Source organism: Amblyomma maculatum, chromosome 5 (genome assembly GCF_055883805.1).
Source record: "Amblyomma maculatum isolate TAMU_Amacu chromosome 5, ASM5588380v1, whole genome shotgun sequence".
Classification (NCBI taxonomy): domain Eukaryota; kingdom Metazoa; phylum Arthropoda; class Arachnida; order Ixodida; family Ixodidae; genus Amblyomma; species Amblyomma maculatum.
The window spans coordinates 35,399,662-35,543,840 of record NC_139348.1 but is presented as its reverse complement, the minus strand read 5'-3'; the positions used below and the strand labels follow the sequence as shown (position 1 = coordinate 35,543,840).

Below are 144,179 nucleotides of genomic sequence, written 5' to 3'. Positions count from 1 at the left end.
TCTTAGCACAGCTTTGCTACGGGCACCAAGAGAAACAGTCGGGCACAAGAAAATAGCCAAAGGTAAAAGTGACTAGTCTTTATTATACAGCCATGAAAGAGCAAAGATTCTTGGAAATGGGAAACTGTTCTCATACTGTAAATACACCTCATATTACTTTCTCCAGCAGAACTTTTGCAGCACATTTTTCGCAGCATATGCTTAATGCATGACCTCCAAGCAAGGCTGGGAGTGAGGAATAGTAAATTGTGACAAAATGCCTAGTACAGGCTGTAGAAATGAGCTTCAATAGAGCTTCAATAGAAAGCTGTACGAAAATGCATAGTACAGAGCACAGAAATCTTGCCTCGGCAAGATTCATACTTCTTACCCTTACAGACATAAAAGCTGCTAGCTAGGCCCCAGCCTCTGCCTCCCTTGCAAAATTTTGCACTTCTTGAGATAGCCAAAGGCCACCAGCGCCTTGTTTTCCATCTGAAGGCCACGCAGAGAATGAAAATAACACAAACTTTATGTATGCAGCACCTTGCATTGCATCACAAGTAGAATTATGTAGATGCATTCATTTAATTTTCGCATGCATGCGTTTAGCAGCACCTAGGGCATTATAAACTGCTTTCCTGAACAACAAAATTTGGTTTTATACCCATTCCATCTTCTCAGTATTTGCAGAAATTAAAACATGAACTAGCACAGGCACTGTCTACATCAAAATCTCGTTACTTTAAGGTTACCCTTCCTTCATTCATAAAATCATCTCAGCAAATTTTGGCGATACCTTGGTCAACAAAAGGAAGCCTTCAAAGAAATTAGAACTGAGGATGGGAGCCTTGTCACTGATGTGAAGGAAATAGCTCAGCTTTTTAACAGGTATTTTCAAAGTGTTTTTGGGAGCCTTTCACATACGTTTGTTGATGTACCCAAGCGATCCATCGATCCTAAAGAAATTCCTGTTATTTCCACAGAAGGGGTTCTTTCTTTCAAAATAAATATTCTGAAGGGTCATGGTCTGGACGGCATTCCAAATGCCTTTTTAAAGCGTTACGTGCTGCAGATCTCGGAACATCTGGCTAAACTTTTCATATTACCTCTACAAACCAGCGAGTTGTCAGAAGATTGGAAGAAGGCTCGTGTCGTGCCGATTCATAAAAAAGGGGACAAGTTATTTGTGACTAATTACCGACCGGTCTCAATTATATCTACATCCTGTAAGCTTCTAGAGCACATCGTGGCCCGCTTAATAATTGATTTTTTAAATGAAAGAAATATTCTGTCACCTTTTCAGCACGGATTCAGGAAGGGTATGTACCATCACTCAACTGGTTACGACTATTGATGATTTTCATAGAGTGCTGGATAACTCAGGACAGATTGATGTACTTTTTTTTGGATATGGCGAAAGCTTTTGATAAGGTGCCACATTCAAAGCTTCTTTATAAATTGCAGTTACTTAGTATTCCGTTGTATCTTACTGAATGGGTCAGAGCATATTTAAGCGGTAGAACTCGGTGTGTTGATGTGAATGGCACTCTTTCTAAATCGCTTCCTGTTACTTCCGGTGTTCCTCAGGGTAGTGCGTTAGGACCTTTGCTGTTTTTGATATATATAAATGATTTAGCAGATAGCATTCCTCCGTATGTGTCAATAAGATTGTTCGCAGATGACTGCGTTGTATATAAAGAAATAGCATCAATTGGAGATCACCATTTGCTTCAAGAACCTTTGCTCAAACTATGTCACTGGTGTGAAGAATAGAACATGGATCTAAATATTGACAAGAGTGTGCTTCGAGTTACGAGAAAAAAAAAATGTTAGTAATTACCAGTATCGTCTTCACCACAGTCACATAAGAGAGGTCTCACAATATAAATATCTAGGAATTACTCTTAACCGATTAACCTGGGTCACTCATATTTCTGAGATCTGTTCAGCCGCTTTCTCAAAAATTTGTTTTTTGAAGCGTAAATTAAAACATACCCCTAACAATATTAAGCTTTTGGTTTACAAAACTTTCGTCAGGTCCAAACTTGAATATGTCTCTGAAATTTGGGACCTGCACACCAAGAAAGATATCTATATCAACTATAGAGCTCATCCGAGGAAAACGGTACGTTTCATCTTTCATAAATATATGAGGTCTGACTCCCCAACACAGCTCATGAAAGACAATAACATTATGTTGCTTCGTACGCGCAGAAAACTAAATCTTATTTCTTTCCTTCATAAAATTATTGCAGGTAAGCATTTCTCCCGCTTCATATTTCCTCAGGCACTCCACTGCTCGAACGACTGGCCATAGTAAGGAGCACACTTTACAGCCTCTTTTTGCTAAAACAAACGCATTTAAGCACAGTTTCTTTCCTCAAACAATAACAGATTGGAACGCACTCCCTGAATCGATTTTTAACTCTCCTAACGTGGAAATCTCGTTGCCTAACTAGACCAGCGTACGTCACCGTTAGCAGTTGTAAGGTTTATGCATTGTTGTGCATACATTGTTGTGTATACATTGTTGTGTACACATTGTTGTGTGTACATTGTTGTGTAAGCAATTATTTGCTGATTTAAAACATGCATGCCATCGACAGTTGAGTGGTAATGCACTCGCCATGGTTCTAGAAACTTTCATTTAGCAGAAATGACAGGGGAGAAAATTGTTCAGTACTTATATCATACCACGCTGTACTGACGGAGGCCAGACAACACAATTTGCGAACCTTTTGAAGGCGTGGAACGACCGCTCGCATGCTACCGTCATCATGCGAAAACAGCTGCAGCGCATAGCCAAAGTCACCTGAGCGAGAACTCGGTGCTCTTGAAAAACAGCAAACAACCTACTTCACAAAATTTCCTAGCTTTCACAGCGCTATCCAACACTTGCCATTGATAAAATACTCGAAATAAAGCCTCGTATTCCATGTGCAGCTCGCCGTCGACGGTCAGCCAGCGGATCGCAACGGCCAACTAGTTTTCGCCGCTCACAACTCGACGGCACCCGGAACATCTTGTATCGCGTTCTAGTTGAGTTGCCGTAGTTAGAAGCCTAGCACAACACCACATTCCCAGCAAACTGAGCGCAAATAACAAGAGAATAAAGGCCGAAACCGCACGCCTGCAAGTAATGCCAGCAGAAACCAAACCGCAAAAACAACCCGGAAGTCTAAATTCACGTGACAAATCCTCGCCGTGACGCAAGGTCCGCCAAAAATGGCTCATAGGTGTTTTTTTTATTTCTTTATACTTATTCTAATATATATATATATATATATATATATATATATATATATATATATATATATATATATATATATATATATATATATATACATATATATATACACACGCATTGTTTTCAATGTGACGTAATGTCTGCCAAAAATGGCTCATATGTCTTTTTTTATTTTTTAAACTTATTCTAATATATATATATATATATATATATATATATATATATATATATATATATATATATATATATACATATATATATATATATATACATATATATATATATATATATGTGAATAAAGAAAAGTCGAAAGCTCCAAAGTGTAGTTTGGCATCGTAGACATGTCGTAGATGCGATGGGAGCCACGCATGGCCACGCTATTACCCTATTACTACAGTGGTTAGGCACCTTCGGGAGAGAGAACAAGAGAGAGCAGGCATCCACTCGAACCAGGCGCTCTGTCTCTATCAGGCATTTACCTTGGCGCTCAATCCCTCAATCATATACCTTGCTCAATCCGTGGTCAATCATGCGCTACTGCTGTGTGCCGTTTTGCGGTTCAAATCGGCGCAAGAATCAGAATGGCATTAGCTTTCATGAAATACCGGCGGACTTAGAATTGCGGCAGCGATGGCTTGAAGGTATTGCGAGGAAGATCTGGCAGCCAAACTGCACCTTATTCGACGGTCTGCAGCCTTCACTTCAAAGATAGTGACTTACGACAGGACACAAAGAGGCGGATACTCAAGAAAGGTGCTGTACCGAGTGTTTTCCCCGGTGATGCAAATAACTTAAAGCCAGACCACCCGAACACCAGCAGTGAAAAAATACAGAAAAAAGGAAAGCTTGAGTCGTTGCCGTACGTTTCACCATCTTCCACTGACGCAGCTGATCCTGTCGATGAGGGGTCAAGTTCGAAGCTTCCTGAACATCAACTTCAAGTGCCAGTCACAGTGCTGAAAAAATACGTCGAACGACCAGAACTCTCATGCTATGAATTTCAAGTGGCTACCACAGCGCCTTGCCCACAACTTTCTACAAGCAGTGAATTTCAAGCAACAGACACAGTGACCGAAACAATCCTCGGAATTTGTTCAGCACTGTCTCCAGCCGGTGTTTCTGCAGTCGGCGGAGACAGTACCGTCGACACCCAGCAAATTCGCGGGAGATATGCAAGCGCAGATCCTACGGATTCTAAGTCGTCGTCGACATCGTCCCCCAGAGTCTTGCGATCAATTGGCACACAAGTTGATGCCAGATGCGGCCCAAAATCATCCTTCGAAAAGAAAAAGTGGCGCGACAAACAGCGATCATGGAAAAAGTGCAACAAAAGGTTGCAGGAGACTGTCAAAGCTTGCAAAGAAGAGTTGCAGCGGCTGAAAGACCAATGCAATGTCGCAAAGTTTCTTAAAGTCGCAAGAGACTCAAAACAGGGAAGCGCGAGAGCAAAACTGATTATGGACCAAGTTGTAAATTATGAGGCAAAAAAACCGACTTGGTGTGAAACCACATTGCATCATTCTGTGGAATCTTTCGACCAAGACATACGAATATATTCGAGCGGAAAACCTCCTCTCTCTTCCGAGCGGAACAACGCTTCAAAAGTGCCTGGGAACTCCTGGAGGTGAAGTTAAGTCAGTAGCTTTGTGAAAAAAACATTGACTACAGAGCTTGATGGCCTTGATACGGCCCATTCGAGAATATTCAATTCAACTGATTTATTTCCAGAAACCTTGGATGGTCTCCTGGACTAAAAGCTCCTGTTTAAAGTACAATACATCTATGGTTGACACCAATAAAATAACAAATTGAAAGGAATTTGATAGACATCCAATTAAATTGCATTTCAAAACAATAACAATGCAAAATAAGGTGTCTCGTAAAGGTGCAGAAAAAAAAACCTAATCTATATAGAAATAAGTACTTGTTCTATCTACTATTCAAACCAATTGTAGGTGTGTATTTGTTTAGTAATGATGGAAGATTATGGAACAAAGCTTGGTGTTTATAGAATGTACAGTAATGGGGTATTATTAATGGTTCGGCTTTCCAGACACGCCAATGTGATTGGTTTGTAACAGCAGGAGGGGAGAAATACAAGGTATTTAGTAAAAGGAATTTTATGCACAACAGAAGCATTTTTTGTAGTAGCCATCTGTTCCAGTAGCATCATGTTTTCAATATGGCGAATCATACGTTTCTGTATGGTAAGATATCTGTTCAAATTTGTTTTTGTGGTAGTACACTACACCAAGGTACAGAGTTACATAATGATTTGGTATATTTGAAGTGTCGTTTTCCAGGGTAGTATGTGTTCACATCTTGATAATGCCCCTGTAATCGAAGAAAGTTTTGTGCATAGGTGTGTAAAGTATGAATTTGGTAGTGAATGACCTCGATTTGCAGCCCAGTGGTGGACGAAATGAGGATCAAGCAAAGGCTCGAATACCACAGGCAAGGACATGCATACCTAGAAGACATCCACATGGGGACAGATTTAAACCAATCTTGCTGCTGTCGGAGAAAGGCAAATTGGCTAATTCCCTTCTATGCCTTTTCACTTCGTGGCCTGCACACCCATTCTAGGATTTCTTTTGGTTATTTCACAAGGGGCTGCACAGACGAGCAGCTTAAAGAAATGATAAAAGGCATAGTGAAAAAGACTGAGGAATTAGAATACAAAATGGCTAGACTAGTGTCTGCAACCACGAAGTACACACATGGCAGCTATGGAAATACCGTTGCATTGCAGAGTTGCAAATCAGTTCCACATCCTGCTTACCGATCAAGGCAGCTCCTTCTGGCTTTCGATCACAGCCATGTTATAAAGAAAATTTGACCTCAATTCTTGGCTAGGGAAATTGGATAAAACCATGAAATTTCTTCAATTTACATAAGGGACCAATGCAGGATGCAGAGTCAAACTCATCCATTTTTTGACAAGAAAGCGTCTTTACCATCAGTATTGAAGAAATGAGAGTAAAGACAGCTGTTCCGCTAGCTGGTTTTGCCTGCAGACTGGCATTCGAATTTGCGGCAAATGTCATTAGATGGTTTGTGATGATGGATGTAAGCAATTGCCAGTAGCACATATGCCAAAATCACAGATATGCAAAGGAATTTCCAGGCCCAGAAGACGCTAGGTTGAACTGGTTAGCCATGGTTTTCATTCAGTATTTTGAAATACTGAGATAGAGAAGCTTAGAAGGACATTTTCCTACGAAAGAGATGTACTGCACTCTAAACTTAACCACTTTGTCTAATGTCGAGTCCCATTTTGGAATGATCGAGTTTCATTTTGGAATACCGAGGTGCAGTGCTGGCTGCAATGACGTGCTAGATGTGAGGAGTATCTTGTCTGGCATTGAGAAAATGTTACAGGAATTGCAGTATCATTGCATGAAAGTAATGTAAACAGTTCAACATCGTTCTCCTCATGGGACATTGGCAGTGGCAAGAGCAGCAAAAACATCTTGGCTGCTGGAAAATCTGTGAACTAAATATTGCCTGATTTGAAAACTTCATGTCTATAATTAAAGGCGTGTCAAAGTACTGTCGTTAGCAGGTGGTCGAGGAGTCGGAAGGTCGATACAGGAGGAGCTAGCAGCAGTGTTCGGCAGCCGGTCGAAACAGTGCTATATGCGCCTCTGCTTCACTTGCTCGAAACATCGGCACACCTGCAGGACACAGTCCACGGTGGAACAATCCCTGCACAAGAGGAGGTTGAAGGCATCGTCGGCAATGCCTTTTAGTATATGGTCGACTTTATCCTCCTCAGGCATGCCTTGGTCGACTTTGCGGCATAGAGATAGGACGTCTTGGATGTAAGTGAGATAAGATTCTGTAGACGTTTGGGCGCGAGAGGCAAGTGCTTTCTTGGCGGCGATGTGGCGGCCAATAGGCTTTCCGAATAGGTCGTGGAGCTTCTTTTTGCAGATATCCGATGATGTTAGGTCATCTTCATGGGTTTCAAACCACACCAGCACGGTCCCAGTCAAGTAAAAGATTATATTCATGAGCATGAGTGTGATATCCCACCTGTTGTGCTTACTCACACGCTCGTATAGGGCTAGCCAGTCGTCGACATCAACATTGTCGGTCCCGCAGAAGGTTCCGGGGTCACGGGGGTGGGCCATGATGACAGCAGGTGTGGGAGCCGTAGAGTTAGCAGCGTTTGTAGTCATTGTGGTGGTACCGACGTGGTGGCTGCTGCGGAGATCCAGCTTATCACCGGGGATCGAATGCATTCATCTCCACCAAGAGATGCTACGCGGAAGATCCACAGTCAGAAAGCTGTCCGCACAACTGTTGATGACAGCACCAATTTCATCACCCTCAGCGTCATATTCCTGTGCGAGTTTGTTGCACTTCATCATGCTCAGCACAATCAGCGTATACCGCTAAGTAACAATATTAACAAAACTGGTCTGTCCATGAGGTTGGTTTCGTTTTTGTATCTGGTGATGGTGTGTTCTGGTTATCTTCATCGGCCTCATTTTTTGTACTTGTGTGCCACAGTTCACTACTGGCTGCTGTGTCGTTATATTTCTGAAGAGATATGATGGTGTGCAAACCTAACAAGAGAATTCACAAGCATGAAGTGGTAGCTTGGACATGCATATAAGTGTGAGTAGCACCATCCCTTGAACATTCCTACACAAAACTAGGACAGCAGTCCTGGTAGAGGAATTCCGTCCAAATGCTGCTTGCTCGGTGAGATGCAACATATTTATGCTTGCGTATCGGTCTGCCGACTCGGTCTTACAATAAGTTCATAAATGCCACATTGAACGATAAACAGTGCAATGATTTCAGCAGCAATATTTTCTTCTAGGCACATCGACAACACTAGACCTATCTGAGCCTTTAGTGTTACCAGCTTGCACGAAAATTTTTGATGCATTTATTTGTTCAGAAGAGTAAGGTCAAAACTAGGTATGTTTGAAATGTGATTTAATAAGAGTGCTGGGTAGCCTTAAGTTGCAGAAATCCTTAAGAAATTTTCAAGTGATGCTCATACTGCTTACGGGTGACGTGAATTTTATAGCTAGTGCCGATGCAATCCCATCCGTGCAATGAAGCAAGCACACAAAACCATATGCTCAGACATGGAACTATACCATGCAATAGTGCACGAGCTCCATTCTAATTTCTACAGGATATATACACCAGTATGGCCTGGCTGAAAGGCCTGTATTTCAGACCTGCTTTTTCTTATCCGAGATGACCTAAATAAAAAACATTCTAAGAGAAAAAGTTTTCAGTGTGCAGGTCGCTGCGATTTTTGCAGGTCGCTGCGATTACCCTACAAAGTTTTTGTTATGGCGTAGTTACTAAGTGTTTGTGTGCGTGCAATGCATCATGGGAACTGAAAGGGGCAGAAGCACTGGTGCAACTGGTGGCTGTTTATTTCTTAGTGCTTCTTCACTGCGTTTACGACCAGTAGCCTGCAGAAATGTAGGACATTCAGGGCTCCAAATGGGAATGTGCGGTACAACTCAAATTCCAATTCTGCTCGCAAGCTCTTCGAATATTTCCTTACCCATGCTTTATGTAACAACAGTCCTGAATGGAGTGCATAGGTGCAGCCAACATATAAAAGCGGCGCCCTCTCGCCAAGTGGACAAAAACTCCATTTTGTAGCAGCGTGTAGCACAATTTTCCATTTTGGCACAGCTATCCTGCAACTACAGAAACAATGTGAACTCATCTTAAAATAGATGCTGCAGCAAAGTTTCAAATAGGGTATTCAAGTTCATTCTTGGAACCCAGGTTGATTTAAATAAATAAACGTGTGAAGTAAAGACTGGAAACTTTCAAATGTGTGCACTGCTGTAGTGCTGATGAGAAAATGGCATTGCGCAGAATATTATTCCTGTAAGCCACAGCCTTGAGCACTGAAACAATGCTGTCAGAAATTCCTTCCTGAAAGGTGGGCATGGAGGTACGTATGGGCCAGGAAGTGGAACTTGGGTGTTTGCACAACCAGTTTAATGAAGTCGCAGCACAGTTGCTAAGCTCTATACTCTATAAAGACCACAGAAGCAAGAAACAAAGAGAATATATGCAACATTTTGCGATAGCAACTGCAATAAAACGCCCATATCAAGTAGTCCAGAGTTGCACAAGAAGTAGACGTATAATGGAATCTAACAATATAATAAATTTTCCGTGAATATCTACTTCAATCATTTCATCTAATTTCTAACAACCACAAGTGCAATATGACTGTAATAAATTACAGAATTTCAGCAATGACTTAGCTGCCAAACCGAAATGCTCTGGTTACTGTGTCCACTTGTGTTACTGCAGAAAGACATGGGTCCGTATTCAGAATTTGCGTCGTTATCCAAACTGTCAATATCTGCCTTACCTCGATTCATCCAATTGGTGGAAACTCTGGAACCGGACGTTGCCACCATGGAAACTAGAGATGGGCAAAGCGGCTCAGAACGGCTCAGCTCATTGAAGTGAGCCGGCTCATTTGAACGGCTCACCGGCTCACTTCTGTTTTGATCAAGAGCGAGCAGTGGTCTATTGGAGAGAGAGAAAGACGGCTCTGCCTGTCTCTCGTTTGCTGATCCAGGCCCGTTCGACCTCCCGAAACTCAACAAAAGTTTGGAAATATTTGTGTCTCCATTCTACCTTTCCTTCATGGTGACTACAAAATCACAGTAAACAGCAACATCCATTTTTTAGATGCGATTCTTTCTCTTCAAGCCCACTATATTTACTGGAGGCGCACCCATTCCCAAAGAGAGGATTTCGTTCATTTCTTACCCTATCGTTTCAAAATTATCTGAATAACATCGGCCATCACGCACCACATTGAGAATTATGCCTAATATAATATACATGCGATAGCCCAAAATCTCATGTGAACTTAGTGAAGATATAGACAGATATAGATAGTGAATGATAAATATAGAGCCTAGCTTTTATATTCCTGGAGACAATGAATTCAGGAGGAGCCTGAATTATAATAGTGTAAATGCATCGTTTTTGCAGTGTGCGCTCCGTAGCTCCAGTCTACGTTAGTCTATTTTCTCTTTTCTAGATTGCGCTTTTTGCCCCCCCCCCCCCCTTTTTTTTGTTTTCTCTAGCTGATTCGCTTTTCGTATATTCTTATAACCCTGTTGTTTAACTCTGCGGCAGTTTTTCTCACAGCCCACGGCTCTCAGCCCCCTGGCTTTTCCCGTTGCTTCCTTTCTACCTGGAAACAGGTTTCTTCCCCGGTCCCCTAACTCAAACTTGTTCAATCTTCCTGTTTTCGCTGCCACATACACACGCTGACCATATTTCACTCATTCATGCATTTATTTTGTGTCTACTTCAAGCCGCATGGTTCGCCATTCATGCCTTTTTAATTTTTCAAGGCATCTGCATAGAGAAACATACTTCTCTATGCACGGCCGGTCTCGAGGGAGCAGAAGCGCGCTCTCCCTCGAGACCGGCCGTGCTCTATGGCATCTGTTTCCCGTTTAGAGCACACGACGCGCTGCAGTCTGTGCTGTTTGTTCGTGACTGAACCAGATAATTTCTTCTGCTGGGCTGGCTGCAGAAGGGACTATGCATTCTACATTCGCCTTGTTGTAATGTAGCTTGAGAAAACTATGCATAGCAAGCATGGAAAGCAAAACAAAAGACGCACAAAACCGGCGGCGACTGCCCGAAACACACACGCAGCATTGTGGGGCTGCCAGACTGCCGGCGCGGAGCCTAGACACGGCGGCGAATCAGTCGACGGCGTGTGGAGGATCGTACAGGCAGCAGGCTTTTCTTTTCTTTATATGCCGGCTCGATCCACCCATGCCTGCCCACGGAGTTGCTTTCTTGTACTGCTGAAGTCGCAGCAAGCAGATGACCCGACTCTGGCAGAACGGTTCCTGACCTCTCATTGAACGACAGCTCTCCAAAAGAACCGCCCCTCTCGGTTCCTGATGGCTCGTTGAATGAGCGGCTCTTCAAAAGAAGTACCGCTTACGGTTCTCAACCGCTCAATGAGCCGCCGCTCATTCTTGCTCTTTTGAAAGAGCGGCGCAAAATACAGCCGAAGTAACTCTGAAGGGTAGTTGGTTCATACTTAGTGAACGAGTAAAACTGCGCGAAAAAGATGGTTGGTTGATTTGTGGGGTTTAACGTCCCAAAGCGACTCAGGCTATATGAGACGCCATAGTGGAGGACTCCCGAAATTTCGACCACCTGGGGTTCACGGGACGTAAGAAAACATACAGGCACAAACAAGGCGCCTGTGTGTTTTCTTACGTCTCGTCTTTTTCGCGCAGTTTTACTCGTAATACAGCCGAAGCCAAGGGGATGTAAAACGGGGTCCGATGTTTGCGAGGAAGGGCGGAAGGCATGGCCTTCGAGATCACCCTCGTGCGTGCGTTTCTCACATGCGCGGGTGATCTGGAGGCCATGTGGGAGGGCAGTTGCTTTCTCGCATAGCACCAATTGAAGATCGGGCTCCCAAGGAACCATTCGACACGAATCGGATCACTAAACGAGAAAGCCCGCTCTTGAAAGCCGCTCAAAAGATTCGGCTCGCTTTTGAGCAACCCATCTCTTATGGAAACTGAACAGGTGTCAGCATTTGGTTCAGACGTTTCCACCAATCAGATGCTCGAGGTTAGAGAAATAGCGACACTTTTGTTAACGATGCAAACTCTGAATATAGACCCTCGTGTAAATTTTGGACTGTACAAGAAGGACCCGGATGTGCAAACCCAAGATAAGACTGTTGTGATTACTGATCTTGAGCCAGGCATCCTGAAGAGTGAAGTTGAATGGGCCTTAGCCAGCCTTGCTAAGAACAAACCTAGCGGAATTGATGGCATTCCAGCTGAGTTGCTTCAAAACCTCAACCATGATGACGCTGTTAACGTTCTGTATACAGAATAACTGCCTGGGGGGCGAGTTGGTGCATGTGGTGTGCGCATGTGGTGTCCCCTTCTTGTCTGTGTGTGCGCATGTGGTGTCCCCTTCTTGTCTGTGTCCGTTTCCGTGTTGCGCCGCCGTTCAATTCCTTCTGTATACATTATGTCAGCAAATTTGGACAACCCTGCAGTGGCCACAGGATTGGAGGAAGTCAGTTTACATCCCCATTCCAAAGAAAGGCAGTGCCAAAGATTGTTCCAACTACCGCACGATCGCGCTTATTTCGCATGCTAGCAAGTGATGTTGAAAATCCTCCAAGGTAGGCTGCAGCAGTATGGATCGGGAGCTTCCGGACATGCAAGCTGGGTTTCGCAAGGGCAGAGGTACTAGAGACCAGATTGCCAACCTTCGCTGGGTCATGGAAAAAGCAAGAGAGTTCCAGAAACCCATCTACTTCTGCTTTATTGATTATGCAAAAGCGTTTGACTGCGTAGGTCACAGCAGACTGTGGCAAGCTCTCCAAGAGATGGGAGTTCCAATTCACCTCATCTGTCTCCTCAGGAACCTGTATGAAGGGCAAGAGGCCACAGCCAGAACTGGGCATGGTCTTACTGATTGGTTTCCGATTGAGAAAGGAGTGAGACAAGGCTGCATACTGTCGCCCTGCCTATTTAGCCTATATGCTGAGTGCATCATGAGGAAGGCCGGTCTGGACGAGTCTTCACCTGGAGTGAAGATTGCTGGGAAACGTATCAACAACCTAAGATATGCGGATGATACCACTTTAATGGCAGAAAGTGAAGTGGAACTCAAGAGACTTATGATGCGCGTACAAGAAGAGAGTGAGAAGTTTGGGCTTAAACTGAACATCAAAAAGACAAAGATCATGGCGTCCTGCCCTATCATGTCCTGGAGCATCAAGGGACAAGAAGTGGAAGCTGTGACAGATTTTCTTTTCTTGGGCTCCAAGATTACCCTGGAAGGAGACTGCAGCCATGAAATTAGGAGACACCTGCTTCTGGGAAAGAGAGCCATGGCTAGCCTTGACCGCCTAGTAAAGAGCAGAGACATTAGTCGGCCAACCAAGACCCGTATAACTCGTGCTATGGTCTTTCCAGTTGTGATGTATGGATGCGAGAGCTGGACTGTGAAGAAGGCTGACCGCCGAAGAATTGACGCGTTTGAATTGTGGTGCTGGCGGAGACTCTTGAGAGTTCCTTGGATGGCCAGAAGATCAAATTAGTCGATATTGTCGACCATAAACCCTGACTGCTCATTGGAGGGTCAAATTCTAAAGTAAAAGCTCAGCTACTTTGGTCATCTGATGAGAAGAGAGGAGTCGATGGAGAAAGATTTGATGTTGGGGAAAGGTTGAGGGTCACCGGAGAAGGGGTAGGCAGTGAATGCGATGATTAGATGGCATCCTCGAGGCGCTGCAGATGAAGTTATGTGATGTTAGGAAGATAGTGAGAGACCGGAAAGCGTGGCGTGATATGGTCTATAGGGTCACGAAGAGTCGGACACGACTGAACGACTGAACTGAACTGTAAATATTGGACGGCTTGCTTCTATGACATTTGGAGATTAGAACTACCCTGTTGGCAATGCATTATAAAACTGCATCAGATAAACTATAGCACCTTAGTAAAAGAGATTTAAAAATATTCAGGAACCAGTCTGAAACAAAGGAATATAAAAAAATTATATTTATTTAAGACAGAGAGGGAAAGATTCAGACAACTGGGTAACACAGAAATTGGTACAAAGAAGCTTTTCCAATGTCTAAATTGATGCAGAATTCTTGCGAAAACAAAAGGCTGCTGTAGCACCTCGTAGATGGAATTTATTTTCTTGTCCTTTTCGTACCTTCTACTAACGCTGTTGCAGGATACCAATGTGAAAAGAGCTTTAGAGAGAAAGATTTTTTGGTGCTGCTGCGCAAATGAGGTATCTACACTGGTATTTTATGCAATCATGAACCAAGCGACAAAGACAAGTGCATGCAAGGTTCAACTGTTCATTGCCCTGACGTGGCTGGTGAAAGTGTGGAATGAGCAATTAATGAGAAGCAAGCAAGCTCTGCATTTTGGCCAGGGGTACCTGCAGGGGCGACAGCAATTTTCTTTTCATGTATTCTCAATTTATGCTGCAGCATAGCATGGTTAGTTGCGAATGTGTTCAGGCACAAGTCACACTGGTATGGTCTTTCACCCCTGTGGGCTCGCACGTTTTGTGAGGGTCCATGGCTGCGCAAAGGACAATGGGCACAGCCGGCACTGGTAGGGCTTCTCGCCAGTGTGGGTGCAAATGTGTCCCACCAAGTGGTTCTTTTGTGCAAAGCTCCAATTGCAGTACTTGCAGTGGTATGGACGATCAGTGGTGTGGACATTGACATGACCCAGCAACTCACTTCTTGTTGAAAAACACCTGTTGCAGTGGCTGTACTGGTGCAGCCTCAAGAAGTGTCTTCGTCCTGGTCCACTCCCTCACTAGTGTCACTGGTTGTCATGACGATGGCTCACCGGGCAACTTTCAGGAGGCACCGGATATAAGATGACCAGCCCTGCATTTAAAAGCCACAATGTTTTCAGTAAAACGCAGCAAGAGAGCTGTCAACTCAACAGGCACTGTACCCACGAGCTATTAAATGCTGAAGACAGTCTTACAGAATGGCCTTGCCAGCACGCAGACTAGCAACCCAAGCACAGCGAGCACACAGTCAGGCAACATTGTCCGATTTTAGAATCTATACACATATGTGGGCAACACGTGTCAGTTAGTAACTCATGACTTAAGAAATGCTTAGAGTAATGTGGAAGTTAGAGTTGATACATGCAATTGCACTGTCACTTATTTATTATTAATTTTTTTTAGCACAACTGATTGGCATGAGCCCTGAGGACAGTATGATGCAATCAACAGCATGATGTTTTTAACTACTCCAGAAGTCAAACAACTATAATTCATTTATTTATTTATTCATATACCCTCAGGGCCCGAAGGCATTAAAGAGGGGAGTGGGAAAGATACACTGGTACAGGGTACAGTGCAGCATAAAACAACATAGCAGAAACAATAACAAGGCGAAAAGTGATCAAAAAAAAAAAAAAAGGATTGGCGCAAAAAAAAAAAGCGGGAAAGCAGGTGAGACAAAAAGAAAAAAAAAAAAACATTTCCGGCAGTCAACAATGTCACCGAAAACGAACAAAAACAATTGACTACCATCTATAAATATAGATTACATACGGCAGTCTTAAAAGAATTTGGGTCCGTAATATCAGCAATGTGCCTAGGAAGGTGGTTCCAACTGACAGAAGTGTTTGGAACAAAAGAATAAGAGGAGTGTTTAGTACGACATGACGAAACACCTACTTTGTGAAGATGATCAATGCGACCTGAAACATGTGGGGGTAGTTAGTAGCCGGCTCTTAAGGACAGGATTGTGGTAATAGATTTTGTGAAATAGGCATAAGCGAGAAATTTTTCTGCGTAGTGAAAGCGGTGGCAATGATAATGTTGTTTTCGTAACGGTAACACTGGAGTTACGGTGATAGTTGGAAAGTATAAAACGTGACGTGCGGTTTTGAACAGATTCGATTTCAGATTCTAGAGATGCAAGGCCAGGGTCCCAGACAGAGGCTGCATATTCCAGTTTAGGATGAACAAGGGTTTTATAAAGAAGCAATTTTATTGAACTAGAAGAAAGGTTAAAGTTTCGGCGCAGGTACCCCAACATGCGGCTAGCATTGTTAGTAATAGATTCCACATGCAGATTCCAAGAAAGATTAGAAGGTATGTGCACACCAAGGTATCTATACAAAGACACAGTTTCAAGAGGAGTATTATTGAGGTTGTAATTAGCTACTTCATTGTTACGACGAGAAATACGCATATGTTTGCATTTGTTAATGTTAAGCTCCATTTGCCATAATTTACACCACTCTGAAACTTGGTTAATATCAGACTGAAGAACAGAAATGCTAGAGCCACTGTTAATTTCACGGTAAATAACACAATCGTCAGCAAAGAGACACACAGAAGAAGCAATGGTGTTAGGCAAATCATTAATATAAGTTAGAAAAAGTAGGGGCCCTAGTACGGAGCCCTGGGAAACGCCTGAGCTTACTGGAGAGGAACGAGAGTTCGATTTATTTGCTGTCACGTATTGAGAACAGTTAGTGAGGAAAGACTGAAGCCACGAAACGATGTTAGGGTCGAGTTTGAGGTTACTTAATTTGAAAAGTAGTAATTGGTGAGAAACTTTATCGAAAGCTTTGGAGAAATCGAGGAATATACAGTCTGCTATGGAACCCCGGTCAAGAATGAAATGAAGGTCTTGTGAAAAGCATAGAAGCTGAGTCTCGCATGAGAATGTTTTACGAAACCCGTGTTGGGAATTACTGGAGAAAGGATTTGATTCAAGAAAATTGGCGAGATGAGAGCAGATGACATGTTCCATGATCTTACATGGGATGCTATTGAGTGAAATGGGTCGGTAGTTATTAGGAGAATGTTTTTCCCCAGACTTGTGCAGGGGAACCACCTTGCCCACCTTCCAGTCGCTAGGAACACAGCTATACTCAAGAGATTGTTTAAACAGTTCAGCAAAAATAATGGCACTATACACTTTAGTATTTTTCAAAAATTTTGAGTTAATGTTGTCCACTCCGCATGATGATGGCATCTTCAGTTGTTCAATTATTTTTTCTACGCCCACAGGATCCATTATAACGGGGTCCATAAAAAAGAAGTCACGGGGTGGGTAATGAGGAATTTCGGTAATTAAATTGTTAGTAAAAGAAGCAGTAAACACATCATTAAGAACATCAGCACACATTTCACTAGAAATTAATTGTTCATCTGCAGTTTTCAGATTGATTGTAGATGGGTCAGTTTTCTTAACCACGTTCCAAAATTGTTTTGGGTTATTTATTAGCATCGATGGAAGAGTATGACTAATGACTAAAAAATGACTCCTTAGCTTGTTTTAGTGCTGATTTATATGCAGACGCAGCAGAATAGTAAGCATCCCACCGGGGCATAGAATTAGACACTTTGGCGGAGCGAAACAGACATTTCTTTTTGTTTGATAGCCGTTTTAGTGAAGAATTATACCAGGGCAAACAAGTTAATATTTTTCGCAGCGGAACGTAAGAATTAGTCAGGGAGGATATTTTATCCTTATAAAGGGTCCAGTTAATTTCAATTGGGCGGTCATGAAAAGAGGGCAAGTATTCATCGATAAAAGCAGCGAGTTCACGATTAATTGCATCAAAGTTTGCCTTTTGGTAGTCACGGATATATTTAGAAGTGTTATATCGGTGTGGTATCGCGACATTTACTGAAAAATGGAGCATGCAATGATCACTTAAACCTGGCAAACAAGATATTGGAGCAACGATATCAGGCGACGTGGTGAGAACAAGGTCTAACAAGTTTGACGAAGAAGGTGTAACACGGGTAGGCTGGGTAACAAGTTGGGAGAAATTAAAGTCGGCACACATGCGCAAAAAAACATCGCACTCTGTAGAAAAAGGATCAACATAAGAACGTTCATTGGACCAAAATATAGTTGGAAAATTGAAGTCACCTACAAAACAGTAGGAACGTTTGGAAAACGAACGGTAATGGCGCAAACAGCATCATGAAGTTCTTCAACAAACGTGGCACTGTACGAGGGAGGGCGATAGCAAACTCCCAAGATCAGTTTTTTAAAGCGCGTGCGCAGTTCAACCCAGATAAGTTCTCAACTGGTGACGACATGAACAGGAGAAGAAAAAAGCGTGTCGGCAACAGCTATCAAAACACCACCACCATTTCTGCCACCCCTATCACACCGATAAGTGGTAAAGTGCTTATTGCAATGAAAGATTTCAGAGCTATCAACTTTTGCTGAAAGCCACGTTTCAGTAAGGCAAATATCAGCATCGCATGCATCGATAGTCGCGCATAGCTCATCACGTTTAGGCACGACGCTTCTAATATTTGTGTAAAGGAACGATAATGAACGCTCAGACAGCGAGGAGTGCCCACTACCCCTCACGCATCGTTATTGTACAGTAGTTTCAGGTGAAAAGCTTGTAGTACTGCGAACTTCAGAAACGCTGTCATTAAGCTGGTCGTAACAGTAACACTTGCCGTACATGTAAAGCTTATTATAGCGCAGTCTGAATTTAGACTTTTGAGCGATACCAAATTCTACGAGTTTTTTCCGTGCCTGCCGAGTCATGAGAGAATAATCTTCGCTTACCTTAATGTCTTTATCTTTCAGTTTAAAACTAGAAGAGAGAATTTTTTGCCTAGTTTTAAAAGATGAGAACTTCACAATAACCGGCCTGCTTTTATCCTCAGAAAAAGTACCAAGTCTATGACCCCGTTCAATTGATAGTTCCGATGGTGTCAAGTTAAAGGCGGATGAAAGTACATCCACAAGTTTTACTTCAGTGTCATCCCAGGACTCAGAATTGCTGTCAGAAAGGCCAAAAAACAGAAGATTATCACGGCACTGCCTATCTTCGAGCTCTGCCTGACTAGCCCTCAGTTTCAAATTTTCACAAGCTAGGTTATCAGCAAAACTTTGCAGTCGTTGACATTCCTTCTGGAAAGATTCACTAGCAGCAGCTTTGCCTTCTACTACAGTTAGCCTTCTGTCAATATCTGATAGATGATTCTGAATAGCCTCCTGGCTCTTCTTGATTTCATTTACAGTACTGATTAAGTCAACTTGGTTTTTCTCCATTTTGGCGGTTCGAGTATTCATGTCTTGTAGCAATGAAAACAGATCACTTAACTGTTTCTGCTGTGTATCCTCATTAGCTTCTGGTTCTTGGGAATGCGTATTGCGTCCCGGTCCTGGGTTTTCTTCCACGTCACCAGACAGCAAAAGCAACTCTTTAACAACCATCACGCACTCGCGTAGCAAAGACAAACAGCAACAAACAGGCATTGTCCGATTTACTAGCATATAGAAAGAGTCGTGACTGACCTGGCATAGTCGATCCGGACGCCTTGATCCACGGAGAGGTTATCCAGCAGGGTTGCCAGTGTTGGTCAAAATTTTCATCGTGAAGGCTGACGAAACACTGCAATTCCACGCATCCGAAGTACATTGGGCGCCAAGCTGTAGATAGGAAGTAACCTGGGCAAAGAAACGGACGAAATTGAAGAGCCACATCACGTAGCTGCTCCCACGCCTACTCGGTGTGTGCTTCTGGCCACCAAACAAAATGCACATAAATTACAAGCTTCAGTGGGTAGCAATTAAAATTATCCAGGCCGAAACACATCCCTCTCTAGTTTACGGCAGCACACGCAGGCTTCTTGGTCGTGTTCTTTCAAGCGTGGTCTGACCGAAGGTGTGAGCGCAAGTATTAAGCAAGAAAGAAACATGCAACCAAAACTAACAAAACAATCGGTCAATGCAATCCAATCATGGGTGGAATGACTGCAACAAACAAGGCAAGAAATTTGTAAAAGCTAATGCTACCAAAGCAGAAAGAATGTCAAGGTTGATGCAGCAGAGGTACTGGCTACTCATCGTTCCATGCATGTACATTTTCATTACAGGAAGATGGTTTGTACGCCTCACACTCCACATATGTTCTGCTTGCATTGTTAGAAACTGGCATATGCTATTTGAAAGGTCTCAGTGAGTGGCTCCGAATGACAGGAGTTTTTCATGCCCACCTTAGAATTATAAAGTCACCGCATTTCCCACACACTCCTCTATGCACACTCTGCTCCAAGCATTACACTATAAAAAAAAAAAAAAATAGAATAAGGCCACAGCAATGGAGACAGCAAAAAGTTAAAAGAGACTATAGCAGCTATTATTGCTGCATTTGTTTCCATATTTCACTTATTCTGTTAATGTTTCAGTTGACACAGACAGTGAAATGCGGTGCCACTGCAGTCATTTTGCATTTCTCGGTGTCAATGCAATTGAATAACGCACCTCAAAAGTGACAGAGTCCTGAAAAGAGAAGCACATAATATCTGGCTTTGGACTGGACCTTGCACCTAATTCAGTACTTGGTGGGATCCCTGGAGAATTTATCACAACCACACAAGCGTACGCCAGCAGGCACAACAGTCAGCATGTCAAAAGTCCTGTTAATGTTTTTTCATGACAGCATCCTGCTACAGACTCAAGCTAAAATATCAGTTTGCTTTACACTTATGTCATTTACTGTCCTCTAAATATTTCACAATAGCCATCAATCATGTTTCAGTGACCTGGCTGTCCTTACATCATAACAAAACAAGCTCCGTTGCACTATAGTGTTTGCACACTGATCACTGAACAGTACTCCACAATTCTGTAAGCAAACGAAGAAAATCCATATATGTGAGCTTAATCGAAAGGAGTAATAAATCACAGAGGCTAAACTTCACTGCTGAATGCTTGATTGGGATAAAAGAAAAGTTATCGGTGCTTCTTTTGATAAGCTTTTTCGTTGTAAAACTCCAAGCTTGAGAGCAAAGCAAGATAAGCAGGAGTCAGAAAACTGAACTGCTGGGTAGTAGGATACGGCAAACAAGCGAGACAAGACATTTGCATAAACTAGAGGCACTACGGCTCAAGATGATGCAGCGAAGGCACCCAACAACTACACATTCTGCTGTGCACATTCTTTCACTAAAGCCTTCAGCATTTGGAAGAGCAAAGGCGCGAGGAATGCGTATGTAGGCAGCAGCTGTTTTCAAAGCTTCTTCTGCTTGCAACTTGTACTCCTTGGTTTATCGACACGGATCTAAAAAGAAGAACACAGCAGTATAAGTACAGGAAACACATCAATGCAATTCAAACTGGTTTTCGAGCTTTGTGAATGGAAGGTGTACCGAGTTGGTTTCCACGTGTCATGGTAGTGTTTACTATAGTGATTTATTTGCAAAACGAGACAGTTGCACATTGGTACCAGCACCTTTCCCAGCAGCTTTTTTGACACTAACAGCTGATCAAAATTGCTCCATCTGCTTCAAGCGAGACTGCTCATCATAATGCAAAAGAGGAGGAAGTCGGTTCCTGAAACCCGACTACTCTGCCTTACACATGCTTCCCAAAGCATTACCTTTGTTCTTAAAAGTGCACAAAGACTAGTTTAATTTATGCAGGTATAAACAGCAGGGTGCCTGCAGAAGTGTATTTTAATATCTTTAAATTGAATGCAAAACACGTCACTACCATGACTGAAAGTGGTAGAAGAAAATTCAGACCCCAACAGCTACATTTCTACAAAGCCTAAGTGTCAACAAGCTAACACTTTAGTTGGACCAAACATTTTCACCCATTGCACACAGCAGAAAAAAAGAAAGTTGGGATGTCTGCAACACCCTAGTGATTTTCTGCGGTTTCTGTACACAACAAGAGATGAGCACTCACATTAATCGCATGACATCAGATGTATTCCAAACATACATTAGCGGAACCTAGTGAACATACTTCTGGTCTAATTTTGCTCTGCACAACACAGTGGCAGTGAAAAGCAGGCTTTTGATGCACAGACTGCAGCTAAAAATGTAGTTCTTTAACCTTGACCTGCAACAGCACACCACCTTCCAAGAATGTACAGAAATACACCTGTGATGTTGCCACGAAATAAGCAGAGAGCGTAAATGAACCAAGGTGGGGAGTCTATCGCTTTTTCCGGAATTACAGTTTCTGCTTAATGCTTGCAAGGAAAAAACACAGTGTGCGCAGGCTGGACTTTCTTCTACTTCCTTGGCCTCCCACGAATACTGCATCATATCATAGCATATCACTTTCTTTGAAAGACTGTTGCAGACATCAGCAAGTGAATTCGTGCACCACTAGAGAAAAGTGCATACAGTTCTTGGAATTATGGGCAAGACTATGCAAGCATTGAATGTCTCTACAGCAAAATTAGTGACCAAATGTGCGCACAGAATAATGGCACTTGCAGCAAACTCACTGCTTCACCTATTACATGGGATGCGAAAGATTGTTTGTACAACAGTTGTGTGATATGTGCAAGAAGATTTGAGTGGTGCACAGGATTTGTTATTTACTTTTTCCAGTTTCTCCTTGAAGAAAATAGACAAATTGTGCTAGCAAGACATGCATAGGTTGACAGGTGAGTCTTCTTCAAATGGAACACTGTTTCAAAGGGAATGCAACGTATACAGTCAAAACTTAATTTAACAAAACTCGTGATTAAACAAAAATGTCCCAATCCCCCCCTCAGGCACTCATAGGGTCAAATGCTTTGACTAACTTGAAATAACAAAACTAATTTCATGATCTGCTCCAAATTAATGAACCTTTTTTGAAAAATGAAGGTGAAAAGGTCAATTTTTTGTCTGTTTTGTAGAAAATGCACAAATAATTTATTGTGAGCCAATGGTAAATTTATTGTGAGCCAATGGTAACATCACGAAGCAGCTTCATCCTGCTTCTACCAAAACTGCGAAATGCAAAACGAAATTTCTAATTTTGAATTGAATTCATCAAATGATCTGTGAAGTGGTGGACGCCTTTGCCCGCTGCATCAGTTAGCTGGATCACATGAGGGGATGAAATATGTGCTGGACAACTTTAACTTATATGGAATCTGTGGTGTCGTTGTTTACAAAGTGCACGTAACCAAGGATCGCTGACTTCATTGTGCAAAGATAAATTTGTAGCCAGCTTGGACTGTTCATGTGGAGCAAACATCTTTTGCTGTTTCATATGCGTTAGTGGTGTCGCTCATTACCGCAGGCTGAAATTGAATTATGCTGTGCCAAAATGATGCCGTGATGGCCTAATTTCTGGAGGCTGCTTCACCATATTAATCGAATTTATTGAACTTGGTGACCAAGAAATGCCTTACTCAATTCAACGAAGTTCTGAATTTGACAAATTAATTTGAGGCTCCCCTCAGCTTCTTTAAATCAAGTTTTAACTGTAGTAGTTTCAAAAACTATGTCCCAATGGAGTGGAGAGCGATATCACCAGCAAGTGGCAATTGTTAAATACATGCATGAAATACGTCCCACTGAAAAGCCATGCACATGCACCACGATCTGTCACGCATGTGTCTAAGTATGCATACACATGCATAGGCTTGAGACTCTTGCCGATGGCAAGTGCTTAAATAACAGCTGTGTGCCTGTATATTTACAGCACAGACCAGCAAATTAGTGTCATAATCAGCACACCTCCACATACAGACACAGGTTAACAAGCAACACTCAAATGTTGCCAAATGGCACAAATGCATCGTGAAGCTGTGGCTTTTCTACTCTACTAGTGGCATTTGCACTTCCATGCATACATTTTTAGAACACCACACTCAATTTTCTTTCTCCAGTGCAGAGAAGACCTAGTGGGCACAATGGTTCATGCCCACGTAGCTGAACTTGGTGTGAACAAACCACTGCAGTGGAATGGATGCCTCCCTGCATGCTTACCCTGGCAGTTTCCATGTCCATATGAATGGCCATCACACGGTTGCACCCTTCTGACAATAAACTTTCATCCAAGGGACACTGAAGCCTGTGATCAGAGCGACACAGAAGCCAACAACACCCATGCTCCCTTGGCTTTATGGTAACAAAGTAGTGAATGCAGAAATGAAACTCAGGTTAGAGCCATGCCCCCATATTAGGTACACGTCTGCTTTGAAAGGGTTTCTCTACATCAGCACTGGTATGAAATTTCTGCAAATGTTCCAAGCTCTTGACTAAGGAGAGAACATGTGGATGCTCTTACAGAGCACATGTCTATGCCCCTGTATACGGCGCAAGGGCTTTGTTTCCAACTTGTTTAGCCGAGCTCCCTAGCACACCTGGCAGTCTGAAGGCTGGGAGGATAGCAAACACGAGGCCCTTTGGCTTTCAAGAAATTATGGTCATTGATGAAAACAAGGTATGCGACAAAGCTCGGAAGCAATCCCTTTGGTCTGCATACGTTTGACAGGGGCTGTATGACTGCTGGCACAAGGGTCCCCGTAGAACTGTACTGCGGACAAGACTTCACGAGTTAGCCGTAACATAAATGCTTTTGCAACTGTCATCTACTGCGCTCCTTTCTTACAGTCATGCTCACACATTAGCTACCCTGCACGCAAGAAAACATTCAGACACTCACTGCTGGGAAAAAATAGCAGCAAGGGAGTTCACATGTGAACTCCCATCACCGTGCTGAAAGGGAAGAAATGTTCACTCAAGAACCCATGGCATAACGACGACTGTTTTCATGGTAGTACGTATCTGCTTGTCTGCTATGTACTGTGCCTCCAATATTATACCCCATGGATTGTTTGGCAACAGTTTAAGCAGTTGATCCAAGCACCAAAGCAAGACGAATATAGTGGCTTTATGACAGACACCTTACGCAAACAATTAGGAGTGCAACACTTATGTGCCACGTCTTAGCATGTGTAAGTTTAGAATTCTGCAAACTGAGCAATGATATCTGGACCAAGAAAAGCGCACAGGTAGATCATATAAACACAAAGGTTTTTGTCTAAAAAAACTTCCCTTTAGATATATAAACGTAAAGCTTACTACAGCACACAGAAGTTAGCAAACAACCTTAAAAAAAGCTTTGTGCACGCGCGCACACACACACACACACACACACACACACACACACACACACACACACACACACACACACACACACACACACACACACACACACACACACACACACACACACACACACACACACACACACACACACACACACACACACACACACACTTCAAATCAAGCAAGTAATTACTGATTACTGATGTAAGCTGCTAAGCCACTTGCTTACTGTGTCTGTGTCACAATATTTCAATGAGCACAGATTGATAAATTAAAAACTGATTGCCAGATTGCCAAACTGCAAAAAGGAGATGAAAATTGAGCTAGAGTAGGATGAAAATTATGAGAAAACTTCATTTTCTAATTAGAGGGATGGTGCCAGTAATAAATGCAGCAAAGTAGTCGGTCCCTGAAGGGGTGAAAGCTACACAAAAGAGTGTGCATCAGAATTGCTTCCAAGATGAACATCTCTTTAAAACATGTCACCTCATAGTATTGTTCTTTTCTTCTTATAGAAGCTTGATTTCAGCCATTGTGAAGACAAACTCGCTGCGTCAATTGCTTGCGCCATCTGCTACTGTATGTCGCACAATGGAATGCCTTGCATTCAATGCAAAAGACAATGAGAAAATTGCCTGCTACATATTTTTGCCTCTAATTTTATCTACTGCTCACCAGTTTCGTTGTCACTCTCATACTTGCTAGCATCGTTTATCTGTCGATTTATTTGGGGCTGCAGAAACACAATTAGGAAACAAAAGTTGTGAAAGCTGTTTTCTTTTTTGAGACTATAATTCTAAATCCGCACTTGCGACATAAATGTGATGCATTTCTGTACTTCTAATTCAGAGCTATGTTACAAGCCATTTCAGTGAAAAATTCAGATACAAAAAATAATAAAAGTACAAAATAAACCTTAAGCAAACTGTTGGCCAAATTTAGGTTTTGTGTAACTACCATTCCTGACCATTATTTGTGCTGTTTTATTAATATAACTTTGATTTTACTACTGCCAAACAGTGATTTATTGTTACTACTTCCGAAGTTTTGATTCCACATTAAATGTAACAAAGCTATTTAAAAAGCAGCACTGCTGAAGTTTTGACAATGTAGAGATGCATCAGCTGAGCTACGTTCACTGGACAACACAGAAGATGTGAAGAACATAATTTCCCCAATGAAATACACCATTCACACACACTACGAAGACACGGTGAAATAACAAATGAAAATGCACTGACTGACATAGAGAACTGTAACTACTTATTTAAATCAAACAACTATTTGAAAGTAGCAACAAACACTAAACTGAGAAGGGCAAAATGTACAGAAATGTCATAGAGCTGTAATTTTTTTATGTTTCGTCCCACGGTGAGCGTCTTTGCGCACAAACCACACTGGGATAGTTTCTGCCACTTCTTGGGCAAACAACCGTCTTACGGATGTTCTGCAATGCACTAAATGAGGCTCTTTGCCTGCATAGATTTGTATGTTTTCAAACAGTTGCCTTCTTGCCGTCTTGCAGCGGCTGCATTGCTTAGGCCGACCCCTCATGCATGCGCTGGAGGTGCACCCTCAGGTGGCCCTTGTGAGAAAAGTCGCAGCTACAGAACTCGCGCTGAAATGGGCGACTCGTGTGAATCTGGAGATGCGTGGTCAGGTGGGCTCGCTGAGAGAAAGTGAGGCCGCAGTATTCACAATGGTACAAGCGCTCGCCCGTGTGGGTGCGGAGGTGTGACACCAAGTGCTGACGTCGTAGAAAGCTGTGGCTGCAGTATTCACAGCGGTGTGGGTGTTCGCCAGTGTGAGTGCACATGTGCCGCGTCAATTGCAAGTTGCGTGCAGACTCACGGCTGCACTGGTCACAGCGGGATGAACCTGTGTGGGTGTGGAATGGCTTCCTCAAGTCCTCGACAAAGCCTTTGTCACAGTGGATAAAGCGGTGGAGCTTCCTGCTTTTGGGTTCGCCCTCGTCATTTTCCTCTATGGTATGAACTGTCACGTAGGTATGCACAGGGCGCCTCCCATCACATGGACTCTGCTCCGGACTTGTGACGTGCTTACAATCCAAGATGAGTGAGCCTGCATTACGAAAGCCAATGCATTTGGTAAAACATTTAGAAAGAAATGCAGGACCTCACACGTCATACTGTTCACTTGGTACTACCAACATGCAGTGTACAAGAATGTAACCTTGTCCATGTCTAGCACATGCAGCTTTACTCAAAAGACTGACCTTTGAAGGAACACACTTATGGAAAAAAAACAACTTATGCATAGAAGTCCACCAACAGCTGAGTGAAGGTGGCATTTAGGCTTTCAAATAAACCACAATCACCAGAAGAAACCTGTAGACAGTGTAACAAGTTAAAAGCGGTGCATGCGCATCTCATGCATAAAACATTGCTAGCTTAAAAAGCAAGCATTTAAATGGAGCGATGACAGGGTATGTTGAACTTTCATAGAATGAAACAAAAATAATACTCCAGTAAGATTTTTCACAAGCAGCCACAAGGATGGTCATTGTTCAATAGTGAGAAGCTCAAAATTTGAAAATGGGCCTAATTTTATAGGGGCAGTATCAGCCCAGTAGGTCTCTAGCCAAGACTAGATCAGCTCTTTTTTATCTTCCCAAAATTTTAATCGTATAACACATTGATAAGTTGCAGCACTAGAGTGCGAAGTTACAGGCATGCCACGTTCTTTTCCTTGCTTAATTTCCTTGTCAGTCAAACTGACCTAACTTCTAGCTGAAACGCTGCCAATTTTTCACTAAAAAAACAGGACATCAAGTAATGCGAACTCAATTACTACACACAATACGACAAACGGCACAAACTGAATGTGTGCAATGCAGTATAATGGGTCTAGGTTTTCCAAGCTTGCCTCACGTGATTAAAAGCAAATCATCACGATTAGCATCCAAGTCGATGATTTTTAGTACACTTGTAACGGAAGTTCTGAGTGTAAAAATGCCCTTGCCTAGCATATGCTGCACTTGGCATCAGCCCACTGGATTGAATGCAGCAAACAGGACAAAAAAAAACAACAAGTGCATTTGCTTTTGCTTTCCTGGCTAATTAGCGCGGCTTCTGTGAATGCCGTCATTATAATCTCTGATGCCTTGTGTTCCCTCTTCACTAGCAAACTGTTGGCAATCACCTTCATCCGAGGAACTGCTCTCTGCTGGCTGATCTCCAGTCTTGTCAGCTGTACGTTCTATGAAGAGTTCACCCAGAAGGCAAGCACCAGCCATTGACGAGCCAAAAGACAGGAAGGAGATGCTGACTTCTTCGAGAACGGCAACTGGCACACTGCTGACGTCCTTCACTCGGAACCTTCTGAAAGTAGAATTTAAAAACTTCCATCTTATGACTCTTAACATTTCAAGCCAATTATGAAGTGTGCACAAACATTAAATGGACTGATAGGCAATACGCAGCTCACTGACAAAAATAAATATTGCGTTCAAACAATACTTTACCAAAGGAAATGGAGATTTATTTATTTTATTTATTTGAAATACCCAAAAGGCCCAGTAGGACATTACATGGGGGGGATGTGGAAGCAAATCAGGGTAGAACAAAAACAGGATAAGAGATTATGTTATGGTGGTATGTGAGGGAAGTATATAACTAGTCAAGTAATCTTTATACAAAACTAGGAAAGAACAGTCGGGCAAGCAACGTTTCAACATAATCATCAGCCTGACTATACCCACTGCAGGGCGAAGGCCTCTCCCATATTCCTCCAATTAACCCGATCCTGTGCTAGCTGTATCCACTTGACTCCTGCGAACCTCTCAATCTCATCCGCCCACCTAACTCTCTGCCGCCCCCTGCTACGCTTTCCTTCCCTTGGAATCCAGTTTGTTGCCCTAAGTGACCATGGGTTATCCTTTCTTCGCGCTACATGTCCTGTCCATGCCCATTTCTTCTTCTTGATTTTCACTAAAATGTGAGTGACTCGAGTTATTTCTCTTACCCACTCTGCAGGTTTCCTATCTCTTAATGTTACCCCTACCATTTTTCTTTCCATAGCCCTCTCCATGGTCCTCAACTTAAGTAGAACCCTCTTTATTAGCCTCTATGTTTTAAACGTTGCCAGGGTCAGTTTCCAATGGCGGCCTGTCCAGCGGAGCCAGAGGTTCTTAGCACCCCCCACTGCGTCACAGGTCAACATAATCAGAGAACTGTAAAAAGAAACATGTGCAGCGATTTAAGCAAAAGAGAAAAACATGCACATCGCACATGACAGACACTACAAAGCTGACTATGAATACAGAAGCTAAAACCAGCAAAAAGATAAAAGAAACATTTGAGATCTCACCGACTCAGACACACAAATGACATCGAAAGAATCAAGGAACGAAAACTCTATACAGGGAACGACAAAACCGCACAAATTGATTACGATGCGTCTGAAGAAGCTAGCAATGCTGCTTGAAACGCTGATAATCAGTCAAAACAGCGATATTAGACGGCAACTGATTCCATTCATTTATTGCTAAAGAGAGTGGCGAATATTGATATTTTTTTGTTCGTGCAAAAATTGGGAGGATTTTGTTTGCATGGTCAAGGCGGGATGAGACGCGAGGAGCAGGAAGATGGGAGCGAGCGAATTCCAAATTGCTATAGTATAATGTGTGAAGAAATGATAATCGCGTAAACTTCCTTCTGAAAGCGAGCGATGGTAGGTTTAAAACTTCTTTAATTGATGACATACTCTGAAATCTTGAGTAGGATGATGTAATGAATCTTGTTGCTATATTCTGGACGGATTTAAAAGATTGGAAAGGGAGTCCTGGTGAGGATGCCATATGACGGAAGCATATTCTAAGGTTGGTTTTATCAGTGTAATGTAAGCTTGATGTCTTATGTTAGAATTTGCGAGGTGTAAACGACGCCTTAGCATGCCAAGTTTTCTAAAAGCTTTGCCAGTGACGTGGTCTATATGAGCATTCCAAGAGAGATTAAAATGCAAATAAACACCCAGATATTTTATAGAAGAAACAGATTCAACAGTTTTATCGTTGATTGTGTACACGCTATGCAACAGTCCTGGAACAGGTGAAAATCTTATATGTTTAGTTTTTTCTTCATTAATTTCCAGTTTCCAAGTACGCCACCATTCAATTAGCTTGTTTAAATCGGACTGGAGCATGTGTGCATCTTCCGTGTTAGATGTTTTATAGATCACGCCGAGTCTGCAAAAAGGCGAATTGATGAGTTCATGTTACTTGCTATGTCATTTATATAAATTAAGAATAGCAAAGGCCCGAGAACTGTCCCTTGTGGGGCACCTGATTTTACACGTGTAGGGTTAGAGATGCAATCATTTATCTTAACTGATTGGAAATGATTAGTCAAGAATTCAGCGATCCATCTGGTCGTTTTATCATCAAGCTGCAGATTTTTAGTTTTTAACAGTAAACGTTTGTGAGGAACATGATCAAAGGCTTTTGAAAAATCTACAAAAATTGCTTCTGTGTCAAGGGACATACGTAGCGCATGATGTAGGTCAGTAACTAATTCAAATATAACTGTGTTTGGCATGATCTTTTGTACCGGAAACCATGCTGGTTTTCTAGAAGCGGATTATTTAAGTGGTTCATAATGTGAGAAAACAAGATGTGTTTTAATAGTTTGAAGCATAATGATGTCAGGGAAATGGGTCTGTAGTTAGTAGGATATGTATAGGAATGTACAATCTTCCAGTCATCTGGGACGCATCCTGAGTCAAGTGACTGCTGAAATAGCAGCGACAAAAGAAATGATGATTTATGGCACGTTAGTTTGAGAAATTTTGGGGTGATACCATCGGGGCCAGGACTGGTGGAATGTGGAAGTCTGTCAATCGCCTTCGCTACGCCATTTGCAGATATTACAATTTGGAAGAACTTAAACTGTGTACACGAAGGAGGGAGTACGTGGGAACTGGTAAGTGGCATCTTGTCTGTGAATACTTGATGAAAGAGTTCACTAAACGTTTCAACGATAAGTGGAGAGGAATAGGCACAACCATTTTCGTCTATTAGGATAGGTGCAGTCTGGTCAGGTTTGGGATTAACTCAGGGGAAGAATCTTTTAGGGTTGGTTTTAAGCATATTGAGGAGAGTCCGGCTAAAATAGTTTTCCTTAGCTTCCAGAATTGCAGCTGTAGTTAGAATCGAAAGGTTATGGTCAAGCAGTGAATTGGTTCAACTAGCTTTCTTAGAAGTTCTCTTTTTTTCTGTTCAGGCTTCTCTTCACATGGGCTGTGAACCAGGGGTGATTCGATGCTGCTCCGATTCTTACTTGTGGAATACAAGTAGATTCAATTTCGCTGAGATTATCACGCAATAGGCGCCAATTCTCATTCGCGGATCGCATTTCAAGGGTGTCTGCAAACCAGGAGGAAAAACTAGAAAATATATGATTAATTTTCTGCATATCGGCATGAGCGTAGTCGCACATTGTTTCTTTTCTGTTATTTTGTTAGTCCGAGCCATCATTAAGAAGCAGTGAACCAGCCTATGGTCGCTAATCTCCTCCAGGACGCGTGTTGTAGCACGTTAGGGATGATTAATTAAAAGTGAGTCTAAGATGTGACTGCCACGCGTGGGTTCCTGTACCAGCTGTGAAAGGTGATGCAGCTGAAGCAAGTGGAAAAAGCGAACACATTCAGAGCGATTGTTCTGAGAACAGACAGAAGAAGACAACCAATTGATAGTGGGATAATTGAAATCGCCACCTAAGACAATAATACACTTTGAAAAATTTGTTGTAATGTGTTTGAGAGCGTCGTTCAGGAGCTCATAAAAATCAGATCGGCTATCATGGGGACGACAGCAAGCCCCAAAAATGCATTTGATGTGCTGAAAGCAAGCAGACACCCAAATCAACTCGAGGGGTGTGTCAATCTGCATAAGAGAAGGTTCATAATCGTCTTTAATAGCGATTATAACCTTGCCACCTCGGTAGTTATCTGTCTTTGCGGAAGAGCATCAAAGAACTTAGAAGTGCAAGCTCGCTGTTGGAAATTTCTTAGCAAGTTTAAGCTGGTATAAATAGCGAACCCTAAACCCATTGTGCCTTTGAAACGCCGGAGCCGTGTGCTCCACGCGCTCAAGGTTTTCAATGCATCGTAAGGGTCGTTTCTGGGGGATAACGAGTTTGTCGATGTTGGCCACAATGGTATATAAACCACAAACTAGTAAGCAGTAGTTAAGGTGTGAGTAGATAAGGGTGAAGTACTAGTGTCGCTTTAACCATACGGGGATCAAGTGCCTAATTTTGAGCAGCATGCCAATGAATCTCCACACATTTGCGTGTATCCTGTTTATGTGAGGCATCCAGCTCAAATGCTTCTTAAAATGGACATACCTTGTCTAATATAGTCATTAAATTTAACGCTGATTAATGCATCATCAGGTTTATTTCTACATTTAACACACAATGCTGGTGCACAACGCCTTATCACCTCAAGTGCACCAGAGGATCGAAGAGCAGCAATGCTACTTAAATGCATCAATACGGCAAGGTACCAAACAGTTGAAACATTGCAGAACACTGACATTTAGGGTGATTGCTGACAGAATCACAAGGATGCCAGCCTTAGATCAAACGAGGGGCAGTAGGCCGGTTACTGGATAATAACATAGGAACAGGCCATATCTGTGTTATCAATAAAAACAAATAAAAGTGTGCAGTGCATCTCAAATGAAGCCTTCACAACTTACAAAAAGTAATTAACTCACTTGAAACATAAGCATTCATGCAGAAATTGCGTGATGAGGTTGTCGAGGAGTCCCCATCTCAGATGACGCAAGCATATGGACTGTCCACCAACCATAGCTCATGGGAGACACTATAGGTCGGTGAGAAAGGACGTTAGGCAAAGAGGTAAAATCTCTTCACCGATATGCACTCCATGCTAGCAAGGGGCAATACAGTAAAAGCTTGTTAATTCGAACTTCACGGGGTAGGAAAAAAGTTCAAATTATCGAATGGTCACGAAAAACCTGACAAGAACCATTTGCATTACAGTAAATGTACGGTATTTACGAACTCACTCGTATAATGAACCCAACCATCCCTGATTTTTGTCTAAGAATTTGAAAAAGAAAAAAAAAAGGCGTCAGTCGTTAGCGCTTTCTTCTGTTTCAATTGCTAGCACTTTCTTTCGTTTTGCGTCATCACGATCCACAATGCATTTCTTGGCAATGCACCAAGATGCTGCGCATAGCGAACATCACGATGTGTGTACTTTTTGTTGGCTCTAGCGGGGGGGGGGGGGGGGGGGGGGGGGGGGGGGGGGGAGCGAATTTGGCAGCACGCCAGTGCTTGTTCAGTTGTGCAAGCCTCGTTTTCTGTACGTCCGCCTTGTCATGCCATGGGTGACTGAGGTGGGGGCAGTGTACTGCCACCTAATCATTGGAACGCGTGATGACAGGAAACTACTTTTGAAGCGGACGAAGAAGCAAACGATGCCCAAAAACCAGCATCATGATCGCGGCGGCCGACTGCCCGCCTCCGTTGATGGCTGATGAGTGGAAGGATAGATGACTCTTGCAAAAGAAAAAAAAAATATATATATATATATATTTATATAAAATAATTCACCCATCCGAAGTCATAGCCTTTCATGGGCGTTGGCTGGGACCGCGCCGACAATATTTATCTGTATTTGCGATTTAACAGGGCTTGAATTAAGGAGTATTTAGTTATGAGTTTCGGAGGTTGCGTGGAAGAGAAAATAGGCAGCCTCCACCGCTCCCTACCCTCCGGCAGTGCCGGCCGCCGCGCCGGTCATGGCGCCCTTTAGGCTTTACCCACTCTTCCATGGTTTTACCTGGTTCCATTTTCTGTTCCTGTTTCGGACAATGCTCAGCCTCTAACAAAGCCTCCTTTATACTCTCTGTGCCTGGCAAGTCAGCGGTCCGTGGCCGTCACCGCCGCTCCTCCTCCCTTGACAAGTTACACCGTTGGCTGCCGAGAGATGGCGACAGCGACGTAGGGTCACCCTTGCCAGGCAAGTGCCAGGTGCGCTGTGTTGCACAGCGGTCCGGATAGCCACACGCTGTTGCTCTCTCTGTTTTGTGCACTGCTTTGCAGTGTGCAAGGTCATGCTTCTACTTTTATCGGTCTTCGGGTGCTGCAGGAATACAGCATTGCACCAACTGGTAAGTGCCAGCTTTGCTTTATCCTTTCGGCGATCATTACATAGAGTTCAGCTGCTTTGAAGCTTGTGAAAAATAGTGACAGCACCAAAACCTGTGTTAATTAAGCGTCAATACTGCAATAATAATGTTAGATATAATAATGCTAGATGTGCACGTGTGCTTTCTGGACTGAAATGCTGATTGCTTCCTTGCCTAGCCTGTCTACGTAGTGTGTTGGATGTGCTCCTGCGCAGTGTTTTTTTCACAGTATACGCTAATTACGAAAGTTTGTGCTAAAATAGGAACACAAGCTTTACCTATTGTGAAGATGACTACTTTAAAGTGAATGAAACCGAATCGTGCAAAGCCTATATTAGTTTCCCTCGTCAACTAAATTGCTGTGTCCCTCTCTAGCACCGGAAGCCGCAAAACTCGTACTCAACCGCATTGAGGCCTGTGAAAAATAATGACAGCACCAGAAAATGTGTTTATTACGTATCAGTAAGGTAATAAAAATATTAAATATGCACATGTATTTTTTTGGACTACGGTGCTAACTTCCTCCCTGGTTAGCTCGTCTGTGTGGTATGCTACATGTGCTCTAACGCAGCATTTTTTCTTTCGCTAACTACGCAATTTTGTGATAAAATAAAAACACAAGCTTTACCTATTGTGACGTTTACTTTGGAGTGAGTGAAACAGAAAGATGCAACGCGTACATTTGTCTTCCTTGTTTTTCAAGTAAAAAAAAAGACGTTTGTATGACGCGCTGAATCCTTGAAAGCAGCAGCTGATACCGAAATTGTTCTTACAGATCTCAATGGCATACTGCGATGCAGTTGTTCCATTCATCTGCAAATCAAGCTGGCTTCTGATGTGCCCTATCAGTGACAGCAGTCACCGTGAACATTTTTCCCTACTTGTGGCAACAATTCATCACACCACTTCTGATACTCTTGTAGCACAATTGCTGTTGTGAAAAGCGTAAATAAATGCTGATGCCTTTTTTCTTAAATTTTGTTCTACCGCAGCGTAGACTAGCATAGTAACTTTTTTATTACCATTGGCGCTAGCACAGCAGTCATGCAGTTTTTCGAGCCATGCGCAATTTCTTGAAACTGCATCACATAAATTATCATAGTGTTGGTGTCATAGCGCCCGCCGACGCTATAAAGTGGACACGCTGAGATCAGCATTACCAGCCCGTGTTAGAGGAAAATAAAGATGTACAGCGCGTGCTCAGAGCACAAGCACGGCACGGGCTGTTCAGAATGAGAAGCCTGCCATGCTGGTCATCTTGCTCTGGTGCTCCACTGCGACCCTGCAAATTCGCAACAGTGGTGACCCGGCCTAAGAAATGACAGACCCCAGCAACCTACCGCCCTCAGGCGACCTTCTGCCTGACGCTACCTTGCGTCAACGGGACGTCGCGGCTCTCCAGCTCCGCCTACCAACATTTTGGCCTAAGTTGCCGCAGATTTGGTTCACCCAAGTGGAAGCCATCTTCCATCTGCACCCCATCACCTCGGAGGCATCTCGGTTTCGTCATTTACTTTCCAACCTGCCTCCTGAAGTGGCTCAAGAGGTGGCGGACATTATCGCTGGACCCTTGGGCGATGCCCCGTGCCAGCGACTAAAGCAGGGCCTTCTGGACCGCACCACGGCGTAAGAGAGTGCGCGACTCCAGCAGCTGCTCACCTACGAAGAGCTTGGAGACCGCCGCCCCTCCCAGCTACTCACTAGCATGAGGCAGCTCCTGGGCGAAAGCAACGCCAACTCGAATGGCGCACTGTTGAGGCAGCTCTTCTTTCAACGCTTGCCGCAGTCCACCTGCCTCATCTTGGCTGCTGCGGGAGATTTGACCCTTGACCGCCTCGACCAGTTCGCTGATCGAGTCCATGACGCGACATCTCTTTCCATCGCTGCCCTCTCTTCTCCACCGAAGACCTCCGCCATTTCACGGTTAGAGGTCCGGATCGATCAGCTGGCCGCTTCTATCAATGCCCTTCGGACGTCCTCTCATTCCCAGCACAGTTTCTCCTCAAAACCTCGCCGCCGTTCGTCTTCGCTGAGTGGTCCGCACTCGTCCAGTCCTCGCAGTCCGCATCTCTGCTAGTATTACCGAAATTTCCAGCACCGCGCCCGCCAGTGCACTCCACCATGCAACTGGTTGGGAAATGCGGAGCGAGATCACTGACGGCAGCGTGTGACCTCGCTCTTCAACTTGGCCGCCTTTTCGCCGTCATGGACCGCATTTCTGGCCTGCGCTTCCTCGTCGACACTGGTGCCGAAGTAAGCGTACTGGCGTCCTCCAAGGCCGACCGTGCTTCCAAGTCACATGGACCTATTCGCCGTGCGGCCAACTCAACCTCCATTGCAACATATGGTCTCCGATCCCTCACTCTGGGCATTGGCCTGCGGCGCACATTTCGACGGGTCTTCATCGTCGCTGATGTACATCAACCTATCCTCGGATCCGACTTCCTGATGCATTTTAATCTGGACTTCAGCATGCGTCGCCATCGTCTCATCGACAGCAAGACGCGCCTTTCCATCACTGGCGTTATATCGGCTGTCACTTCCACTGGCATTCAAGCTCTGATTCCGTCATGCCTGTACGCCCGAGTCCTCGCAGACTTTCCCGAGGTCACGAGGCCTTGTAATCTCCATCAGCCACCCAAGCACGGTATAACCCACCACATTGTCACGCATGGTCCCCCTGTCGAAGCTCGTCTGCGCCGCGGCTTGGGTGAGCGTCTGGCTATTGCAAAACTGGAATTCGACCACATGCTCCAGCCGGGTATTATTTGCCCTTCATCCAGCGCTTGGGCCTCACCACTCCATCTGGTGCCCAAAAAAGAACCGGGTGAGTGGCGGGTGGCGACTACCAGGCTCTCAACGCTCACACAGTCCATGACAGCTATCCCCTTCCACACATCCAAGGCTTCACTGGACATCTGGAAAGCTGCAAGATCTTTAGTAAAGTGAACCTTGTCAAAGCGTACCACCAAATCCCTGTTGAGCCAGCCGATATTCCGAAGACGGCCATCACTACACCCTTCGGACTGTTTGAGTATGTACGCATGCCATTTGGGCTACGCAGCGCAGCTCAAACTTTCCCAAGATTCATTGCTGAAGTGACGCGTGGACTCCCGGCGGTATTTGCCTACATCAACATCATCCTCGTCGCGAGTCGTTCTTCACAGGATCACGAGCGTCACCTCCGGGAACTCTTTCAACGCCTCCAAGAGTTTGGTTTGGTCGTCAATGCCCAGAAATGTATTTTCGGCTCTTCTGAGCTTGAGTTCTTGGGCTACCACATCTCGGTGCTGAGAATTCGTCCATTGCCTTCTCACATCCAGGCTGTTAAGGACTTTCCAGCACCCACTTCCCTACGTAAGCTCCGTGAGTTCCTGGGCCTAGTGAAATTCTCATGTCGCTTTATTCCGCACTGCGCCGAGCTTCTTCACCCCCTGACTGACCTTCTCTGCATCACCATGTCCTCATCCTCCACGATTTCCTCATCTCCCGAAGCTCAGGCCGCTTTCACGGCTGCAAAACAAGCCCTCGCCAATTCAGTCATCCTCATCCACCCAAGGACTTCCATCCGCGCATCATGGTGGATGCTTCTAGCATGGCCATTGGTGCGGTTCCCAGCAGCAGATCGACTCCAAGTGGCACCTACTGGGTTTCTTCTCTCAGAAGCTCCAGCCTGCCGAGACTCACTACAGCGCATTTCGCCGTGTGCTGCTTGCCATCTACTTCACCATCCAGCACTATCGCCACTTCTTGGAGGGCCAGCCATTTTACGTTCTCACGGACAATAAGCCTCTGGTGTACGTGTTCCGTGTGAACTCTTCGAAGTATGTCGCCCGTGAACTTCGTCAGCTGGCCTACATATCGGAGTTCACAACCGATATTAGACATATCAAAGGCACCGACAACGAGGCAGCTGACGCACTTTCACGCATTACCACCATTGCCGTGTCTTCACCTGCTGTGGACTGGCAATCTCTGGCCCGGGCGCAGCTTGAAGAGCCTGACCTGCAAGCCCTGCGTGCCCATCCCCGAGCCCTCTGTTTGTACCCGGATCTGTTTGTACCCTCATCCGTTTGTACCCGGATCGCTCTGGTGCGACATATCATCGGCCCTACCGCGACCGTTCATCCCGGAGGCCTTTCGTCGTGCCATTTTCCATTCCCTCCACGACATCTGCCATCCCAGCATTCAAGCCACGCAGTGCCTCGTTACCCAGCGGTACGTCTGGCTGAACATTAACACCGACGTTCGCCAGTGAGCCCGCTCGTGCCTTGCTTGCCAGTCCACTAAAGTGACACGCCATACCAATACTCCCCCTCAGTCTTTCCTGTCGCCTGGATCACGCTTTGACCATATTCATCTTGACCTCGTTGGACCGCTTCCCCCCTCTCAGGGCTACAAGTATATTCTGACGATCGTTGACCGCTTCACCCGTTGGCCCGAAGCCATGCCGATTCCGGATATTACTGCGCAAACAGTTGCCAGAGCTTTCGTTTCAGTGTGGATTTCCCGCTTCGGCTGCCTCGGCATTGTTACCATGGATCGCGGCTGCCAGTTCGAATGTGCCCTCTTCACTTCGCTCACATGGCTACTCACACCATCTGCCGCACCACATCATACCATCCCTGTGCCAACGGGATGGTCGAGAGGCTCCATCGCCAGCTCAAGGCTGCCCTCACTGCACGCCTGGATCGCGAGCACTGGGTCAACCACCTCCCTTGGTGCTCCTAGGCCTACGTGCCGTCCTGCGTCGTGACCTTGGCTGTTCGGCGGCCGAACTCGTCTTCGGTACATCCCTGCGGCATCCCAGTGACTTGTTTGTACCTTCAGCTCCCTCGTCCCAGCCCCTACAATACCTTCATCGCCTACAAGACTGTCTTCAGCATCTGCGCCTAGTGCCGCCTCGCTCATCTGCCCATCAAGTCTTCGTGCATCCAGACCTTGCTTCGACGCATGTGTTTCTCAAGCGAGACGCTGTAAAGGCGCCTCTTACCCCCTCATACGACAGCCCATACCGCATCCTCAACAGGACGACAAAGTCAGCGACAATCCTGCTGGATGGCCGTGAAGAGGTCATCTCTCTAGATCGCCTCAAACCCGCGTACCTCGAGACACCTTCCCAGGAGCTCCCCTCAGATGTTTCCGGCTTATCTGCAGATCTGCTTGCTACCGTGGCACCGCTATCTCTGCCCCGTCGGCGCGTACACTTTGCTGTTCCGTCTAGGCGGGGAGCCCTATAGCGCCCGCCGACGCTATAAAGCGAAGGCGCTGAGATCAGCGTTACCAGCCCGTGTTAGAGGAAGATAAAGATGTACAGCGCGTGCTCGGAGCGCAAGCACGGCACAGGCTGTCCAGAATGAGAAGCCTGCCACGCTGCTCATCTTGCTCTGGTGCTCCGCTGCGACCCTGCAAATTCACAACAGTGTCATTGCCTAAAGAGTACCATGATCACTTGTTATGCTTAGAGGATGTTGGCATTACAAGTAATTATGCTTAATATGCACAATTCATGCTTCGGGACAGTTATCCCGTGAGCGAATAACAGCGCTCCCGCCCTCGCGCCGACGTTCGTACCTGCGCGCCTTGACACCTACGTCAGTGGCGCCCTCAGCAACGGGAGCGGCAGCGCCACTGCTGAGGGCGCCACTGACGTAGGTGTCGAGGCGTGTTGTTCGCGCGCTGCGTTGACAGGCACAGAGAGTATAAAGGAGGCTATGCCCCTAACTATGCCTTCCTATCGCGGAGGTGTCTTTTTTTTGGCCACGTGCTGTGTGCCAAGCTGCCCAGACGCGGCGGTGTGCAGTTTGAATTGTCCGTAGTGGAACTGACTTGCGTTCTAATTAATGGGCTTTTTTATATACAGATCTCTACGGGGTTTGGCTGGACCAAGTGGTGTAGTTCGAATTATCTGAAAATTTGAATTATCGAGGTTCGAATTAACGAGCTTTCACTTTAGCAGTGTTGGATCAGGTGGTATTAACAGGATTGTATCGGGAAAGGTTTGGGTTAAAAGCATTTGAAAAACATTTTTAATAACTTCAGATCTACCGATGACACCACCTAACTCAGTAGAGGAGCTGCAGCAAACATGCCTTTAAACCTGAACACAGTGCAGTGGTAGGCTTAAAAAGTGACCACGGGAAAAAATACCACAAAATACCACAAATACCACGAAGGAAGGAGACAAATGTATATGACATGGGTACCAATATGACAAAAGTGAGCAAAGAAGTCAAATCCACGTCATGGAAAACTAGCGACCAGGAGAGTAGAAACAAGTTCAACTCCACTTATGAGCAACAGCTTGGACATATCCCTCAAGAAGAAAAATAATAATTGGATGGAAAAACTAATAATTGTAGGGTAATTTAAGAGAATTAGGAGAGGGCTTTGTTCTGTGATGACTACATACCTTGTCTGCCAACCACTGATGGCAGCATCTGGGCTGCAAGAAAAATCACGCACAGCTTCACACCCCTCGCCTTCCGGCAAGAGGATGTTGACGCCGAGCAACAGCTTCCTTTTCTTGCCCGATGCCAACCGGACCACCAAGACAAGTGTCACGTCAACTTTCTTGGAGCAACCTGGGTACATCTGGTAGGTGTAGCTGACACTCAGGCAGCCAAATGGGATGTCGCAGGTAAACAACCTAAGAAAGAACACGTGCCACTCTCTGTAATACGGACCACAAGAGAGCTACAGCAAGTTTCATGACACACGAGGTTTAAGAAGCATAAGCTGCAGAAAAAGCACAAAACTTTTTTTTTCTTTTTTTTCAGAAGCCATGGATACTACAAAACATCAACCAGCCAAAAAGAAACGGGGAATACTGAAGCTCTGCCTTTAATTAGGGGTATTACTCAACAATGATGAGGGCTCCCATCGATCAAATGTGTGCCTCTGTTATGTACACACATGCTCTTTAGCAGACACTCATAAGCTACCAAATTAGGTGAAAGTCCACCCCACACAAATATAAAACCCCGATGCCTTCACCTAGCTGTATGAATGTGCCTGTGTGGCCTAGGGGCAGCTCTGGCTAATAGTCTAGTGGGCGAAATTCTAATCTCCCCCTCCAATCTCTATTCAATCTTCTTTGCCCAAGTTATCTGCTTCAGCCAGCTCGATCAGGTCAAGTGGTCTGGTGGTGGTGTCGCCTACTAACTACAACTCTGCCAGAGGTAGGTCCAAGGTTTTTCCTTCACAACACCAATGCCAGCGTTAATGGCAACAGTGTATTTTTTGCAGAACAGGGCTTTAAAACTGTCCCCTTCACAGTCACACAGAATATGTGTGTGACTATACGTATAACAAAAAATTGCCGACAATTACGTTACTTCCTAATGCGAAATTTGAGTGCAGCTCGTCAGTTGTTTCACCCTTTCGATAGATTGAGGCAAAGATTTCGAGCAAGACAAGTTGTACAATTACAGATAACTTTCTAAAATTTTTCACACGTATTCCTTCAAGAAACACTCCACTAACAGTTTTTGACTGTCATGAAAGAAGCTTTGTGGTCAAAGAAATGAAAAGAGCAATTAAGTTATCGGGAGGTTGCGGGAGACAGCGCGTGGGCCCATAGGAACGTTGCATGACGAACAGATATCAGCGACTGACTGATGCCGCTGACGTCGCTAGCAAGCGAAGAGAATGTGACTCTGCGCGTCGGCTTGGGATGCGAGCACCGTGATCCGCTGATAGCGAGCAGGCGTTTCGGCAACCGAAGAGCACCCTCGCCGCCATGCAGGAAAAGGGGGGGAGGGAGGATATAGCAGCAGCGAACGGGGAAGTGCGCGCAGCAATCAGATAACACGCATGGTCGGCCCCACGCAGGAAGAGGGGGGCTGAAAGGGGGGCGGAGCTGGTTATAAGGCCGACACCGACGCGAAATCCAGGAACGGGCGCCAGAGAGCTGCGCTCTAAAAACCTGTTGCAAGTTCAATTCAAAGTTTGGGCGTTCAGCATCAAGTGCGGCGTCTCCATCACAATGAAATTCTGCCGAAGCCCCCAAGCAAATCTGCGATCGGTCGAGAATTAATTTCTGCCTGTGAAAAAGCTGGTCGCTCGCCACTAGCCAATAGGAACATGAGGAGAAGGCTGCACTCACCGCCTTGCCCGTCAACATATAGTACAGCTCCACATTCATGCCAGTGGCACGGATAGGTCAAGTGCGGAAGTGTTGTCCACCGAAGTCACCAAAAAAGCTATATTAAGTTCAATGCATAACAACTCAAAGACATTTATTCCAACACCATGTTGGTTTCTTTGTCCTTGACTTCACACCTCAGTTGCCAGATGCATTTTCTAGATCAGCTAAAACGGAGCTAAATAGTTCTGATTGCTGAAGATTTCACTCTCTTAATGTCATAGGTTCAAGTGCAAACATATCAGAAAAGTACCTTTGCCCAAGTACAGAGCACTATCAAAATGCAAGGGCCTGTTAACTAGTCACAACAACAGGAGTACAGGTAATGTAATACAGGTACCACAATTAACTGTCCAAAACCCCCTTTCATGTAATGAAGAAGACAGTGAAAACATTACAAGTAAAACAGCTGCATGAAGTCTTACAAATGCTTAAATCTTTATGGATATAGCTTTGATGCCAAAAGGTTAGGATACAAAGTTCAAGACACCATACATCAGACAATATTCTCATAATAAACATTCAGTAGAAAGTTGGTGCTTGTCCTGTGTCCTCTTGTCTTTCATACCATTCTGTGTTCTGTGCACTATGATTTCCAAATCGCCTCAATGTGCTACCTTATCAATATCATAACACAATACTCGGTCAAATGTTAGTTTCTGCGCCTTAGAAAATTGCGTCTAACAGGCCTGCTTTACCGATACAGTAAAAGTTCATTAATTCGAACTTCATGGGACCGAGAGCAAAGTTTGAATTATCCAATATTCGAATTATCCAATGGCCTCGAAAAAATTGACGACCATTTGCATTGCGGTGAATTTATCCTATTTACTCGCGAAACAAACCCACCCACATAATAAACCCACCCACCCCCGATTTTAGCCTAAGAAATTGAAAAAAAAAATAATAATAATAATAAAAATAAAAAAAAAACATCAGGTGTCAGTCGTTAGCGGTCCTTTCGTTTCGCCTTGCCACGGTCAACAATGCATTTCTTGACAGTGTGCCAAGATGCTGCGCAGCGATAACATCAAGATTCTTTACCTTTTGACGTTGGCTCTAGCAGGAGGGGGGTGAAGTTAACTTGCAGAGTGCCAGTGCTTGTCCTACTGCGCAAGCCTCATTTTCAGTACGTTCTCTTTATCATGCTATGGGTGAGTGGGGCGGGTGCCGTCTGCTGCCATGCGCGATAACAGCAAACGCCTTGTCTTTTGAAGCGAACAATGCTAAAAGCCGCCGTCATAATAGGCGTCATGATCGCAGCTGACCCGCGTGCTTTCGTTGACGACTGATGGGTGGAAGAATGAACAACTCTCACAAAAAAAAAATAAATAAATTCTGCGTACCACGAACCCGTAGCGCCCGTCCGAAGTCATAGCCTTTCATGGACATTGGCTGGGACCGCGCCGACAGTGGTTATGTGTATTTCTGAATTAATAGGACTTGAATTAACAAGTTTTAGTTGCGAGTTTCTGAGGTTACGCAGAAGACAGAGCAGATAGCCAACGCCAACTCCGCCGGCGGCCAAACCCCCGCCAACCTCGCTGCAGGTCATGGCGCCATTTAGGCTTTACGCACTTTGGATGATTTTACTTGGTTTCATCCATCCCCGTTTTGGATGTGCGCAGCCTTTAACTATGCTGAGGTATTTTGTTTTTGCAACGTGCTGCGCGCCAAGCCGCCCAGACGCAGCGGGGCGTAGTTCGAATTATCCGTAAGGGAACCGACTCACGTCCAAATTAACGAGCTTTTTGCATACAGATCTCTATGGAGCTTGGCCGGACCAAGTAGTGTAGTTCAAATTATCTGAACATTCGAATTATTGAGGTTCGAATTGACGAGGTTTCACTGTAGTTAAGAATTGTTAAGTAATTGTTGGTAGAATGTATTAGCCGTGTCACAGTTGACAGAACACATTAACGCTGAGATAGTTTTAGTGCCAGCATTAGCTTTGTGCATGGGGCTGTGCATAAACTGAAGGACACTGCTCTGTGGCTACTGTGCGAAACAGTTTTGAAACAACAAGGACGATGTCTAAGCACCAATGAGTTTGCCTCAACAATGACGTATAATATATGTGCGTCTGTGTGAACACTTTGGACACATGTGGTGACTGTGATCACTTTTGGCTGCTCGGGAAATGGTGAGCGTTTTGCCCAATTTACTTGGCCAGTAATGAGACGGAAAAACAAATCTGAACTGTGCCTACAGTCAGAAGAACAACCAGCTTATTCAACTTCTTCCAAAACAAACATGTGACACCAATTCAAACACAAATGTATCCACTCACAGGAATACATTCACAGTGGCCAGAAGCTAAACGGGGGAATCTTTGCTTAAGACACATTTTGAAAGCGTGCTCAGTTCACTACATTATCCTGTCAACAACTTTGCCAGCCTTTGTGTGCCCAAAAATATTTCACCACCACACTGTGCTGCTGCCTCTAGGGCATCTCACAGCAGGCCCATCTGCACTGCACTGCAAGCCCACTTTGTTATCTTTGTTGCTTTACTTCCTTTCAATGCAGACACAAATTAAAATGGCCTGCAAAACAACACTGCTGCCATCACATGTCAATTTACCCATGCTGTAGCTGTTATCAGTAACCATTTACTCGTGCTGACAACTTGACTACCTTCTTCATCACACCCCACATATAACATCCCTCAGAGTCTTCGAAGTAATAAAAACACTTAAGCTCTACCTTTAAGGGTACAATGCGATACCATAGGCGACAAGCCCACATATAAGCCCCGCTTTAACCAAGTTATATGATTGTGCCTGCACAGCCTAGCGATAACATCAATGCAACAATCCTGGCACGCTGACTTTATCATTCTCCCATATGAAAGAAGAGGCTCGAGTTGGAGGCTCCTGCCAAATATAACTTCAGGCAACCCTATGTCCAGTCAGTGCTCAGCCATGTCAGCTGCCAGCTCACGACCTACTGTATTATACAGTAGGTCGTGTGCCAGCTACTGCCTGCCAGTGCCACGTTTGTGATTTTGCGTTCTCAACACCAACACTGGCACCGGAGGGCAGCCGCTAACACCAGATTTTCGGCAAACGGGGCCTTTAGTGATATCGCGTTTAAAACCTTGTTTCCCTTGTTTGCAGAAATGCCGCCTCACCTGAAGTAAGGGCTGGCCCTGGGTTTGGCTGCGTCAGGGGTGAAGCGCAATAGCAGGCAGCTGCCTCCACTGTACGCCTGCTCTGTGCACACTTCAGCCGCTCCGCACCCATCGCACAGTGAGCGTCCTTGGTCACGAGGCTGGAGCTGCTGCTGGGATAGGTCGGACCAGGCCATGGAGCTCACCACCTGCAACAACACAGCCATGTGAAGAGGCACGCTTTCGCTCACCGAAATCAAAACAGAGGTAAACACAGTGCTTTCAGGTTCCTGCGTCAAAAAGATAAAAGGCCAGTTTTAATTAAGGTTCGCGCATCAACCAGGCACAAAATTTTAGTGTGATAGCATCAAACACACTGTTCCGCGAAAATCTGGTGCCAGCATTGCCACTGTGAGCGAAAAATCCCGAGCACGGCATCGGCAAGCGGTAGCTGACATGGCCATGCACCGACTGACTATAACGTTGCCTGATGTTACATTTGGCAGGAGGTGCCAACTCGGGCCCCTCCTTTCATATAGGAGGGTGATATCAGAATCAGCCTGCCAGGACATTTGAATTCACTTTACCCCTAGGCCCTATAGGCACATTCACACAGCTTGGTTAAAAGTGGGGGCTTTATATGTGTTACCTTGCAGGTGTCATTATTCCTGCGTCTATGCCGCTCAGGGCACCGTCTTCAAGTGACATCACATCAATGTTGCATGAAGGTGCAACAGCGAAGTGGCCGGTTTTTGTGCACTGCTAACAGCCCGAGGACATTCGCTCTATCCGAGATTCGGCACCATAGTCATAGTGTAAATTACACAGGTTGCATTTTTTTGGTTTGTGCTAAGTGACTGTTCATCATAGGTTGGGCCATTATAAGAGGACTAAACTGTATAGCTACGAGCCACTACCTGCGACCTCTGTGCACTGAACACAAAATTCTACTGACAAGGATTTTTTAGTGTGTAGCACTACAAGCCGCAATCACGGATTTCACCGATGCCTGTCCGAAGCCGCTCACTCTCTCTTCGTGAACTTAAAGTAGAGAAAGAGAAGGTGGCGACGCGCGTGTCGCGCGGCTCAGCACTGTGGAGGTGGAGCAGCCGCACCGCTGCGGCAGAAACCCCTCTCTCTGTCCTTCCGTCTCTCCGTGAACTTGAAGAGGAGCAAGGGAAAGTGGCGATGCCCGCATCACGCGACTTAACACTGAGGGGGCGGAATGGCTGCATAGATGTACCCAGTGGACAATGAAAGAGGGGCATGTCACTTGCAGATGTGGCAACCGTCACTGGGCAGCATCTCACAAGTGTGAGTTGTTCCGGAGTGAGCAGTCGTGTGTCGCTCGCGCGTCCTCAACTTATGCATCTCTCCCCTCGCATTAGTCACTCCTCAGCCTTCACGGACAGCAGACGTGCATGCGCGGTGCTCCCTGGACCTCGGCTCCAAGCAGCTAGCCGCGTCGTGAAGCTATTTGCGCTTACCTCTGCGCCTTAACTGGCCTCGCCTTCAAGCGCGTTTCCCTCTCGCTTTCTCTCTCCCTATGATTCCACCCCAAACCTTTCGGTCGCAGAGCAGTGCATTGTAAAGGGGTACATTGTGCTGGTTTTTGTTCATTTCTGAAGATGGTGTAAGGAAAATTGAGGACGCGGCTGCGTCGCACGTTTGCTTCGCATCAGGCACTGCAGCGTAGGTTCACCATGCTTGACGTGCTGAAGTACAACAGTTAAGCAGTAATACACACCTACTTCGCATTTGATTAACTATGCAAATCGGCCGTAATTTTTATTGCAACTGTCTGACAAAGACCTGCCTAAGGATGCAGTAAACATTCTGTACATATTTCATGAACCAATTTGGAGTTCCTTCTCCTTGCTCCAGTAAAACACCCAAACTAGAAAGGAAAGAGAATGAAAGGACATTGCTGCAAATATTACATGCATCATTCCAAAAACCAGCATTCATGGCACTTAAAATCCACTACTTTTTATGCATGTTTTTTAAAAGCTTTTTAAAAGCGTTGTTTAAAAGCATTTTCTTCAAACGAAAATTTTGCTAGTGCATCCTGTACAATGACGCATCTAATATGCTTTTTTTCCGTTTTGATTAATGTTCTTAAGTGAACAATATCCTGACACGGAGGCGGTGACAACTTCCTTGATTACAAAACCTAAAGTCGTCTCAAGGGCTCCAAACATTAGTAATATACTAATACAAAATGCCGAAAGGTGGTGGCATCCGCACTCCTCATTCATCCACACACACAGCCAGGACAAGCCAGGACAAGCACTCACATTTCCAGTTGCCACCAAGGGAAATATAACCATTTACTATAACTGCCTTTTTTTTTTTTTTTTACATGGGCCCTATTGAGTTTTGCAACTGGTAATATTAAAGAGCTCTGGTACAAACAGGAAGTGGAAAACACATCCATTAGCTGCCAAACAAGGTTGGAAATGACAACACGGTAAATGTATAGCAGTTCTGACTGGTAAAAATTTGGGTGTCTATGAATGGTGGTGGTGCCCACGGCCATTAAGAAAACTGTGTTTAAATTGCAAACTTTCAGATTTTTGTTAAATGCACAGCCACTGGGAAAATAAAATATGTTCAAGAGTTGCAGTAACAAAAAAATCTTAGACATAACAGATGTAGGTAATTAAGGTGGAAAAGAAGAAAGAAAGAAAAAAAAAAGTAATTTCCAAAACGCAATGACTGCAATAGGAGAAAGCTTTTATTGACCGCTTTTAGATGACAAAACAATTCATAGGCACTTGAAAAATGCGTGCTGAAAACATTCACTTTTTGAAGTGGAGTTTTCCAACCGGTATGATCCAAAACCTCTGGTTTGTACTGCATCCGGCGCCTGAGCATGATGACCATCAGAGCAGATATTTTGAGTGCAAAGATTTGGTAGTGCAAATTTTTGGTAGCGCATTGGAAGATGAGGCTCCAAGGGTGTGATCAGGAGCAAAGGAGCAAAAGTTTATGGGACACAAGTACACAGAAAATTGATTTTACTGTGGCGCAGTTATACAAGCCAGTCACTAGAAATATTTCAAGCTAGGAAGTAACACGCATGCTCTCCCTGTTGGTGATAACATATGACCAGATCAAAAGGAAGAGCTTGCAATAATTTTTTTTTGGAGAACATGTGTCCTGTAAGCTTTTTCACTGACAACAGTGCTTACAACAGTGCTTTTAACAGTGTCTACGTGGCTTCTTCGGAGTGATTTCCCTATTCGGTCTTTTCAAGGCATCAATTTTGATGACTCATATCTACATCCAGTGCTGAATGCACGATCGCATTTGAATTAATATGGACTAGATGCTCACCAAAGACATCACTGAGCCCTCATCAAGCCCTTGGGCTTCACCAGACATCCTGGGACAAAAGAAGAATGGTAGCTAGTGCTTCTGCAATGATTGGCACCTCGAACGCGTCACAAAAAAGAACATCCATCCTCTCCCGAGGATTGATGATGCATTAATTGCCTCCATGGGACCAAATACTTCTCTTCAATCGATCTTTCAGTGAGACACTGGAAATAGCTGCTGATGAGAAGGATCACAAAAGGACTGCCTTTGTGACGCCTGACGGCTTACATCACTTAGAAGTAGCACTGTTCAGACTCTGTAACGTGCCGGTTATGTTCGAAGATAGCATCAGCTACCAGTAGTGCCAAGAACAATGAGATCTAATATATAACAGCGCAAAGAGATAAAGACGAGGCGAGACGCAAGGAAAGCGCTGAACTTCCAACTTTTATTGCGAACGAATCGCGGAACATATATACTCTGAAACAATCAGGCGTCACTGTCAATGCATGTGCAAATAAGAGCGTTCTTTTTCAGAAAGAATGATAGAGGCAGAACTAACACTTGCTTCTCCCCGATTACATATCAGTTGAGATTCTAGGATTTCTCATGTTGCACGTTGTTTGCTTATTTTTCTAATAACAGTGCCAGCAAGATCAGGAGTACAGTCCTTACAAGTAAGGCAGTGGGTGGCCAGAAAACCTTCAAAATCTTTGCCGTCACGGGCGTTTTTTACATTGTTGGTATGTTCTCTCAACCTATCATTCACACATCTCCCAGTTTGGTCTACATATGGCCACTGGGAGATGTGTGAGATGTGTGAACTGGGAGATGTGTGAGAGCTCTGATGTAAACTAACTTTAACAGCACAATTATTCCCTGCCACACTGTGTGAAACACGTCCAGCGCGAGCAGCCCCCTTTCCAATACCCACTGGAAGGTGCTGCTCGGAAGGAGAATGTACGCAGGTCCGCGCATGTACACAGGTGTACACAGGTACACAGGTCGGCACACTCACCGCGAAATAATTCGATATACACTATACAAAACATGCTAACAGATGAGCCTACCTTCAACCCAGAAGCTTAAATATGGTGCACCTGAGCTGGCACTGCGCTTCCTGGGCTGCCCACTGGTATACCAGCGGCCCACCAGTGACTGTGGCCTACGAGGCATACATGCACCCTTGCACTCCTCACCACCCGCCGAAAAGGAGAGCACACTGGGCGCACATTCAAGTGTCACTGCATGGCGCGAGTGCATGAGCCAAATATGTGGCAGGGACAGACCAGAGCCTCAGAGTTCATGCTGCTTGTGCCTCACAGCACATGTGCTGCTGGAAGTTGGTTTGTCTTCCTATCTGTCTGTGTTTCTAGCGCTGTTTTAACATGGTGTTTTCGTGGTTCAGTTGAATTCTATACCATCTTCAGCAGCAAAACAGGTCATGTGAAAGCAGCGTCAAGCCTTCAGCAAGCTAGGCAAGCTTCGCAGCACGAGAACCATTGCACCAAATGTTTTCTTTTCCACATGAGCGCGATCTTACAGCGATAGTGCAGCCAACAGGGCTGTGCAGCCGACATATCTCTATGGAGAAACTGGTGATAGTAAGATAACTGTAAGGAGAAGCGCCCCTTGGAAGGGCACACTGCAAAGTTTGTTATATTGAATGTCTATGGAAAGAATTCAATAAACGCAAACACTACTCTTACTTTTGCATGGGATTTTCAAGGACATATCCTAAGAGTTTGATAAAAACAATAATTTAATATATCCGGAGTTGATTCCATATCAAACTATTTTGCAATCCTTTTTGAAATTCAATACATCCTGATTTGACTGTAGATATAAAGCCCCACTTTAATAAAGCAGTGAGAATTTGCCTGGCTATGTCACTTGCCAGGGGCATGCTGGTGATCTTGTAATCACAATGCCGACAATGCTAATGCCAGATGTTCTAAGCAATGGGGCTTTTAACGATCATGTTAAAAGAACAGTGAATTCCACTGTTATGGTAACTAATCAGTCAGTGATTGAAACTAAAGCGAATCTGGGCTTCGCATCATAGCTGGCTATTTAGCGTCCATTTGCGGGAGCCACATGGCGCAAACTGAAATAGTTTCTCCCAGATGGCTGCAGTGTCACACACATTTTCACTTCAACACAAGGGGTACTTTTTAACCTGCAAGCAATAGCGAAAACAGTTGGGAGGAGATGGAAAAAAATTTGCCGAGACCACTGCAGAATCTGCACTGGAGAAAAGCTTAAGCAGAAGCGTTGCTATCTTGTCCGCGAGATGTGTCAGCGGGATTCCACGAGTGACAGATACTGTCCTTTCCTTTCATGTAAACCAATTATAGAACGCTGGTGACCTTTGATGAGTTCAAAGAAATGCTGCATGGTTGTGTTCCACAATGGGGGGGATGTACTGCGTGCAGCAGCAACACTCAGGCTTTTGCATTTCTGCACTGAGACACAAGACCAGAAGCTGAGAACCGAAACCAGAAGTTGGCTGGCAGCCATCTTGGCTCCAAATTACATGCTTAATTGGCTCTAATTAATTGTCTAACTAACCCACATCAACCATTTTGTCACTTGCACACCTTTCCTTGATGCTCTATCCGATAATGCCATTCTTTTTCCGATATACCAGTTCCTCTTTTAGAGCTCTGACAAGGTCACGCCCCTGCGAAACCCGCCTATATAGCCATACAATCACGTTAAAACAAAAACATTGCCGCCATGGTTGTTAGCAACCCTTACAACAACATGTGAGGAGTAGCAACCTTTCAGAAATGATCAGGCAAATAAGTGACAGACATAAACAGAGTGGTGATGTTTTCAATAATTAAAAGCTCCAAGAAGTAGAATACAAATTGTCTACTGTCCTGTCCAAACAAGAACCAAAGCCAAACACCACTTGCATGCCTTAAAATTCCCTAATGAAGTTAAACATACCAAGACAGAAGTCTCACCTTCCCAGCTTCAAATAGTTTTTCGCCATATCCCCGACAGAAACTTGTTCGCAGTGGCAATGTCCTAACACACCACTGGGGACAGCAGCATTCCAGAAAGTCCCATAACCTGCAACAGTTGCAACAAAGTGGACAAATAAAAACAAATTAGTACCCTAACATTAAATGGCATGCCTGATAGAAGACTTGCAGATTCTATTGCTTTCTCATTGCAGTCTCACATTTCTAGTAACATGCGGCATCCTGAATGTTTTTCATTGTTAACCATGTCGGGTGTTTCTGGCCGTGACGCACCTTCAGTGTCAGCTTAGTTTCAGGTAACGAGCATAACAATTTATTTTTGGTTATGATTGCTCTACAAATAACACAGCCAATGGAATATGCACATTTCAGTGTTCTGCAGGTATTGTAAATTAACACCATCATCATCATCAGCCTGACTGCTCGATACTTCTTCAGAGTCCGAATCCGAGCTCGGCTCGTATTCATAATCATAAAAGCCATTGCTCCAGTCCACAGTCGAAGGTCCCACACAGTCTGTCATCTGAAAGTAACCGCGCGCACTTTCGGTGGCCCGCACAATGGAGAGAAATGGCACGGTGTGAAATCAAGATGACAGAGGGAGAATGGAAGAGGCTAAAACAACCTCTTTTGCTGCTGCTAGCTGTAAGTAAGGGTGCGGCGAGAGAGAGCAAAAGCAGCGATCGAGTCATTTGTCTACCTATTGGAGTGGCAACGGCGCGCGCCCCTGAACTTGAGGCTTCATAGCAGACACGCCAACAGAATAAAAATAAAAACCTGAAAACCCACAGCAGATGTCAAAATGCGCCGAATGATCGCTTAGTGCGATAGAGTAGCGCCACAGAGCGACCGCAACTCCCAGCAAAGAAGGTGGCGAGGGCAGGCGCAGTCGCTCCATACTGTTCAATATATACGTACAAACACAGCGCGGGGCAAAAATACGAACTTGTAGAAAGATTTGACAGATGGTGCAGGCAGTCCAAGTGCTACAGCTTTGAGCTCAGGCGCGAAGATTTGAACGCATGATAGAGAATGTACCGGTACGTCGGTGACACTGTGGGGGGCAAGCGCAAAAACGTACCGGTACGTTTGTGACAGTGAAAGGGTTAAACTAGGCTCACCGGGCTTGAAGCTCAATCCATCTGCGATGAGACGACACAGTTTTATTTGTTATGAATCAAACAAGCAAGCACATGCTATAATCAAATGTGGAATTAAACATGCCCCTCACTTCATCTGCCTACCATAGAATTCAAATCACCACTGGGCATGACAGCCATGGTGTGACAGCGCTGGCTGCGGTTGATTCTCTCGCTTGCTGGCAACCATGGTCTCCGGACGAAAGACTGCAAAAGCAGCCACTGCAGCCGACCATTTCGGGATCTGGCGCCATCGTGGCTGCCAGGGACTTACGCTTCGTGTTTCTACAGGTTATGCAGATGGTGACTGCTTATCATGACAGCATTGATGCAATGTGTCCCGTTCCTGATTACACAGTTAGCAAGGATTGTACGTGCCTGCCCTTCATCTGCACTACCATGGAATTCAAATCACCACTGGGCATGACAGCGCTGCCTGCAGTTGATTCTCTCGCTTGCTGACAACCATGGTCTCCTCCGGACGAAAGACTACAAAAGCAGCCGCCGCAGCCGACCATTTCAGGATCTGGCGCCGCCATGGCTGCCAGGGACTTAAGCTTCGTGTTTCTACAGGTTGATTATTCCTATCGCTGTGTTAATGGCAAACCTTTTAGAAAACTGACATCAGATCCCACCCAGTGCCTGTACATGCTTGCATGTCACACGATCTGTTTAAGTCTGTGCTATTCTAGGGCCATTTTTTGTGTGTTTTCAAAGTTGCTCTTACTGCTTGCCGAGGAAGTCGAGTTAAATCCTGGTCCTCTTACCGAAGGACAAGAACAGGAAATGTTTAAGGCTATTATGCAGATACCATCTATCTTGGAAAAACAGTCCAACATTCTTGACGAAATTCGTTCGCTTCGATGTAATCAGCAGGCTATTAAACAAAGTGTAGAGGAACTCGCAGCCAAAGTTGTGTGCACTGTAGACCGTACATCATGTGTCCCACAGTTAAAAGAATCGATAGAAAGGATCTCGTCTCAAGTCGAATTGGTTGCTTCCTCGTTTGCGACTCTACACAAAAACCATGACGATCTTGATAACAGAGCAAGGAACAACCTGATCTTTTTTGGCCACCCAGATTCTGAGAATGAAACATGGGCAGAGTGTGAAGAACGGATTCTGACTTTTTGAGCTCAGAAACTAACTGTAGAAGTTCGCTCGATGGCTATGGAAAGAGCGCACAGACTTGGGCGTTACTCGCCAGAGAAAAAAACGGCCGATTATAGTGAAATTACTGAAACTGGCTACCCTCAAAGTTCCACCCACCCTGCTGAAATGGCTCGAAGCGTATCTCGTCGGTAGAAAGCAACACATTATTCTTGAAGGCGCAAGCTCATCAGATATTGCAGTCTTATTGGGTGTTCCCCAGGGATCAGCTTTGGGCCCTGTTCTTTTTTTTTATACTTATCAATGATATAGTTGACCGGTTTTCCAGTCGGGTCAGATTATATGCCAATGATTGTTGCATTTACCGTGACGTCACTTGTGTAAGCGACTCCTATGAAAGGCAAAGTGACCTTGACGCTGTCTTAGTATGGTGCAAAACATGGCACATTACATTAAATTTTTCAAAATTTTTCAAAGTTCTGCAGTTTACAAATAAAAAGCAACCTTTACCTACACAGTACTCTCTAGGCGACAGAAACTTAGCATTCATTAAGAATTACAAGTACTTAGGTGTTATCTTCCCACACAACCTTTCTTGGAACGACCATGTAAACCATATTGCTGCCAAAGCTAGCCGTGAGTTAAACTTTTTAAAACGCAATTTCAAGCGGGCACCTGCTGATTTGAAGGAGATACTCTACTTAACAAACGTGCATCCCATCTTAGAATATAGTTGTGTTTTCGAAGTTAAACTTTTTAAAACGCAATTTCAAGCGGGCACCTGCTGATTTGAAGGAGATACTCTACTTAACAAACGTGCATCCCATCTTAGAATATAGTTGTGCGACTTGGGATCCTGAAAAAAAAATACTTATTAGCGAACTTGAATGAATTCAAAAATGAGCAGCAAGGTTTGTGTCCGCAAACTATGACGTCATTAAAAGCTCCTCTCAGATGTGCAAAAATTTAGGGTGGTCTCTATTGCAAGCCAGACGCAAATATCTTAGACTTAGGCTATTTCACAATATTTTTATAGGCGCAACAGGTTTGTCTAAAGATTTATACATGAAAGCTCCCAGCCATATATCCTTCCATTTAGATCATTCTTTAAAGGTTCAAGAATACCAGTGCCATATAAATGTCTTTAAAAACTCATTCTTTTCCTAAAACAGTGCATGACTGGAATAAATTGCCAGAAGTTGTCTTAGCCCCGCAATCTTCATTTGAAAATGCTCTGTCGCACCTTTTGTTGAATTAACCTTTTTTTTTATCTGCTGTGCTGCTGTGCATTTTCAAAAAAAATTTTGTTCTTGTATACGAATGTTTATTATTACAATATGGTCATTTTTTGCATTTTTCTTGATTTCATGGTTCTTTTGTTATGAGTTTGCTCAGTAATGGAATGCATTGTATATTTATCATTTTTATTGTTTTTTTTTTTTTTGCAAGTTGTCATCCACACCACGATGTATGCTTTTATACTGTATCCCCCCTACAAAAATGCCCTCAACGGGTGCTGTAGGTAAATGAATGAATGAATGAATGAATGAATGAATGAATGAATGACAAGACCATCTCCAGATATTCGGTATCTGTACACCGAATTGCGCTACAGATACAAGAAGCAAAAAGTCACGGAGGAATGAACATCTATGCACACCTGTCCATTATAACTGCAGCACATTGACTAATTACACACAATCATAAAGCAAAACACACCACTGAATGCAACTGATGCATGAATTTTGACAGTAATTATTCACCACCCAGCAGGCACAAATGTTTATTCTCAAATTCTCATAGTGATTTCACAAATGGCATTTCTCAGCCGCAGTGGCGCAGAGGTTAAGGCCCTCCACTGCTGAATCTAAGGATGTGGGATCAAATCTTGAACACCGCAGCCACTTTTCAGTGAAGGCTGTGTGCTGTGCGATGTCAGTGCACGTTAAAGAACCTCAGGTGGTCGAAATTTCCGGAGCCCTCCACTAAGCATTTCTCATAGTCTGAGTCACTTTCAGACGTTAAATCCCATAAATCAAACTGAAACTATAAATGGCATTAAGCCATGAACCCCTTTTTTGCCTCGTGTCCCATACTGGGCATAGAAAACAGCAAACTTCAAATCCCCGTCCCCCACCTCCAATTTACCGGCATTGATTTCCTGCACTCTCCTTCTCGTCCTTGGTCGTGCACACCCGGCCAGCGTCAAAAATGGCTGAGGACAAACCATGCCTGCGAGCAGCTTCAACTGCCTGAAACAAAGTTTCAATTCATCATGGCTGCCATAGTCATCCCTTGACGTAAGCAGACTACTAGAAATATACATCAAAATACAAGCCTTGTGACTGTAATTCTATTTGTGACTTCTGTACTGTTTTGTTTGTTCATATATTAATTACCATGCTTTGTATATTTTTTGCCTGTTTCCTTACATTTTATATATATATAACACTGTATAGATTTTTCCCTTCCCCTTACACAATACCTAATGGGCCTGTAAGGTATTTCAAATAAATAAATAAACAGTTACACTTTTGTATCCTTAAAACTGGATTTGCTATTCAGCACACAAATATACTTTAATTTGTGCTGTTGCTTTTCAAGGTGAAGTTTACCTAACAGCACGCACTTTGCATTCTACCAGATTATTAGTTACCAATGTGCTCAGCCTTGAATACTGCCACTGACTGCAACCCTGTTTACTAGTACGTTTCGCATCAATCCCCGTCCCACACCTTAAATTTTCTTTTTTTATATTGAATATCCCTTGCTCATTACAAGACATCTCACTATCCAGTTTTCTAAATGCACATTATAATGAATGCTAATACAGCGGTTTTTAGATCGACTGTACCAAGCATACTGACAAAAAAAAAAAAAAAGCTGCAAAAGCAAGATAAATAATAATAAAGAAAAGAAGACCTGTACTCTCAAACCACAGAAGTAAATGTAGCATCACACAAGCACTAAATACACAGAGTGCTATCTAAACCAAACAAGACTTATCAGCAATTGAAATCCAGAAAAAAGAAAAAAAAAATCAAGACATGTCTTATGCAACCTAATGAAGAATGAAGTAAGATCCCCTCTAATAATTATAACCTCAATTCAACACCGATATTACTTGTCAAGTGAGTTCATTACTATATTACTAGCAGACTAAAATATTTCATTGCATGCACTACGTTCACACAAACACAGTGCATAGCCTCCAAGGAATCAAACTAGGCTTCCTTGTTATGCTAGATCTGGGGAATTCCAGCACCGCTGCTACAGAATAGTCTGGAAATCCCAGTGCAAACAGAAACAAGGACTGCATAGAATTTATAGAACAAACATAATATTCCGATATAGGAGACTGCAGGACATGAGAAGTTATGCAAACAATGTGGTATATACACAGCAACACCTCACAGCATCCGTCTTGGTTTTTGACTTAAGCTCACCCACTCTTACTTTTTCTAAAACAAACAAAGGAGACAACCCCCTCCCAAACATGACTTTAGAGAACTGGCACTGCCAAATGTCACACACGTAAGGTTCGGCAGAATTAGAATCCACAAGAAAAACGTAGAACCCCTTTAAGTCACTGGGACCAGCAAAAATCTTTACTGATCAGTTGTTGACGATGACGTGGTCCTGAAAATGCAGTCTAGTAGTTAAATGAGCACTTACTGAACATGTCTTGTTGCTTAATGACAAAAACTCTGAAATACCTTCCATATCTCTGTTATCATCTCTTGGTGCAATTTTTTTCAGTTATAAAAGTTTTTTACACCTAGTGGAAGTACCTCTTAAGCATGAGACAGTGTGGCTACGAATACAATCAGGTTTGTTTCATGTGAAAGCCAAAGCCTTGCATGAACATGGTGCCACTTTTTGCTGTTTCTGTCTTTTAAAAGGCAATAAATGATAAATGCGTGTGACAGTCAAGTGCTGCAAGACCGCACACGCTGCACCTCCACAGTGCTGTGAATGTTTGCCCATTTTTTCCCCTTCCCTACTTCTTGCTTCACTTTCACTCTCCTTTGCTTTCTGAACGGACCGCACCCCTTACTTTCCATTTTTCTAGACAGCTTTTTTTTTTTTTTTTCTACGCGCTGCATGCTTTCCCTCACAGCTCAAATTCCTCCGTAAAGTAGGCATTTCCTGAATGCTGTTAAGCCTAGCGGTAAAGCCACTTAAGAGAACAATTTTTCTCTTTTAAAATAAAAAGAAATCTTTGCCTCGCGATTTTAGGGAGTGCGTGGGCGATGTAATAGCGTAGGTGTCATTGAGGCGGCCAGGCGCACTTTACTATAACCGATTTTTCCCAAAAATGTCTTTACTATAAAAGGGGGAAAATGTGCAGTTGTCTATAGAAGATGAACTGGGACTTCAGTTCCACTTTACTATATCAGAGTTTTTACGAGTTTATTATAGCGGGGTTCTACTGTACTATACTTGTTTAACGCCAACATGGAGCTGCTTGAATGCACTTTATCTAAAAGTTGCAACACCGACTGTTTTACCTTTGCGAAATAGTAGAATCTCAGGAGTGATTGAGCTCCCACGGCTACAGTCCCATGCATGACCAACAGGTAAAAAAGAACACACCAGTAAGCTTGCATTACTGCAGCGGAAGTGTAGGCCCCTTTGACACCCTTCATCCCTTTCCTCACACAGTTTAGACATGCACCCAGCATGAGGCAGTTACCATGGCTCTTGATCACTCAGAACTTTGTCCCATTCCTTCTCCCACTGCGCTGTATCTGTAAAGCTTTTGAAATTCTGCGTGTGGGTCATCCGTAACAGGATGTAAAACGCCGAGGAGCTGGCAGAAGCAGTGGTCCCCAATAAAGGACTCGTCGGAGTTCCTGAAAATGGTTCCAATCAGTGCCGGCCTTACCTCATTCAGTGCCCTGTGATTCCTGCCAAGAATTCCCCCCCCCCCCCCCCCCCCCCTCATCATCTTTTCATCTTTTTTATATTTAACTTTTCTCGATTCATTTCTTTTTTCTGGGGGACGCTTGATATTAAAACAAAATTCTGTGGACAGTTCATTAACGTGACCTGTGTATTTTGATGGCTGATATCTGCCTTCTGGACTTGAGATACATCAACCTTATCACGTCTCGTAAAATGTGTGAGCGGTTAGGAGATTTGCAGAAAAAGTTCAACGCTACATTTAGCGTTTCAAAACAGTTTCGTAATTCAGTGATATGGAGCACGCCGTACAGATAACTAGGTTAAGGGAGTGGCTGGAGGTATTCACTAAGGCTGTACTACCAGATGCCTTGGAAAGGCATCTGCTTGCATGTATTCTTTTTTTCACTCTAGTTTTTAACTCCGTACAAGGTTGACGCAGCTGTTCTAGTGACAGAGAAAAAAAAAGGCCCTGAAACGGGCACTGGACAGACAAGATAGTAAAATAACGTCCCTCCCCCTCCATTTATCGTGCGGAGTTATGGCGAGAGAGTGACGTGCAGGCGTTCCAGTGTGCCACAAAAGGAGGAGAAAACCACACCACATCCTGAGACTTCCCCAGGCGGCTTCTGGGAAGGCCCGTTTTCCCATTGCGGCCCTCGTTTTGGGGGTTCTTCAAGCAAATATGTTGCTTCCCACACTTCAGAGCACAGGACTAACGTCTCTTGTGAAGGACAAAAGAAAAGGCGGGATTGGGTGGAGAGAAGTTGGGGGGGGGGGGGGGGGGGGGCTGAGCTCTCAGCACCGATCGGCAAATCCTTCACGCTGGCACCCTGTGCAACCGCACTAGTTGACCCCCCCCCCCCCACCCTCAAAGGCCGGCACTGCTTCCAGTGTCCCCAAAGCTCTTAATAAAATATTTTACATTCAGATTATAGGGATATACATAAGTCCCCTGTTCCATTGTAACGGGTGCACGTAATTATCTTGCGACATTCTGCATACCTTGTTAGGAAGGATGGTGAGAGGAGGGCACACCGGCCACCTCCCCTGCTTCCCCAGTCCCGTGGCGTATTTGACACAGGGGCCTTTCCTCCTTTCCCTTGCACAGATAGAAAGTCCTCCTCTCCACAGTGCAGGACGAGCTCCTTTGCCCTGGGTGCCTCTTCGTCTTTTGGCCGCATGATGCGCACGCGCGCGGTTCAGACTTTCTGCTGAGGAGACGGTTACCATCGTCTTAATCGCCCAGCCATTGCATGCACTGACTAGTGCAGGCCAAAAGTGCAAAGCCACACCAAATGAACCGAATATTCCGCTCCCCTTTTCGCGTGCGCTTTCCCATCCTGGTGGTTTATTTCACCCCAACACATGAGTGGGAGGTTCGCTCGCTTCAATGGCTGAAGTGTTACGTTGCCGAGAGAGCAAACCCCGCTTCGAGTACGCAACTTGTGTCTGTCCCCTCCGGCCTGAACCCACCGTGGTGGCGACTTACTGCACAGAAGGTTGAGGGCAACGGCTCTAACTGTTAGGGCTGGCATGCTGGTGCTAGAAGGCGACTTCCACGTCTAGTCTTTGAAGCATTAGTGCAGGAATAACCCCCATAAGATCAAACTTTTCGATGCACTCACTCAGTGCGTAATTTTTCAATAGTGTCCCCACCAGCACTCGTGTACCAGTCTATGGAAAAATGGAGGTAGCTGCCTTGACTTATATATTTTACACCGTAGACACCCACACTAATGAATTTCTGCCTGTTTTCCAACATGAAGGAATGCCTGTTGGGTAGGCAATAGAACAACGAATACAACAGTGCAATGCACCATTATTGCTTTCAACAGCCACACTCATGTTTTGATGGCAAAAGACAGAGAACTAGTATACCAAGTGTTAAATAGAATCATAGCTGGTAAAGGCAACAAAATTCCTGCAAAATGCATCTAGGCATACTTCCCTCACATCTTCAACCACACTGATGGTACTCAAGGCACTTCCCACTTATGCCTAAGTTCTAGTTCATAACTAAGTTCTAAAGTAAATAGATGCTGAAAGAACATTCATGTAATCCACCAGCACTTAAAGGAACCACGAAAAATATCTTCTTTGGTTCCTTTAAGGCTTTTGATTTCTAAAAAGACATCAGTGGCCCCATTGTGTTCCTCCTGAATATGATAAAAATTACTTCTGCCTACCAACCTAGGAACGAAAATCACTTTAGCTGCAGTTGGCATCTCCATTTTGTTCATACCATTCAAGAAAACCAGTTTTCTTTTCTAATCTGCAGAAAACAATGATTACTTCCCAAACAAATGCAAGAACAACACTACATACAGTTTTTTTTTCCTCAGTCTGCAAATATTTTTGCCTGTTTCGTTTCTTTGTGCATGGTTCAAATTTCTTTTGTGTGCATTTCAAATATAACAGCCTGTAGCTCGATGCTTTTCTCACTCTCGGCAACTACCAGCTTCTTTGTTAAATTCATCAATTTGACCCCTATTTCTTACCTCACATTATAAGCAAAGGGACAGTTACAAGGGACTGGTTTAGCTGTTCTCACCTTGACTTCCTCGTAACCACTCGAGTGCTTCATCTTGCTTGCAAAGATGTTGATGCCAACATAGACGTCACTCTTGCGACTACCTGCACATCGTGCAGATCTCTGCAGCGCCTCTTCAGTCCAATTTGAATAGATGGAGATGCCATCACAGAGGTCAAAGAAGCCAGAGTTCTTCTCGTTAAGCTCGTTGTGCAAGTCCAGCGTGCTGTCCAGCAGTACGCTGTCATACCAGATGACCAATGAGCCCGACACAAAGCGATGAGTTTCTTCAGTGACGGCCCTGAGGAATTTCATGAGGAAGGGGCCATTACTCTCATCCTGGAAAGAGGCAATGAAAATCTGTTTATTTCTATTTATTTTGAGCTGACCAAGAGTTCAATTATGAAAGGGGCTTTGAAATATGCGACTCCTTTCAGTGTTTTATTCTGACATTTGTCATCCTTCGAAGCTAAAGCAGCATCTGAATGGCCTTCACTGCACCGTTAAACGTAAAAGAGCACCAGGCAGTGGTTTCTTCATTCAAAACACAAAGCAGTGTGCATTCCTCCTTGAAACGTTGATAAAAAACATAAAGAAATGTTGCATATGCAGACAATGTGATCCCCTAAAAGGGGCAGAGCAGGTAACACATTGAATGTGCCCCCTTTCCTCTTTGAAATCTTACTCAGGTAAGGCTCATTTTGCAAAAACACTTATCCACAAAATTTATCCGAATCTTCAGCTATGTTTTGTGTTGAAAGTAATGTATGCTGGGGAAAGAAACGCAATTACAAACAGCACCAACCATCTTGATGTTGATAAGCCAGCCATCAAACTTGCACGAATGAGCAATGTGGGCAACCTTAGAAGCAACTATGGACACAAGGTTGCCTTCCCTGATCTTGTTGAGGATCCTGATGCCTAGATCTGACTCCACGGTAAAGGTCCCTGAAAAGACCAGAACCAGAGCAGCACAATGAAAACATCAGTTATGGCAGGATTTATATTTATGAGAACACACACTAAATTTGTAGTTAAGTGTGCTTTCTAATTCAGACCTCTTTTTTTTTTTTCTTCAATGATACAATTGCTGACTTTGTGAAACAAGACCATCAATAAACATTATCCACAGATCTTGCAGTACAGGTGGTGATGAACCTGTAACGACCATCAATGTATGCCAATAACATCTCAGTTTAGGTTCCAAATTCAAGCCTGCAATGTTCTGCTCCAAAAGCATTACGAATACAGCCCAGGCTCAAACAAGCAGTAAGGCATGCTGAAATATGGGAAAAAATTTTGTCAACGGTTTCACAGCTCATCAAACTATAACCTGTTTTTTTTTTTTTTTTATTTCCAACTGTCCACTATTTTCTGCATTTGTAACACACAAAAGGACAAGAGCTTCAGGGAACGGCACCCATACAGAACAAGGCACCTTTGTTTTTTCTCATAAAACAGTGCAAATACACGGCTCTAAGAAGAAGGAAAAGACACACATGGCGCTGAACTTGCAACTGAGTTTACTGAAAAAACAAAACAAAAAACCAACACACCACTGTCTTATAAAGGCAGGCATAAAGCACGCGCGAATATGCTTGTCAGAAATGCTCTTGTCATGTAATTAAAATGAGTCATATCCGCATGTGCGATCATCGTCGTTGTCTTTGAGAAATAAGGCTACTGATTCTTGGCTGGCACAACGATTACGCTTCCTCACGATATGACATATGCCTCAGATATTTCCTTTGTGATACGATCATTATGAATGAACAGGACCTCAGTGTCGATGAGAAACGAATAAACGAAGTGCATTGACAATCTGGACAATGCTTAGCTAAATTTATTGAACCTTTTCCTAAAGAATTTTGGTGCTAAGAAAGCCGCCTGTCTGGCCAATGTATGTGCGGCCACAAGACATAGGAATCTGGTGTACTACAGCAACTTTAAAACGAGACGAACTTGTTTTTACGATTATTTTTACAACCGCTTTTCTTGCCAATTCCATCTTTCTTCCTTTGTACTGCTGCTCCAACCTTGCTGACCTTATTAGGAGCTGAGAGCACAACGTTGACGCCATATTTGACCCTTACTTTCTTAAATTTGTCTGAAAGGTTATGAACGTATGGCATCACAACTATACGTTTCCTTTCATCATCAGGACTGGAGCACTGCTGCAAGTAACTTTCAAAGGGTTTCAGTTTTTTGAGGATCTTTCCTGCACACTAAACAAGAACAGGGTCGGAGAAACCAGTCTGCCTACAGTAGTGTACCTGGGCTGTGAGATAGTTCATTTTGTGAAGCCAAAAATTTTTTTAACGACATACTCATGCATCCAGTTATTATCCCATTTTTAACTAATTTTGATTGACAAGATTTGTAGTTCAGGGGCTTCTCGCTTTGAGGAGAATATTGCCAGTACGCGTAGGATGTTTCAAAGGCCAGCCATAGGACAAAATATTGCAGTGTGTTATTCTGAAAACTTTCATGCGTAAATTTAAGTATGGACCCGTTTTTTACAAAATAATCTAAAATGCATGTCACAATTTCTGGCCGAAGGGACTTTCTAATCACAATATAATCATCAACGTACCTAAAGATGCGCACAATGTCACCAGCCAAATCATTCACCACTTTCTTGTCGGCTTGGCTAAGAAAAATGCTGCTGAGCACAGGTGCTGCTGTTGATCCTATACAAATACCGGACTTTTGCATGTCTGGTTCTCCCAAGCGACGTACATATTCTTGAGGAGTAATGTGAATACCAGGGTCCTGGCAGGCTGATTCTGACATAACTGTCCCATGTGAAACGAGAGACCCAAGTTGGCAGCTCCTGCCAGAGTGCCACACCGACAGCTTGAAAACATACAGTAGTGTAGCTTTCGCTACAAAAGAGATAGCCATGCCCAGCACGCTAGCATGATCTGCTAGTTGATAACCTTTCATATACTGAACAACATGCAGCAGTGAGTGAAGTGCGTCCAGGCCATTTCGGTGCAATTTGCCAACTGCCAGCACACAGTTCATAGTGTGCTTCAGCAGTGTAGCAGACTACGCGGAGCACCACCTCCAGGCCCTGTGCGCCTGCTGCACTTTGCTTCAATGTGCAGCCGCGCCTGATGCCCTGACGTACGCTTTGCGGAGCACAGCTACACTGAGCCGTGTTCATATTTAGAGTGTACCACCGTGTACTTTAAGCTCCCAAAACCAAATCAAACCTAAGAAAAAGAGAAAGTAACCAATTAAGCTGTACCATTATTAGCAAAAGTCCCGCTAGACCACATTATGAACCGAGTTCATCTTTAATGGAAATAGTGATTATAAGCTCTAAGCTACTCACCAAGGACTTTGACACCATGCCTGTGGCCAGCAGTGATCCAGCCAGGAGGAGGGATCGTAATCAAGTGATGCGAGCTGTACACAAAGCTGTTGACGAGTTGCCAGTGATGGAATTGATAGCAGTTAGACTTGTCACAGCCATCGATGTACCTACTGTAGAGAAAGAGAAGTAAGCTTGAACAGTCACAATATAAACATTATGCGCAAGTTTGTTTCCTTTAAGACTTCGCGCGACTGTACATGCACCAGAATATTGCAGCGGGGTCGATAATGCTTCCGCGTCAGAAAAAAAAACAAAAACAAAATGCAGAGTCCAAGTTAGTACGGACAGTCTCCGCCATTAATAACCGAAATTTTACAAAACTTACGCAACCATCGCATCCGGTTTGCACACGGTAGTACGTAGTATGCACTTTTCGGCATCGAACATTGCCACCCCGCCACTCTTTCCTTCCTTCAAAAGTCATCGGCATGACACCGACGAGCGTCAACTTCATCATTCGATCATGTATTTACCATGTGCTACCTACCCGCCCTCTTGAGAGCCTCCGATTACGTCAAGGCAGAAAAGAATCTTCGGTTCACCGAGTCTGCCCAGCTTCACATCCCTGAGCGGTTCGACGACGCGTGGTAGCGGTTCCTCGAAACCCAAAAGATCCGCAAGTGTCTTTAACGAAGTGACCTGAACAGACATCGCGTCGACGGGCGTCCGAGATAGAATCTTGCACAGACCAAATATACACAGGCGTCAAGACGGGACACGTTCTAGATCAGCACAAATGTGTAGTGTCTAGGATCCTCGGACCATTTCGTCGTTTTCTCCAGTCACAGTTCAAACATGGGAGCAAAACAAAGGGCGAAGGAATCTCCACAACTGCAGCTGTATTTCCAACGCTTTGAAAATCACCTTGCTGTTTCCTTTATGTCAGTTTTGAAAAAAAGTTCCGGCGTCAAACTTCGTACATCTGCGGGCAACGCGTCCGGGTTAGCAGAGCTAGGCAAGCGCCACTTCACCCCAGAAACGTTTTTAATGCTTCTTGAAAGCTGTCATTTCATTTTGCTATGTGCAAAAACCGATTGGTTGCAACACGAATGCAACACATTTTGGTAGTTTCGGGTTTCGATTTCGAGAAAAGTGAAAGGAGGAGGAGCCATCGAGTCATGATGCAGCCAAGCAGCTGCCAAGACGAGACTGGGACTGTATGGTACTAGGGTCCCTAGAAATACTTCTAGGGACTCTAATGGTACTTCATGTGGATGTGGGGTCTATTTGCCTTGGACCATTGCCTTGGGCTGCCTTGGACATTGTTCGAGTTGTCCCTTGTCGTTCGAAGGCGGAATGCCTCTTGAAAGGTGTAAGCGAAGTTGCAGCTGCCAGCATTCGGGTGTCAGTGCACTGGATGACTCGTATGAAGAGGAATGGCTATGCGCACGGAGATGAGAGCAGCAACGGCCCTTCTTGATCTTTGGCGAGTGGTCTACGGCAGTTCCCCGCACAGCATTTAGGCGAAACTAAACGCCGTGCTTTGTACGAGTGAGCTGCTGCGTTGTAGTACATGGCTTCTCCTTGCCCACATTCTCGCGGCTTGCTTGAAGGCACGTCGAAACCTCCACTAGTTTGTTTTCCTTCAGACAGCCCTCCATCATACCGCGACAGAAAACGGCTAGCCCAGAAAACTATCCTTGGGTCATCCAGTTTGCCCCACTTTACGCTTTGAGTTTTTACGCTTTTGAGTTGTTCGATGAAATCTTGCCAAGCCATGTGACTACTACTGCCGTGAAAGCATGAAGGAATAAGAGGTAGCAGGTTTATGTGTACAGTTCTGCCTAGTGTTTGCTTTTTTTTTTTTTTTTTGACCACCGTAAAGATTACTGTGTCACTGAATTGTGTAAGAGAAAGCTGTTTTCTTGAAATGACAGGATGCCTATGTTCAGCCGATTAATTAAATATACTAGCGCATGGAACGAGCACGTAGACTTGGAAAAGGTAGGATGACACTCGGGCTTCATAATTAATCATCCCACACCAACTATACCGGCTTTATGCCTTGATGTTCAGCTAGATCGTTTGGTTCACTCTAAAAGCCTTATGTTTGTATTCTTTCACAATTACCTTAAATGTGCAGGTTGCAGCAGCAGCATATTCTAGACGAGCTGCGGTCGTCTGCTAGTGTTGGGTGTACCATTGCGACATTTTATGACAATGGGCAAGTGCTTGTACAGAAGCGGACTCTTGGTGCTATAATTACAACACAAGTGGTACAGGTGCAGGGGGCTACCCAGTATCTAGTCCAATTGGGTGTAGGTAAAAAAATCCCTGGAAGAAGAGGCCCTTTGAAAAAAATGTCCTCAAGGCAGAAATTGGCCTTAGAAATGAATCCTTCCAAAACTCACTTTCTTTTGCATCTGTGTCCTCTGGCTGTCTGACCTGTTTACGGGCACTACAGATGGTATGGCAAATAAGCATGATGAAGGATCCCACCACAGCATGCCATCTGGCTAGTTTTCTATATTGTGTGGTCCTCAGTTCCCACCTCATTCATGGATGCTATTACTCATTAAGAAAGACACATGCAGCTGGGCATATTGTTATTCTCGGCGAATTGCCCTCAACAGAAGGCATCACTGAGGCACCCTCGCCGATCTTCCGGTGAGGAGGGTGAACCTTTCCTGTGGTGATGGTGTAGAATTCGGGCTGCCCTTCTGGTGTTGATGGACATGTTGTACTGTACGCTGTTTCACATGCTATTAACAGCACAACAAATTGTAAAGATCTGGGTCAATCTGGGTGGCGCATATTGCACGAGTGTGGTCCAGTCAATGACAGCGGCCAGGAGAGAACGAGCACAGGCATGTGTGCACCGCTGTGAGTGGCTCAGGTTGCCTTTCCTATCCGTAGTGCTGCAAACAATTTCTGAAGAGGAGTTTAGTGGAGGCAGGTCCAGCATCATCCAGTCACTGATCATTTCGATGTTTAGTCACTTCCAAGCCAATGAATGCAAGTGTTTCAGCATACATTATTGCAGTTGTTCGTGGGGAAACGCAGATTATGCCTTATATCACATTAAAGAAAGCATGTGGAAAGAAAAGACAGTGGGAAATGAAGCTTACAAATAAGGTTCAAGCAAAAACCATAGAAGATGTGAGGTAAAATCAGTAAATTTCGGCAACAGCACAAGCTATTCACCACTGGTAAAACGGCACCAGAATAGGCGAAATCTTAATGCTGTAGTATGTTTGGGGGCATTTTTTCCTACTTCACAAACGGGGACTTTTTTCTGAAACGTTTCTTTCGTGACCATAATTTCTTGGGACATTTACTCTGGGGACGTTTCTACCGGAACCCAGTCATTTTGATTGAGGGCAAAACCCAAAAGTGCCCGTGTGCTGTACCATCACCGCTTGATGGAAGCACACTAGGTGTGGCCTGTTGCGTCGCCCGAAACCAGCGGGAAGCGTCTACTTCCCCTGCCGCCACTGCTGCGGCGCCACCACTCAGGGAGAGCCGCGTGCAGAGAGCTGTGCCTGGCTGCGCTTTGAGTGAGGTGTCGGCGTGAAAGAAGCCTGTTATTTTAAGGATACAAGAGCTCTGTTTCACACAATTTAGCAACACAAGTTCGTATATACTGTCATGTCTAGTGTGAGCATGTCAGCACTTAAGAATGTATACTGGAGTGTGCACTGAAAAACGTAATGTGACGGTAGTTCAAGGCCACTCAATTGGAGTGCTTGCGTTACTGTGATGTTGCATTTGGGTCAAGTTGTTTGTCACATGAAAATGTCACCCGGCTGTGAACAATTCGAAGCTGTTCAGCGGCCACTGTATCCTAATCCCTTTAAATCATTATGTTGCAAATTCCATGTGTGTCATTTTCATACTTTTTAGTCATTCCTGCATACAGCTTGTATACACAAAACTGATTTCAACATGTTCTTAGCTGCCAGCACTATCCAATAAAAAATGTGGTCCTACTGTGACCAACCTCTCTGAAAGTGCGACTTATAGCCAACCTTTCTAGTTTCATTCTCTGACAAAAGTTACGGTGGAAATAGGAAGGCGTTTATTAGACTAGATGATAGCCCAGGACCTTCGATTTAGTTGGAGACCTTAGACTTTGTACGCCAGAATGCTGTTTGTCATGGTTGCCTGCATTGTCCACAACCGGTCAATGTAAGCGCGCTTCATAGTGCCGGTCTGCCTTAAAGGGCTATGTATATGCGCCGAAAGCTTTTTATTCCTATTTTTATTTGCTGCTCGCGCACTCATATAATTTGACTGGTTTGTAACTTTCAGTGCAAGAACGCGCATGTAGTGTTTCAGTTGTGAAATTAATTCTTACCTGCAATCACAAGAATGTAATATTCAGCACATTTCCATTGGAACATCAAGGATGTCAACTGCCATAAGATAAAAAAATGCATTTAGTATTGTAAAGTTGTGAAACACTTCTGAGCGCAACAACAGCTGAGGTTCATCAAGCATCTAGGTACCTTTATTGCATGGTCACACAAAGAAGGAAGAAAATTAACATTTACAGATGGAGAACCTTCCTTGAGAGAGGTTTATGCCATAGCCTTCAACGTCGTTCCACTGTTAAGTTGACACTTCCGGCCCAGTTCGCTATCAGTGGGCGCAGCAACTTACTTAAATATCTTGCATAGCTCCTCAGCGTGGGCATGGCCATTGTTTTCACAGATTAGCTGCAGGCACTGTGTACAGTGAGGAAGCAATGCTGAAATCAAAAGTTTACAGAGCTTGCTGCTTCACCATTCCTCTTGAGACTTCATTATCCGGTTAATGAAGGTGCACGTAAGCTGACAGAGCTTGATTTCTTCTTTCGCAGGGTACATCAAGCCTCCATTGTTTTTTTTGTTTTTTTCATTAACTCGTAACGGTTAGTTCAGGTTTTCTGCAGCAGGCTCTTGCACGACTGACATGTCGCCTGGAAACCATTACCAAATATCGCATAAAGCAAAAACTTGGTAGTGATACAAAACTGGGGGTTCCTAACTCCCCTTGCAGGACCTTATTAACGCACCCGCGCTTTGCTACCCTGCTTATTTACCACATCCCTTAATTACTGCCTCTGTCGCATAGTAATCAGAACACATTCGTAAACCACCACATTATATGAAATAGCACTCGACACATATATAAAGCCCTTCTTTACCATAGCCATGCAAACATGCATATGTGGCATATAGAGTAGTGTGCCTGACTTGAGATCTAAGGGTCCCTCTTTTAAGTCCCATTTCACCCTTGCATCTTATTGACTCTCTTTGAGTTGGCAGCTCCTGCCACCTTGAACATGTCATTTGTTGTTATTGTGCCACAGGTGTCTGGCCATATCACCACCTAAAATGCCTCTTGCCAGAGAGGTATTTTCCCATCTTTTCAATGACAAAGCGGGCGCTGGATTTTCTGTGGAACAGGGCGTTTCACTTTATCTTGTCGGCTCAAACAGTCTCGGGAGTATAAACAAAAACAGTATGCACAGGCTTCTTTGCTTGCAAGGCCACTCAGACCTGTGGCAAACTTTAGAACATATTGTATGTTTATATATAAAAAAAATCCCTTCGTATCTTTTCTTGGCATGTCCTCGCAACATAATCTGAGAGAAAAGCTTCTTCTGGTGCCACCTCACCCTGTTCATCTGCTTCACAACACGTCGTTAATCTTAGTTCACTGGCCAGCTCCCTGGTAACTACAGGTTAACAGCATAAACAACGTGACGGGAACACAGGAAAAGAGGACGACACTCTCCTGTGCTCCCGTCACATTGTTTGCGCTGTTAACCTATAATGAATCGCCAACAAGCCCAATCTGCTGTCCCTGGTAGCAAATTCAACAGCAGCTGGTAGTGCATTATGTTTCAGCATCTGGACTTGTTAACAAAACAGAACTGCACGAAGGAAACGGGAACATCACGTCTTACTGGACTTGTTAACCTCAGCGCAGCTTTCATTTCAGACGAAATGGGTGCATTTCCACTCCTCGCTGCTGCCGCTGCCTGAAGCGAGGACAGCACAAAATATTAGAGGGTGTCTTAGATGTCTCTCAAGAGGAGAGCGGCGAAAGCCTACCCTACCCTTCTCCTATCGCTTACCTCAGTTGCACTCGTTTCAAGTGGTTTGACATATTGGTCGCCCTATAGTTATGACGAGTCGTGCCTGCCTAGTCATTGTAGTCCTTACCACTCATAGCTAAGCAGGTGTACTCATTTCCAATCAGTTGTGGTCATTACAAGTTGTCGTTTGATATATTGGTCGTTTCGTAGTCACTACCAGTAATGATTAGTCATGCCTAGTCATTGTAGTCATTACCACACATCGCTAAGCATTTTTACTAATTTCCAATCAGTTGCGGTCATTACAAGTTGTAGTTTGACATATTGGTCATTACAAATCATTATTAATCATAATTATTAGTCATTAGCATTAGTCATTATTTCTGTCGATGTGTATAACTTTTATGATTACCTAACATCATCAATCATTTTCATTCTTAATCTCCCTCTTCACGTCCGTGCACAGCTGTGACGAACAGCTCCTGTGCACAGATTTTCGCTCCATGAGTCTAGAAAGGCTTTTGCCTTAAAAAGCAAATGCGTCCTGCCTCAATGCTAACGTGCTTGCACATGCGCACACAATAAAGTTTGTGTTGACCACGCAGACACGAGGCGAACGCGTCCAGAAAGGAAGCAAGCCGCGCACTCAGAGCCGGCGACTGTGGCGGCGACGTCTCCCCGAACAGTGGCGCCCCCAACAGAAATAGCGGGCGCATCCCCAAGGACATGCTTGCCATTGACAGCGGCGTGACGCAGCAGGCCGCACCTAGTGTGCTTCCATTGAGCGGCCATGGCCGTATGATGTTAGCGCAAGTTAAAGAACCACAGATGACCTAAAGTAATCCTGACCCGTCCACTATGGTATCTCTATTATCTCGCATGCTACACCAGGGGGTTAAAACCAACAGTTCACAGTTAAAACTATTTCAACTAGAATTGGAGCTTAACGCAAAACCAAATACATTATTTTTAGAGCTCGTAACACCAGAATTACTAGGGAAAAGCGATGTGATAGAGCACACAGACAGGATAAAATTTTTAGTTTTCTTTCATGAGCACCTTTTGTGAAATGCACATATGAACTATCTCAAACTAAAATTATCTCGAGTGGTAGGAGCATTGTGGAGAATAAGAAACCAAATCCCTGAAAAATTTAGCGTGCTTATTTACTCTACAATGATTCAGTCCCATATATTAGTCTTCTTGTATGGGGCACAACTACTGATACCAATTTGGCAAACATATTTATTACACAGAAAAAATTGATTCGTGCCCTAGAAGGTTTGAAGTACAGTGAAAGCACGCATGCTTTTCGTTGCAGTTATGGAGTAGTGAGGATGGATCAACTTTATGAAAACAAACTTGCGATTTATATATACAATAAAGTCAAGAAAAACCGTTACAATTTTTTACAGACATACATGAGCCTAAATCAAAATTTTGACTTTGAAAAAACAATACAGACTACCAAAGCTGAGAGCAAATTATGGTGGGCAAAGCCTACAATCACAAATACCCATGATTTTGAGCAAAAATAACGATCTTGTTACCATTATTGAACGGCATGCATCACTTGGTGTATTTAAACGTACACTGATCGAGACATGGAACTAAGTGTTTTAATTAAAGCTGTGGTCGACGTAAAAAATTATTTAGCTTTTTGAGTGCTTGTTACTGTTTTTTTTTTCAGTTTTAATTTGTTCAGCTTTTTGAGTGCTTATTATTTTTGTATTTTTTCATTGTTAATTTGCATCTTTGAGTGGAGAAAATAAGTTCATCTGTACCGCGCTGTTTTCCCTATGTACAAATTGTATAGGGCTTTGAACCTAGTCAGGTGCATGTACGCACCTTTTGTTCGGGGTTCTTTAGTTTCTGTATAAGGAAACTAAGAATAAACTTTAATTGTGAGGCTACAGTGGAATATTGTAAGATACTGTTATGGAAATGTGGACAGGAACAGTCTTTTGATGCATAGCGAAATTTTTCTTTTAAGGTTTGTTCTTCGCTCGCATGGAGTAGTTAAAGGAGCATAGACACCAAATTTTTGTTGCATTTTTGTTCTTAATGATGCATAAGACATCACTGTATATGGATCACCACATGGTTTTTCCTTACCACTAAATCATTTTACTTGAATTTCTTTTTTTTTCCCTTGCTTCAGTTTCATTTTCAGCTGCCAAGCAACAGCTGTTAGATCAAAGTGAAGTCCAGGTCACATGAAGTATAAAATAAAACAATGATGTAATCATTGCATCTTCATTTGAAATTCCTATTCAAGAGGCAGGCAGGCTTCAGCATTGTAGTGCATTAAAATATCAGAGGAACGAATATATTGCAGGTTTTTTTTTTTTTTTCCAGCCATCACACGACCTAGACTTGACTTCAATGCCACAGGCACCGCTTTGCTGTTGAAACTTAAACCAGAACAGATGAGAGAAGAAATATGATTACAAATTATTTAGCGGTTGCAGTCAAATATCTCATCGTGACGTGTGTAGTAATGTCTTGGTCATCGTACAGAGCATAAAGCATGAGCCTGAAAATGAGGTGCCTATATTCCTTCAAGACTGTATAGAGAAGCAATTTGGAACACTGATTCTAGCAAAAGCAGCAGAAAAAGCTGTGAGGCTCCAGAGAGGCGGTCTGCATATATATTGATTATTATAACAGAATTTTATGATCTTAAAAATATTTGCATTCATAGACAGCTTCCCATTGAAGTATGCACCTGTCCAGAATTTGTGGGTATGTGTGCATTGCAGTTTGTCAATAGAAACTTGTGTCCTTCAGCGTTGCCTTTTCAAAACATTCTGCAGTTTTGTTGTCAGTGTCACAGTGCTGTCAACATTGCTATCCTTGCATCCGTATTTACAGTGGCATTCAAGTGCCACAACGAAAGGTATTTCTATATTCGGGTTTTGCCTTTCTGTAGTTTTATAACTTGCCATGTTAAAGGGCAGTTGCAATTGCAGATTACATACCTGCCAAGTTTTATGATTTTATCGTAAAGTGCCCGATTTTCAGTGCTTTCTTACGAGTATCGTAGTGCCCGCTCTCATTTTACAATTTTTCTTGATTTTTGTGTTGACTAAAAGAAGGTAGCAGGGTTACACCGAATACATGTGCAAAAATGCGAACCCAGCTGGTTTTGTGCCACGTGCGCCGTCTCATGGCGGGCATTGTACTTAGCGGCGCATCTTATTTGTTTGCCACATCTGCGCCTCTACTCCAATCAGATCGTGCCCATTCAATAAAGTATGGCTACATCGTCATTGCAGTCGTTGACTTTTCGACTAGCCGAGGCTGTCAGGCTGTTAGTTAGGCTTACTGTGTTGGCAGCGTATTGGCTGCGGGCGCGATTGTGAGATGTCTACAAGAAGTACTTTCAAGTGCTCAGGGCAAATATTCAACGAATTTTTTGTGCATGCAAAAATATAGCAAAGGCGAAAGGTATGCTTTCTGCATCTACTGCCGCCTGATGTGAATATTGCGCATGCTGGTCATCGGGAAATTCTGCTCAGTCTCGGTACAAAGAAGAATAAGGATTCAGCGAGTATCGTTGACACCAATGAGAAGATTAGTGCGTATTTTAATATTGAAGTGGACCAAGCCACTATTCAAGAAGAGTGTCTCTTCACGGCTTTTCTGATTGAGTAGAAGTAACCATTCAGGAGTGCATAGACGAGCAGGGCACTCTGTTGCCCGTCTTCAGGACATTGATTGTACTTTCAAGTATGATAAGCTCTCAGAAATTGTTATGCATTCTGACTCTCCCATGCAGTAACACAGAGTGTGAAAGAGTGTTTAGCGAAGTCAAGAAGACGTCCACCAGGTTTTGCTCCTCCATGCCAAAAAAGGGCCTAGAACAACTGTTAATTGTCAAATGCAAGGAGTCTGGAGTTTGTCACAATCAGGTGTTCGACAAGGACTTCTGCAGAAGGAACCTCCTCAGTACTGTCCAAACCTTTCACTTCAAATATGTCTTTCTGAAGTTTTGTTTACGTGACTTTTCGAAACCCTAGTTTAGACTGCTCTGTTTCCATCATTCAAAAGAGATTTTAAATAATAAAAGCATTTTAGTATTTTTCACCGAATCTGAGTATTTTTTGGCATCCTCTATAGTATATTGAGCACTGTGGGGTTGACAGGTCTGAAATTACAAGAACACTGTGGTTGCTCTAACCACAGGAACAGCTTGTGTACATAGAAGTTGTAAAAATGATCCGATATTCATGCTCTAGTATTACGTCCAGTACAGTGAGAAATTCAGCAACATATTATGAGCTTCCGTTTTTGTCTCCTTTGTGCATCTTGTTCACACAGGTGTTGCATTTGCTATCGGAAGATGGTTTGTGTAGCCACGCTGTTCATGATACCTCTTTGCACTTATGATTTACCATGAAGAGCAGTGCTGGGCAGACATGGCTTGGACACCAGGTGTTGGCACAGTGTACGTTAGAAGTTCACTTGCCTTTTAATCCTCTCCAGCAAAGCCTGCTCAGGATACCAAAAAAGGAAACCAGAACGAACTGAAAACTGAAAAGCACACTGGGGCCCAAATGGTTTGAGCCCTCTTTTTGAAACTTCAAATTGTGCAGCTCAACCCAGTTTCTACTAATCTGTATGCATTGCAATCTCTAAAATATGTTTGCAGTTATAAGCAATAAGAAAAATATCTGAAGCCATGAGCATGTTCTATTTCAATCAAAACACAGAGGGAGCAGTGAAGTGAAAGGTTTATAAAACAAAAGCAGAGATTGTTGCAGCTCTATGATGCAACGCACTCTTTAAACAAACTTCAAATCAGGTAGTTTTGTTCATTTTGATGCAAAATTGCTTGAGAACATGGCTTCTCCAGGGTTCCTCAACAGCAAGTGTAAGGCTGCTTGCTTTGTTAATAGAATCTGTTACTGAGCAAGAAAGTTCCAGACTTAATTCTTAAGGTATACTATTGTCTAAATAGTGCTGTGCTCAGAACTACGGTCAGATACAACGTGAGTAAGCAGCAAAAATTCAGGAAACTGCCTCCAATCATTGGTGTCGACAAGTTTTCATGACAGTAGTTAATCCCCTTACACCTGCCAGTGTGTCATTGTAGATGGCTGGCAAGTGCAAAACGATTAACTGCTGTGTCATGACCCATTGGGTGAAAGGCCTTCTCTGCAGAGTATTCGCCACTGTGTTCTTGTGTTGTATCCGATTACAATTTCTCCTCTTCCAACTTCCTGTCCCTCCTAGTTACTGTCGAAATTAATAACGAAGTGTGGAGTTTGTAGTTGAAACTAGATCGTTTCTTGCAGTGATGCTCTGCCTGCCGTGTGCAGGATGATGGCTGTGGGAAGCATCACTGAAGCATCACTGTGGGAAGCATGAAGGTGGTGTGTGCAGAAAGTGGTAGTGAGCTCTCGCATGTTGCCGTTTGCTACCGCTTATTTGTTCTTGAAGTTTTGGACCCAGCAGTCATGTTAGTGCTTCATGCCAGTGGAAGTGTTAGTGCAAACCTGTTGATTGCAGTTCAAAGTTTGCAGTCGTGTCCTCCCCCCCCCCCCCAATTTTATTTCTTTGAAGTTCTTTGCCAGCCGAGATCTTTGCATGAATTGTGTACCAGATTTCCAGGGAAGGAACCTTCAAAACTGAAGTGCCTTAAATAGGCAGTGCAGCTTTTGTTCAGGATTGAATTGCGTATTCACTAGCTTGTGTCTAGAGTAATGCGAGACAATACGGGAGGGTGTTGAGTTTCATACCGGTTTCATTTTGCAGGTCTAAGATCGCAAGCTGTCAGATGCACAGTGTGTGGTAACACATACAGGCTGACATTTGTGTAAAGGAAACCCATTGAGATAAAGGCAGCATTATGAAGGGTGGTCTGATATTTAGAAAATTATGCCTGTGCCCTTTGGCTTCTCACAGTTCTGCTTTGGGGTCAGGGAGCCAGTTCCTAACCAGTACGTAGGTCTCCTCTGGCATCAACACCTGGGCAGGCAAAGAAATCCACGTACACACAAACAACTCATGCGATAGCAGGCCCTCATCTCTGTCAGCTAAAAACTAAGGCGTATACTCATTTGAGCTCCCTGCATTAACTGCATTCATGCACTGCCCTAACTTATGCCTATGTTATAGGTAACATTTTTCCTTATTCCACACCACTTGGGCACGCCCACTTGGCAGTCACCCCTGCTCCACAACACCACTCCAGCAGTAGCCCACTCCCCGACAGCGCAAATGGCTTACATCATCATCATCTTATATACAGTTATGATGTTTTAAAGGCAGCATTCTTTGCTAACAAATGCACCGCCATGCTTTAGGGCCTGCTACTTCGTCTCACAAAGCCCTTAGTATCTTCATCTCTTGAACTAACCAGCCTGCTATTTAGAGCCACACAGAACCAGTAAATTAATATTTTCAGATACAAAAAGCGCTTAAACACTTCTGGCTGCAGCAGTATGGTTTTTCTTCTACTTACGCTGCCTTGCTCCATTTCACATTGCAGGTCGATAACGGCAAGTTGGGGAATACTAAAGGAGCTGCTCAAGGAAGATTGATTCTAAAGAGCTGCTGCAGGCCTTCATATCTCCAACGGTGTGATGCTTGTAGCCGGTAAAGTAGAATGTGCCATGATGTAATGTACACAGAGGGGTATGTCAAACTTAGGAGTATAGCTTGTGTCACAGAGGCATAGATGCCTGATATTTTGAAAGGCTCCATGTGTTACATTGTACCCACACCGCTACATTCGCTTCTTTATTTTTCCCTCGGACTGCCAACGACTGGAACGGCCTTTTGCGAGACCTTGCAGCCATCAACTGTTAGGCCACATTCCTTGACCGCATTACACGTGTGCTTGAATGACGAAAATCTTTGTGGAACTTTTTCTTGTTGAATTGTGATGTACTTGTTCTGTTATTGATTTCTGCGTGTCCCACCCCTTATGTAATACCCTGTGACGAGGGTCTAAGGTAACGAAGTGAAGTAAAGGGTGTGGAATATGGTATGGTTTTGCGAGGGACTTTGCAACCGTTTTATGGTGCAGTCCAAGTTGCATTGTTCTCTTCTAAAACCTCTAGCGAGAGGAAAAATAAAATGCTCGTAATGGAATAAGCTTTTGAGAGACTGTTATTATGGTGCACTATCCATAATTTTTCTTGTGCTGTACTGCTTCCCAGTTTTGCCTTGCTCAGTCATTGTGATTCCGTTGCCCCATTACTCAGTTCTTTGACTTGCTGTTTTGTTGACTTTACTAGCATTTGTTCTATTGTTGCTCTATATCTTTTTGCCTGCAACTTTTTCACAAAAGCAGCAGCAGTAGCCCTTTTATGAGTGCGGCCAGAAGGTACTCGGGCATGGATTTTAACCTGCATTATTTTATCTTCTGTTGACTAAAGTTGTAGTTAGGTGCCAAGGTAGGGAAAACGCAGGTAGGAGGCCAGGCAGTAGGCGACTATGGCATTTGCTCTAGGAATGGCAGGGGGGAGTTACTAGTTGAGTTTGCAGATCGCAATAACTTAAGAATCATGAATACCTTCTTCAGCAAACGGAAGACCCGGAAATAGACATGGAAAAGCCCTAACGGGGAGACTAAAAATGAAATTGACTTCATACTGGGTTGAACCTCCTCTATTATGTAAGATGTAGAGGTAATCGGGAAAGTGCGATACAGTGACCACAGGATGGTGAGGTTCCGAATTAGCCTAAATCTGAAGAAGGAACGCAACAGGTTAGCAAGAGAAAAACCAATATCAACGGATTAGCGGTCAGGGGGAGGGTAGAAGAGTTCAGGATCTCGCTACAGAATAAAATTCAGCTCTAACCGAGGACGGCGACATTATACTATGTTTGCCTTAGGAGGACGTTGATTGTAGTTGGTCAAAAATGGCTTCTTTATGTTATTTATGGGCATTAAATTGCTGTCATTGCCTAACCAGTACCTGTTCGTGTGTGTTTCTAGTTTACACCTCAAGATCTATTCCAAGTGTAGATTTGATGTCGACAGGACAGATTTTACTGCGTGACTTAAGAATGTGTTGTTTTCTAGTAGTTTTTCTATGCTGTCAAGGTGTTAACAAGTTTTTGAGTACCTATGCCTGCATGATTTTGTTGTCCAGGGGGACTTCTCAAATTACGTTCCACTTACTTAAGGAGTGTTTTGCTTTATTCTGAGGCTGCTTTAGCTTCTTGTAGGTTACCCTGGGGCTGCCTGCTATGCTGATAGTACGACCTATTGCCGCCCAAGGCTGTGTGGAACTGTGTCTCAAAGAAATATTGTAGCAGTGCGGTACATATAGGAAGATGTCATGCCAGTGATTTGATTCACTCCAGTCTTGGAAACAGTGTGCCATAGACTGGGAGGTAAACATTTGGGAAAGGTTTCTGGATTGTTGTAACTTGGCTTGCAAAAAAATCGATCGTTTAATAGTTGTCATTTAGCAGCAATTCTTTGAAACCATTCCCTCAGCATGCAGCAAGGAAGTTCAACTAGAAAGGAGCATTGTCTGTGGCAGTTTACTGTTACTGCCACTCACTGGTTCTTGAAAATAGGCAGTTTATACTATAACATATGCTTAAATATAGTGTGCTTTGCAGTGTGCATGTGCCAAACATTATTTCATATCGATCCTTAACATACAATGGCACTATGTATGCTGTTTACTGAACTATCTTTTCCAGCATGACTATGGGGGCATCAAGCATTTGCTTCATTTCGTTCCTTGTTTACAAAAGACATGAGTGAATTTATTACAGAAGTAGAATGATGATTCTGCTGCTTTTGGGCCTGCAAAAGACCGTTGCTGGTTCCCAGTCTGAAAACGAAATGGCATCACTAGGCTGATGTCATCACTATATCTTTGTGTGCTGAACTGCACATGTGATAGTGCAATGTCCTGCACAATGCTTGCGTACAGTGCATGTAAGTGTGCATTGCATATTTTCTGCTAAAGTTCTGATGCTTTCTTTAGCTTTGCAGACTTCGAATGTAAACCCGTGAGGGTGGGCGTGGTTTCGTAAAAAAAAAAAAAACTAGGCTTTAAATTAGTTTCATTCTTTGTTAGTTTTTCTCAGTAGTCGTACGACGGCAACCTAATTGCTGCTCCCAGCTGAGTGCTTGCTTCAAAATGGATGGAAAGGTTTTAATCGAGAATGTGTAAACCTAAATGCTGACCTATTGAATCTGGCATTGCTGTTGCGCAGCATCTCCTTGCACATTCATAATCTTATGACCATAACACTTAGAGCTCTGACATGAGCTTGCGCATATTAAAAATACTCTGGCTTTCAGACGCTGGCTTGGGTACAGCATACTGCCAGTATGGCGTGCCTCCTGAAGGAGATTGGCATGGTGAAAAGCAGTTTGTGAACTTGCGTGCGATGAAGACAGAGACCAACGGGGGACACGATGCAGGTTCAGTCAAGAAGTTACACCAGTGCAGCCACTGCAGCAAGAGCTTCCCGAGTAGGCGCCACCTGGTGAGGCACTTCCGTTCCCACATGGCTGTCCGTGCACACCGCTGTGATTACTGCGGGAGCAGTTTCACAGAGAGGAACACCCTGGTGGCACACATCCGCACGCACACGGGCGAGCGCCCCTTTCGTTGCGACTATTGCGGCAGCAGTTTCACGCAAAGGGCCAACCTGTCAGCGCACCTCCGCACGCACACGGGAGAGAAGCCTTTCCAGTGCCAGCTCTGCCCCAAGGCCTTTGCGCAGAAAGCACACCTGGTGAGGCACGTGCATGGACACAAGGGTGAAAAGCCATTCAAATGCCAGCTGTGTCCAAAGTCATTCCTGGAGAGGCGTGATTTGGTATGCCATGAAATTAAAAAACATGAAAGGAGAAATGCAGATACTATATGACATTCTTGTACTTTCCGCCAGTTCTAGATGTTGCTAGCTAGCCTGAGTAATTAATTTATCTAAGCTTTGTTATATGATAATGAGCTTTTAGTTAAAAAAGGAATTAAGAAATGTTTATCCTGTATATGCTCTAAAGGTACACTAGCACAGAACCTTAAAGGGACACTAACAGCAAACAACTTCATGAAATTTTTGTTGATAAAAATTGATTATTCAGCTCTTTCAGGGTATGCGTCAACGTTTCCCCAAGAGCTAAATGCCCATTTATGGCTTAAAAAGATTGAATTAAAAATTTTCTTGCCTTTTGAGTCAAGCTCTGGACACTGAGGAGAACCAGTTGCTGCCATTTTCAGTCTCAGATAGGCAGTTTACTTTCAAAATCATCTCCTGGTGGTGGTGGTATTACCTGTATTCCACTTTTTGTTAGTTTTTAGCTTACGCAGAGCTCCATTTTTAGTGAGAGTGGTATTTTTAATGCCACAGTCAGGCCAGGCCAAAATCAGTTTCTCTTTGGTGTTCCTTTATGTGCTGTCCTTTCTGTGAAAAACAGGCCCGAAACTGTGGATAAAACTTATTTTAGCATGTGTTGACAGCACTACTTCCTTTGGGAGCAAGGGTTTATCAATGTTTGCCCATTCAATAGTTATGAGCATACGAGCACAGCAAAAAAAGGAAGGGTGATCAGGGGCCACTATTTTTTAAATTGTCATACGATAAGATTATCAGTGCTGGTTTCTGATTTATGTACTAACGTCACTGCAGCTATATTCTTTTTTTTTTTTTTTTTGCATTATACTGCAGGAGAGGCCTGCACCTCCAAATGTGAAGTGTGATATGGCATTCAAATAAAATATCTTATTTCACGACTCTGTGCATTGCAATTTGTACATCACTCTGGGTTACAACAGAGTTTGTGCTTGGTGAACGTTCAGGTGGAAATGGTGCCTATAAAGGTGGAACATAGGCAGGTGTTGTGTTATCTCCTGTTCCATTTTTCACCTTTCGTTCTCTTGTTTGGTGCTGTTTCTACCAGAATGTTCAAATCGTTCTCTTGCCGTTGCACATTAAAGGCATGGTGTTCAATTACCCGGCAAAGTTTTTAACGTGATCATCAGAAGTGTAGCATTTCATTTTACACCAAGTCATTTGCATATCACTCCAACAAGATCACCTTAAGTATCTGCAGCTAGAGAAGTTACAATGCCCATTAGCAGGGTGTCGAACCGGAACCGAATCGAAAACGAACCCGAATTTTTGCCCGGAACCAGAACCGAACCGAACCCAACCCAAACTGGAACAAATCGGAGGAATCGTTCTGAACTGGTTCACTGTACTATTTCGACCTACTTTTGCTGCCAATTTACCTTCATTACTTTTTCTTTTATCGCTGCTTGTAAAGCACTCTCCTTGCTTATTTCTAACGCACCACTGCACATCGCAAATACCACAGCTATAATGAAAAACACTGCCTTACAAAAACATTGCAAGAACAAAGGAAAATGTATTGCCACATGCATGCATTATTCTCTGGTATCGGGGTATTGTTTCATCCCGAACAAGGGTGGCCGCTGCACTGCTCAATGAGAATGTTGCCCTATTCAAGGGCCTTCCTAGGCAGTTAAATAATTGCAGATAATCTGTAAGTTGAGTAACATATTTAGATAAATAAATATATCCTCATGTACAACTCAAAACAAAATGATAAATCTGTTCAAAATATCACGCAAATAATTTTATTTTCCTATCGTTCGACGACGACGACGCAATGAGTCAAATATGGCATGTGCACGGCAGCCGTATGCGATGCGACAGCAAACGCAATTTGGTTGACCGAAACTTCAGAATGATCGATAAGCCAACGCTGATGGTGGGAAGGCCGCCTTGGACAGCAAATTAGCGCTCTGCTCTTGAGTTGTATCTGAACTTAGTACAAAGATGAATTCACAAGTCGATTTCAAATTATGCCTTTCTTTTGTCCCTAGCGATGACTGTTCGGTTTCAAATTATGTCTTATCTTCCTTTTGTCCTTAGCGATGACTGTTTTATTTCCTTTGGCATGTTAGACTATATGACTGTTTTATTTCCTTTGGCATGTTAGACTATGCCAGGAATGAAGCTCCGATATTCGAATGTGAAGACTGGGTGGAGCAAGGGAAATTACCGGCAGGAGTATTAATTCACAAGGTCTATTTGGTGTGCTGTCGTTTCGACCTGTGAAACTATGGTGTCGGAAAAAAAGAATGCGTTTCATTGCATTAGTTACCTTCACTGGTGTGAATACCTAAGACTGGCTAGAAAATGGCACTGAAAGCTGGAAGTGCACTACTGAGAGAAAACATACTAAACTGCGTGGTCTGCAGGTTTCGCGTTGATGAGGGAGTTCGGGACAAAAACCTTGAAAAGCAGGGAAAGGGACAAGGTTAAGTGGACCGAAGGAGCCTTCAACTAGACCCTAAGGAATTAAAAAAAAGTAGAGGGAATGGCAGTAATTTTGCATCCGCTGAACTGCAGCGTGAGGCCATCGATATCACATTACGTTCACCAGTGAGGAAACGTGCAGAGAAAAACAAAACGGCAACAGAATCTGCCCCTAAGAGATTACAAGCTCAGCTTGAAGCGTTTCTTATGGAAAGAGAAGAAGACATTGCCTGCAAGGTATCAAAGACAGCTGCAGTTCTCTCAAAATTGAACTACAGAGCCTGCTCTACGCATTTGAAGAGGTGCCCAGAATAAGCAAAGACTTGAGTGTTTTGAAATTTTGGGAGGAAAAGTTGCGGCGCCCAGAACTGTATTCACTAGCTACAGTAGCGCTTGCTGTGCATTATACATAAGTCAGCGTCGAGAGAGCATTTTTGAACTAAAGTACATCCTCTCTAGTCATCGAACCCGGATGACACCAACAACTCTCTTCCTTCAGTCTTTTATGCCGGCAAATAAAAAAGCTGGCAGCATTCATTGAGCACATATAATATTTGCGAGCAGCCATGATGTATGGTAATGCTTATTGTAAATTATGCGAATAAACATGCCAGTCTAAAAGCCTCGATGTTCTAGAAGACATTATATAGCCCGCCTATGCAGGTAACCATGACGCGCAACAAGGTGGTGAACGAATCACGTCGCGTCTAGTGGAGTGAGAGAATTAATCCGGTTCTACGGCAAATGCGATAATGACTCCAACTCCAATACGTGGTGGAGGGGACTTTTGTCAGCGTCTTTCAGGCCACAACACACGGGTGCCTTTGACCTTATATGGAAACGCGAAATGCAAAGGGGCCCGCATGCTAGGCGATGTATTATATAGTCACACATGATATATACATAGTTAATCTTGGTGTGTGCTTGGTTCGACCTTGATCTGATTTCAAAGTCCTTTTTTCGCAGCCGGACGAAACATTTTTGTACTTGTAGTAGTAGAGGTTTCGCTCTAAACTAAAATTCATGTGAAATATTTTGTACCTGAAAAGCGCAGCAAGAAACATTATTTTCTTTTACCTCGTGACAGCTTTAGTTGGTTACGTGCCAATGAAAATAATCATTATTTTTCTTCCATAATAATAATAATTGGTTCACAGGAAGGGAAAGGCACAGTATCTGTCACACTTGCTCTGTGGACACCTGAACCACATCATAAGGGAAGGGAGGAAGATGGGAGTGAAAATTTATAGAGAGAAAGAGGAGCTGTAGTGGAGGGCTGCAAAGTAATTTCGACCACCTGGGGATCTTTAACATGCGCTAACATCGCACAGCACACGGATGCCACTTCGTTTCGCCTCCATCAAAACGCAGCCGCCGGGGTCAGGTTCGAACCCGGGAACTCCGGCACAGTAGTCAGGCGTCACCACCCCGGCGGGGCATCCTACTCTAATTCTCGGTCACTCATTATAAACATTTTGTGACGTCTGTAAAACCGATTAGAGCTCGTCACATCTGACAACCAAAAATAGGACTACTACTATATGAATTTTTAGCGTTTATTAAGGCGAAAGCCTTTAATGCCTCATCGTTGTCGGCAGAGGGTGTTACACTTTCGAGGGAGATAGTTAAAAATAAATAAATAAACCATGTCTCCACCAAGAATCGAACCTCCACTCCTTGGATCCCTAACCGAGCGCTTTGCAAACTGCGCCATGCTTCGGATCGTGAAACGTTAATCATAATTGCCCTTGTCTACCGTTAGGATAGCGGGATTCCGCGAGTGACATACTGCGCTTTTGATTTCTTGTAAACGAATTATATAACGCCGGTGAACTTTGATGCGTCAGTGGAATGCTGGTTGTGTTCTACAAGGTGTGCGCGACGTAGTCGGAACTGGTCATGTCATCACCAGGGCCCATATTCCGAGTTTGCGTCGTTATCGAAAGTGTCGCTATCTCATCGACCTCAAGTCATCTGATTGATGGAAACGCCGGAACATGATGTTGCCACCTTTTCCGTTTCCGTAGTGGCAACATACGGTTCCGGTGTTCCGACCAATCAGATGACTTGAGGTCGATGAGATAGCTACACTTCGATAACGACGCTAACTCTGAATACGGACCCAGGTAATTCATGCATAGACGAAGCTGCCCCCTCCGGGCGTCCGATCCAGGCATCCGTGTGGCGCCTTTCATTTGGCGTTTCCTCGAACGCCGCACTACACAGCAAACAGAAGCAGACCAAGATGTCTAGGAGGTGTTAGTACAGCAGGCATCAGCGGCATTTCAAATTGATTTACAGGATAAAAAAGGCGCTGTATCTGTCACAGTTCTCCGCGGACACATGTACCACACCGTAAAGGAAGGGAGAAAGGTGGGAGTGAAAGAAAAGAGAGAGAGATAGAGGTGCCATAGTCGAGGGCTACGATCTACCGCGCTATAATGGCTTTCGCCTTATCGCACTTTACTGGTCCAAAGTGCCCTCACGCACAACAATAACTCCCTTGAACATGCAAAATAACTGCTTTAAATATTCTTTTTTTTTTTCCCGAGAACAATTACCGAGTGGAATAAACTTGAGACTGTTACCCAGAATAGTGTAGTAATGATTGAAAAGTGCCTGCAAATGTTATGAATTTTATGAATTTGAGTGGTGTTTATATGCTTGTATTTCGATTTTCCCCCCCCCCCCCTGCTATGATCTGTACTGGATCGCAATATCTATAAACAAAAAAATAAAAAATATATACTGAAACAGGAAAAACAACCCAGTGTTAAAAAAGTGCAGTAAAAAATACGCGTTTTCTTTTCTTCTGAACCCGTTTGAACCGGTTCGAACAGGAACGGAATGCGTCTCCGGAGCCGAAACCGAAAAAATTCCGATTCAACACCCTGCCTATTACTACACACGTGCGGTTGTGGATGCTGGTGCAGCAACTGACCACAGCATATGCAGTTGCAGCTATGAAAGTTTGTTCATGTACCTGGACAACCTTTACTTTGCACTAGCAAATGTATGCTTTCTGTGAGAGCTGGCCTCTCACCAACTCTTATAACATGAGAGGGGCCTTGTCAAAGGTATATTTATCTTCAGACGTCCCTCACAAACATTTAGTCTCATTCATGAGGCTGCCTATATGTGGGCTGGAAGTGGTTGGGAGGTCCGGAACAGTGGGACTGCTAAATTCATTTGTTCGTGGACAGCTCCCCAGTTTGGCAGGCTGTCCAATGGATGACACTAGCAGTTTGAAATGACTACCATTACTGGTGGTGCGCTGGTAGAAATGGCCAAAAATGGAGCAAATGAGAATACAACTTTGATCAGCTTTTTCATGTTTTTGCAGCAGGAGCCTGACAGCACTCGGAAGTAATGTAAAAATTGCAAAAGTGCTTTAGCTAACTTCTGCCAAAATTTAAAAACTGACTGCATGCTGGATGAAGATTTCAATGGTGCATTGCAGTAGGCAATCGTCTCTCTTATGTTTGCATGTTTTTTGTAATTGCTTATCTGCCAACTTTTTACATCCTAACTCAAGCGCAGAAGTTGTGTGCAAATTTGGCATGAGTATTGAGAAATGCTTATTTCCATTTTCATCAGTTTAGCTTCAGTACAGTATCTTTAAGGCAGGGCAAAATTTCAGAAGTAAAACTGAAGTTTTGCTTCACAATGGACATAGCCTTTGGTTCCTACAGTGCTAAGTAACGGAGTATTTCGAAGTGTTTTCAGTAAAACAATTCTAGAGGTAAGGTGGAATGGGACAAAAATTAATGGGAAAAAATTTGAGCATTTCTGTCAGTTAAGTCACTATTACTTTTTTTTAAATATATATTGTGGATGTCGCATACTCTCGTATTAATACGGCTGTAACAGGTTGTTCATCTGCACCAGGTAGATAAGAATAAAAACTGCCACTCCCTTTGGCTCTCCCCCATGTTTTAATGAGCGCCGTCTACCTAGGTCACAGTGCAGTGCTGTTGGCTTTTAGCAGCACACCTTGAGTGTGGTACGAAACCTGCAGATAGATAGCTCTGAGATAGCTCTGAAATCACATTGTTTCAGTTAAGTGTTTCTTTTTTAATTTATCTTGAACAACAACTTATCATACTAATAATAAGCTAAGGATGAGGAAAGTATTATCTTTTCAGATAGACTAGATTTAAAGTGGATATTGAGTGTTGACCAGTAGCTTCCCCTGTTGTGGCCTCCTCTGTTTTGAAAGCGAGTGGAAACGCAGTTAATGGAATTTCTTGCCATCATATTTAGCTCACTCATCCAGTTGGCATAGCATTTGGCTCATCACAAACAGAAGAGCAAACTGGGAAGCAACATCTCGGGACATAGCGCTTCTCGAAACTTTATTGAAGTGCCAAATCGTTATTTTCACACGGCAGTAAAAGCCTGGGATGTAGGTAGCAAAGTTTTCAAAATGGCCTGCAGCAAAATGTAAGGCTTGGGACCAGTACGATTTATAGAGGAGCTTTAAAGCCAAGAAGCAGCAACTGCACAACTCAAAGGCCAAAGCTCATGCATAATTAATTTTATTTTCCCCTATGCTGCATTCATAAGTACAAGAGCCTCAAAGCAGCCTCTCTTCCTGTGAGCGATGCTCCTTATTTAAATTCTGGAACAGGCTGGTAAAAAATGGGCGGCGCTTTTCCGGTGCTTGGCCTAGCCTGTGCAGGAAATGTGAAAATCCGCATGAGAATAGAACACAGTGGGTGTCATCGGTAGGCAGGGTTCTCTCTCTCTCTCTCCCCCCTATATGTCCTCTCAAAGTTTTCTGGGGAGAACCCTGTCGCTATGTTTCGAAGCTTGTGGACCAACAAGACATATCTGGGCTAGATGGTACATAGCTTTCGAGGGGTAATAAGTGTACTGGAAAACACATGGAAGGGAAACAAAAATGATGGGATAAGCGCTTGTCCTGTCATTTTCTTCCTTCTGTGCGTGTTTCCCAGTGCGCTTGTTTTTCCTCTTCTATAACAATAAAACGTGCATGATGACAGCACTGGATGCAAACACAGTATTGACTGAAGGGGGCATTCACATATTTCCCTTTTATCAGAAAAGGAGTCTGCAAAATGTAGGCAGACGCATACGTGATGGTCCCACGCTCTGGGAACCATCACACCTGAAACTGCCGAGGTGTCGGCTGTGGCACCCCGTCAACATTGGTGTTGGTCTGAAGTCGACAGCCCGTACAACCACAGCTTCCAGAGGAGAATGCTTTGGGATGCAGGACATTGTCGCAGACCGTTCGTCAACACTGCTTGCAACAAAAGTAGTTGTGTAGGCTGTGCTTTGCGGAATGCACAAAGAAGACATCACACAGCCTCTTCAAATGACTTCCACTTGATGTGCAGTCAGCAAAGACGAAGGCGAATGGTCTTGTGAAGACTAAAACCAATTTCTTTTTTCTGTGCTGACCCCTCATTCCGTCAGAAACACAGTATTAATGTGCAAACATCCAAAGTTTTTAATATGAGTTAAATACAAACACGAAGAAAAATGCCTGAGTATCTTTGTGTATGGAAAAAATTTCAGAAAAAGATTAGGCAAATGTTTATATCCATAATAATAATAATAAATAACTTTCTTTTTCAAATACTATTGTATTTGTATTGCTTTCGCTATCACACAATGTGCACAGAAGTGTACTCTTTGGTTCAGTCTACATGGTGATGTTGGCTAGTATGCAACTTGTAAGTAGCCAGCACTTGGTGCTGTTATAATAACATGAGGTAGTACTGGTTAGTAACCTAATTAACTCAGACTTCAAGGAACTGATTGAAATGCCCTAGTTATTCAAAAGTCAAGGTATTAAATCCCCCCACCCCAACGCTGTCGCGTGCATCAAGAAAAAGACGCGCCAGCGCTAACAGCTTCTATTTGTGGCTCGCCTTGTGAATCCTCGTTCGTTTACGTGAACTTTGCTACTCAATCACGAATTCCTTAATTTGAGCCTTTATTTTCCCAAACATATTCATTAGCATATTAGCCGTAAGCTGCTATCACATATAGTGAAGGACCACTCGGGGTAAATTAAAGCCCCACTTCCACCACGGCATAGCTTGCGTGTAGGACTTTGAATCCAAAGGCCCCGTTTAATTTCCATCTCCTGCCAAATAGACCGTGTCAGGTGGTCTCATGATGTCACACAGCCTGCCGACCAATCAATTCCTAGCCATGTCACATGCCAAAGACATGCTCGTCATTTTTCACTCACAATGCTGCTTTTTTTTCAGCAGGATGGGGCTCCTAACGCTGTTTTAACATCCCAAAGCGACACATAGACTGTGAGATGCCTTAATGAGAGAAGAGGGGAGTGAGGGGGGGGGGGGGGGGGGGGGATTGCATTAATTTAGACTATTTGGTGTTAATTCCTGCAAGCCAACATCACACAGTACATTTATGTATTTTGCCTCCATTGAAATGTGGTCACCGCAGCGAGGATCGAACACTCAAGATCTAGAATTAACCAATTAACCAACAATTACACGGCCAATATAGTCTTCTATTATAGCATTCTGGGAGGCTATCTGAGAGACGGGCTAGTAAGCGCACACACGAGAGTTAATTAATCAAATAACAAGGTTAATGCATGCATACAAATGGGCCCCTTTTACCTAGATTCATCTCAATGCTACATGTCCTACCACTCAATTAAGTGTAAGGTAGATGCATGCGTGAAATCCTGCCCTCGGGGCACTATCACACCTCGCACTGTCAAGGCAGTGTCACGTTTCACCCTCGGCACTGGGTGTTGGTCTACAGCCGGCCACACGTGGAAGCACACATTGCGCATCGGAAAACTGTCTCAGAAATGATAAAAAAAAGTAGACATCAAGCTGTGTGTTGGAAATTTGCATTCAGATTGAACAATCAGATTTATATTTTTTTTAGCACAAAAAGAGCATGGGTGAGCAAGAAGATAGGACAAGCACTCGTCGTGATCTTTTTGTGCTGTTTTACGAGCATGCCATATGAACTAGCTCAACTTTTCATGTCACTGAAAGTATGCGACTTAGGAAGAGACATGCAGTGACAAACACTGAAAGTATAACTTCTTCCTGGGCAAGTTGGTGCATATTGAGCATTGTAAAGTTAGAGTGCAAAAAACAACCACACACAGACAGACTAACAGAAGAGCACTTGTGCTGTGTCGTCAGTCTGTGTGTGGTTGTTTTTTGCGCTCTAACTTTACAAACACTGAAAGACTGAATGAGCACGAGCAAAATGCTAGAAGGTGCGGCCTCAGCAAGTTCACTTCCACACAGATGCACCTTATTAACACTGCTAGTTACGAAGGCAACTTCGTACCAGAAGGTGCCTTGCCCTAGAGTCACAACCCATCGTCATCCATCCAGCACTCCCCAGTACTAATGGGGACATGAGGGAGCTTTTTTGAGGTGACATACTTGGCACAGGTGAAACCAGAGACCTCCTTCCATACTTTTTCAAGCACTTCACAGAGGCCTAGAACCCTTCTGCCATATACGGCCACACTCCATGAGCAAGAGGATGAACTAGTTCACGGCACAATCTGGTAATACGTTCAGGTATCTTAAGAGTAATATGGCACAAGAAGATAAGGTCAGATACGCAATAGAGTGGAGCTGTAGGAAAACAGTGAAAACATAAGCACTGACTTCTCTGCCATCACAGAATGAAATGTTTGGTTGCAGGCTGGTGTAAAATAACCGAAGCCCTGCTTACTTCCAAAACGTACACTGCAATATACTGCCAGCTAGACCTAACACTGGAAAGTCCGTGCTATCTGAGATGATGTGGAAGGCTAGGTGTGTGGAGCTTGACCAATCTTGAATGGAGCTGCAATATCAATGTCTGCCTATGGCTCACAAAGGTGCTCAAGACAGCTAGCTGCCTGGGTGCAAAAGGGCGATGGAGAGCCTAACCGTGGCACGGAATGAGAATATGTGCCCTGGGCAGAGGTGAAGTTGACACAAGTGTCCCATAATTCCACAACCTGGTGCTGGTGCTTTCTTGAACTTTAGACTAACGTGCCTGAGCTAAAATAAAAACATAGGAGGTAGACCCCGGCTTTTACAGGAGGCTGTGAGGGCAAGCGAACAGGTTCTTGATCTATTGATTCTAGCCCCTTGCCCTGCAGCAGATCGTGATATTCAGAATGGCGGGAGACCGATTCCTTGTCCGGGACGACAGTGGTCAGGTCGTCTGCGTCAGTGGGCGTGGGAGTTTGCGAAGAGCCTGACAACAACGGATATCTACTGATTCTGCTATCCCAAAAAAAAGCCTATGCAAAAGAGGTTTGCATGCAATCATCACACAGAGGGCAGGTGACACAAGACATCCCTTCTGAACTTCACGGTCCACAGCGGAGGCTACTGAGGTGCAAACTAACAAGCTAATCGAGGAAACTAGCTGCGAATGTAGAGTCCTGACCTAGTGCTGGAAGTCAGGGCCTATACCAGTTTCACCCAGGAGTATGAAAAGCCGACATGAGAAGCCTTTTGGTGATCAAAAGAGCACAGTATGAAAGGGAAGTGAACCAAAAACAAAAGGCCCCTTAAAAGCATCGAGCTGATCAACCAGGACAAAACAAGCTTGATATGGATGCACAATCTCTGAAAGGAACAAGGTAAGTCACATGGAGAGACCCTTGGCTATGAGTATGCCATCAATGTTCAGAAGTGTGACAAGACGTCAGGCTCAGAGGTCAGTGCGTCTCGACCCATTCTTGCAAAGGGAAGCGATAAGCCCTTGCATGTGAGTTAGCATAGTGGAGGTCAACCTGCACTTGATCATCAAATGCCAAAGGGAAGGGGAGTGCATGCTGGAAGCAAATGTCTGAGAAATGTAAAAGTGGTATAGCCTAATGGTCCCAGTCATCCCTGCCTTGGATGAAGCACCCTCCAGGCATAGACCATCTAGCTCCTCCACAAGTTCCTTGGTTCAGTCCCGCTCTTTCGGCATGCCCCTATAAGAGGTGTGATCTGCCTTATCTAGGACATAGCTGAAATTTCTTACCAGAATAACCTTGGGTGGAACTACCAGCTGGGAGTCAAGGTGCATGATAAATGCACCTTGATTAGGTCCTTGCTAGTAAACTCCTGTCATCAGCATCTTTAGAGTGGCGAAAGACCAAGATTCGCAACTGCTGCATTAAAATAGTGGTACCCTGCGAAGGCCCCATAACTCAAGAGGAACCTGGTACCAAATGTCCTGCCTTGATATGACACACTGGAGGCATTTAAAACGGGCAAGCTGAACAATCTCGGCCTCCTTTGGGACTAGGCGAGAAGCCACAGTAATTAAAACTAGCTATAGTAGGCGAAGCCATTGCAAAGAGATGAGATATATGGTGAAACAAGAAAAAGAAAGGCTCTGCTGGAAGCGAAACAGGTCAAGATAGTCAAGATACCTAGAAGGAGAAAAAAAAAAAGCAACCTGGCAAGACCCTAGCCTCGCGGTCGGGGGACTCCTCGCTTGCGGTGTCGGCGAGGTAGAGCTGTAGGCTACCACATTTTCTGCAACAGCACTCAACACAGATATAACGCCTCGATTTAATTGAGCTATGCGCCTGCATAGTTCAGACAGCGTTTCTGACTGCATCCAAGGGTCTCGCGTTCGCCACCCGAGCACCGAAACGGTGCTCCATATGTGCGCAGACATGCGGAGCTGCGTTCCCGCTATATGTAAGTGACCATATCAGTCTTGATTTAAAGAAAAACCTGGCACACATTGTACCTGACCAGAACGAATCTTACCGAAAGCGTGTCCGCGTGCTTCCTATGCGTTGCCGCCAAAATCCCTTCCTTCCATGCTTCCTTCCTTCAACGTCGGTAGCCACCATAATAACGTCGGATAACGTCGGATAGGTTGACTGCTTGGCTCGTCTTGCTTTGATGCGACTCCGTTCAATCGCCGGCGCAACCAACTTGGCGCAACCATGCGCCCATGCCGACTGGTGCCGACCAACCAGACCAATTTTCAAACCGGCTAAACTGATATATGTGCATTTGCAGCGAGGCGAAGCGGTTTCAGAAGCATTATTAATGTATCTGTGATGATGGTGTCTACTGCGGCCACGTGTCTGTTTCGACAATAGAGAACGAGGATTAAAGAAGCGATCGCAAGGGAGAGGCACAACAACTACTGTTCAAACTGGTTCAGACTTCGGTGCTTTGAGCTGCTGTTTCGGCCGTCTTCAGAAAATTGACTTGTGGCACAAGGTGCAGTGGTGCATTTGTGGTGAGCCAAAGTGTGTGTGAAAATTCTAGTCTCGGACGTCCATCGACACGATGTCTGATCGGGAGATCGCCCCGCTGAAGACGCTGGAGGAACTTCTCGGCTTCGAGAAACCATTGTTATGCTCCGTCGAGCCTCTGAGAGACGTAAGGCGGGGCAAACCGGATGACCCAAAGATCCTTTTCTGCCACGACATGATGGGTGGCTACCTGGAGGACAGGTCAGTGCAGAACTAGCGATCGAATAACAACGGTACCAGAATCGAAAAATAAAGCCTTCAGTATGGGGCAAAGACTAGTACTTACATTAGTGGTCTCATAGGGCGAAAATTAGCTGATGGTTTTTGGTTAACTCATCCTCCATGAGTTAACCAAAAACCATCAGTTTGGCAATGAGCCGCTCATTGCCAAACTTGGATTAAACACGTGCGTTTCTCCAAACGTAAAGCCCGTCTTCATCGGTCTCTTCGGCACGTCGGAATGAGGCTCTGAAAAGGCGGCAGGGCGTATTTTCAGGGTCTCATTTCGACGTGTAGCTACTTGTAGCGGCGTTCTTCCTCCTACATCTCACGCAGTGTTGTAACCTAGGCGGGACTTGTGACTGTAGGAAGAAGGAAAAGGAAATGCAAGGGCCTGCTACTGACTGTAGCTGAGCCACCTCCACTGCTTCGTGCGGACTGAGAAAATAGAGGAGAGAAAAAGAAGAGGGAGAGAGAGAGAGGGAAAGACGCGCGTCGCAACCAGTCGCAACAGCCATCATCCGCCACCGAAGCGGTGGCGGGTGCAATAACGGCCTACAACAGGCACAACCGCCGATGGCAGGCGAGCCCCTGCCTCAAACGGCGGGGGCCTACCATTCCCAGCCCCATAAGCTCTGTGTACATGAACTCGACAAAGTCGGGTCGAGTAAGCCTGTCGAGTAAAAAACCAGCTGTCGGGTTCATGTATATGCAGTCGGGTCGAGTAAAATAGCCGCGGAGCGGGTCGCGTTAACTCGCTTGCAAGGGGTAGGTTAACTCTCTTTACCCGCTTGGCTAGAAGCATGTAGACGCTGTCGAGTCAGGGAGTCGAGTTATGGCGAACACTGGGATCAAAAAGCTTCCGGAGCGGCGAGGAGCGTAAGCGAAGTTGAATGCTTTTTAGCCCTCATCAACGATAAAAAGTAATAATCGAAGCTTTCAATAGTAAAAGGCAACTGAATCAAATACGAGTAGGAAACTTGCACAATAACTTCGAATCGCGACGCTACTCACCAACCGGGTCGAGTAATGGTGACCTTGCTTACTCGACGCTGACTCGACCCGGTGCTGTCGAGTCCATGTATGCAGGGCTATAGAGCCAGGAATAGCCACTCAGCCTCCCCACTAGGCAGGAGCCCGGAGGCTCCTGTTTATACACGTATCTAGTCTTCCTGTATACACTCCCTAGGGAGCATATACAGCGCGTTGCACGATTACCGGCGCGCTGTAAAATGCTTCTCCCAGCTAAACCACGGAATCCTCAAAGCTCAAATTTTGCACAGAAATGGCATTTTGTCGTTAGTATCTTCTAATACTGAATTTGTTTGGGGTACTTGCTTGATTCGATCAGAAGTTGGATGTTCCCATTGCGTGCGGCGGCGGCGATGCATGACGAGCCGCTGCCCCAGCGATAGCACTAGCATCGCTGCCACTGCATACGTTGGGAATATCCGAGTTCTGCTGGAATCAGGCAAGTACCCCAAACAAATTTGGTATTAGAAGATACTGTCGACAAAATGCCATTTCTGTGCAAAATTTGAGCTGCAGGAATTCTGCGGTTTAGCTGGGAGAAGCACTCTACACTGTGCCAGTAATTGTGCAACGCGCTGTACAGGAACACTACACGTATCGCCCCTCTAGCACTCTCTACTTCCACATCACACTGAAATAACCTACTTGACCTTGACAGTGGCCACTGGCCACTTGATGGCCTACGTGACTGCCCCATATGCCACACTGATGTTACTTCATGTGACCTTGACAGTGGTTACGGGCCACTTGGTGGCTTACATGACTATGCCTCAGTCACATGGCGACCACCACGCTTATCACAGAAGTTTGACCTCTAAATCTCCCTCAAGGTGAAAACTGTGCATACCCTACGGCTCGAACTACCTGGCGTAGTGAAGCAGTCGCTTTAAAAGCAAGTGAATAAAATTTGGTGTTATGAAGAGGAAGATTTTGTTGACTTCGTTTGTCGTCTGTCGTAGCTGCAGCTTCATGAAGAGATGGTTTGTCTGCATAATTATTCGTACTAGAATTGATAAATAATCACGTGGAGTAAAAGCGGGCGTGGTGGCTAATTTGTGAACGTAGTGGAAGCATTGCGAAGTGGTGTGGATTGACAAAGGATTAAAAAAAAATTCAAAATATTTATTTTCACTGTATATTCCTGTAAATGTTGGCAGAATGTAATTGCCTTTTCCTACAAAAGGTTATTTTAACAGATTTTATATCATTCAATATGTGTGTGAACACCCTTCATCTTGTTGCTTCTGTCCTTTTTTAGTAGCAGCTAGGTGCTGAATGCTACCTCTTGTTGCCTGCTAGGTTCATCCATGGCTGTGGCAAGTCTGACAGCTACCGGTTCCACCACTGGCACCTGATTGATAGCTTTGTATATTTCTCACACTACCTGGTCACCATTCCGCCTCCTGGTTGGATCTCTGCTGGCCACAAGCATGGTGTCAAGGTTTTAGGTGGGTAGCATTGAGCCTGTTGTGTGCGGTCACTCAACATGTTTTCTCTTAAAGTGGCTGCAATTGATCAGATTTCTTTCTTTACAGTATGAGCTGTTCAGCTCTTGTTCCCTGGTTTTCGTGTTGGTGTAATGCCAGTATTTAAAGTCCCACTGTCCACCCTCCGGTCGAAAATATTTTCTTCCCCGGTGACTGTGAGAATTCGTCCTCAGAACGCAAGGCCGCAAAATGTTTTTGAAAAGAGTAACTAATACCGCAGTTACAGCCACTGCAATTACCCGATTCTAGAGTGTTTCTCACCTCCCGTTTCCTCACAAAGGTTTTTCACTTTCCTGCCCTCTCGTCTAACCTCCGCAAGACAAATTCCCCTTCCTCTTCTGCGTTTGGCGGGAGGGGGGGCGTGGAACTCCACCTGTGCGAAAAAAAAAAAAATAAAAAAATAAACGGGTGAGGGAGCGCGCGTCGTTGGATTCAGTCCGGCCACGGCGAGGGAAAAGCGTGCAGCGAGCGATAGACGCCCATCCTTCACCCTCAGACAGTGAGACGGACCAATGGACGTCGTTGCTGACAAATACGTCATAGCTGCGGCTCGACGAGCCAGCGCAGGGAAGTGGGAACCTGGCTTCCCAAAGGAGAACATGAAGAGCTTTGATTTGTACTTTCGTTGCTTTGCGGCGCGCGTGTCACTAGCATTTTGCACAGACTATCTCCGGTACCTAATCGAAACACTGGGCTCGTTTGCTTAGGAGGTCCTTCCCTGGACAGTGGCCCTTTAATAACCGGAGAGTGGTTGCCGTGGGTTGAGGGGGAGGGTTAGTGTTGAATGAGGAATGTACGGTGAGAGCGGAGAAATATACAGAAGTCCGTCTTATATTATGTCAACCCCTCTTAAAGGCCCGTTGCCAGGGTTTCTCGCCACTGGGGCACTAGTAATCCACGTCATTCACAAATTCTACACTGTCAGTTGCCGCTGTCTCTCACTGTTACACAGCAGTAACCATTCATAGAGCTTTGTTTCTTTTGCATAACAAAATATCGCTAGCTGTCATCCTCAGTACTATGGTTGTGCAGGTCTTGTGCCTTAATACGATAGATTCACCATATTTTAATAGGCTATTTTGCACGTGGCTACGCAAGGAGAATAAGTATGCTGCATGATTTTAACTATAACATCAGAAGTGCTCTGCATATCTCATGTGGTATGTGAGATTCCACTGTACACACGATACGGAAGCATCCACCTGGCACAAGACTGCCGATATCCTGACCCTATGCTACCTTCTTCAAAACTTGTGTCAGTTGACACCTTTGAATAAAGGTAGTTTGAAGCATGAATCGAAAAACATCACCAGCTTATCGTGCTGCTTCCAGTCCAAGATTTCTATGATGTGCTGGAAGCAGAGTGATAGAGGCATTGCTAGGGCACTGGATTGGGCATTTAAAATAAAATTTTCTTTCTTGGTCATGTGATACATGTCCATGCATATCTCTAGTTGAGCCTAGATGCAGTGCACAATCTCTGCATTGGTCGCCATTAAAGCAGAGATAATTGTTTTCTGTGCATTGTTTAGCGTGGCTAGCTGGGGGCCGTGTCATGTTTGTTTAGTATGCCTTGAAGAAACTTCTACCAAGTGTGACATCGGCCCAGCTTTGTGGCAGTCTGAGAAACCTCAGATCATTCTCTGTGGGCGATAGGAGAGGAGAAAGAAGGAAAGTCCCAATGCAAAAGAAGATGGTTATGGGGTCTTAATGTCCTGAAGCTATTCAGGCTATGAGGGATGCCACAAGGGAGGGCTTCGGATTAATATGGATCACCCAGGGTTCTTCGAGGCACACTGAGGTTGTGCAGCACATGGATGTTTTTGTATTTTGCCTCGATCGAAACGTGGCCATCATGGCTGGGATCAGACCCGAGTCCTTGGGATCAACAGCTGAACGACAAAGCCACTGAGCCACAGCAGCTCATTAAAATAGGACGAAAAAAGTAGAAAGTGTCTACAAATGAAATTAAGCGTTAACTGTCAAAATGGCCAAGTCACGAGCTCGGGCTAAGGAGAGAACTCTCCCACAAAATGTTGCAATTTTTTCTTTCAGTTCGTTTTTTTTTTTCATTTGTGCTCAAACTTTAGACGAGGTTCTCCTGGTTTTTTTCTAATGGGTGCAAGATTTCTCCCAGCCTGATGCTCGGTTATTCTGGGGTGGAATGCTTGGAAAAAGGGGCCATGGACCAAAATGTTGTGCAGATGGGTCAGTGGTTTGTTCCACCAACAGACAACCTTAAGTCTGCCGTGTGCGACAGAAGTTCATATTTGGCACTGCTATCAACGGTGGTACATGAAATGACCACGTGTCGAGGAATTGTTATTTATGGCTACATGTAAAAGGGGACGCCAAATTGAAACAAAGGCTGAAACCTTTGGTCTAATAGGCTGCGTGTTTGAGACCACTGCTTTACCTGATAACACGCATGTTAAAATAGACTACCATGGTAGTCCTATTGTGTAACCAGAAGCGATTTATCTCTAATGAATTAAGAAAAATTGAACTCTGCTTAGTTTCTGTTTTCATGGCAGCAAACTGGTACACATTTGAGGTGCAAGCTAAAATGGATATGCTGTCAATGCACACTTGTGGTGGTCGCTTGGCAGCATTTCGTGCAGTTGCCACACTTCTCCAACCAATGCCTTGGTTAATGTGTCCCATGGAATCTTTGGAGATTTGCTTATGATCATTCTTTCTTTAGAATCAGTTAAGCCAATTAGTCGCAGACTGGTAATGGCTTGCCTTGGTGCTTTTTCTGAATTTGAAGTCCTGCTGCATGATCCATTTGTGGATGGAGCAGTGATGGATATAGGACAGAGGGCTGACCTAGCACTCTATCCTATTTCCATTTTTTTTTCCTGATTGTGTTCTCACTGCTGATACAAATGGATTGAGGCCAACTAGCCAGGAAGGTCGTGTTATTCAAGAACTGCTGCATGACTTTTGTATCTGTGGTGTGTGCATATCAGAGTAGTGCAGATAAGTTTGGCAGAAAGTGCTCTGTAACTTTTTTGTTTACAAGTGAGCAGCAACATATAATACCGGTTTTCTCAAGCAGGGGATAATAGTGAAGATTTCCTCCCCTACGGATGTCATTGGCTGGTGCACTTGCCCTTTTGCAGTGTTGATAAATTTTAAGCCTGGTACCAATTTGCTTACCTGTTTTATACTTTATATTCTTTACACATTTGAAGCCAGACGTCACGGCTTTGTGTTCCTTCTTAACCTTACCTAACCTAGCCTAACCTGCCTAACCGAACCAAACCTAACCTAACCAAACCTAAACTAACCTAATTTAACCTAACCTGACCTCTAACTGAACTTAACCTAGCCTAGCCTCGTCATACTTGAGAAGAATGACTCATCTTTTTGGTGGTTTTAACGGGCAGATTTTATTATAAAGACTTCCTTCACTGTGGATTAGCACACAAGGAAGACGTACACAGAAGGTAGGGGAACAGGACACACGCTACACTGGTGACATGCAGCTAAAGCAACTATGTTCTGTTTTCTTTCATTTCGGTGCTTCGTGCACTTTGAAACCAGCGGATAACAGTGCAAAACGAAGTGAAACCCACTTGATACTGCTGCAGCAGGTGAGGAGCGAACGGTGAGGTGGTTGCGCCCCTTGCGGCGGCAGAGAGCGTAACTTAAGGAGAAACATTCCCATTGCTCTTGCGGCGATTGAGAAAGCCATAAGAAACAGCGTGCGCTCTCTCTCGAGTCCGGCCGTGCCTAACCTAACCTAACCTCGCCTAACTAAGCCTAGCCTAACCTAACCTAACTTAATCAAAACATTTTCACAAAGGTGAAACTAAGAAAAACCTACCCGACGCCACTGCAGCAGGCGTGGAGAGAACAGTGAGCAGTAGTGGAAAAGCAGTGAAATTATCTCCACTGCACAACAAACATCAGTTCAGTTCAGTCGTGTCCGACTCTTCGTGACCCTATGGACCATGTCACGCCACGCTTTCCGGTCTCTCACTAACAACAAACATAGACATCCTCATAATGTCAACTTCTGCATTGATCCCACTTGCACTTTTTGTGGCTTTTCAGGAACCTTTATCGTGGAGTCAGAACCAGGCACCAAGGTCCTCAACGAGATCTGGGAAGCCAACCTTGTGTCTAAAGTAGCGTCCCAACTCGCCCTCGTTGCTGCCTCGTACAAGTTTGATGGATGGCTTATCAACATTGAGAGTGAAATGGTTAGTGTTGTTTTGCAGTTCTTATTTTAATAGCTTATGGCAGTAGCTATAAAAAAGAATGACCGGGCAGTTTATCTTGAGGAGAGTCACAAATTGTCCTGTGCTAACGCAGTTAGCTCAGGTTTTGCATGATTTGGCTAACGTAACCCAACTGGCTGGCCTCGTACGATGTATATAATGTACGCTGCCCAAGTTGGCCCCACTTTAACCGAGCTGTATGAACCTGCCTGCGTTGCCCAGGAGTGGCATGTCGGACTAAGGTTTTCAGTGGGTTGGATTGATGATTTAAAAGTGCTGCCCAAATTAGCAGCCCCTGCCAATTCAGCCATGTGATCAGCAAAAAAAATACAGGGAAAATGAGGGGCTTCTATATGACATACTTAAGAAGGGATAAAGCATAGGGGATTATTACTTTCTTTTTCATGTTGCTGAGTGTGAAGTATTAATTAACTGTGAAGATAATTTAATAGAAAATAGGAGAAAAAAATAACCACATGCCGCCAATGGGATTTGAATCTGCGGCCTCTGAATTTTGCATCCTGCTGTCCCATTGGATAACGTTCTATGTAACACTCGCAGTAGGACGGGCCATTCCGCCAAGCTGCTGGCATATGTTCTGGGGGTTAGATTAGAAGCAATGTAAATATCTATGAAGACAGAAGATTAAACAACCGTCTCCGTAGCTTGGTGGTAGGATACTGGACGCAAAATTCCAAGGTCCTAGGTTGAGATTCCATAGGCGGCATTTGGTTGTTTTTTAGTCTACTTAATAATGATTACATCATTACTCACGTTCATCAACACACACACAAAGAAAATTGCCTATGCTTTTCGTGGTGCCAGGGGCAGTTGCCTTCATTCTTACGTGGTCGCACAAACTGCCGACACAGACATGAGGGTCACTGCTGCCTGAGCCTAATGCTAATGCACTAAATGCCATTGTGACACGAAAGGAGGTTAACAATTCAAGTGCATTGAGTTGATCAGTGTTTTTGCTAGAAGGGACATTGTAACTGCTTAATGTACTTTGTACATGATTATGGATGAAATGAACTCCTAGCTTTTTTTTTTTTGAGAGGGTGCTGCACATGGGGGGGGGGGGGGGGGGGGGGGGGGGGCAGCTATTTATTTGGTCACATGATTTTACTATCCTGCGCAAATAATATTGCGTCAAAGAGTGAGTGAGATGAGATAGAACATTGGCAGCCATTTTTGTGCAGACTGTGTCACCGGTAATATCACTTAAAATTTTTTTTATGTTTAAGCACAATGAGCATATTAAAAAGAGAGAGAGAGATTGGTTAAACGACTCTACAGATGCTTCCTTGGCAAGTTCTAACTTTTCGATGTTCTTTTTTTCATTTGTGATAGTTTGTATGAAATTTTGCACACTTCTGTAAAACTATGCTTGGTGTATTTTGTGAGGCAAAAATCTAATTTTTAATGCGAAAAATGTATCCTCTATGAAAGCTCTAAGCATAGCCGACATTGGCTGTCACTGTGGTGCCCTGTGTCTCAGAATGGCGCGAAGTATTTTGGTTATGTTCACTACAGCTGCTTCTTACTGGATTGTCCTTTCACCTTGCCACTGCCAACGATTGGTATTACAGCTCAAAAGCAGTGCTCCATTCGTGTGACCAGTTGTAAGTCAGCAGGCGACATTTTGTTTCTAGTGTTCCTTTTTGACTGTACAGGAAGAAAATATGATATTCTTTGTCATCTGTCTTCTTGTATTCACACCTACTTTCACAGTTGCCTCTTAGTGAATTGTCACCTCAGCCTTAGGTCAGCACTCATGGACTTTGCTGCTGGCAATATTGCATTAGTGCTTTTCTGCTGACCCACTTGTCCTTCGTGCATGTCATATTTTCAGGATAAGAACTGTGGTCCGTTCCTTCTGGAATTCCTCAAAGCTGTCACAAGAGAAACTCACCGCTCCGTGCCCGGCTCGTTGGTCATCTGGTACGACAGTGTGCTGCTGGATGGCAAACTGGACTGGCAGAATGAGCTCAACGAGAAGAATGCGAGCTTCTTCGACCTCTGTGATGGCATCTTTCTCAACTATGCCTGGACCGAAGAGATGCTGCTGAAGTCCGCGGGCCATGCCGGTACTCGCAAGAGTGATGTCTATGTTGGCATTGATGTGTTTGCTCGCAAGACAAAGTACTCTGGTGGCTATGAGACATTCAAGGTGAGTGGTGCTTCAGTGTCTCACTTGCCTGGCATTGCAGAACAATGAAGATCAAAATGAGTAGACTAAATCAAGAAGCCAGTGGTCACTTCAACCATGAGTGTAAAATATGGAGCAAGAAATAAAGGAAAATCACAAATAGAACAGTCAGCATTTGTAGGCACAGTGAGGGTGCTTTTACTGTTGCTGGGGGAGCATGCACTCTTTCTTCAGCTTGTAAATTGTGTCAGGTTCACTTAGTGAATTTAGTGAGTTTTTTTTAGTGAAAAAAAAAAGAAAAAAGAGGCTTACAGCTATCAAGCTCACAGGGAGGTTTTTATGTTCCATTCATGAAGCAGAAGTGATTTTCTTGTATGTTGGAAAAAGTATGTTTGTTTGCTGATGTTACCTTTGAGAAGATGGTATCCTCGGGGTAACAAACTAGAAATCGGCATTCTCTTTCCATTGCACCATTAAACTTGTCAGTTAATTGTTAGAAATATTACTATTTTTTTTCACGAGGAACACCACTTATTGAAATTACTTCAACGATGATGATGTTAAGCAGAAATCAGTGCATTTATTTAAAGAACACCTTTATTGAGTAATGTTAATAACCGTGTCATGGAATTTTCTTGCTATGTACACTTTTTTTTTTCATGTCAGTATGTTTTTTTTTCCTAAACATTGTTCCCACGTATGATCTTGTATACAAGATCACAGCATACATAAATAACATAAACAAATAAACAAGCAGTGCCACGTGGCTTGCATGAATGTTCATCTTGCATGGAATGCTTTAGAACTCTGGTTCTTAGCTGCGCACAAAATGAGAGATAGTTTGAATATTAGTAGAGGTGGTTGAAGACTTGGAGCGATTGTGCGTAGACGTATTGTGCGAAAGATGCCTTCTTTAATGTAACTGTGGCCCCATTTCGGGCCTGAATTGTGCATGCGCACAAAATAATTGTGCAAATCATGTTGCACGGATTCATTGCTCCGATTCATCCATGTATGGTGAGCCTGAGTATTAACGCTACAGTTTTTAACAATGGCTCTTCAGGCTTGCACGTACACATGGCCTCGATCAGGTACAGTTCAAGTCACGTGTGTTCTACATGCAGCTTCAAGGTCTTCGTGTCCTGCCATGAAAGGTGTTATGCTCAAATGCAAGTTTTTATGGTGTCCTTCCCCAGAGTATACCACTTCTTGATCATTCCCTGTGCTGTATGATGGCAGCCCATGGAACTCCAGGGGGTGAAAGTTTCCGGAGCCCTCCATTGCGGTATCTCATAGCCTGAGTCACTTTAGGATACAAACCCCACGAACCAAATCAAACCATTCCCAACAGTGGGGTGCACCCATTGTGGTCATTGCACTATCCTCTTCATGGCACCAGTGAAAAATAAGAGAAACTGGTGCATTGCATTAGTGATCTGTTTTTTGGACGAACAGCACATACCCTTGGATATTTTGTGATCTGGGGAACTGCAAAAAGTCTGATGGTGCTATATATTTGGCCGTTAGATGGGGGAAAAAAAGTTCTGAGAGCACGGCAGAACCTGCAGTGGAGAAATGCAAAGGCCTGAGCGTTGCTGTTGCACACGGTACATCGCGTGCCCCTTGTCGAACACAACCAGCATTCCGTTGAATGCATCAAAGTTCACCGGCGTTCTACAACTGGTTTACAGGAAGGGAAAGGTGCAGTATCTGTCACACTTGTTTCTGCAGACACCCGAAGTCGTTTTGGGGTCCCATTGAGTCCACATGCACGGTGACCGTGTGATGGGGCTAGTAAAGGTTTGGCTTTAACAAAATAGGTGCCCTCATTCACGTTGGAAAAGGTACACTGTGAACATTGGTTTGGACGCAGTGTGTTATAATGCTATTTCTTTGTCGGGAATGTTCCATCAACCTCCAGATGAAAACTGCTGCTCTGGCTAGTTCCACCCCTGAGGATTATCAGCCGATACCTTAATATTTACCTGTTCTTGTCACCAAACCACGTGCAGGCTCAATGTTCATGCAGTTCCAACAGTTGTAGGGAAAGTGGTTGTGATTCATATTTCTGAGGCTTTGGCTATGTTACTTTTATTATAGGTGTTTTGTTGTGCTTGCAACTTCTGCTGTGGGACCTTAGTAACTATAGTGAGATCGCATTGGTAACGACAGTACCTTTTCTTTTCACTTGTATTGCTTAGTAACGCCAAATCATTGTGCAGCAGACTAAAACCTGTGCTTGAGCCTTGTATTTGTCGCATATGCCAAGCTGGAGGGCAGTTCACTTATTTCATTTTCCAGAAAAAAAACAACAAAAAAGACAAGCTGTTGTGAGCTTCTGTAAAAACCCAGAAAGCTGCTGTTGTGTGTGTGCACCGTGTTGGTATATTTGCAGAGCTGCTCACTGCACCTGGAAGCTATCTGTTTCAAACTGCTGTTTTTGTGTGAGTGCTAGATGGTTTTTGTCTCTGCCTATGCCGGATTGTGGAGGCCATTCTGCAGGAGGGCTGCTGGCATTCTTAAGATCCAGCATAATGAGAAATCCTGAGATGACTGGCATTCATCGAAATGTGCCAGGCTTTTATGCGATTGTATTGCATAATTGTTTTTCAAAGGACCACACACACAAAAAAATATATATAACTTGTGCTAGCCTAGAAATACAGTGGCCAGGAAGCATATAAAAAGTGTGCATCATTAGGTGTTATTTTTTTGCTTTTTAAATTCTAGTGAGAGCAGGGAGTAGCTTCCTTGGCATTTGCAAGGTGTTGTGGCTTTTGTGGAAATTTGCATGCACTGGATGTCTTCTACCCAGGCAGTAGTTGGTGGAGGGGCGGCAGCTGCGAAGGGGGGGTGCTTGAAGAGGGCGTAGTCTGGGGACGCAGGCGGGCTGTAGCACTGTCTTTGTGGCAGCCTCTGAAACCCTTTGCCTTGGCCAGCAAGTATCAGAAGGTAGCGGTCATCTCTTGGAACTGTCCTGCCAGAGTGGCGCAGTGGTTAGGGTGCTCGGCTACTCTGCTCAAGGATGCGGGATCGGATCCCGGCCTCGGTGGCTGCTTTTCGATAGAGGCGAACAACAAGGTGCTCGTGTGCTGTGCGATGCCAGTGCACGTTATAGAACCCCAGGCGGTTGAAATTTCTGGAGTCCTACACTACGGCATCTCTCATAGCCTGAGTTGCTTTTGGGATGTTAAACCCTGCAAATCAAATCAACATCTCTTGAAACTGTTTGTAAGCTGCAGGTGACCAAACAAATGTGAATGATGGACATGCATCAGAGCCAACCTGCACAGATGTATTTGTCGTGAAGTGACAGTCCTGGCATAACATGCAGGAACACCGCCACAGTTGTGACGTAACAGCAAAGCCTGTATTATTTGGGATGAATGTGCACCACCCGACAAAATGCGGCACCAGATGTATTCACTTAACAGTCATTCAGTTTTCAGACATTGTTAGTATTTAAGGAAGAGCATGGTGATAGTTCAGTGTTGGTTTTCAGGCTCCTTTATTCATTTTGCTGCTGGGACAACATGACGTTATGGTTGGGCTGTCTGCATGGTGTCATATTTACCTTTGCAGTTTAAAAGCAGTGTGTCTTCTTCTATTTTACAATCGTCTGTGACCTGAGAATATTTATTGGTGAAAAAGTCTACAGTTTATCAGGAATTTGTTGAAGCCTCATAAACAGAGAGTTAGGTATGCACGTTGCAGTAAAACCGAGATATTCTTGAATAAAAAAAAAAAAAAAAAGAATGTAACAAGGTCTATAACAGGGATTTTTACAATGCATGTAAACAAGTGCAGTCAGGGCTCCTATTGGAGGATAATTTAATGCTGCAGTTAACTTGCAAATAGTTTGAGAAAGTGCATATTATGAAGGCAGTGAAATATTGGAAACGGTACAATCTCTTTGTGAGGAAGGGTTTTCATTGAATTGCTAGGAGTGGTTGTGGCAGCCCTGAGAGCTCCTATTTTATTTTCAGGCAGTTGAAGTGGCTCGCAAGCATGGACTTTCTTCAGCCATCTTTGCTGCCGGCTGGGTGTATGAGACTCAAGGCAAGAAAGACTTTGCCACCAACCAGTGCCGGTAGGTTTCAGTGAAGGCACAGTACTTCTGTGCAGCATTTAAGAACACATTCCTTGTGAAAGCAGTTTGTTGAGAGGTACTAAGCTGGGTGGTGTTCATAATCATCACCTCATCCAAAAATGTTGCAGGGAAGCAGTTACATAGGAATGTCTTCAGGAGAGCCCGACATGTAAAATCAGCTTATGCGCAAACACGTTACAGTGTCATTGTCGTCAAGGGTGCTCACTTTACTTTTGTGGTCGTCTGGTAACTCAGTATCCAAAGATAACAACATCCTAATGGCAGCTGTTGTGCCGTCATTGACAAGAATACCATATTTGCTGCACCTAATACTAGTTTCATCACCATCATCAGCCGGACTATACCCACTGCAGTGCGAAGGCCTCTCCCACATTTCTCCAATTAATCCAGTCCTGTGCTAGCTGCATCTACTTTACCCCTGCAAACTTGTTAACCTCACCCGCCCACCTAACCTTCTGCTGCTCCCTGCTACACTTTCCTTCCCTTGGAATCCAGTTTGTTACCCTAAGTGACCATCGATTGTCCTATCTATGCACTACATGTCCTGCTTATGCCCACTTTCTCGATTTCCACTAGAAAGTCAGTGACTCGAGTTATTTCTCTGACCCACACTGCACGCTTCCTATCTCTTAACGTTACACCTAGCGTTTTTCGTTCCATAGCCCTCTGCATTCTCCTCAACTTAAGTAGAACCCTTTTCTTTAGTCTCCATGCTTTAGCCCTATAGGTGAGTACAGGTAAGATGCAACTGTTGTATCTGCTGGTAATCCATCAGTCACAGTGTGACATACTGTGCCCCGTTTCGTCCCCACCTCTTCCCTATAAGGAATCTAAGATACCAGTTTAAGACATGTTTTTCTCTTTTATGCATCATTTTCTTCTACAACATAATATAGAACACTAATATAGAACACATCCACCTCTTACAGAAAAAGTATCTCCGACACACATATAATGCTTCTTATACTGCTTCAACATCCACTTTCTTTAAGAACTCCGGTGTAATTCCAGCTTACAATTTATATAAATATCGCTTAAGTCATATGTATAAAAAAGAAACCCATAGGAATGTCAACAATCTACGTAACCTATCTCAATTACAGGACAGCACTCAAAGCTACGTCACGAGACATTTTGAAAACTGGTCAGTACCCACGTCACGTTCGAATTACGGGAAACAGAGTCTTAAGTACATAATACCATCACTTTTAAATTACTATAATTCAATTCGTTTTGATCTTTTCACGGCATCCTGCAAAGACCTCCGGGAGATGTTTTCGATTTCTATGTAATATTGTCTAACCCTGCTGATGTTTTTGTTTGCTTTTGTAATAATGCGTTTCTATGTTGTTTTCATTTAAACATTAACTAATGATTACTATGTTTACATAATATTAAATATGTACCTGTATACTTGTTTTAATGAAGAGTATGTGTGCATATGTGATGCTGCCATGCTGCCGAAAGAAAAGAAGGGATTGTGGACCCGTCAAGCTGTCCATGGACAGCTTTTTTTCTACAATCCCCCCATCTGTATTTGATGGCAAATAAAGATTTCATTCATTCAATTACCGGGCATGGAAAAAGATGATGTGTAGTGGTATGTTGCTCTTTGTGATATAGAAATCACACCATCATATAATACTCATCAGTAAATAATTCACAGATGACCAGTGTGATTCTTACGGCAGGGCAAGCACTAGCATCAGTGTTCCCCACTGCAGGAGCAGCCGCAGCCACTGCAGTGTGTCGCACACCGTACACCCTGTCCCACTTTCCCCAATGCAATCCATCAGTCACAGTGTGACACTGTGCTCCCCTCAACACCATCCCCTCCCTTTAAGGAATCTAATTGCCGGGTGTAGTTTCCTCTCGCCACCTATCACCCCCCAAGGCTTTTCCTTTCCTATTCCTCTTGCCTGGAAGTGGAGGTGGAGGAAGCGTGTGGTACAGCTTTATCGCCTTTCCACCAAGGTATCACAAGCTGCCGCTGGATGTTTTTGTGATGATGGGTGTTATAATGATAACGCATTAAAAATCTTCGACCTGTACAGTGGAAAATATGGCAAACAGTTCCGCCACTTTCAAAATCTATGCAGGTGTAGCCATTTAAAGGTCAGTTCTTTTAGTGGTGCATTATTTAGCAGTACCGCAGATGAAAATGTGCTGCAGTCCCTGGCAGAATCAAGCCAGTGAAACTGATATTTTGGGAGTAAAACACAGCACTGGCACTATCTGTTTCTAGAAGTGTGAAGCTCAGTTTTAAGAGGCAATGGAAAATCTGTGGAGATGTCTGCCAGAGTTCTGAAGTGCGCACGCTGTTTTGGAACTTGTGCAGGTTTTGGGACTTTCCGGAGCACTGCTGCCCAGAGTGGCGCGTCACGACGCTGCCACTGTGCACGAGTTTCTGTCAGGGATTCGGCGAGAAACTGTTTAAAGCTGGAGAGGTCAGCCATTCTTATTCATTTACTCTGCAAGAGGGACTCGAGGGAATTTCGGTTGTGGTTAAGGCCTCTAGCTTTTCAAAGTTTTCATGGAAAATGGCACATTGAAGCATTTTTTCTTTCGCAGAATTGAATGTTTGCAGTTGCACATTATTTTTCTTTTTAGTGCTACAGCCATTATTTGGCATCAGCAGGAACGACAGAGCACTGAAAAAAATATGCGGGCATTAAAGCGCCACCTTTTTAAGGCCATGACGTGACAGCTTTAGCGGCTCCCACCTGTGGCTTTTTTATTCTGTGTGCACCCACTGTTCTACTTGCCTAATCGCTGATCCCTTAGGTTGTGCCTCTGTTATCTCGCACACACTCGTTAGCATACATTAGAAAGCTACCACATTTCGTGCAAGTCCACTCAACACTGATATAAAGCCCTGCTTTAACCACGCGCACATAACACTGAAATAAATCACGTCAATATACCCCATAAAGACTGCACAAAATTTATAATGACTAAACTAAGAGCTAAATGGCAGGCTTCATGATTGGACATACACATCTCATGCACAACTTCATACTCCTCAGACAAGAAAAACCTACATGTGAGACATGCAATGAACAACTGACAGTAAACCACATTTTAATATCATGCACGAAATATGAGGAAATCGGGAGGAAACGTTTTATGTGCTTCTATAATAAACACATTCCATTTTATCCGAGTCTTTTGCTAGGAAAGAATGCCATTGTTTAAATTTCTTCTATTTTTGATTTTTTAAAAGAAGTAAAGCTGATGAACAAACTCTGAGTTATTTTTAACAAGAACTGCTTTACCCTGAGTTTGGCGCGTGATGGCCTTAGTTGCCTATGTGCCATAAAACCCAACACAACACACAACACAAGCCATTGGCCACATGGCCTTTTGGTCGCAGGTCTTGTCATCCAAGGGCCTTGGAGAGTTAGCAACTGCTGCCATTTTGACCATGTCTTACAGTATTGCAGCTTCATAGAACCCACCAATACATTAGTGTTCAGTCATGTTATCTGCCATCTACGACTCAAAAAATGCTGAGAAAGAAAAAAAGAAAAGCCCAGATGACATTAGTATGAGTGACCTGATGCACTCTCTGTGTTGGCTTGGCAAGCTGGCCATGTCGCTGTCTGTGCCAAGCATAACCACACGTGGCTCCTGCCACGGTGAGTGCCGCCTGAAGCTTGTCCATCCAGGTTCCAAAGGAGATAACTCAGATACCGCCAATTGCACGGAAAACATGAGAAATAAAAATTACCTCTCTGAAGTTTAGCCAGACATACTATATAAAATGCAGTGGAGATGTTTTAAAAACTGAACCGCACTTTGTGGAAGTGAAGGATAATTTTTTTATACCATTTCTTGTGTGCTTATTGTTCATCTTCTAAACTCGAATGCATTATCGAGATAACTAATGAAGTTCCAAAGGAAACTGTATTTGAATGGTTCATTGAAAATATGTAGTTCTAGCCAAATGATCAGGCAGGCCTAGTTTGGAAAGTTGCATTATTGATGGTGGAGCGAGGGGGTGAAGAAATATGTGAGGAGGGTTGTTTTTAGGTAGTTGTCAGATATACGAGTTTTACAAGAATGCTAAATTGGGCGAGTTGGTGCATTCGCATTTTAGGAAACGTAGCGCAAAGAAGACAAGGACAAAAAAAAGAAGGAAACACACACGAGCGCACGAGCGCTCGTGTGTGTTTCCTTCTTTTTTTGTCCTTGTCTTCTTTGCGCTACGTTTCCTAAAATACGAGTTTTAGGCAGCTGCCTTCTTGGTTTTCTGTCTTTCGTTCTGTGCCAGTGGTGGGAGCTTCGTTGTTTAGCCCTATTGACATTTAATTTCCAGTGCTTATCATTATTTTGCTCGCTCACTCGCTTGGTATGCTGCTGAAGAAACCCAGCAGATATTCTCATGCACACACTGGCTTGCTTGCACACCCACATCTCTATTTGCCATCACTCGCTCATGCAGTTATTTACAGCATTCACTTGGCCTTTGCGTATAGTCATTCGCTCATCTACAGCACTCATTCAGTTAGTAGCTCATTCATTTACTCCATCGTTTCACTCACTCACCCACTCACCTCCTCACTTACTCTCACTCAACTCACTCCACTTCACTCAGCTCAGTTATTTACTCACTCCGCTTGCTTACAGAGAAGTGTGCAGGGTAAGGGGCTCTAGAATGGGTGAATCCAATAGCGTACATCAGATATCAGAGATTCATAGTGAGCAAAAAAAAATGCAACCTCAAGTAAAAGCAAAACAAGAGTTACTGTTCAGGAAGGCCTACCAGAGATGGACAGTTTTAAGGCTTCTTTCTGGATGATGTTTGCCACAGCTGTGGTGAGTGATTTCGCAGCTCTCTTGGTTATGCTCACAAGAGAAAAAAAAAAACAAAAAAACAAGACGGTGCTTTGCATGACCGTGTCGGTGCAGGTAGTGAGGCCCATTGCCTGGTTCGACCTGTCCCGGCAGCAGCTGCAGCCTCGTGACCAGGGGCATTCGCTCTGTGATGGCTGTGGAGTGGCCGAGGTGTGCACAGAGTGGGCATACAATGGCGGCGGCTGCCTGCTGTTGCGCTTCACCCCTGACCCTGCAAAGCCCAAGGCCAGTCCTTACTTCAGGTGAAACAGTCATGGAAAGCTGGGCTGAGCTTGGCTTCTTTCCTGTTGTTTTCTTTTTATCTTTTTAGTGATGGTTGTGGGCCCTCTGTGCGATTTAGGGTATTGCTATAGATTCGTTTCGTTTTTTAACTCTTTCTCCACCGTGGGGAAAATGTCCATTTCTTGTAGGTTTTCTTAGCATTTTTTTTTTCTGCGAAAGCTATTAGATTTAATATTTTAGGTGACTCATGAAATGGAAGCTAAATAAATAGTAACATAGAAGTTTGAACAATCAGATGTGCATTGTAACATATAATTTTGATTGGCAAAAACATTCTTGAAAAAGATTGGACAAATTTTGTAACTATATGCTTGTACCAGAAAAGAAAGAACTTAAAATTTTCCTGAAATATACAAAATGTTTGGTCTCATATTGGCCACTACCTCTGACAAAATGGAGGTCTTAAATTGAATAGTATTTTTGGTATAAAATATTAGATGGACGTGAAAACCGGGGCCATCAACAAAAACGAAATTAACCAGTGCGCGGACAGCAGTGTTCCAGCCAGGTTTCCATCATCGTTGCTCTCATAATTCTGACTGGAAAAGTAGGATGACCAGGCTCACCGTTGCTCGAGGTGGTGATAACATCAACAACAGAGTAGGCATAGTTGTGAGATTTCCAATGTTTTTGAGTTGGCCGTTCTTGCTTTGGACTTTGATGCTACCACACCTTTGGAAGGCCTTCAAAAAGCAGTGCCTTGAGAGAAAAAATCAACAACATTGAAAGTGAATGTCTAGTTGTATGATTATAAAGTCGAACCTTGCTATAACGAACATGGGTATAGCGAATTATTGGATAAAATTAACTAAATTCAAAGTTTGGTTGGTCTAGGGTTTATTTCTATGGGAGTTCTTTCTGTATAACGCAACCAAAAATTCAAAAGTTTGATGCTAGATTAGTTGTAACGAAGCAGTTCTTTTGCATTAAAATGGCAAAAAAAAAGAAATGCGTAAAGGAGCCAAAAAAAACATCAAGGAACGGAATTTTTTTTATTGATCGAATCGCCCTCTGCAAAAGTGTGTTTAAATTGCTCGTGCGTTCGTGTGCCGCTTATCTAGCTGCGGTGACACAAACTAGCACCAACGACCCATGGCGTCCAAGATCACACCTCTGCATGCAGTGATCTTGGAGGTAATGAACGGCCATGGCCGGACTTGAGTGTTGCCACCGCCGCGCTGCTCGAGTCCGGCCATGCAACAGCTGACAGGCATATGATCGGCATGTCATCACTATTGCCTCGTCACGGCGTCAGCCCCTGGCGTACTTCTGCCACTGCGACCGACTTGTGTGCGCGCTAAACTCCCAGAATCCGTTGGCTTCATCGTGCAAATTATGCTTAGAGACAACGCCCCTTCTTTGTATTCATTTTTGCTCTCCAACACGGAACAAAACACAGGATTTTATGTTAATACCAAGCTTTTAATTTAAAAATTGTGCATTTTTTCACCTTTGTGTTGTCTATACTAGTGCGCATTTTGTTTCGTTTTATTAGCAAACTTATATACAGGAATTTGGGTGCGAATTTTTATATCGGATATAACGAACAAATTTTCGTGCCTTATACTACTTCGTTATAACAAGGTTCGAATGCCAGATAGTGCAGCGTGCCCTTAAGCAACACAGAAGGCTATGAAATGGCATGGAAGTCATTGTTAGAGGACTAATAGATGTAGCATATCTTCAAGGTAACTTAAGATGTGGCATCACAAAAAAAGAAGAAAGCTGCATTGAAGCCTTAACTTCAGTTGCCTGATTACTTGCATGTCCACAGCAGCACTTAAGGCTTCAAGATCATCACCTGAACTCATTGACAACCGGCTAACGATGCTCAATGAGTGTGATAGGAAATAGTTAACTCTTTCGTTACCGGGGGAATAATGGCTGTTTTTCATAGGCAGACAAACCTTTTTGATGCAAATAATACGAGTGGAAAAATAGGAAAAATACATGTCAATAATGTAAATAGGTCTGGTTTCTGGTTTGTAGGGTTTAATGTCCTAAAGTGACTCAGGCTATGAGCAACGCTATAGTGGAGGGCTCCAGAAATTTCCACCATCTGGGGTTCTCTAATGTGCACTGACATTGCACAGCACACGGGTGCCCTGCTTTTCGCCTCCATCGAAAAGCAGCTGCCGAGGCTGAGATTCGATCCCGCATCCTTGGGATTGCATCCTTGGGATTGCATCCTTGGTGTGGAGTGCCCTAAGCACGCACCACCCCAGCGGGAATAATGTAGATAGTGTCACGTAGTGGTGACAAGGCCGTACACTCCAAAAGAAGACACAGGCGTGATGGTACTGAAATAACTCTTTATTGGGGCTGACTTGCGCCCGCAAAAGAACTAAGCAACTCGGCGGCGGCGATAGCAACAAATGTGCTTGTCAGTCGTCGGACAAAGAATGCCCGTCACACTCGTCAACGCTCAATTTAAAGGCTGCTCAGAACAATCTGGATGACGTCGCAAACAGCTACCAGCACGGGCTGGAACATTGTGCAAAGACACACGAGTGGCCGGAATCGTCGAGATAGATCTCGGTGCATCTTGCGCTACAACGAAACTGATGAAGATGTGACTAGCAACATCGAGCATTAACAAACAAAGATTGCGGAACTGATACGCGATCCAGAATTAGAGTGATAAGCCTTTATGCTGGCGGGTGTGAAAAAACAACAAATACAGTTTTGAAGGCTTCGCGGCAATAGAATGCACATTCGAAAAACATTTCTTTTAACACAAATACTCTGTGCGAATATTAAACAAAAATTCTGAAATGCACAAAATTAGTTGGATGGGAGTAGAAATTTTGAATTCACAAGATAAGTCTTGAAGAAAATTAGTAAAATATATTATAGAACATACAAAATGTTTTAAATCTTTCTTAAAACTTCCCTGCAAAATCTTAAAATTATAACTTAAATTTCTTAAATAATTCTTAACTATCTTCCCCACACTATCTGAAAAAGGCTAATTTCAGCCTTTGATTTGAAATAAATTTTATTCGCCAAGAAATTTCTTTTTATTTTTTTTTTACTTGCAAAACTGAATAACAGTAGTTGAAACCATTCTCAGTTTCAACTAAGATTTCTTTTAAAAACGCCGGGAAAAATGAAAAAACAGAACATATAGCCGCCCTGATATTTGTGACAAACTCTTCACAAAACAAAACGCGATGAAATCAAATAAAATATGCAGTTATTTTCGTGTTCCAAAAGACTATTCTCCAAGCATTCAATGGATGTACTGCCATCAACATGTTACAGGTGAACGCGCGAGCTTCGACGAAGTACAGATACGAAGGCAAACCTGTCACTGCGGGCTTGCGAAACCGCCACGTTTTGTGGATGCTTCATCGCAAATTCCTCATAATTCCTACGGTGAAGCATCCTTAAAAACGGCGGGGCGAATAAAGTCCGAACAATCGAGCAATCAGTCACAGTGTATCCAAAATTTCAGATTCTTAAATACCTTGGCTCAATGAAACATATCGCGGTGCAGGGAAAAAGACTAATCGAGCATGTCCAAAAAAACAGGAATCGAAATTTTCGGTCCGTGACTGTAAATGCATACTTGTTCAGGCATATGGCATTTAGAACTACCATGGTGAAACCAGTTTGAAAAAGTCCACTGCTGACTCTCGAGAGCAGCCAGAAAAAAGGCCCGCTATGGAGTGCCAATCTAAGATCAACGCCTGGAATTATACTCGGCCAAAATAAAATCCTTCTTTGCGATGGTGAAAAGACATCTTCCCATTTGTTGTCGATCACTACATCAAGTGAATGAGCTCCAAAGAAGAAAAAACAAATGAGAGACAGGAACCGAAACGTACGTGCACGCAGCCGCCAACATTGCACGTTGTTGTTGCTGAGTATCAATATTGCAATCAAAATCCGAAAATGCAGCATCATCTTCTGAGCTATTGCTGTTGATAGCATCCAGTAACTCTACTCCAGCGGCAACACATTTGCCTGAAACAGCTTTTTAATGAGCAAGCGCTTTTCCCGAGATTGATGCCATGTTCGGAGCGTTCCACCCTTCAACTTGAAATTCAGAGGCGTTTGAAAAATGGTCATCACGCAGAAAAAAAAACAAAGCATGCCGAAAACAAAAATATGGTGTCTGAAGTAAAACTAGATGGTGCAGTAAGTCTGTTACAGCACTGGTGGCACGAAATTCGAACTTCGATTTCTTCAATCGTTGGTGATTGAATTACAGTGGTGTGGCAACGAAATAGTTAAGCAAGATGCCCGTGCACTATGTGATGTCAGTGCACGGTTAAGAACCCAAGGTGGTTGAAATTTCTTGAGTCGTTCACTGCAGCATCCCTCATAGCTTTAGGATGCTAAACCCTGTGAAACCAAAACCACCTTAAAGGGGCACTGGAAAAAAATGTAATGTAGCTTTTGTTTTTAGGACAGAATATATTTTCTCACACTTTCTGGCCTTGCTGTTTGGCAATGAAATGCAGTTTCTGGGAGTACTGGATGTAATAATGGAAGCAGTTTTTTTTCCTGCCATTTGATATGGGGCTCGAAATTTGGGAGCCTCGTTTTCAACTTGCACAGCATTGCAACACCCTTTACTGCAGTGCACTAGATAGGCACGTGGTTCACTTGATTGAAATTTCCTGAGCCCTCCATATGATGGCCCTCATAGCATGAGTTGCTTTGGGATTTTAAACCTTATAAACCAAACCAAACTTAAACATGCAAATGGGTAGGGTAAACCCACTGAGCTTATTAAAAATAGATATTTTTGACATTGGATTTTTGAGCCGCATTGCTCGATAAGAAAATTGAAAAATTGGACTCACCTTCGATGTTGACTGCCTTCAATTTTGCCATATGTCGCCCCTGATGTCAAATATAAAAAAAGTTGATTGTTTAATATAATTAATTACTTATCCAATTATTAAAGTTTATCATGTACATAATGCCTGTCTTTTGTGTACAGTTCACCTGCATACACTGCACCAGCATGTATTTCACTAATATTAAAATGTAGATTTATAAACATATAGAAAAAAAACACCCGGTATAGTGCAATAATTGCTCTGTTTGTAATTACCCTCCAGCTGTCAGGTAGATTTATTTACTGTTTTCATATAGTCGAACCAGGATATATAGAACTCGAAGGGGATCGCGAAGTAGTTCGATATCGATAATTCGATATACTGAAATCGGCTTGAGACGCCATTTGCAATCGTGAAAAATGATAACTGAATTTATCGCGTAATCAACCCACTCACATAATGAACTCGCCCCCGCTTTTGCCCCCGAGAATTAAAAAAGCGTTTGGTAGCGCGTCCCTCTGTTTCGGCCGTCGCATCCACGGCTCATTTGTTGGCAGTGCGCCAAGATGCTGCGCAGCAATAACGTCATGGTGTGTTTATCTTGTGACTATACTTTCGATAACTCCTGCGGTGGCGGGGAGCAAACTTGGCAGAGTGTCCAAGAGAGAGAGGGCAGAGGGCTGGCTTGATTGCACAAGCCTGGTTCGATTTATCACGGTGTGCTTGGGGCGGGCGTAACCCACTGCTACAAAATCATTGGAAAGTGTGATAGCTGCAAATGCCGTTTGAAGTGAACAGTGCTAAGCTGGTGTCATGATCGCGGCTGACTGTGTGCTTTCTTTGATTCATAGATGCAAGAATGGACGACTCGCAAAAAAAAAAAAGGCCGCTTCTTAACGTCTGTTCACAGCCGCCATAGCTTACGCTATGCTGCACGTTCAGCATGACAAGGATGGTCAACTCAGGAAAAAAAGAATTGCTGCTTCTTAACGTCCGCAGCAGCCATAGTACACACTACGCCACACGTTCAGTATGACGGCAAGGATGAACGCCTTGCAAAAAAAAAAAAAAAAAAAAAAAACAGGAAGAAAGACTTGCCGCTTTTTAGCATCTGCAGCTGCCATAGCTTACGCACGTTCAGCAGGACGACACGAGACGCGCATCGCACGTCAGCTGCCGCGCGCAGAGCGTTTACTGTCACGGGCTGAGCTGGCTTGTCCGCGCATGCGTAGTGCGTGCTGCTGCGAATTAAGACCAGGAAACAGAGAGGAAAGGAGAGGTAAAGCTCAGCAGAAGAGTGGGCACATACTTGTGCTTTACTCTATCGCATTTTTTCCCTCTCCCAAACACCACGGCTGCATTGGTTCTCTCTTGTTTCGAACGTCACGTGCTGGCACGCGGCAAACAATCACCGCAGATGTGCGCGCCTTTGGGGAAAGGGTGTGGTGCTGCCCTAGACCAGCCGTCGCCGAACTGTGCCCTCTCATTCCCTCCGCACGTAGCTTGAAAATGTCACGCGGCAAACGGCTGAGGGTGATGCAATCGTCTTTGGGGAAGGCACACCGTCCAATGCGTGTTGCGGAGGTCGATATATCGAACACATGGCAAGTTCTGTGCTTTATGATTTTGAATTAAACTTTGTGGTGTTGAAACGATTCTTGAACAGAGGTTTATTCTATTTCTGCTTGGCAACTCGGATATGATTAAGGGAAGAGAACACTGGCTAAATAATTTCGATTACACAAGATTTCGTTTCGTGTTCGCGCTATTTTCCTTCATGCTGTCTAGCTTCCCATTCAACCCAAGTCTTTCTTCTTTTGTGTGTGTGAAATAAGAGCAAAACCTAAATCGACGCTTACAAGCTCTGATCAAAATGCAACTACCGTATTTACTCGCATAATGATCGCACCCCTGAATTTTGAGGTCAAAATTCCATTTTTTAAGTTCCCCGCGTAATGATCGCACCCCGAACATGGAGCCGCCTGGTGGCTGATCTGCAGTCATCCCGCAGCGAATGCATTCCGACGAGTTCCCAACCTAGTCTAGTAACGTTGGAGTTCCCATGATTCCATGCTTTGCGGCGTTCGCCATTTTGCAATTCGGCAGCGTCGTAGCGTGCTTTGTGTTATTGTGCGAGTTTACGCCATTTCACCATGGGTCGGTATGCCAGTTACACCGCCGCGTTCAAGCTCAAGGCTGTCGACTATGCACTGGAGCATGGCAACCGCGCTGCTGGTAGGCATTTCAGCGTGGACGAAATGAGGATACGCTATTGGAAGAAGCAGCGCGAGAAGCTGATGGCTACGAACAAGACACGGCGGGCTTTCCGTGGACCCAAAACGGGCAAGTTCCCTCGTGTTGAGGAGGCGGTCCTAGAATACGTGAGGGACCTGCGCAAGGATGGTTGTGCAGTGTCATTAGAAATGATACAGACGCAGGCGCACACAACTGCCAGGAAGCTGGGAATCGCCGCAAAGGATTTCCGCGCTAGCTCCGGTTGGACGACTCGCTTTATGCGACGGAATGGACTTTCCCTGAGGCGGCGGACGTCGTTGTGCCAGCGGCTCCCAGCCGCTTATGAAAGCAAAGTGATAAACTTCTATCACTTCGTCACTAGGCTTCGCGAAAAATGCGGTTACCTCATGTCGCAAATTGGAAACGCCGATCAAACTCCACTGACGTTCGACATGCCCCGGAATACAATTGTGAACGAGAAGGGTTCTCGGAGCGTCCTCGTGAAGACGTCTGGCGCAGAAAAACAATGATGCACAGTCATGCTTGCTGTGACGGCCGACAGGCGGAAGCTGCCACCATACGTGATCTTCTAACGGAAGACTATTCCGAAGGGAAACTTTTCCTGTGGCATCCATATACGTGCACAGATGAAAGGGTGGATGACTGCAGACCTGATGGTCGACTGGATCAAGACTGTTTGGGGAAGAAGACCAGGAGCATTTCTGCTTCCCTCGCTTCTGGTTTTGGACAGTTTTAGGGGTCACCTTGTGGACAGCGTGCGTGCCAAGCTGAAAGAGCTGCGCACGGACATTGCAGTCATTCCTGGCGGCCTGACTTCGCTGCTGCAGCCTCTCGACGTGTCTTTGAAGAAACCGTTCAAGGACAACGTTCGACGACTTTATGCTGAGTGGATGGCGATGGGCCAGCATGATTTGACGCCGAGCGGAAAGATTAGAAGGCCATCCGTGGAGATGCTGTGCTCGTGGATCACAGAAGCGTGGAGCAGTATCCCCGACGAGGTAGTGGCTAAGAGTTTTAAGAAGACAGGCATATCTAACGCTTTGGATGGAACGGAAGATGACTTCCTGTGGGATTGTGAAGATGCTCCCAGCAACGACACTGCCGTTTCCGATGAGTCGTGCAGCAGTGAAAGCGAGGATGGCGAGGATTCAGACTTTGATTAGAGTACTGACGAAAAAAAATAAATGGGCATTGTGCACTCCATGTGATGCTTAATGTGCGTGTTTATTTACTCAGCTTTTATTTTTGGTTGTAATCGAGATATATGTTCTAAGATGTCTGACCTGCAACTTGTTTGCGTTTTCTGTGCTCAAAAACTTTTTGTAGAAAATTTACCCCGCGTAATGATCGCACCCCGAAATTTGCGTCAGTATTTAAAAAAAAAAAGTGCGATCATTATGCGAGTAAATACGGTATGCCCTTTTGCGTAGCATGGTACATGTGGCAGTGATACAAGCACACATTTACATGTTGTACATGATGTGGTCCTCATTTGCTGATGTGTTGGAAATGTCAGAGACGCCATTTCAAGTGCATACTGACTTTAGCAAATGTGGTAAAAGTAGACCTGTTTTTGCACTCCTTATGCTTTTGATATAAAAAGGTAGTTCATTTCTAGTTTTCAAAACGTGTATTGGAAGGTTAATTTCATTGCTCTATACAGTAAAACCTTGTTAACCCGGGTATCGAGGGACCGGAAAAAACGTCCGAGTTAACCGAATTATGGACTATCGAATGTTGAAAACAGCAAGAAAAATTTATGCGTCATGAACTAACCTTTATTTCTTGAAAAACACTGTTATTTTGGTTTGCTTTGTCACCAGAATCTGTGCTAGAACTATAAACCCCATCATTTGATGGAGTGCACGCTCACTCTCACGAGCTTTGACACAGAATTCCTCGATTGCAGTGAGTGCCTCGGCGGCCTCCTGCACTGTACGACACCGCGACGGCCGGTTGTGACTGTCATCATCAAAACAGTTATTTTCATCGCCGTCAAGCACTTCAGATATGATGTCATCATCAGTTAGCATGCCAGAAACAGCAATACCATCGTCTATTGTAGTTGGCAAGCTGGACATCGAGAGGAAGGAGAAACTCCAACCGGCTCTCATTCATTTCTTCGTTGTCATTCATCCTTTCAGAGCCTTCTGGAGTGGCCTCAGCGGGTACATCACGGTCGTCAAAGGGGACACATCCGCTGTGTCAGAAGAAGTTCACTATTACCTCCCAACATGCTGTCCACACACGCACTAAGATATGGATCGCGCTGAGGAGGTTTGCAGAGTAGCAGCCGTTCCATGACATTTTGTCGGTAGTTGGTTTTGACGTGTTGAATGATAGATTCAGTGGCTGCAGAGCAGCTGTTGTGTTTGGAGGCAGGAATATGAGCTTGATGCACTGCAGCCCAGCCACACTAGTGTGTGCGCTGCAGTTATCGACCACGAACAAACCCTTGCAGTTTTTAGCAGAAAAGCGGTGATCGAGCTGCCGCATTCAAGCTTGGAAAATATCCGAGTTCATTCAGGTCTTTCTCTTAGATTTATAGTCCGCAAGCAGACGACGAATGTTCTTGAAACACCTCGGTTGATTTGCCCCTTCCCTATTACTAGAAGTGGTAGGCACTTCGTGCCCACCATGTTTGTGGCTAGAAGCAGAGTGACTCTTTCTTTGCTTCTCTTACCTCCAACGCATGGGTCACCCTTGAATGTTATTGTAGTGTCTGGCAAGGCCTTGATAAAAGGGGCTGTTTTGTCGGCATTGAAGATACAGTCGAACCCGGATATATCGAACTCGAAGGGGATCGCGATATAGTTCGATATACAAAAATCGACTTGTGACGGCACTTACGATGCGAAAAAACGATACCGTATTTGTCTCGTAATTAACCCACTCACATAATGAACCCACCCTCCACTTTTGCACCCGAGAATTTGAAAAAAAAAATGCGTTAAGGCCAGCTCGCTCACATGCAAGTGACTGGGCGACCTCAGCGACGAGCGGCAGCGACAAAGCGAAAATTTTCAGACTTGTTGGAACTGCGTCCCTCGCCGCTCGAGCCACCACGGCAGCTCAAAACAAGGTTTCTGTGTCGCCGCGGCGGCAGCAGAAATTGCCAGCATTTTCGCTTGCATGTCGATGGCGTGCGTCAGTCCGTTTCGGTCGTCTCATGCACAGCTCATTGGCAGCGTGCCAAGATGCTGCGCAGCGATAACGTCAGGGCGCGTTTATCTTTTGATAGCACCTGCGGTGGCGGGGAGCGAACTTGGCAGAGTGCCCGTGATGGCTTGATTGCGCAAGCCTGGTTCGATTTATCACGCCGCGCTTGGGGCAGGCGTCATGATCGCAGCAGCTGACCGCGTGCTTTCGCTGATTCATACATGCAAGGATAAATGATAAAAAAAAAATAAACATCCCCGCAAAAAAAAAAGAAAAAAAAAACTGCCGCTTCTTAACATCCGCAGCCGCCATATCTTACGCTACGCCGCGCGTACAGCACAACGATAAAAAAGGATGACTCTCGCAAAAAAAAAAAAAAAAAAAAAAAAAGAGCTGCCGCTTTTTAACATCTGCAGGCGCCATAGCCACGTCAGCCGCCGCGCCGCCGCACGCAGAGGGTTCGCAACACACGCTGGAGAAAGCGTTCGACGTCTGCTGTAAACGGGCTGAGCTGGCTTGGCACATGCATTGCGCGTGCTGAAGGAGAGAGATAGCTCGGCAAAAGAATGGGCACACCCACGCACATGGCTTGCAAACGTCATGTGTTGGCGCGCGGGAAACGACAACTGCAGATGCGCACGCCTTTGGGGAATGGGCGCGGCGCTGCAAAGACCAGCCGTCGCCTCTCATTCCTTCCGCGCGTGGCTTGAAAACGTCACACGGCAAATGTCTAAGGGTGATGTGATCGTCTTTGCGGAAGGCACACTTTCCAGTGAGTGTTGCGGAGTTCGATATATCGAACGACCGGTGAAATTGAGTTCAATATATGACGCGGCTTTCCTATACGTTTACATGGGATTTTCAAGGGGATATTTCGTGAGTTCGATATAACCAAAATTCGATATATCCGGGTTCGATATAACCGGGTTCGACTGTATCTGCGGGTTCGTAGCGAGCCAGTTATCGGGGGGAAGCTCAGTCGTCTTCCAATTAGTGATGCAACGCTCATCCACTGCTGCCTTCTTGCCGCACATGTTTCGAAAGACCAACCCATGTCTTTTTTAAAGCGCACAAACCGCCCTTCAGGTGCACTGAAAGAGTCAATGTTCATTTTCAGTGCATATCTTTCAGCCTGCTGACAGATCAGCGGTCCGCTTATGCATAACTGCGATCCATCGCAGCAGTGCTGTCTCCAAATCAGGCATGCTGCTGTCATGAGCCTTTTTCTTTTTCCAGTGAATTTGCAACTGTCAAATGCTTCCAAAAATTTTGTTTCGTTCTTTATGTAATCGCTTAACGTGTTCCTTTTGACTCGATGCTTTTTCATTATCTCTTGCCGAGAAACACCTTCGTCGACCTCCATCAGTGTCTTCACCTTCATTTCAAGATCATTTGCCTGCTGTAGCTTCGCTGAGGTGGCGGCTGCCATCACCGCGGAGCATGGCTGCAGTGATAATGCACCAGCACAGATGACGAATGCAACGGGCGCCTGTTTGCACGCAACCTGGGCTATCAAGACAGAGAAAGCAGAAAAGAAAAGTAAAGCCGTCCCGTCGTCCTTCGTAGTGTCCAGTGGATCACTGGATGCTTCTAAGTGTGACAATGATGATGATAGTGTTTATTTTTTTTGTAGCAATTGGTGACTAGCACCACCTATCCACCGATTGTTTATTCACTATCATCACCACATTTTTCGCAACAACGTTGTTCGCCTTGTTCCTGTTTATCTGACTCTCCGTGGCTTCGTCGTCGCTAATGGGCTGGGGCAGTCAAACCTCCGGGTTGGCGAGCTTTTTCAAAGTTGTCCGAGTTAACCGATACGCAGCTAAATGCTTCTGAGTTAACAAGCTTTTAACACCATAGAACTACTATGCACATTTTTGATTGGACTGTGCAGCAAGTCCGAGTTAAACTGAATTTCCGAATTATCGAGATCCGGATAAACGAGGTCTTACTGTATATTCCTAACTGACAAGAAATCAAATGTGTTTTACAGTAGCTGAACTTTGTTGCAGCAATGTTCATAGCATTGCAGTTTGACTGTACTATATTTCTGCCTTGGGTGTATTTTAACCTAGGTTGTGGCTGTCTATAGTAGTCACCTCTCACCTTCTATTAGTCCCAGTGCTTTTTAAGGTGAAAGCCTTAAAAGCACTCGCGGCATCCTTCCGTCCGTGCCTTCGAACGGTGCCAGCTGTGGCCTCTCCTCCGCACATCGGCGCACTCCTCCTCTCTCCCTAGCAACCACCTGCGCCGGTGGGGGGCACAGCTGTGCATAACAACCGTGACATCATGTGTCAGTGGGCGGGGCATGCGCGCGTGTTGACGGCGGCAGCAGGTGCGGCAACGCTCCTTCGACGGACGTTTGGGTGCAGTCGAGGGAGTGAAACACATGGCGCTGAAGCGGCCTAGTGACTGTACGGCAAGTGGTGCGGAGAAGCGGCGACGGACGCCTGATTCCCCCAACACGAAAAGTGAGAAGAAGAATCAGTTTGGTTGCCACCATTTTCAGTTCCGGCCTTTCCTCCAATCAGAAGACCCGAGGCCAGGGAGACAGCAACACTTTCAATAACGACGCAAACTCGGAATACGGACCTAGAGGCAGATGCAATAGAGCAGGAATCAGAGGCGCTTCAAACAAATGCTTTTGCCTCATCGCACTTTAGTTGTCCAAAGTGCTACACAAATTTTTGGTTGTGTTTACACTTTTCTTAAGCCTGCAAATGCTTTTTTTTACAGTTAGCTTCTTTCTGCCATGCTGCAATGACTCAGTGGTTAGGGTGCTGGACTTCTGATTTCGGGGACTCGGGCCTTGGTGGTTGCATTTCGGTGGAGGTGAAAAGTAAGGCGCTCATGTGACGTGCGACATCCGTGCACGTTAAAGAACCTCAGGTGGTTGAAGTATTCAGAACGCTCTACTACGGCATCACTCATAGCCAAAGTAGTTTTGGTACTTTAAATCCTATAAACGAAACCAAACCTAACAACTTCAGTGCATATCTACAGTCCTGCTGAATTAATTTCTGCAGCAGGCGTTTTACCCCACATTTGTTGTTTTTGAAACTTATGGGGCTTTCTTGGGCATTTGATTTTTTCTGTATCCTATAGAAGCATCCTGAAGATAAGTCTTGCTGCTGGCTTCTGTATTAAACTACGTTTGGGTGTATTCGTGCTGTTCTGGACTATTGGACTGCTGTTTCAGTCTAGACATTTTTATTTGGGCTTCATTACTTCTTCCTCCATTCACAAGCTCTTCATTCAACTGGTCTTTATATTTTCCTTGTGTCTGCCAGCTTTCAAGGCTGTTTTTGGTGTTTCCTTGTCTGTCGTGGCTGTAAGGTCATAACCTTTACTATTACTTGGTGTTTGTATTCTATTCTTTGAAATCTGCGACATTTTTTTTTCTGCAGTTCAGTGCCTGTGCTTTTTTACGCAGTGTCTTATAGCACGCTGTACTTGTGTCATATGGTTGTTGCTTCAGAGTGCTGTTACGTTTCTGGGTAAGTCGACGAATGACGAGCCAGTGGCCTCACTTAAGCTTGTCAGGAATGCCTTTATTTCATCTCGGCTGCCGGGCAGGAAGGAACGGTGCAGTGCTTTGTCGTGGCGCTTATACCGCCCCTGATATCAGGGTTTTTCATATGAGTCATCATGAACAAGAAGGCAACAATATGTTCCGCGTGAAAAAGGGTGTTATCAACCAAAGAACGTAACATTGTGGCATGTGGTATTCTTTGACAGGTTGTTTACCTGTGATATCCCGCTGGGTTCCCTGAGCATCAGCTACACCTTCCAGGTGTACCCAGGCTGCTCCAAGATGCTGGACATTGCTCTCATCTTGAATGTGCGGACAGCATCGGGTGAGAAGCAGCAGCTGTCACTGGGTGTCACAGTCTCAGTACCTGGAGATGGAGTCCTTGAAGCGAAACGAGAGAGCTCAGCCGATGGCAATCCTGACAACACCAAGTGCCGTTGGCACACAAGGTATGTAGTGAGTAAGGAATGCTGGCTTTGAAAAACCATGGTCAAATCTGGGTGCATTGGGTAATCTCGCCGACAGTTACAAACAGAAGAGCTTACTTGAGACACAATGGAAGCAGCGCAGAGTGTATGCTCTGCATACAAGAACTCAACAGAATGCAGGTCTGGTTAGTTATTCGAAAGAAAGAGCATTTGAGAATTGAATGTACATTAGTCCTTTACTTTCTTCCTCGATGCTTTTTACACTTTCTTTCTAAAAGGGGACCCGAATCGACATTTGTTGAGTTCATGTTAACATAGCTATGGAAAACAACAGACTTGCATTAAGCGATAACCGCATGAGGCGACAAACCTCGGCGATCCGTCGCACAACGTCGCCGCCAACGCCTGTCGTTGCCTCTGGTGCACACCACACGAAGCGACAGACAAGGCGACAGAGCGGCGCGTTTTCAGTGTTGCTCGATTAATATTCAGCCACGGTTCAGTCATCTCGCGTTAATAAACCAGCAGAGCATAGTTTTCAAGCCTCAATACAAAAAATAAAACAATAAAATCATTCAAGAAGCATATTGCGGCAATAAAGTTTATCTTTAGTCCGCTATACATGTAGTCACGTGACACAGATGGAACGCAGGCGAAAAATTGCGATGTTCAGGACATTGCTTGTCCTGAAGCAATTGCAAGCCGGAACGCGCACGCACTGGGTTCGGCTGTGTGGCAAAGCCGCTCAGAAGAGAGCGAGTATTTCACAGCGGTAAGTCAGGATCTGCTGCAGATAAGGCAACAAGATTCATTGCCGCTTGAAACTTTTCAGATGCAAGTCAGGAAGGATGGGGATCCTACGCTATTCCACAAATATTACAGAATGTCGCCGGATACATTCGATATGCTGCACAATATGGTAGCCGACTGGCTAACAAAGCAGTGGCTTTGCAGGGACCCGATCTCATGGGGAGTGCAACTTGCGTTGACACTGCGGTGAGTAGTATCGATCGTGATCATATCTGGCACGTTCGGCGCCATTTATATGCACTGCTGTTCTGTTCGGCGATGGCATTTGAGTTGAGCAAGTTTCCTAGCGTGTGTGGATGCTTGCGCGCAACAATGTCTCCCCTGATTTACGTGAACATATGCAAGAATTGACTTCATATTCACAGGTACCTCTCGTCTGGAATGACGATACCGGATGTCGCCATGGCATTCCGGGTTGGCATAGAAACAGCAAGAGAGGCGATACATCTAACTTGCCAAGTACTATGGGACGTGCTCACACCACTTTACATGAAGGTAAACAAACATATGGTGCAATTGATACATTATATATAACATAGGGCACAGAAAAATATTAGATTGTGCGCCCGTGTGAACCCCTGCACTCATAATACAGTACCCCACGCGTTATTGCAGCAAAACCTGCCTTTTCAGTCAATGAGCATTTCTCTAACTAGACTCAGTCATATGCATATTGAACTACACTGTGCCATAAATATTTTTACTTGTTTGCCTACGCTCCACAGACTCCAGTTATGTTATATATGGTCGATATTATTCCAGCATATTTTCACAAGGACATATATGTGATATAATTTTATGCTAAGCACTTTTAGCATAATGTCATCTAGCTACTATATTGCAGTGTTCAAAACAACAGAAGGCAAAGCAATGCAACAGGACTTGTATGATAAACATATTAGCATTCATAATGCACTTTAGTATGTATTGCAGCAATACAGAATGTTTTTCTTATTACAGCCTCCAACAGAGCATGAATGGAGAGAGATTGCTGCAGGATTTTGGCATCAGTGGCAGTTAACTGCTTAGGTGCAGTTGATGGGAGACATGTACAAATTAAGCGGCCCAAAGATTCTGGAAGTCTGTACTTCAACTACAAGGTATGACAGCATTGGCTGTGTTTAATTTAGTACAATACTTAAGGAACTTGCATCTTTGTGGCCGTATCATCATGTGCAATATGCTACACTCACTTAATAGCAGTTCTATATGCGTTTTTACAGAAAACCTATTCCATTGTGTTAATGGCCGTCGTGGATCGTAAATACCAGTTTCGGCTGGTAGACATTGGTGCCCCTGGACGCCTCAGCGACGGAGGGATATTTAAGGACTCGCCGATTGGCAAGAGGCTAGAAAAAGAAAAGCTAAACTTGCCAAGGGCAGCCCAACTGCCAGGCTCTGACACAACTGTGCCTCATGTATTTGTCGGGGATGAAGCATTTCAGCTCCGCCCAGACTTTATGCGTCCACTGCCAGGAAGCCGAACAAAGAATGAAGGAGTAGTTTTTAACTACCGCTTGAGCCGTGCAAGGTATTTACTGCAGAGTAAAAACGTCACTACTTTGGTGCTGCTCAAGCTTGTTATGCCAGAGATTACTCTTAAATGACAGCAGAAAGAACACAAATGTAAAGAGAGATGTACCTACAAGCGTCATTTTGTCATGATCACAATCTTTTTGCATCAACTGACTGCAGTCTCTCTTTTGTAATGATAGAAGTGAGACGTCTATTCTCTTGTTTTCACAGTGCTGTTCTGGCAAAGAGGAAGTTTTACTGCAATGCAGAATGAGTATGCTTGTCTTGTCTAAGCGGTGCTATAATAAAAAAAAAAAAAAATCTGGCTTTGTGTTTTGCAGGAGGTGTGCTGAGAATGCGTTCGGCATTCTCGCTTCCCGGTGGAAGGTTTACGACCGAACAATCCACCTCAAGCCGACAAATGTGGACAAGGTTGTGAAAGCAACGTGTGCATTGCACAATTTCTTATCCACAGAGTCTGAAGCAAGGTCGAGTTACTGCCCTGTTGGCCATGCAGACTCGGTAGATGTGTTTGGCAATGTGTCAGAGGGGAGGAGTGAGGTGCAGGGCAGTGCAGCTATATTTGAGCTGCAAGGAGCAAGGGCCCGCAAAAGGTCGCAAGTTGCCGCTAATGTGCGGAGGAGTTTTATTAATTTTTTTTTCTAATGAGGGCCAGGTACCTTGGCAATGGAGCCAGCCTAGAGTACAGAGGCCAGCGCTGCACCAGCTGCCATGAGGGCTGAAGGGGCCTTTGATTGCAGTTACTATATTTTCTGGTGTATAAGGTGCAGTTATTCTCTCTAGAATTTGTTGGTGCGTCCCATGCAATAATAAGGATAATAATAATTGGTTCACAGGAAAGGAAAAGCACAGTCTGTCAACACTTGTTCCTGAACTGCACGGTAAGCGAAGGGAGGAAGGTGGGAGTGAAAGCAGAAAGAGAAAGAGGAGCCGTAGTGGGGAGCTATGAAGCAATTTCACCCACCTGGGGATCCTTAACGTGCACTGACATAGTAAAGCACACGGACGCCTCTTCGTTTCACTTATGTACATTTTTGCTTTATGCGACACTCATAGGTGAACTCTTTGGTAAACCAGCAGCGGTAACGACTTTCGGTCGTCTCATAGGTATGAACGTAGTATGAATGGCCAAAACATGGTGACATCCGTGCTCCTTGCTCTCCCGCGCTGCCAAGACAAACTAGGACAAGCAGACTCAGTTTTCCAGTTCTCATTTGCAACAATGTTTGATGGCTACTACATGTGCTTTCCTCTCCTTGCTTGTACTGGCCCGACAACCGAGCACGAAGATGATCAGAGGAGCAATTGAGTTTACGAGTATAAAGAGAATGTCTGAGCACTGCTGCCACCAGAAATCAGTATACATTTTTATAATGTGTTAAAGATGAAGCCTTTAAAGACTTAGTGTTGCTGCTCTGCCTTCTGCTTGTGTGGCAGTTGTTTGGGGTGTTCTGTCTCATTTTTTAAAACCATTTCTGCCCATAGTCACAGTCACAGAGAATTTCACAATGGCTACACAAGCATGTGTAGTAAAGTCCTATTGCCCTAACAGGGCAAATTGAGATGCAGTTTATACAAGGACATGTCTTATATACCAACTTTTTCGTTGAAAGCCTCTAAATAATAGGTGTGTGTCTTATACACAGGAAAATATGGTATGCTCATTTCACATTCACTGGAATTGCAATCTGATGTCACTGCTGCATCCTGCCTCCATGGAAATGGGCCAATACAGAATGTCTCATTTGAGCTAAGAGAAGCTGAAAATACCATGAATAATTATTGCTTAAATATGAAAACAATCTGACCACTGGCATTTGTACTATTTTAATATCACAGAACATAAAATACAGTACTGTGAAAAAATCACATGTAAAAAGCTTGTAAATTGCACTGTGGAAAAAAAGTCACATGTCACAACCATGTAAACTGCCTGCTGCATTGAGTATAGCAATTGCCCAAAAAGTAATGAACAGAACAACTCTTTCTGCCTCACATAAAAATAGCACAACAGGAATTAGAATGTGGGAGTGACTTATGCCATCCCTGAGCAAATCACATGTGAGAGAAGGTACATATTACCTTTTACAACACATTACAGGATCAAAAATACATAAATGACCAGCTAATCCTGATTATGTTATAAACAAGTCAATGCATCATTAATCTTGAATAAATATCACAAAAATGAAGTGAGAATTCACATATAACTTTGGTACATCTCCAGTAAAAGCACGTGGAAGCCAATGGCAGCAACTGTTTTAATAAGCTTTGCACTTGAGGCATGAAATTAGGTATGCCGAGATGATCAGCACAGGCCCCTTATTATGAATATTTTTCACTGCAGGTCCCTGCCATGAATCAGTAAGTAGTACAAGCATGCAGTATAGTGCTATAATATTTATAAATTACTTCAGCCATTGCACGTTCCCATATTGCATAATGCCCTTTAAAACTCAATGTGGTACCAACCTGCATGGCTAAAAGCACAAGTTAAAGAACAGCAGCTGATGATAAAAGCCCACAATGCACTGCGTGCATTGCCAGTAAACAAGTTACAGTTTCAGAATTACTGCACTTATAATTTTGTCTTGTGACTATAATTAATAACCTTGCTCATACAATACACAGAACTAGTTACAAATTGCCCTTTTCCTCCAAATACCATTGCCAGTTGGAATAACCCACCTGCTCTCTCCAGCCCTATAGTGATAATCAGACAGTGTTTTTAATGTTGCGAAATGTTTGATAGCTGCAGCAACCACTCTGCATATTTCATGCATGTTGACTTCATCTTGTATTGTGCAAGTCCAGTGTACATTATCATTTTGCAGTTCTAATAAATATTTGATCATATTTTGTATAGATATATTTTTATGCTTGCTTTCGTGTTACTGATATATGTTTTCTATATGTTGCTCCTGCTTGAGTACTCAGTTGGGATACTGTGTAAATAAATGAATGAATTGAAAAGTTTGATGAGGGCTAGTGAGTTGATTTTTTTTAAAGACTATGCATTTCACAGTGTTCCAGAACAAATTCATCCAATCCAATGTAAACGTAAACTGCTGTTCCTTCCCGAGGCTGCTGAACATTACCTGAAGTCTTCTGCATATTGATTTTCAAGCCTGCCTTTTTACTTTTCCTGTCTAGGTCATCAATCATTCTTTGTAGTTCATCCCCAAAGTTACCTAGCAAGGCAATGTCATCAGAAAATCGCAGATTACTGAGGTATTCTCCATCTACCCTTATCCCTAACTGCTCCCATTCCAAGTCTCTGAATACTTCCTCTAAGCAAGCTGTGAATAGTAATGGGGAGATCGCGTCTCCTTGCCTAGCACCTTTCCTTATAGGAATTTTGTTATTTTCTTTATGCAAAACTATGATTGCTGTGCAGCCACTATATATATATATATTCCAGTACTTTCACATACGGCTCGTCTAAACCCTGATTTCGCAAGGCCGGCATGACCGCCTTGGTTTCTGCCAAGGCGGTCAATGCCAGTACCATAATTTACAGTGAATGCCAATTTAAAATATCCTTATTAATGCCAGGTAGAATAAAAAAAAGAAAATGGTTTACATGGTATGAAGGAGCACTGAACAAAGGTAAAGGGGGGATGCTTCAGTTCGCAGGTCGAGCCAACGTTTCGACAAGGGGACAATCGCAAACAAGCTTGCTGTTGGCTCCCTTTGTATGCATCTTGTGAGTACAAATTACATGAAAATGTTGATGAAATTATGTAATAAGTCAGACCCACAGTCAGATTCATAGAATCATCAGCAAATATGTGTGTGAATCAATTATAAACAAGCCATTTACTTTTATGCAACATGATGCAGGATTTTTTTGTTACTGGCATTAATCAGTATGAAGGAATGCCTCAGTTTGCAGGTCTAGCCAACGTTTCGACAAGTGGACTTGTCTTTGTCTGGGCAAAGCGATCATCACTGGCATGGGTTTGAATAAGCTTTTGCTTCTGAAGAAGAAAAGCTGGGGAAGGGGAAAATGGGTGAGAAGAAAGTAGATCAAGGAGTGTGCAGGGGGAGGATGAATGAGAAGAAAGTAGATCATGGAGTGGAAAAAAAAAAACGATTCTTCAGTATGTATTCTCAGCCTGGAACCAGGGATCCTGTGGCCTGCAAAAGAAATAAAAGCAGCAGTACCAGGAAAAACTACAATACCAGGTGGATCTAAGGGGAACAATTCTTAAAACTTTCTGCAAGGGGGGGGGGGGGGGAGAGGACAAAGAAACGATAATAAGGGCACAGTGAACTACGACTGACATGCAAAGAAAAAAAAAAAGGGTTTGAGGGCAAAGGCAAGTAGCAAAAGCTTATTTAAACACCTGCCATTGATGATTGCTTTGCCCAGACAAAGACAAGTCTACTTGTCGAAACGTTGGCTCGACCTGCGAATTGAGGCATCTCCCCCCTTTACCCTTGTTCAGTACTCCTTCATACTGATTAATGCCAATAACAAGAAAATCCTGTATTATGTTGCATAAAATTAAATGGCTTGTTTATAATTGACTCACAAACATATTTGCTGATGATTCCATGAATCTGACTGTGGGTCTGACTTATTACATCATTTCATCAACATTTTCATGTAATTTGTACTCGCAAGATGCATACAAAGGAAGCCAACAGTAAGTTTGTTTGCGACTGTGCTGAAACGGAAAGAATAATAAAAAAAATTCAATCGGAAAACTGCACATACTGTGCTGCTACCGCAAGCACCTCTGCATGCATTTTCACACGTAGCCTTTTCGGACATTGCCTTGCATACGATGCAATTAGCATACCAAAATGTTCTGCCTCATCTACTTCTTTTGAAATTACTTTCGAAAGTGCATTAATTTCATCATCATATTTTTTTCCTCTTTTTCTTTTGCCATTGCTATCACCACTAGGGCCAGCATCACACTCCACAAATAGTGATGGATTGTGCTGTTGTTTCGCTGTCTCCAGAACCACTCTGTGGAATCCATGTCTCTTCAGCACTTGCACACGTTGACTCCTCAACATATATGTGTGTCAATATTTGCTCTGCTGTCTCAGCATTGCCATTATTGTCAGTAACTGGCAGCGGTTTGAGGTTACCAGAAGTCCTGAAAAAAGAAAACCCACAAAGACGCAAAATAGCCCCTTAGCATTTTTAAACAGTGTGCATGTCTTCTGCTCACTGACAGGCATACCTCGGCAAAATCATGGGTGGCCACTTAGGCTAACTCATAAAATTTTAAACGAATTTGTGGGCTCACTAAAACTCCTACTCGTATACGCTTGGGCTCAATGCACTCATGAACTCAAACTTATTTGTACTTGCAACCCTGACTTACAACTCATGCAGAGTCCACCACACTCACTGCGACTCAAAACTCATCTGGGCTCAGTTAATAATTGCAACTCGCATCTCATTTGGACTCACTCATTTCTATTCATGACTGACTTTGATTCACAACTCATTTGGGCTCATGCACTCACTCCTCTTGACTAAAGACTCATTTGGACCCGCATTCATTTCGACTCACGACTACGTGGACTTCACTTATTTGGGCTTACTAATTTCAACTCGAGTAATTTGGGCTATTGCAATCACTCCAAAATATTCAAGAGAGAGCACGCAGGAAGGCGTTCCACAGAATTCTTTCTTTAGGTCACCAAGAGACATAGCATAGAGACATAGGATCATGATCCGAGTTTGAGCCTGGCAACTCGGGAGTAATTTGGGCTATTGCAATCACTCCAAAATATGCAAGGGAGAGCACGCAGGAAGGCATTGCATAAAATTCTTTCTTTTGATCACCAAGAGACATAGCTATAAGCCACGCCCACAAGTGCCCTTTCTCACAGCAATCTTTCCTTCCTTCCGATGAGGGGAAAAAAAGATGGACACCATCGTCATAAAAACATCATGATCTGAGCCTGGTCTCACAATTAAGATCATGATCTGAGTTTGAGCCTGGCAACTGAGATCATAAGCTGAACGTGAGTCTGGACTCACTCGACTTAGATCACGGTCTGAAAATGAGTCCAGGCTCACTCACAACTCTTCCACCAGCAGATATATGATGTATAAGTAGTTTACATCTCTGTAAATGACAATCATTATGTATTTTTAGAGGCTTAACACTCTGGAATACTTATGGACGGCCCATGACCGAGTCTTTCAAAAAAAGCAGGCGGTCATAATATAACCATTTCCCTGCAGCCTCGTCGTCAATGCAGTCATCATCATCATCTGCTGCTGCAGCACCACTTTTGGGTGTGGGGTTGCGGGCCTTGTAGAGCCGCCGGAACGAGTCCCTGAGATTCTTCCACCGGGCCTTGACTTCAGCAACTGCGAGCATATGAATCACGCAATTAAAGAGATATATATGCGTGCAAGCATGCATATGCTAACAAAGAGGTATTAATATATGCATCTTTTTCTTATGCAGCGTTACAACTAGGAATGCACCAAAAACGTATAGGCCTCTCCACATATATGCCCCACCGTTCGGCGCATATATACAATCGTGCTTGCCCAGCATTCATACACGCTCCGTGTACATTCCGGTCCATCATATGCTTACGACTGACTAACCTGGCCTAATATGAGCAGCTTTTAACTACAACAGCGGTAAGCGCGGTACTTGCTGTTGGTTTCCTACCACATGCATGCATGCTTCACGAAATGCCAGCAGCCGAATCTGATCGATCTTTCATTCCATGCACGCATGTAAGCGCATGACGACAAGCATTAGTCTGCACGAAGCAAGCAAGTTGAAAACATTCATTTGCTACTATTTATATCAGCACGCATGTCTATGTCATAGCACAGGATTGCCTGTCATCCGCACATGAAGTTTTTAATCTCCACATACGTGTGCGAAAGAACGAATGATAGCGAAAATGTTTTCGACTCACCGGTGCACCCGAGGGACGCTGCAACGCGGCGCCAAGCGGCATTCCTGCGTGATGTGCACTTGTAGAAGATGTATCCCAAGTCCCACAACACCCTTTTTTCTATTTCGTCAATCAGACACTCAATAAATTTTTGAGAAGCTGCCATCGCTGCCATTGTCAGCTCCGCGTTGGCTGCTGCTCCGCTGAAAGCGCGCTAAAAAGGAACCGTTCTGGCGCGCAAAACGGATCGGAAGTTACGTACCTCCAACGCCAACAACCATTGGCTCGCAAGGCACTTCCAGGCGACGGGCGAAGTTTTCTACAAACCCAGAAACCGAGCGATAGCGACGAGCGCCAATGCTTTGGCGGCCCTCAGCTCGTCGCGCGGCATATCGCCGCGAATTGTCGCCTCATGCGGTTAGTGCTTTAATGACGCAACTAGCTGATATTGGCAGGAGGTGAAATGGATTGTGGCAGTGCACCCGATGTGAAGAGCAGGTAAACAGCTGCCGATTAGACTTGCACAGCAGGTGCCTTGAGAAGGGAAATGCACTCTGAACGTAGCACACTGTTGGGTAGAAAAGTGAGGTTAAGTATTTTGTTATCACACAGTGGTTGCTACTGGCTGGCTTGAGACAGATGTGCAGATTGGAGACCTGGTAGGGAGAGGGCTTTGTTTTGTAGCGTACATAATTTGACTGGTGGTGATGGTAGTGGGCAAATAAAATTTGGGCAGGGCCATGTTTTCAGGCTACCCGGCGTTAGTAGTTGGCTAATTTCAGTTTGAAACAGGGGAAGTTTCTCCATACTTTTTTCTGGTCATCTTGTTTCATTCTCCGAGCCTGTTTTAAAATTATTCCTACACTGCAATGCAGTCAGGCTTGCCTGAACATACATTACGGCCCATATATCTCCAGGTGTTTCGAGTTTTGGTTGAAAGGACGTGCACACGGAATAAGTAGACACGACACCTCACAGCTCTCCGCATCGCGGCAGATTGGTTCGCTGAGTTGTAGCACACGTTTGCCTCACAAGCAGTCACTCTCGAAATGCATTTCCCGTGCATGTGTAGTGAAGTAAGTCTTGTGGTCGCGCAAAGCTTGCTTGAAAAGGTTGTCACTGTGGGCTGGAGAACTTTTAGACTAGTGTCTTGAACAGGAAAGCATACTGAAAACTGTAGTGCCTGTGCACTTTAAATTATGGCAGCTTATTAAAATTTATGGTTTTTGTTGGCATGACATTTTCACTTTTTTTCTGACCATATGCTGTTCCCTATGGTGAGGGGGAATTTCTGAAGCATTCTTTTTAGGCCTGAAATTTTTGTTATCTAAAAGAGTAAGCTGCCTTTCCCATGTAAGACATGTAGATACATGCATATACAGTTCATATTAGAAGTAGTCTAACTGCGTAAGAAGGCCAGCCATTTTTATTGCGAGTGGAAAGGAGAAGTAACACTGTTCACTTGAATAAAGGTAACATGACTGCAGTACACTGTCTAGAATAATTGGATGCTGCAGTCTTTGAATTGACGATCGCAACTTCCAATTTCAGGAAATACCACGTGAAGGACGCAAACAGTGTGCCAAATTCCATTCTCGAAGAAATCGGTGTCTCCTTCCTGTCTTTTGAGTCATCAGTGGTTGGTGCTTGCCTTCTGGGTGAACTCGTGGTCAAACGTCCAGAGGACACGACTGCGAACAAGTCGGAGCTGAATAGCTCCAGCAACAAAAGTGTCCCAAGCAACCACCGACGTCCGTTGTACGTCCGAGCTAGAGCCGAACGTCCTTTTCCGAAATTGTACGTCCGTCGGACACACGTACAACCTCCGGTTTCGGACATCCGTATTCGTACGTCCGTCGGAGGTACAGACTACGTCCGTTTTTGTATATCCGCATGAGAGACGAGGTGTACGTCCGATGTACGTACGGACGAGTATGTTTCCAGGACATATATCTCCTCGCTGACAAAATTCTGTTTCAACATTCACACTTGTCTTCAATGCTCGAGATTTGTCCTGCCTGGTCAAAAAAAAAAAGAAAAAACATTGGGGCCAATTGGGACCTGCAAGTGGTTACATCTGGACCCAATATTGGACACCACCTCTCCAATGGATTAGTCCAGCTGGATTAAGCAAATGGTTCTGCAAATACCAATTGGGCATTCCAAATAGTTCCAATTGCATGTAAAATTCCATTCGGATTTTTCAAATGGTACTCAAAATTCCAATAAGAAATCCAATTAGGTTTGCAACTTCCATTCGGCTCCTGAGATAGCGAATTGTATTATATACCAAATGATTAGCTGGTTGGACTAAAAAACTCTGGCACATACACAGTATGGGGCGATTGTCATTAATTTCTCAGCTTTCATGCCCCAATTCGTTGTATCCGTTGGTAGCGGCGGTTGTGATCTTCAATTGTTACTCTAGTTGAGCCTTAACGTATGTTCTACATGTACCACCTGCGCGGCTTCGCCATCCACGATGGTCCACGACTACGTCTTGGCGAACGAAAGAGCCGGATTACCTTGCAGTGTGAGTCTTTACAAAAATATTTTTTTTTTTTTTTTTTTTTTTTTGCTGTTTGAAATCCCCGCCAGTCCTCGCCAGCAGGCGGCCGTACTGTTTGGTTGAAAGTTGCGTATTCCATCGCAGTGTGTGTGTGTGTGTGGGAGGGGGGAGGGATGGTTGGTTTCGCTTGAATAACCTCACAAAAAAGGGTACCTATTTAAACAAACTAACAATATTCAGTAAAAATATAGTGTTAACTTATTACGGCCAATTCATTTCTGCGCATGAATGTTCCTGCCGTAGTTTCGTACCACGTGTTTCTGTACCGCCATTGCCGGCGCCGCCGCGGCTCGCTGCAGCAGTTTTTTTTTTCGTTCTGTGCGGGTGCGCGCAACTATGCTCTAATGCCTTCACCCATCTGTGTGCGCTGCAAGGACAACGATTGCGCAGTTGTGCCAGTTCCTAGTGTGAAAGGATTACCCCCTTGGAGCAACAGTGGTTCACGACGGACGGACGACTCCGGCGAAAGCGACCGCGTTTGAAAGTGAGTACTGCGATCGAGCTTCGTGAAAATCTGCGCAGCGAAAATTGTATGAATATGTAACAGCGCAGTGAACTTACTGACACATTTCAACGCGAGAGCATTAAGGACCTAGTTACACCGAAAACCAGGAGTAATCGGCGCGGTGGCGTCCGTGTAGGTCGAGTGAGTTGGCTCTCCCTTCTCCTCTACGCAAACTAGGAAATTGCTGGAGGTGCTATCGCGTTCCACTCTTGCAATCTTGCGAAGCTTGTAACCAACCTTCTTGTTTTCGTCAACCAAGGCGCTGGGTAAACAGTCGGTCGTCAAAGATTTTTTTTTTTTTTTAATATGCTTGCCTTCGCAAGTGGCACGCTCTGCATTTTTCAATGCAAGTTACAGATTGCGAGGGCACAGTCTGCGCTGCAGTGCATTACCGTAATAAAATGCATAACTGCACCTGTACAATGCGATAAGCGATAATCGCCCAAGCTCGCGAGCTTGAAAGTTGTGCACCACTACAAAAAAAAAAAAAAAAAAAAAAGCATTTCAGATAGCGAGTGGCCTTTTCTGTGCTTGAAATTATTGAAGCGCGTTATCAGCTTATTTTAATTTAGGTATGGCCTGTATGATACTGCCTTCTGAACTGTTTAGCTTATTTGGCTTTATCCTTGAAGCATTGCAGATGAATCTATGTGATATTCGAAAGATAGCGGGTGCGATATAACTGGCGTGAACTAAGGGAAATGAGGGCAAAACCTCGCTGATATTTGAGACTGCTTGTAACAAGTGTTGTAGGGCAGGTACAATATGAGAAATACTCAATTTTCTTGTTATTGGCCTCCAGAAAACCTCGAGTCAAGGATTATGCTGTGCATGAGCTACAGGCTATTTACTAATCTGTTTTTTTTTTCTTTTTGCAGAAAGCTGGTTGCTTCCACTTCATCACGGAAGATGTGCGCTTCAAGTTTTACGTCATATTGATGAATTAGACATTTTACAATAAAATATGCCTGTTGTACTTTCGGCTGCTTTTCTATTTTATTGCCTCGTGGGAGCGAAAAAAAGCATGCATGCAGCATATATGCGAATATGCGAGAAAGATCCGGGAACGGACGTCCGAAATGGACGTCCATTGGCGAGACAAACATGTCCATTTGGATGCCCATCGGACGGCCGACGGACGTCCACTGGCTGTTTGCGGACGTCCATCGGCCATCCGAAACGGATGGCCATTGGCCGTCCGATGGATGTCGGTGGTTGCTTGGGGTCAACCAGGAATTTAATTCTGAAGCGGATACATTGGTCGTCGAAGATCGCAGCAGTGAACCAGAGAGGAAGCGTCACCGAGTCGGAGACAACAGTTGAGCAACTGGAACGAATTCATTTACTGCTTTGTCCTGCTTGTTAAAGACAATACAGTCTGTCATGAGTGCCGTATGTAGGAAGTTGCAATTTGTCGAGTAAGCAGTGTCGTGGGGGGGACTGGCTACCATGATGAAAAAAAAGAAAATGCAAATAAAATAACTTCTAAGCTCTGCATGAGTCACTCTGCATGTGTATGGACTAAGTTGTTACACTGTGTTATGCAAAGGAAGCATTTTGAGCAAAATAAAAGTGCTGAACATTTTTGGGCATTTGCTTTCAGCTTCAGGGGTGTTGAGCAAATGCTTATTCATGCACTGAGCAGAGCTTCAAATCTTGTTCCACTGGCTAAAAGGTGGGGATTCAAGAACCATTTCACAGCATCTTGATATGTGAAATGTCTGAAATTTAATCTCCTAAGGGCCAGAGCATGCGTCTTCCTTTCTTCCTTCTCAAATAGAGGGAGTGTAAAAGTCGACACCGACATGTGGAAACTGTGGCAGACCAGGACTCCTTGAAAAAGTAAACTGTCCAGCATTTTCATCTAAGTGCCACTCATGCGGTAAGAGAGGCTATTGGCAGAAGATGTGCTGTTGGAAGTCGTTGCGGGAAGTGACAGACCGTGAGAAGGTGGTAGGCGAGTCGTGGACACTCGGTGCTCTCAAGGTGGGCACAAAGGCATTAGCATGGAGAATGGAGCTGAAAGTAAACGAAAGCCTGGCAAGGCTCAAAATATAGACTGGTGCAGATGTCAAGGCTGTGCCACCATGAGTTGCAGAAGAGTTATTAACAGCAGTTAGACAATCAGAAGTGAAGCTGCAGGGGGCTGGTGGACAGCCAGTAAAAGTGTTAGGAAAGCTAGGAGCTATGCTTGGCTGTGGTAGAAATATTGCCCCGAACTCTTCAGAACTGTATTTGTTGTTTTTTAGCAGCCGCCGGCATGCGGCCTTATCACTGATTCTGGCACACATATCAATTCTGTATTCTTTGTTTGTTAATGTTCGATGTCGCAAGACGCATCTTTATCAGCTTCTTTGTCACACAAGATGCACCAAGATCTGTCTCGAACATTCCGGCCACTCGCGCATGTTTCTACAATGTTCCAGGTGTGCTAGTGACTGTTTGTGACGTTATCTAGATGGTTCTGAGCCACCTTTAAATTGAGTGTTGATGAGTGCGACAGGCATTCTTAGTTCGACGATTGACGAGCACGTTTGTAGCTATTGTCGCCGAGTTGCGTTGTTCTTTTGCAGGCGCAAGTTTGCCCAATAAAGAATTTAGTACTATCATGCCTGTGTCTTTTCGTGTGTACGGCCTTGTCACCGCTACGTGACGTCTGGTGGAGGTGCTGCCCTTCGAGTCCTGGTTTACCCCTTCAAGCCAAGACACCAGCCCTGTTCTTGTCATCCTGGGGGCTCAGCCAACAGGCCAGCGAACCAGCCGCCGACTTCAAGGGCTCCAACCGAAACACGGTCTGCTGCTGGACCCCGTTCGATCTCGGAACACATCAACGCTGACAGTGGCCCAGCCTACAGCACCGGCTGTTTTTGTTCAATCACGTGAGCTGCCCTACTTCCATGGACGACCGGACGAGGATGCGGAAGACTGACTTGACCTGTTCGAACGCGTGGCAACTTTCAATGCCTGGAATGACAAAACGAAGCTCAGGCAAGTCTACTTTTTGACGGATCTGCTCGAATATGGTTGCAGCTTTTGAAGGATTGGGAGATTTTCAAGCAAGGGTTCTTGACTGCCTTTTCAAGCGTCGTCCGAAAAGTAAGAGCCCAGGCCCTCCTTCAGTCAAGACTTCAACTCCCTAGCAAGCCTGTCCTGGCGTACGTTGAGGAGATGAAGCGCCTCTTTCGCCGCGCCGACCCTAACATGACCGAAGGTGAGAGTCAAATTTTAATGCGAGGCGTTAAAGAGTTGCTTTTTGCAGGTCTTGTCGGAAATCCGCCAAAAACCGTGGCGGAATTTGAAACCGAACCGTCAACTATCGAGAAGACTGACACCCGGATGCGACACTACGAGCGACCACTTCAACTGGACTACTCAAGCCACTACCCCAGCACATCTGCAAGTGGAGAGAACCTTTGGGACCTCATCTGGGTGATAGTGCGAGAAGAGCTCTGCCGATTGCTGCCATCATTGCAACAACCCCAGGTGGCGACGCTCGCGGATGTCGTCCGTGAAGAAGTCCAGCAGGCGCTGGGCATTCGTCAAGCGAAGTACTTACGTCCGACGTATCCATTCGATTCTCGTAAAGATACGGCGGACGTCGATATACAGGCTCATGGCTATATGCACGTCGAACGCGGCCACATTCCGCTTGCTACGCGTGAATAAATCTTATCCTCTATGATATCAGCCATAGAGTTAATACAAAGACTATTAACTCTATGATATCAGCTAGCCGCGACTCTCGATGAGGTGCTACGAAACTAACTTAGATCACGGTCTTCACTTTAGGGTTGTGTACGGCAAGCATCGCTGTCACGCACATAACTGCAGGCGATGCTACGTACTGCACCAGCTCCACCAGCTGGCATAGAGATACGCACATTTCACGAGCAGCTTTCGCTTCGCACTAAACTATCACCTCGATCTGCTCGTAATGCGAGCGAGCTATTCCTAGCATTTACGCTGTCTTAGGTCCTGCATCAACCTCCGAAGATCTAGCGCCAGCACAACACACACACACCTCGCCGTGCAACATTCGGCAGTCCGAAGTACGTATATGAAATGGCATTATGCGCGTTCCTCACATGCAGACCGAGGAAACAGGATGTTTCTAGCTAAATTCTTCGTTTAAATTCTACCTCAGAGCCGTGGCAGAAGACATGCCGAATCTACTAGAGGCCTGCGCTGCTACTGCGGCGAGCTGCACATCGACTCGTCGAGGCGAAGACCTACTGCACTGCACCGCAAGAGTGCACAACCGGAAAGCCGGAAGCGCGAATGATTTGAATTCCCTGTAAACAGCAATGTTCTTTGGTATTTAGGGGAAGACTAGACTAAAGCGCTTAGCCTGCATCTTTTCTTGTCGTTGAATTTTGCGTACATGTAGTTTAAACCCCCGCATGCTCGAGGTTAGCGTGACCCGACTGAACGGCCGCGCAGCTTTGAAACGATCGGGTTCGATATGCATGCATCGCCGGACTTAGGTACGCGGTAGAAAATGTGCGCTGCACATTTCGTTGCAGAAGCTGACTCTTGGAATTTTGCAGAGTGCGCCATGCAAGTGATCGGTGCTACAACCACGCATCCATGTTCCAACGGCTGGCCTACCCCGAGGTGCATAAATGTTCAACCGTGGGCGTATCAAAGATCGAAGAGAGGTAAGATTTTCACAATATTGGGCGCGAAATCTATAGCTACCAGTGCTCAGTGTTAGAGAAATTCTGCCTTGATCATGTGCAATTCAGTGTTTCAGGTGTGGTCAGTAGCTATAAGTTTGAACAGTTCGCCTGTCAAGTCAGCGGCGCCAGCGATGGACCGACGGAGCGATTTTCCACGCTACACTGCTGTCTTGCTAGAAAGCCTACCTAGGCGGCGTTTGACATTCAGCTGATTTTTGTGGGCCCCGTAATTGAAAGCAACGCCTTCAGAAATGCGTTAAATGTTCAAAAATGTATTCGCTTCAATAGTTTCACTCCAGGCTGTCAAAGCAGGCGGACGTTGATAAAACAGTTGAGCACTCCAGTCTTTAGAAATCTGTAGAATCGCCTTCAGTTTGTAAGATTATTGGAATAGGTCACTTTCCGATCGCTGGGACATAGACCCTCATGACAGCGCTTTCACGTGAATAAGGACCACACCAGACCGAAGCTTGTCTCATATAACATCGCTAACCAAGGTATACCTTACAGCATTGTGTTGATTTTTATGGTGCATAAGCGACTAATGCTGCCATGCACCAACAACAAGGTTTAATGTATTTATTTTTTGTGTAATGACTAAAATGTTCTTTAGGATGTAGCTTGTTTAGGAACATCTTAGGAAACCAAAAATGCAGAAAATTTGCACATCTCTCCTAGGATCATGCTGGGATGGAAAGGGATCTGTTGCAAAATTGTACAAAATGTTTCCTCTTATTTTCTCGACTCTGGCGCATGTGTAAGATATGGTTTATTGTTAGTTCATCTCCACACTCCTTGCATATTGGTTTGTCCTCTTTCATAAGTATGAAGCTGTGTGTGAGGTGTGGGTATGTGTTTTGTGAAGGTGACCTAAAATGGCGTCCATGTTGTGTTTTTGATTACTGCGTGATTTCCATTCCTTAATGACAGGTTTGACAAGTATAGTTTGTAGTTTATTTCAATGTTTCAAAAATCCTGCCATTTCACTCTCACTTTTCTTTGTACAAGCTTCTTGGTATCTTCATGCAGCATATTCACCCTCTGTAATTTAGCATTGCGTCAAGGTAACCTAGTTATTTCTTTTCATCACCTTTCAAGACAACTGTCCCGATTTCATAAAGTGTAGGGTTTCCGACGACAGGAACTCCTTGGAAGTCATAGAAATAAATGAGATCCACAATCATGAGCTATCTAGGGTATGCATATACATGTCCATTGCTCAGTGGAATGGTGTCAGTACGCTGTTAGAACAGGTCTTGCGGTAACAACAACCATTGTCTGAGGTGGTCCTTTAATGGGCATTGAAATGCTATGTAACTACAGGTACTGATAGAACTCTTGATCATGTTATGTGATGATGCGATCCTTGCATGCATATAGGTATACATTTCAGAATCTGCAGTGCACCACTTGACCATTTGCCACCAGTTTGTGTGAAAATGTATTTTTCATGCATGTTAACCAGCATTTAACAGATCAACCCTGTGCACAAGCCAAAAGTGCCACGAGCCAAATGTCACGAGGCCACACAACATGGCAGGAGCTGTTAAGTCAAGCTTACAAAGTTATATTTGAAATATGTTCTGGGACGTTTCAGCTCCAATTAAGAAAGGTTGAGGCTTACAGAGGTCTATG

At 44.2% G+C, this 144,179-nt stretch overlaps 2 protein-coding genes and 1 long non-coding RNA gene across 7 annotated transcripts; 1 reads left to right on the top strand and 2 right to left on the bottom strand.

Annotated features, from left to right (window-relative positions):
* Positions 1 to 24,791: 24,791 nt before the first annotated feature.
* LOC146188008 (cytosolic endo-beta-N-acetylglucosaminidase-like) lies at positions 24,792 to 92,607 on the bottom strand. 4 transcript variants are annotated; one of them, XM_084603589.1, is made up of 10 exons: positions 92,512 to 92,607; positions 64,423 to 64,574; positions 61,888 to 62,030; positions 61,104 to 61,421; positions 55,793 to 55,896; positions 51,375 to 51,483; positions 45,103 to 45,290; positions 40,237 to 40,473; positions 27,806 to 27,984; positions 24,792 to 26,725 (listed from the first exon to the last, which is right to left on the bottom strand). In XM_084603589.1, the coding sequence occupies exons 1-10, from the start codon at positions 92,595 to 92,597 to the stop codon at positions 26,181 to 26,183; spliced, it is 2,061 nt and encodes a 686-aa protein (XP_084459715.1). In that variant the 5' UTR covers positions 92,598 to 92,607; the 3' UTR covers positions 24,792 to 26,180. The 4 variants fall into 4 exon arrangements, 3 of the variants coding, with proteins under 3 accessions (XP_084459715.1, XP_084459714.1, XP_084459716.1); XM_084603588.1 differs by lacking the exon at positions 92,512 to 92,607 and adding an exon at positions 64,952 to 65,531; XM_084603590.1 differs by lacking the exon at positions 92,512 to 92,607 and adding an exon at positions 64,790 to 64,945.
* A 335-nt stretch (positions 92,608 to 92,942) lies between these two features.
* On the top strand, positions 92,943 to 139,374 carry LOC146188006 (cytosolic endo-beta-N-acetylglucosaminidase-like). Of its 2 annotated transcripts, XR_014707463.1 has the most exons (12): positions 92,943 to 93,212; positions 95,562 to 95,710; positions 99,812 to 99,960; positions 101,834 to 102,151; positions 106,117 to 106,220; positions 108,580 to 108,688; positions 111,153 to 111,340; positions 125,330 to 125,572; positions 126,384 to 126,547; positions 126,727 to 126,856; positions 127,322 to 127,461; positions 128,218 to 128,344. XR_014707463.1 is itself a non-coding variant. In XM_084603591.1 (10 exons), the coding sequence occupies exons 1-10, from the start codon at positions 93,046 to 93,048 to the stop codon at positions 139,186 to 139,188; spliced, it is 1,707 nt and encodes a 568-aa protein (XP_084459717.1). In that variant the 5' UTR covers positions 92,943 to 93,045; the 3' UTR covers positions 139,189 to 139,374. The 2 variants fall into 2 exon arrangements, 1 of the variants encoding a protein (XP_084459717.1); XM_084603591.1 differs by lacking the exons at positions 126,384 to 126,547; positions 126,727 to 126,856; positions 127,322 to 127,461; positions 128,218 to 128,344 and adding exons at positions 136,343 to 136,526; positions 139,093 to 139,374.
* LOC146188007 (uncharacterized) lies at positions 111,946 to 135,158 on the bottom strand. Its single transcript, XR_014707477.1, has 3 exons — positions 135,054 to 135,158; positions 116,195 to 116,234; positions 111,946 to 112,079 (listed from the first exon to the last, which is right to left on the bottom strand). It is a non-coding gene; the product is annotated as an uncharacterized LOC146188007 (long non-coding RNA).
* Positions 139,375 to 144,179: the final 4,805 nt, after the last annotated feature.

Coding starts and splice junctions, on each gene's coding strand:
- LOC146188008 (XM_084603588.1), bottom strand. CDS start 65,115: ATGTCTGTTCAGGTCACTTCGTTAAAGACACTTGCGGATCTTTTGGGT. Junction 61,422..61,887: donor GGCTTATCAACATCAAGATG/GTTGGTGCTGTT, acceptor GCCTCTTTCCAG/GATGAGAGTAATGGCCCCTT. Junction 55,897..61,103: donor GTGGTTACGAGGAAGTCAAG/GTGAGAACAGCT, acceptor ACTTTGTTTCAG/GCAGTTGAAGCTGCTCGCAG.
- LOC146188006 (XM_084603591.1), top strand. CDS start 93,046: ATGTCTGATCGGGAGATCGCCCCGCTGAAGACGCTGGAGGAACTTCTC. Junction 95,711..99,811: donor GCATGGTGTCAAGGTTTTAG/GTGGGTAGCATT, acceptor GTGGCTTTTCAG/GAACCTTTATCGTGGAGTCA. Junction 106,221..108,579: donor TTTGCCACCAACCAGTGCCG/GTAGGTTTCAGT, acceptor GAACTTGTGCAG/GTTTTGGGACTTTCCGGAGC.